General features: G+C 46.2%; 1 protein-coding gene and 1 long non-coding RNA gene across 3 annotated transcripts; one reads left to right on the forward strand and one right to left on the reverse strand.

Moving 5' to 3' along the window:
- Positions 1–13,524: 13,524 nt before the first annotated feature.
- On the forward strand, positions 13,525–65,449 carry crip2 (cysteine-rich protein 2). Its single transcript, XM_072264287.1, has 8 exons — positions 13,525–13,633; positions 41,141–41,235; positions 42,762–42,819; positions 43,339–43,482; positions 46,364–46,432; positions 46,685–46,779; positions 63,377–63,434; positions 64,780–65,449. The coding sequence occupies exons 1-8, from the start codon at positions 13,591–13,593 to the stop codon at positions 64,842–64,844; spliced, it is 627 nt and encodes a 208-aa protein (XP_072120388.1). The 5' UTR covers positions 13,525–13,590; the 3' UTR covers positions 64,845–65,449.
- A 2,005-nt stretch (positions 65,450–67,454) lies between these two features.
- On the reverse strand, positions 67,455–95,665 carry LOC140200713 (uncharacterized). 2 transcript variants are annotated; one of them, XR_011886704.1, is made up of 4 exons: positions 95,596–95,665; positions 88,319–88,416; positions 82,817–83,007; positions 67,455–68,385 (listed from the first exon to the last, which is right to left on the reverse strand). It is a non-coding gene; the product is annotated as an uncharacterized lncRNA (long non-coding RNA). The 2 variants fall into 2 exon arrangements; XR_011886703.1 differs by lacking the exon at positions 67,455–68,385 and having other exon boundaries at positions 82,222–83,007.
- Positions 95,666–105,319: the final 9,654 nt, after the last annotated feature.

The raw sequence follows: 105,319 nt of genomic DNA on the forward strand, positions 1-105,319 counted from the left end.
CTGTTGTGAACTAGTGCCCAGAGATTTTGTTTCACTGTGACCATACCCAAAAGCAGTGCTTGTGATGGTGCAGCCCTTCGTCAAGATCATTGAAGTGTCAGTGTGCTTAAAGATGTGCCAGGACACAGCCAGGTCCTCCTCCAGCCACAACAGTGGTTAGGGCAATGCAGGAGGAGGGGAGGAGGGAGGAGGGTTGGAGGAAGGAGGGGAGGAGGGGGAAGTGATAATCCATGCATTTGATTGTAGTCCAGTCCCTTTCAAAATAATAGTTATATCATCAGAATGAAATCTCAAATGTTCAACAGGATTTTTTTGTTGTTTATTTTAGTCTCAAGCTTCATTTACACTGTCTGGAGATAATGGTCAGTTTTACCAGTGGCTTTCATCTGGGTCTGGTTGCTTTATTAATTCACGTGCTATCATGAATTAGTAAATCTAATTCAGAACCTACCACAAGTGATTTATTAATCGCAACCCCTGGAGTATTTTTAAAACAAAACAGCTTCGAGCAATGATTGATATCGGGCAGAGTCTCAGAGCATTGGCACAGCAGAGATAATGGTGATGGATGGTTAGAGACTGCCAGTGGTTGGAATGAAGACAGGAGTGAGGAGTGGGGCTACGTTTGGCTGCAGAGGTCTGGAAGATGAGCAGATTTTGGGGGAGTTTGGGGTTGTGACACTGAGAAAACACCCAATCCCCTGCCTCCCCATTCTGGTTAAGGAGTGTGCAGACCTGGGTCTGGCTGTGGGGGTGGACCTCAGCTTTCACAACTTCATACAAGCCCTCATCAGCCTTCAGGTTGCCTAGAGGAACCTCAGGCAACTGATTTTTTTAACTGGAATTGTGCAAATGGATACTGTGAGGAGGGGTGGGGTGCAATAGTTCCTGGAGTTGTGGCTTGCACCATGGTCTCACTGGACAACATTAGCAATTAGAGTCAAGCTAAGTTCAAGTCCAAGTTCAAGGTAAGTTTAATTATCATTCAACCATACATGAATGCATGCTCCCCTGGGGCCAAGATGCAAAATATACACAGCGCAAGACACACACAACCTAACACAACACAAGACAAGACACACACAGCACAAGACACACACAACACAAGGCACACACAGCACAAGACACACAGAGTACAACACAGCACAAGACACACACAGAACAAATACAAGCTGGGAAGCAGACATACAGTCACACAAAAAAAAACGCACAGTGTGAGGCCTGGACCTCGCTACAACTGATGACACTGTTGCATTGGGTGTATTTAAGGTGGAGGCTGATAGAATCTTGGTAAGTCTTGATCAACCATAATCAAATGGTGGAGCAGATTCAATGGGCTGAATGGCCTAATTTTGCTCCCATATCTTATGGCCTTCTGGGCACTCAGCTCTCTGCGTCTGATGCACCAGCAAACAAGGGAAGTGGGTCTGAGACATTTTACATTATCAATGTCCAACAGGGTCTCGCAAGAGAGACGTACAAGACAATCACGCACCATTTCTCTGCACACTGCCTTTGCGCACCAACTCCAATGCCTTCAATGCCTTCCTGAAGCAGGCAGCAGCATGCTCTGCCCCAAGTCCAGCTCCTCCGCCAGCGAGCAGCCTGGCTGCTGGGGTAGACTCACAGTACTGAAAGTTTCCAAAGTCCAGAGCAACACACACAAAATGTTGGAGGAACTCAGTATTTTCTCGTGTTCATAAAAGGGACATTTAAAGAGACACAAATGCCTGTGATTGGTCCTCGAGAGGCCGCTGCATCTGAATGCAAACCAGCTTACTGGTCATTTCCAGCAGCAGGGGAACAGGTCAGGGAAGTTATTTCACACAAACATGATCATTTGCATGGTGCTCACTGTAAATAATTCATAAAACTGCAGCAGCGGGGCTTCCTTACTAACAAAAAACAGAATGCTGGAAGAACTCAGTAGGCCAGGCAGCACTGTGGAGGCAAAAGATGTTGGTCAGCTTTCCGGAATGAGTGGAAAGGAGTAAGATTGCCACTAGAAGTGCAGGGTCTTGGCTTGAAACATCAGTGGTGCTGCCTAACCTGCTAGGTCCTTCCAGCATTCTGATTCTCATTCCAGATTCCAGCATCCACAGTCTCTTTTGTCTTCAAGGATCTCTCGCAAACTGGAGATCATTGCAAGCTGCTGCTGAGCACAATGTGCAGTGCTGGGAGATTCCGGTGACACTGACAGAGCTGAAATTGCCCACAGATACCAATCAGCTCACCTACAACTTTTCCGTATGGATCTCACCGAGTTACCACCTCTGGGACATAGTTACAATGCACAGGAACAGGCCCTTCAGCCCTCCAAGTCTCTGCTACCCACCCAGCTATTTATACAGCCCATTTTATTCTTCCCACAGTAGAATCAGCTCCTTTAGATCCCACCATTCACCCACACACTAGGGGCAATTCTCAGTGGCTAATTAACCTGCCGACCTCCCAATCCACCCCTTTGTGACGTGGGAGGAATCTGGAGCATCCGGGGTATTCCCAGAACATACTTCATCCTTGTGCCACAAGCTCTGCCCCCCCCCAGGTTGTTCTTCAAGTGTTCCTGCAGAGACATGGGGAGCAGCTCCTCCAGTGGGAAATCTCCACCTCTTGTCATTGCCATCGTCTCAGACAACGCTACTCACGACAGGCAGAGCACAGGGTCTTCCACATCTCTCCCTCCACAGCACCGAGAGACATCTCCATGCAAATCCTCATCTAGGGCCCAAGAACACCGACGCTGACAACAGGCGGAAGATTTCTTACAATCTGTGTATGTTCAGAAGCATCAGCTCTCACTCAGACTGCAGCCAGCTGCCTGGAGATCAGGTCAGCCATAGATCAGCAAACCAATATTCCTTGTTTTCCATTGGGATGTTGGTGCTGCTGACAACATCCAATGTCTGTCCCTCATGGAATCACAGAAAATCCACCACACAAGAGGCTATTTGGCCCATCATGGCAGTGTCAGCTGAGAAGGAGCCTGATCTGGCCCCCTTGGGCCCAGTGCTTCACACCCAAATCTTGTTTAAATATGTGGAGGGTCTCTGTCTGTAACAGTGAATTCCAGTCCTCCACTGTCCTCTTGGGGAAATATATTTCCACCTCCCCTCAAATTCCTCTATCTGTTACTTTTAATCTCTGCCCCTGTGTCTGGCCCTCTGCTGAAGGAAACAACCACTTTAAAAGCAAACATGTACGGAATATCTTAAACATAAAAGATCCTGCAAATGCTGGGGGTTCAGCACAACCAGCCCTGATGAAGAGTCTCACCTCAAAATTTCATCTGTCTCCTCACAATCACAGAAGCTACCTGATATGCAGAGTTCCTTCAGCATTTTGTGTGAATCATATATACCTGTCTCCAGCTCTTTCTCCTTTTCTATCTCTCCCTCTCCCTTCTTCTATCTCTCCATCTCCCTTTTTCTTTCTTTCCCTCTCTCTCCCTCTTTCTCTCTAGCTCTCTCTCTCTCTATAGCTACACAGATGTGTAGAAACATAGAAAACCTACAGCACAATACAGGCCCTTCGGCCCACAATGCTGTGCCAAACATATACTAACCTTTGAAATTACCTAGGGTTACCCATAGCCCTCTATTTTTCTAAGCTCCATGTACCTATCCAGGAGTCTCTTAAAAGACCCTATTGTATCCGCCTCCACCACCGTCTCCGGCAGCCCATTCCCCACACTCACCACTCTCCGTGTAAAAAATTTACCCCTGACATCTCCTCTGTACCTAGTTCCAAGCACCTTAAAACTGTGCCCTCTCATGCTAGGCACTTCACGAAGAAGCCTCTGACTATCCATACAATCAATGCCTCTCATCATCTTATCAGGTCACCTCTCATCCTCCGTCGCTCCAAGGAGAAAAGGCCGAGTTCACTCAACCTATTCTCATAAGGCATGCTTCCCAATCCAGGCAAAATCCTTGTAAATCTCCTGTGCACCCTTTCTATGGTTTCCACATCCTTCCTGTAGTGAGGCGACCAGAACTGAGCACAGGACCCCAAGTGGGGTCTGACCAGGGTCCTATATAGCTGCAACATTACCTCTCGGCTCCTAAACTCAGTCCCACAATTGATGAAGGCCAATACACCGTATGCCTTCTTAACCACAGAGTCAACCTGTACTTCTCTTTATTTTCTCTCTTTTCACTTTTCTGTCTCTATCTACCAGGTTTTAAACTAATTGTTACCTTGACAATCTTGGTTTGCATCCTGTCAAAGTCCTTCCCAGAGCTCTCTCCTCATTTCCCCCTCTCTGGAACATAGAACAGAAATGTCTCCTCAGTCTTCCAGTTCTGCTGCTGGATCCTCCACCCAAGTGATTGACTATTTCTTTCCCCATAGTCACCAGATTTTGTTATCTCTGCTCAATACTTATGATTGTATGGCTAAGCAGGCTCCAATGCCATATTTAAGTCTGCTGTTGTTGGCCAAATCAAACGTGGTAATGACTCAGCATTCAGGAGGGAGATTGAAAATCTGGTTGGGTCGCTGCCCCAGCAACCACCACTCACTCAACCTCAGCAAAACCAAAGAGCTGATTACTGACTACAGGAGGAGGTCCATGAGCCAGCCCTCATTACGGAATCAGAGGTGGAGAGAGTCAGCAACTTCAAATTTCTTGCCATTATGATTTATCCTGGGCCCAGCAAGCAAGTGCCGTCACAAAGAAGGCTCGGCAGCACTCTATTTTCTTATAAATTTGTGCAGATTTGGCATGTCATCCAGAACTGACAAACTTCTATAGATGCACAGCAGAGAGTGTCCTGGCTGGCTGCATCATGGCCTGGTATGGAAACAGCAATGCCCAAGAACGGGAAAGCCTACAAAAAGAGGTGGAGGCAGCCCAACCACAAGAAACTCTGCCAATGCTGGAAATCCTGAATCCTGCTGAAGGGTCTCAGCCCAAAACATCGACTGTTCACTCGTTCCCATAGATGCTGCCTGACCAGCTGAGTTCCTCCAGCAATTTGTGTGCGCTGCTTTGGAGACAGCCCAGTCCATCACAGGAAAATCCATCCCCACCATTCAGCACATCTAGAAGGAGTGCTGCCACAGGAAAGTAGCGTACATCAATAAGGGACCCCCACCACCCAGGTAATGCTCTCTTCTCACAGGAAGGGGATAAAGGAGCCTCAGGTCCCACACTACCAGGTTCAGAAACAGTTATTACTCTTCAACCATCAGTCTCCTGAATCAGCAAGGATAAATTCACTCATCTCAACACTGAACCTATAGACTCTACAACTCATGTTCTCAGTGTGTATTTGTTTGTTTTCTCTTCAAGATTGTCAAGATGGTTTAATGCCATTTCCAGTACACGAGTTAAAGGAGAACAAATTAATGTTACTCCGGATCAAATACAGAACAAAAAAAACACAATAAGATAAAGAACACAATAATAAAAACCACAATAAATAAAACACAATAATACATAGATTGATTGCATGTCTGTAAGGCGATGCCTGTCGCAGCCACAGGAGTGTCTGTACATAGGGTGGCAGACAGGAAATGCTAGAGCGGTGATGGGTGGAAGTGTTGATCATCCTTAGTGCTTGAGGGAGTAACTGTTTTTGGGTCTGGTGCTCCTGGTGTGGATGCTACATAGGCTCCTCCCTGATGGAAGTGGGACAAACAGTCTATGAGCAGGGGGGTGCTGTCCTTCATGATGTTCCTGGCTCTTTCCTAGCACCTTCCTGTATCTACGTCCGAGCTGGTGGGTAGGCTGGTGCCAGTGATGCACTGGGCAGTTTTGACTACCCGGTGTAGAGTTTTCCTGTCTGCCGTGGTGCAGTTTCTGTACCATTCAGTGATACCGCATGTTAGAATGCTCTCTACTGTTCATTTGTAGAAGGATGTGAGTATAAAGGTGTGCATAGTCCAGCTCTCTTCAGCCTCCTCAGAAGGTAGAGATGTTGGTGAATTTTCCTGATTGTGTAGAATATGTTCTGGAACCATGAGAGATTGTGTAAGATGTGCACTCCCAAGAGTCTGACACTGGGACATGAGAGGTTGTGTGTGATGTACACTCCCGGGAGTTTGACACTGAGACATGAGAGGTTGTGTGTGATGTACACTCCCGGGAGTCTGACACTGGGACATGAGAGGTTGTGTGTGATGTACACTCCCGGGAGTCTGACACTGGGACATGAGAGGTTGTGTGTGATGTACACTCCCGGGAGTCTCACACTGGGACATGAGGGGTTGTGTGTGATGTACACTCCCGGGAGTTTGACACTGGGACATGAGGGGTTGTGTGTGATGTACACTCCCGGGAGTTTGACACTGGGACATGAGAGGTTGTGTGTGATGTACACTCCCGGGAGTCTGACACTGGGACATGAGAGGTTGTGTGTGATGTACACTCCCGGGAGTCTCACACTGGGACATGAGGGGTTGTGTGTGATGTACACTCCCAGGAGTCTCACACTGGGACATGAGAGGTTGTCTGTGAGATGTACACTCCCAGGAGTTTGAAACTGCTCAATCTCCACTGCTGTGCCAGCGATGTAAGGAAGGGTGTGAGTTGTTTCAGTTTGCCGGAAGTCAATAAACATCTCTTTTGTCCTGTTGACATTGAGGAAGAGATTGTTTTCCTGGCACCAGGCCTTAAACTCTTCCCCCTCCTCTTTGTAGGCTGTCTCATCGTCACTGGTGATGAGCTCTACCACTGTTGTGTCATCCGTGAACCTGACAATGTGATTACTCGGGTGTTTGGCTGTGCAGACACGTGTGAGCAGAGTGTCCAGCAATGAGCTCAGCACACAGCCCGGGGGGGGGCTGCACCCGTGTTAATGATGATGGGGAGGGAGAGAGGTCATTCATCCTGACTATCTGAGGTCTGTTGGTTTGGAAGGCCAACACCCAGTTGCTCAGAGTTACATTTAGATAAGGAGTGGGAGTTAGTTCAATAGTATTGAATGCTGAGCTGAAATCCAGAAACAACATGTGGACTACTGTAAGTGTCCTTGCTTTCTCGGTTTGTCAGGGCTAGCTGTATGACAGATACTAACTGCAGTTGTGTACAGTTTTTCATTAATTCCACTTTATTCTACTGCAAATGCCTGCAAGAAAATTAATCTTGGGGTAGTATATGGAGACATACATACACTTTGAATATAAATTTACATTGAACTTTGAATTGAGTTTCTGGTCAATGGTGACCCTCAGATTATTGATGGTAGGGAATTGTTAATAATGATGCTACTGGATGTAAAGGGCAGGTGGTTGGACCCTCTCTTGTTGGAGGTGGTCACTACCCGCTACTTAAGTGGCATGGATGTTATTTGCTGCTTGTTAGTCTGCACCTGAGTCTGACTATTGGTGGCCTGATTTGCTGAATGAAGTGAACGTCGTGCACGTCCCCACTTCTGACCGTACAATGGAAGGAAGGTCAATGGTGAAGCACCTGTGGGTGGTTGGGGCTGTGACACTGTCCTGTGGAACTCCTGTAATGATGCAACGCACAGAAAATGCTGGAGGAATTCAGCAGGTCAGACAGTATCTGTGGAAATGAACAGACAAAGGTTCAGACCCTTCATCAGGACTGGAAAGGAAGGGAGAAGAAGCCAGAGTAAGGAGAGGAAGAGGGGCACTGGGGGAAATAATAGGCAGAGGAGGAGAAAAGAAGAGGTAAGGGTAGGGTGCAGAATGAAGAACTGAAGAAGAAGGAAGGGGGAGAGGGAAGAAGTGAAAGGATGAAGGAGAAATCATTGTTCATGCCATCAGGTTGGAGGTTATCCAGATGGAACACGAGGTGTTGCTCCTCTAACCTGAGAATGGCCTCATCATGGCAGTAGAGGAGACAATGGACTGATGTGTTTGAATGGGAATGGAGGTTTGAATTAAAATGGTTGGCCATCGGAAATCCTGCTTTTTGTATATGGAGTGGAGGAGCAATCCCCTTAGTGTCCCTCCTCCTTCCCTTTGACCCCCCAGTCCATTCTCCCCTCCTATCAGATTCTTTCTTCTCTAGTCCATTACTTTTTCCACCTATCACTTCCCAGCTTCCTATTTCATCCCCCCACCCCCACTTGGCTTCACCTATCATCTTCTAGCATGTTCCCCTTCCCATCCACCCCACCTTCTTATTCTGGCTTCTTTCTTTCCATTCATAATGAAGGGTCTTGGCCCAAAACGTTGACTGTTCATTCATTTCCATAAATACTGTCTGACCTGCTGAGTTCTTCCAGCATTTTGTGTGTGTTGCTCTGAATTTCCAGCATCTGCAAAATATCTTGTGTTTATCCTATAGTGATGCATTGGGATAGCTACTTCCCTTCTTGAACCAACCTATGTAACTCTACTTAATATAGCAACACTAAGACAACTTTGAGCACTTTGCACTAAAGTGCACTTGGTTGCTTTTGTCCTAATTGTATTCTTTATTCCAAAAAATGTATATAAAATGCCCTCTTCTCATTGCTACCATCAGCAAGGAGGTATGGGAGCCTGAAGGCACGCACTCAATGATAACAGCTTCTTCCCCTCAGCCATCAGATTTCTGAATGGACATTGAACCCTTGTACACTACGTCACTAATTTTCTCCTCGTTTTGCACTACTTATTTATCTATACACACACACACAACACACACACACACACACACACACACACACACACATTTTATTATAATTTCAGTTTTTATTGTTATGGATTGCAATGTACCATTGCTATTGCATAACAATAAATATCATAACAGAACTGACACCAGCCACTGGAGAGTTTTCCACTACGACGCCCACTGACATCAGATTTACCAGGGCTCCTTGATGCTATACCTGCTCAACTGCTGCACTGATGTTAAGAGAAGTCCTGATCTGTGTCCTTTTCAATTCTCTGCCCTCCATCCCTCCATTCATCTCTCCCTTCTGTAAGTCAGCTGCCTACACTATAGTTACAGTCACTGTCTTCACCTTGCTGTCTTGTCTGAGCTCACTGGCCCACCCTCTGACCACTCCTTACTTTGGCACCATCCACATCGCCACTTCTCTCCACCCTCATCTCAACATGCTGCCTTTGTAAAACAGAAATGAGCCAATTAGTTCAGAGTCAGAATCAGGTTTAACATCACTGGAATGTGTTGTTATGCGGCTGCAGTATATTGCAATACATGATAACAAAAACTGGATTACAGTAAGTAATATATATATTTAAAAAGTTAAATTGAATAAATAGTGCAAAGCCAGAAAAAAATAGTGAGGTAGTTGCAAATATATGCTTTCAGAATATAGACATCATGATACCCCAATAAATTATAATATCCTTGCATTAGCCACCTTTGATGTCTTGGTCTCCATTAATACCATTACCTGTCACGGTCCGGTCCGTATAGTCCATATTCCGGTTCACAGTCCGGTCCATCGACCCTTGCTCCGGATTTTCCTGTCTACCCTGTTTCTGTTCGTGTTGAGCTCTAATTGAGGCAGCTGATGCTCGTTGGGGCTGGCTGCATAAATACCTTCAGAGACCAGGACATGACTGCTGGATTGTTCTTGTCCTTACTCCTTGTATCCCTTCCTCTGCCTTCTGTTTCCTTGCCTGAAACCTTGCCTGGTCTTGCTGGTAACTCTCACCTCGTCTTGCCTTCAGTCTTGTCCTGGAGCCACCCCGCACCTAGCTCCATTCCTGTCCCTTGCCTCCACCGGGTAAGACAGGCTGTCTTGCTGTTACCTGCGGTTGGTTCTGTCCCTTCCTGTCCCTTACCTCCGTCGGGTAAGCCAGGCCGTCTTGCCGTTACCTGCGGTTGGTTCTATCCCTTCCTGTCCCATGCGTCCATCGGGTGGTGATCCGCGCCCTGCCCAGGAAGAGCCTGCCTAGCCTCAAGCCTGAAGACTCCAGCCTCGTCTTGCCTGCCTGCCAAGTTTCATCCTTGCCTAGTTCTGGGGTCCGAGCCAGAGGCAAGACCCAGGTACTGGGTCCTTGTCCAGTCTCTGGTTCAGAGTCTAAGCCCAGGCTCCTAGCTCTCTTGTCCAGTCCTGTTTCGGGTTCCCAGTTTTCGTGTCCATGTCCTTGCCCTCACCCTGTATCCTAGTCCTGTCCCTAGTACTTCAGTGTCTGTGTCTTGCACTTGGGTCCGTTCCCAGCCACCTCCTCTGTATGACATTATCATCTCTCAGCTTGGCCACATGCACTGCCTACAAGAACTTGTGTTCACATGGCTGGTGTGACATGGTGACAGGAAGCAAGGTTCCTCTAACATTTTAACCAGATTTAAGGGCATGTTTAAGGAGCATCATAAATAATGAAGTGGTTGTGCAGAGCAGAGGGGTTTTGGAGGATTTGAGCTTTGGTCTGTGACATTGAAAGGCAAAGCAGCTAATGGTGGAACTAGGAACCCTATGCAAGTGCAAGAGGCTGGAATTGGGGAAATGTGACTATCTCGGAGCGGTTCGAATGGGGGAAGATTTCTGAGGGTGCTGAGGCCAAAGGAGAGTTGGAAACAAGGAGTGAAGGCATTTCCTAAGTAGGAACCAAAGTAAGGCAGCAACGTAGAGGGGAATGAACTTGGAAACTTGGGGAGCAGAGCCACTCTGGCTGAACAAGGAAACAGGCCTTTCAGCCCTTCATGTCTGCGCCAACAGTCAAGCACCCACTTACACCAATCCTACATTCATTCTGTTATATTTTGCCCATGTTCCCATCAACTTCCCCCGATTCCACTGCCCGTCTACACACTGGCACAAGTTACAGTGGCTGGTTATCTGCCAACCGCAGCCGAACTTTAGAGATGGCAGGAAACAGCCATGTCTCTAGGCAAGGGTGTCAGTGCGAGGAGGGCAGAGAGTCAGCGACCGTTCCCGCTATGCTGCATGGGTGCACGGCTGCGCAGTTACTGAAAGGCTCCCGTGCACATATCCTTTGTTGATGCCCTGCTGTAATTGTATTTTGTATAATGTTAATATAGTTTTGACATTATGGTGATATAATTTTGAAATGTTAATGTAATTGTGAAATACCCTGTGGGTTAATAAATATAATCCATAAATTTTCTAAGTAACAAACCTACCACAACCTTTACTTTGAAACATTTTAAAGCTTCAACATATTTACATTGTCCATGCTTCATGTTACAACACTGTTGCAAATTGTAACAATAAGCACAGAATGGAAGTTGGTTGCTTATTATTAATAAACTGCTGGCCTGCTGAACACTGACGCCAACTAGTCAAAACATTCTACTTTTTCTTTGACTGCCCAACATTTTTACTTGTGTTGTGAGTTGTGCCTTGTACTTGTTTGTGGTGATCATTTTTATATTCTGACTTTAAAGACAGAAGAGAAAAAGTTTGCAACATGTGGAAGATTTTCTTTGTTGTACTGTATTTCATTATACCCTTTAATTAACAAATAAATCAAAAGTATGAGATTTTTCAGTTTCATTGTAAATATTCATAGTGTGCATATTACAAAAAAAACATTTAAAGTGCCGCATAGTTTTCAAGCTGTCTAAAAATTTCTGCTCAGAGCAATGGTTGGTCCATGCAACTGTAAAACAAAATTGGAGGGAATTTTGGAGGAGAGAGTAAATAACCTCATGGATGCTGGGATTAGATCTGGTTCAATATGCAGGGTCCCACGGTGGCAACTACTGGCCCATTGCACCAGTACTGTGGAAACCACAGGAATATAGGAGGTGAATTATTCACCACAGGATCACAGGTGTTTGAAGGCTTCAGGGAGTCACCATTGCACGTATAGTATTTGAGTCATCTTCTGATAATAATGCCCAGAAACTACACACACATAGGGAATGGGGAAGAAATCGATGTCCAGCGTGACGCCAGAGAGGGGCAAGAGATGATTCCTCACTATTCATCGCCAGACCCGGCTGGCCAACCACACGTCGAACTCTGCCCTCTGTCCAGGCTGTCTTTGTCTTTGTCTTTCTCTTTCTTTCTTTCTCTCTCTCTCTCTCTTCCCCCCCCCTCCCTCCCTCCCTCCCTCCCTCCCTCCCTACGTCGTTGGGATGGCCTCTAACTCCTTTTCGCTGTTGCAATAGTCACTGCCTCTATTGGGGGCGGTGGGTATATAGAATGAGCTGCCAGAGAAAGTGGTAGAGGCAATACAGTTACCAGTTACAACGTTTAAATGTTTGCGTAGATACAGGGTGACGACTTCCACCACGGAGATTGAGACCTTCTGGTCTACTGCCCTACCATTTCCTTCCCTCCCCTTGAGCAGACTCCCTTTTCCTCCGGCCCATATGTCAAACCCGTGTTGAATGCAATGCCTTGGGTTCTACTTCCATCCTTATTATTCTGTTCTCCCTCAACTAGCTCTCCCTTTTCCCGAGCACGCTCACAATTGCACCATACACAGTAACCGGCAATCTTTCATTGAAATTCCCACCCGGATCAATCAACACCCTACCCTGATGCATCACGGCTTGGTCTAGCAGGCGCTCTATTCAAGCCTGCACAGAACTACAGAAAGCTGTGAATCTGCCTCCCGCCCCCAAACTCTGTCCACAGTCCCGCTGCCTCGGTAAAGTGGCCAGATCTCACCCACGCACCGCGAACATTCTCTCTTCTCTCCCCCCGGTCTACCAGAATACACAAAAGCCTAGGAATTGTACCACCAGAATCAAGGACAGCTTATCTCCCACTCTTAAAGGACCCTTGAACGAATCTCTCGTGCCGTAAAGAAGTCCTGATCTCTCAGTCTATTTCGAGACCCTTGCGGCTTAATTGATAACTAGCACTGCACTTTCTCTGCAACTGTAAAACTATACTCTGCATTCTTTTCTTTTGTTCTACCTCGATGTAATTATGATCTGTCTGTATGGCACGCAAACAAAAGCTGCATCCCAGTGCATGTGACAATAATGAACCAATTACCAGTTTTCAGCTTCCACTTTCTCCACTGCTTTCGGCTTGCAAAGCGTCTGCCGCCTCGGCAGGATCAGTAAATCCACTTTCTATCCCTACTACTGATTTTTACTAAGGCTCCTACACCCCATTCCAAATCAGTAACGCATTATAATGTAGCAACAATGCTGCGCATTCCCACTGCGCTCCAAACCCGCAACCAGCCATTCTCGGCTTTCTTCTTATTGCACATTTTTCTCGATGTTGCAAGTAAGCCTGCAATGCGTGAATGCATTAAAAATATGACAGTCCTAGTAATACCAGCCCTGTTCTGGGACCAATCTGCTTGCTCCATCCTTTAGCGGTGCATTCTCGGTGGAAACATGATTAAAACGCGCACTGTCCCATGTGTCGGATGCACTGGCTGATAAATGTGTTTAAATGCTGCAGGGAGTATTCTGTGGGCGGCTGCTGGTGTCGGTATGGGGAGTCAGTCGGGGAACAGGTGGAACTAGGGACAGTTACTGCTCCCCAGAAGGACCAGATCTGGGAGAGGGAGGGCGGGAGAAGGAGGGGGCGGCTCCGCGATCGACAGACGGTGGTGGTGGCCAATAGGCGACGAACAGGAGAAGGGAGCCGGGGCCTCTGACCAATGAGCGGTGGCTATGGGGGCGGGGGCGGGAGCGGGAGCAGGCGGGTGGTGCCCGGAGCGCCGAGAGTGGGTGTCAGTACGGCGGGCTAGCGGGACGAGTGAGGCTGGACAGCGGCCGTGATGGCGTCTAAATGTCCCAAGTGCGACAAGAACGTCTACTTTGGTGAGAGAGCCGCGCGTGTTCCCTTGTCCGGCACACCAACCGGGAGGTGGCAGATTCCTCATCCCTCTCTGGGGCGCTCCTTTCATATCCCTCTGCACAAAGATGGTAGTGGTGGAAAAATTGGAATAGGGCTGGGCATTGGACGAGGTTGCACAGGGCAAGGAATGGGATCTATTGCGCAGTTGAGGTTAGGGAACCAGCATGCTAACGAGGGGCCGAGTGGCCCTCCCTCCCAGCAGAGTTAGCTGGTGTGCAGGCGGCACCGCTGCTGCTCCTTCCCGGGGCTGGGTCGTGTTCGCAGCCCGTTATTGAACGCCGGAGGGGGTGGGGGCAGGTGGCCATTCACCTTGTGGGTGTGGGTCGGTATTGCTCCTGGATATTAATTAACTTGTCAACATTTCGGTTCGCAGTCCACAGCAGCCCGTCCTTCTTAGTTGTTGCTTCCAGTGGGAAGAACAGCAATGATAATTCCTTTCAATACACAACTGGAGATTACCCAGACATTTTTTTTACTGGATTTGCCGACGCGCTGATGAAATTTGGGTGCTCAAGTAGGCGGTTTATCAAGCAAGAATTATTTGGAATCATTCAGTGTAGACCCGGGTCACAGCCCCTCGTTAAGATCCATCGTCCTCTGCCCTTTGCTCATAGCCGGTGCATTGTTCCCCTTACAATAAGACCAGGCTACAACCTGGAACTACGGTATTTATCTGATTCTCTGACTGGCCGTGTATTTTTTAAATAATGAATTTAATTTCCCTTGGTGAAGAAGGAATTTCTGATCTTCTTTGAGATGGCAGGTCACACCCTGACTGTTTTCCTCTCCACCCACAGGGAATCAGTGGGTTTAATCTATTGAAATATTATTTAACATAGTGAATTAAGTGCTGCACCCTCCCTTGCTGCTTAGTCCTAAAAAGCCTGGGTGATGGCTGTGCACCAGGGATTTTTTAAAAATCCATTTTCCGTATTTGGGAAAGGGTTTTGGGCAAAAATCTAGAATGTTATAGGCAAAGGAATGCAATAGAAGGCTGTAGTCAGCAAGTTTTGATCTGGGAGGTACTGCCTGGAGGGGTGATGGAAATGTTCCACATTAACTTCTTAATAAGCAATGAAAAGATTCATGTTGGGGAAATTAAATCAAAAGTGACACACTCAAGTTAACCATCTGACACCTGGTATCATAAAGCTGTGTTGGGAATGAAGGAATGCCAGTCTTTTGATCAGGGAAAGATATAAAATTATGAGGCATAGAAAGGGTAGATGGTTGGAGTCTTGTTGCCAGGGTGGAAATACCAAATACTGAAGGCATGGGTTTAAAGTAAGAGGAGGAGGAGAGATTTGAGGCATTTGTTTTTTTACGGAGAGTGGTTTGTGTTGGGAAGTGCTGCCGGAGTGGTACAAAGTGGTGCTCGAGACATTTGGACAGAGAGAAACAAACAGGGAATGGAGGGGTATGGACCACCTGCATTGACATCATGTCTGTCACAGATGTGCTGGGGTGAAGGGTCTGTTTCTTTAGCCTGGTCTCTGCTCGTTTCTCTGCAGGGTGGTGCAAGATGAAATTTTGCACACTTGTTGTCATTTTTACCTGCTCCATCTGCAGTGATGGGTTGGTGCTCAGGAAATGTCTTCAGGAGTAGTCTTGTTTCATCTCTGCATTGGTATTGTTGCCTAAGGGCACTTCTTGCTGTGATTGTTTATATATTTCCCCTGCACTGCACTCGTATGTGAGTGTGGATGTGTTAGCTAGGCGTTGAAAATGCACTTTCTGTAACTCAACCCTTTCTGCATTGTACTGTAGAGCTTATTGTTCCTACGTGCCCAGGTACTAACTTCCCTGCTAGTTTATTTAAAAACTATTCCTGCATCTGTTCCAGGATGGGTCCAATTTGGCTGCTTGTTTTTTTTCATACCCTGCAAACCCAGCAGAGGCAGGGGAGTGAGCATCAGCAAGTTTGTAGTTCTTGCTAGCTTGGCAAGTGGGCAAATTTTGGAGAGTAGAAGTGCCAACTTGGCACTTTTATTTTAATGAGAAATGAGTTGGTTCTCAGTAATGGTGCTCTTTTGAGTAAGTGTGGTCGAGCCACTGTTGAAGGACGGCAGCAAGCTGTTAGAGAGAAGCTGGAGGTTGGAGTGCCTGCAGGAAGGAATGAGTTAACTGGGATCTGTAAGTGCTTTCAGAGGGAGCAGTGTGTCAACTTGCATGTGCAGATGTTTTGTCAGTGGAACCCATTGTTTTAATGCTGAATGCTGTTGTGATGGAGCAGTTTGGGATGTGACCTATGGGGAGTATTGGGTGGAACAGCTGTCTCTCGGTCTCAGTTCTTGGTGTTCCCCACCCCTGGGTCTTTACACCCTCCTTCAAGCCTGAATCTACTGTAGGCTGATTAACTGGGACTCATTGATATTGGGCAGCAATTCTGCTATTCTTGCATCGTGGAGTTCAGTATTGATCACCTTACAACAGGAAGGATTAGTAAATTGAAAAGCAGTCAGAAAAGACTGACAAGAATATTGCTAGGACTCTGAGTTATAGAGTGAAGATGGGCAGGCTAGGGCTGGTTTTGGAGTGTAGGAGAATGAAGGGTGATCTTGTAGAGCAGCAGCTCCCAACCTTTCTTATGCCATAAGCAAGGGGTTGTTGGGAGCCCCTGTTACAGAGGTCTATAAAAATCATCAGAGGCATCAATATGGTAAATGCACTGTCTTTTTCCCGGGGACATGGGTTGAAAGTGAGAGGGGAAGATATAATGGGAAATTCAGGGTTTTTTGTTATTTCATAGAGGGTTGTACTTGCATGGATTAAGCTGCTAGAGGAAGTGGTTGAGGCAGGCACAGTACATTTAAAGCACACTTGGACTGGTCATGAGTAGGAAATGTTTAGAATGATATCGACCAAACACAATCAAATGAGACTAGATTGGATGAGAATCTTGGGCCGAAGGGCCTGTTTCTGTGCCCTCTGACTCTGTGTGACCAAAATGGTGGCAGCTGGGCAAAATGGAGCTGAACTTTGGACAGTTCCTGTGGTGCTGGGAGACTGGGCCACAGCTGCTGTTTGCAATGTTGCCCATGTACGATGGTTTTCAAGAGTGGATCTCCGCTGCCTTGGAAGGTTTCAAATTCACTGATCACACTTTATCAGGGTAGCTGATAGTGAGCTGTGGAGTTCTCAGACCTCAATTTCAGCACCCCTGTGTTTTTTTTTATCATGGTGGGGCTGTGGGTTGCTTGTTCATGTTGTTGGCTTCATGAGAGTAACCAATTTTACAGTGCCGTTTACTTGTGGTGTGAAAGGCTTCGATAATTTGTGAAGGAGAGGGAGGTGTCAGTTTGCAGGTGGATCCCAGAAAAGTATTATTACTTTCAAATGTGAGAATGGGGAACCTTATGGATGGAGTGGGCAGTGAGAAGGGGAGGTAACTAATACTCAGGGATAGAGTGGGAAGGGGAGGTAACTACTACTCAGAGTGGGAAGGGGAGGTAACTGTAATGCTCGGGTGGAGTGGGCAGGGGAGGTAACTAATACTCAGATAGAGTGGGAAGGGGAGGTAACTAATACTCAGATAGAGTGGGAAGGGGAGGGGAGGTAACTAATACTCAGTGGGAAGGGGAGGTAACTAATACTCAGGGATAGAATGGGCAGTGGGAAGGGGAGGTAATTGTAATACTCAGGGATGGAGTGGGCAGTGGGAAGGGGAGGTAACTAATACTCAGGGATAGAGTGGGCAGTGGAAGGGGAGGTAATTGTAATACTCGGGTGGAGTGGACAGTGGGAAGGGGAAGTAACTAATACTCAGGGATAGAATGGGCAGTGGGAAGGGGAGGTAATTGTAATACTCGGATGGAGTGGACAGTGGGAAGGGGAAGTAACTAATAGAGTGGGAAGGGGAGGTAACCGTAATACTCGGGTGGAGTGGGCAGTGGGAAGGGAAAGTAACTAATACTCGAGGATAGAGTGGGCAGTGGGAAGGGGAAGTAACTGTAATACTCAGGGATAGAGTGGGCAGTGGAACTGGAGAACTATTACTCAAGTGTTGCTTGCACTTGTCAGTCAGCTGGAACTGTGGCCACTGTCGAAGCACGGCTGCAGGTATTTTCACCAGAGCAGTGGAATTCTACAATCGTTAACATGCAACTGGCAAAGAAAAACAGCTTCTTTCTTTAAAATGAACATCTCTGTTGTAGAACTCAAGGAGTTAACCCAGTGCCTCAGCTTAGGTGTGGCGCAGTTTTAAGATGAAGTTGGCTTGCTGGTTATTGGCAGCTTTGTTTCAGCAATAAATCTCCCACAGCATCTGTGAGGCTGCGTCTGAATGTTGGACACATCACTGATGGAGGTCTGGAATCCCATGCACCCTGAAGCATGTCATTGTTAGTGAACACTCACATAGGGGAAGTTTTTAAATATTTTGTCCTGTTTTCTAGTGGCAAGGGAAGAAGGCTGTTTGGCCTCGTGAGTCTCAGAGTAATCCTGTCCCCTCCGCAGTTCATTTCCCTGTAATATTTATTTATTTAGCAGTACAGCGCAAATGGGCCCTTTGAGCCACACTACCCCAGCAACCCGGATTAACCCTAACCTAATCACAGGACAGTTTACAACCCCGATTAACCCTAACCTAATCACCGGACAATCTACAATGACCAGTTAAGCTACCCAGTTCATCTTTGGACTGTGGGAGGAAATGGGAAGACCTGGAGAGAACCCTCGCATCCACGGGGAGGATGTGCAGATTCCCATTTGCAGTTCTCCTGCTGCAGTTTTAACCTTGCAGCCAGCATGACTGTGTTGTAGCAGTTCCCCCTACAGGAGAACAGGAAGATTCAAATTCTTCTCTCTGCATTTGAGCCCAAGGCTCCTGTACATGACCACTAGGGTACTGCACGGCCTTTTGAGCCCTCAAACTACGACCCTGCTGGCTGGGTAGTGAACTATTGTAGGAAGTAAGCAGCTCTCCCCAGTGTGTCAGTATTAATTTATCCCCGACCAGTACAACTTACTCACTCGTCTACCTCGCTGCTGCCTGTGGGAGTTGGTTTGTTTGTTTATTGAGATACACCTCGGAATAGGCCCTTCCACCACGCCACCCAGCAGCTCCCCATTTGATCCTAGCATAATTACAGGACAATTTACAATGACCAATTAACCTCCTAACTGTACGTCTTTGGACCGTGGGATGAAACTGAAACTCACACAGTCATGGGGACAACATACAAACTCCTTTCAGGCAGCAGTGGGAATAGAACCTGGGTCTCTGGTACTGTAAAGCATTGTGCTAACCACTACACTACCATGGTGCCCACACTTGCGCTGAATGAGTTGCCCTTTCCTACATTAAAGCAAGGGTTGTACTTTAACGTAAAGTACAGTGAGATACATTGTAAAAGCAAGCCTTTCTTTCTCATTAGATATGTAGAAAGTTTGAGATGTTGAAGGTGAGTTGAATGTGGATTTTATTGAAGTATTTATGGGAATACCAGGTTATAGTGCACAATAAAAATCTGTACTTAAATTAAAATGGAAAATATTCAGCAGGTCAGGCAGCATCTGTGGATGGAGGGTTAGAGGAGCAGTTAGCTTCAGGTGTAGGTACTGGGATTAGGGTTAAATTCCTCTTCAGAATGCCCATGTTAAGCAGGCACTTGAGGTACTGAATGCCACTGTCAGCAAACAAGAAACAACCTACCCCAACACCTTTCAAATCATTGTTGGGGACTTTAATCAGACTCATTTGAAGAAATTTCTGCCCAATTATCATCAGCTTATTACCTGCAGTACCGGGGTCCAACACATTGGACCACTGCTATACTATGATTAAGAGCGCCTACAGTCCCATGCCTAGGCTGCAATTCGGGAAATCTGATCACCCGATTGTCTTTCTCTGACCTGAATGCAGACAGAGGGTAAAAGGCAGGGCTCCAGAGGTGAGGACAACAAAGAGGTGGTTGCAGGAGGCAGAGGAGCGGTTACGAGATTGCTTCGAGTCGGTGGCCTGGGCTGTGTTCAAAGACTCATCAGAGGATATGAATGACTACACCATGGTTGTCACGGACTTTATAAAAACAGTCGTGGACGAGTGTGTCCCCACAAAATCATTCGTAATCTTCTCTAACCAGAACCATGAGATCCACAGTCTGCTGAGGGTCAGATCAGTGGTAATCAGGTCTGGCAACCAAATTAAAAATGAGAGGTCCAGGTACGATCTCCAGTAAGCCATTTCATGTGTGAAGTGACAATTCCGAATCAAACTTGAATCACTGAAGAATGCTGGACAGCTGTGGCAGGGCTTCAATGCTATTAACTCTTACAAAGGGAAACCCAGCAACATAGGTGACAGTAAGGCTTTGCTCCCAGACAAGTTCAATACCTTTGTTCAATGAACCTACAGAAAGCATCCAACCCGGATGAGGTACCTGGTCAAGTCTAAAGACCTGTGTTGATCAACTGGCTGGAGTTCTCACTGACAACTTTAACATCTAGCTTTGACGGTCTAATGTACCCACCTGTTGTAAGCAGGTTTCAGTTATATGGGTACCTAAGACGAATGTGGTGACTTACCTCAATGACTATTATCCTGCAGCACTTGCATCCACAGTGATGAAGTGTTTTGAGAGGTTGGTGATGAACCCTATCAACTCCTGCCTGAGAAGCGTTGTGCCATTTTATTGGCTCTTCAGGAAGCTCTTTATCAACTACAGCTTGGCATTCAATTCTATAATCCCCTCAAAACTAGTCTCCTCACTTTCAGACCCCAGTCAGTTCAGATTGACAACACAATCTCCATCCGCACAGGTGCACCACAAGGCTGTGTGGTTAGCCCCCTGCTCTATTCATGTTACACTTATGACAGTGGCTAAGCACAGCTTCAGTGCCATATGTAAGTTTTCTGACAACAGCACTGTCATTGGCCAAAGGTGGTGATGAATCAGCATATAAGAGGAAGATTGAAAATCTGGCTGAGCAGTGCCACACAACTACAAAGTCAGCAAGACCAAAGAGCTGATTATTGACTACAGGAGGAGGAAACCAGAGGTCTATGAGCCAGTACTCACTGGGGGCTTAGAGGTGGAGAGAGTCAGCAACTTTAAGTTCCTTGGTGTTATTATTTCAGAGCATCTGCCCTGGGTCCAGCACACAGAAAACACGGCAGTGCCTCTACTTTCTTCAAAGTTTGTGACGTTTGGTTATGTCATCTAAAACTGTGGCAAACTTCTATAGACGTGTAGTGGAGAGTATATTGACTGGCTGCATCATGACCTGGTATGCAAACACCAATGCCCCTGAATGGAAAACCCACAAAAAGAAGTGGACATAGCCCAGTCCATCACTACCATTGTGCACATCTACACAGAGTACTGTCACAGGAAATCATCAAGGACCCTCACCACCCAGGCCATGTTCTCTTCTCCCTGCTGTCATCAGGAAGCCTCAGGACTCACGCCACCAGTTACTACCCCTCAACCATAAGACTCTTGAACCAGAGAGGATAACTTCAGTCATCTACACTTGCTCCATCACTGAAATGTTCCCACATCCTATGAATCACTTCCAAGGACTCTTCATCCCGTGTTCTTGATATTTATTGCTTATTAATTTTTCTCTATTTTTGTATTGGCACACTTTATTGACTTTGCACATTGGTTGTCAGTGGTGTTGTTTAGGGTCTTTCATTGATTCTATGATGCTTCTTGTATTTACCGTGATTCCCCACATGAAAATGAATCTCAGGTTTGTAAATGGTGACATGTATTTGTTTTGATGTACTCGGAACTGGTGAACTGAGAAAGTAAACATGTTTTGAGGTGTAGGAAAAGTGAAGGGTAGCAGGAAGGTCTGTGTCTAGGACAGAGGTAAATAATGTCACGGTTGGAGGTGCTGTGAAGTTGTTGATAATTGACCTGTCCTGAGGAGGGTAAGAAGAGGAGAAGAATGAGAGGGACATACAGCCAATGGCAACATTGTAATGGGACTGTGACGCAGACAGAAGTTGCTGAAAATCTACATCAATAGAATGCTGGAGAGGAAAACCAGGATAATGTTACTGGTGTCTTAACCAATAGATCCAAGCCTGGCACATTTTCAAGCTTCTTTATTTCAGCTGGGGAGTGTTAAAATTGAATTATGCCAAGAAACAGTAGTGTTGTTTGAAGTTGTGAAACACAAGCTGGTTTCGGAAACATTTCTGTACATCGAAACCCCGAGACACTTCTCCCCTTACACCACAGTGCAATTCGAGACCAATGGCTCCTGCTGTAGCACACCAGAGGAAGAGAGAATTTGTAACTTTACTGGGTCCTTTGGCCCAGAAGGTCCCGGAGGCTTTACAGACAATGATGTATTTCTGATACAGACTGTTGTAATGTCGGAAACACATTATGCCAGGTCAAGTGGATTATAAATACCATTGGAAACTCTGAATTTTTGGTTAATCGTGTCATCGCTATTTTTATAATATCTAGATAAAGTAGGAAAACTAAATGGAATGCCATTAACAACTGAGTGAGACTGATGGGCTGTGCTGGGTTGTCTTGTTGACAGAATATCAAATTCATAACCTGGCAAGTTAAGTGCGAGGGCCAGGATGTTTACAGCATTGTGGGACTGATGTTGGTATTTGTCTTGTTGACAGGGTTGACATACTACACTGAGCTATAAGTAAACTCTGTTTTCCAAGTGTTTTGCAACAAGCACCCTATTTTAAACAGGTCCTCTGGTTCAGAGAAAAGTTACAAAACAATGGAAGGTGCAAAGTGTTAGGATTCATCTGTTTAATTCACTGTGACAATCAGTTTATTTTATGAATTAAGTTGCCAGAATTTCCCCCACAAGCATCAGGATTGTGGTTAAGCCAATCACGGAATGGTTGCTGGGGTGCAGAGGGTGGGGAATATCTGTGGGTGGGCTGTTGGATTGGCAGAGAAGAGTACTTGCATGACTCACCTGTCATATGATCTGCTCTTGACTGGAGCTGGTGTGATTTTCATTCTTCCTCTGGGAATTTTGGCTTCCATCTCAACTTCCAACAGGAAGGAGTTCACAAGACAGTGTTGTGCAGGAAGAGGGATGACCTCTCTTGTATCTCATTACTGGAGTGTTGGGCACTGTAAATACTGCCGAAGCAGCTCACGCTGCCATGGCTCCTCCCTGTGACAGGCAGCTGCTGCACATGATCGTTCCCCCTTTGGTCAGTTACGCTTCGTTCCCTGAATATGCCCTTTCAGTGTAGCTGAAGGCTCCTACATGTCCACCCACACCGAAATGTAAAGGTTAAGCTAATGTCAGAATCTGATTTGTTCTTACCAACGTGATGTGAAGTTTTATTTTGCAGCAGCAATAGAGTGCACGACAGAAAACTCTAGAAATTACAAAGATAATGGTGTTGAAGGAAAGGAAATATGAGGCAGTGTTCATGACTGTTCAGAAATCAGATAGCAGAGCAGAAGAAACTGTTTGTAAAATATTGAAAGTGGGTCTTGAGGCTCCTGTACCACGTCGCTGATGGTAGTAACTAGAAAGGGGCATGACTGGATTGTGAAGGTCCTTAATAATGGATGCTGCCTTCTTGAGGCATCACATCTTGAAGATATCCTCATGCCTGTGAAGGGGCTAGCTGAGTCTGCAAACCTTGGCCGCCTCTTGTGATCCTGTGCTTTGGAGGCTTCATACCAGACTCTGATGCAGTGCTCTCTATATCGTAATTCTTTAGAAATCTGTAAGAGTCTTTGGTGACATGCCAAATCTCAAACTGCTAATGTAGTAGAACCGGTGGCATGCTGCCTTCAGAGTGCATCAATGCACTGGCTTCTGAAATATTGACAGCCAGGAACTTAAAGCTGCTCACCCTTTCCACTGCTGACCCCTCGATGAGGGATGGTGTGTTGTTCTCACCCTCCCCTGCATTCAGACCCTTGGTCTTGCTGACACCTCAAGCAATTGATCTGTCTCATTACCAAAAGCCTCCTGATTGCCATCTGAGATTCTTCCAACAACAGTGGTGCCTTGCATATGGGACTGTATGGAATTGGGGTCAGGAATAGGCCATTAAGGCCCTTGAGCCTCCCCTGCTGTTCAGTGGGAATGCCACTGGACTGTGGTGGGCAAGAACAAGGCTGATGGAACATTATGGAAGAGTGTGAAGTGTTCCATTTTAGTTTCATATACCGTACAGTGGATTCTAGTTAATTGAGACACATTAGGAGCTGTATATTTTGTCCCAATAAACGGGCTCCCCAGTTAGCTAAAGTTTCATGGAAATAGTTTTTAAAGAGTATTAAAAATACAAACCGTTTGTCCAACAAACGATATATTTAAATTAAATACAGAACCAATTAGAACACCACCAATATTATTACTACTGGTGGTTGTCCTTCATATCAGAGAATGACAGGAGACCTGTGCTGGAGAGTTTTTAAAGTGAGAAAAGCTGTTGAATCAGGGCAGTTCCATTCTCTCGACCTCGGAGATCTGGGTCCAGTGGAACCAGTAGACGGGGTCTTCCCTGGTTGCACTGGATAACCGTGACTTCTTCTGTGCCCTGTCATGCCCTTCGATCTCCACATAGTGTCCTGGCCTTTGGATCTCACTGTAGATCATATCCACCCAGACTGCTGGAGCTGCCTTTGAACGCCAGGGCAGTCATATCCCGATCTCACAGGAGTATGAGACCCGTGGCTACCCTCACCTGGTTTAACTCGCCTGTCAAAGTGGTGTACTGGGGTGTGGTCATGGTACATGCAAACAGCTATTTGGAGCCACAGGTGAGAGCTGTGTGTCCGGTGAGGATCAAAGGTAACATTGAAGACGATTGTTGTCATACCTTCAAATTGTTCATAGTTCCTAACATGTTGAAGTAGTGAAATCGTTTTATTTTCACTCCGGCCTTTGCTGGCATTTCCAAGTCTGAATGCTTGAAACCACAGTGAGCAAAACAGTTCTGAATTGTCTTACTGCTTTTTTCTCACTGCTTAAGTCCCCTGTCCCAATTAACCAGCCTAGTGTCCCAAATAAATGAAGGAATCCCAGCTATTTTCTCAATTACTTTTTGTTCTTTAAGAGTTGTTCCAAGTAGGTGGCTGCTCTGATTAACTGATGTCCGAGCTAACTGGAATCCACTGTACTTTCAAGCCATGTGAAGTTGAGTAATATGCTAAAATGTCTTGATTTTCTTTGAACACAAGTCACTAAAGCTAATGTGCAGATGCAACGTGCAATTACTGTAGGAAGAAATTGGTATCACAAGAGACAACAGTGCAGATACAGTCTTCCTCGGGCAAATAAAACACCTTTACTCTTGCTTTGGTGTTCGTTCCAATAAAGGTGAATATATTTTTGCTTTCTCTACCTGCTTCTTAACTGAGAGTGATTTGAGTGCACTTAGGACCCTTCAATATCAACACTCACTGTTTTAGAAGAGAAACCTCTTCTATTTCTTTCAGAAAAGTGGATGGTGTGACATTTTTCCATATCAAATTCCATCTGTCATGTCCTTACCCATTCACTGGGCCTGTCCATGTTGACCACTGTGTATCTTCCCACAGCCTGCACTGGTTTTGAAGATGTACATTTATAAAGAACCAGATGTGTGACTGGAAGCTTGGCTTGAGTTGGGAAGGACTTTGTTGTCAAAGAGCATCAAAGTGTCTTGGCAGTGTGTTTGGAGTGAGCAGGCTGGCTTAGGTGGATTACCTTCTACATTGGGGAGTGTAACATCACACACAGACGATGGAGTTGATGGAATGAAATCTCTGCATTCACTGTCAGTGTACACGCTGTTCCTTAAAGATTCCCTGTCTTATCCCAAAACATGGAATGATGCTATGTTTCAATAGACAAACTTCGGTCCCGATCAGATGATTTCCCGGTTATTTTTCTGTGTTAATGCTTGGCACCCGGGGGGGAAGTTCTTACTTGGAGGAAAGGTCTCGCTCTAAGTAAGAACTGGAATTCGATTGTAAACAAGGTGGTTCAGTGGAAGCCTGATTGGGTGACTACTAACCAGTCCGGAGGGATGGACGACGGGTATAAATGCCACCAGACTAGACTTGCCTAGGCTTCATCTCTGATGATGATGGCAGCATTTGTCAGCAAAACGTCGATTAAAATCAATACCTGTACCCAGCCGGAAGCTCGAGGAGAGATTATTTGTCAAATACACCGGGAAAGCACTAGATCCTTTTTCAAGCTGTAGGTAGATTTTTCTTTCAGTTTATTCATTGTTTGCTTCTTTATGTTTGGACAGTTAGAACAGTAGGGATGCCAGGCAGGATAGTTGAATGCTGCTCTTGCAGGATGTGGGAAGGCAAGGAGACCGCTAGTGTTTCTGACAGCTATACCTGTGAGAAGTGCATCCAGCTGCAGCTTCTAACACTCTGCATTAAGGAGTTGGAACTGGATGAACTACAGATCATTTGAGAGGCTGAGGGGGTGATAGATAGGACATATAGAGAGGTAGTTACACCCAAGGTGCAGGACACAGGACATGGGAGACTGGATGACAATCAGGAAGGGAATGGGGTTAAACAACCAGTGCAGAGTGCCCCAGTGGCCATCCCCCTCAACAACAATTTGGATACTGTTAGGGGTGGGGGATGACCTATCAGAGGAAAGTTACAGCTGTCAGGTCTCTGGCACTGAGTCTGTCTCTGTGACTCAGAAGGGAAAGGGGGAGAAGAGGCAAGCTGCACTGATAGGGGATTTGTTGGTTACGGGAACAGAAGGGAGATTCTGTGGACAAGAACGGGATTCCCAGATGGTATGTTGCCTCCTGGGTGCCAAGGTCCAGGACATCTCGGATCAAGTCCTCAGTATTCTTAAGTGGGAGAGTGAGCATCCAGACATCATGGTCTATGTAGGTAGGAAGAGTGGCGTAGTTCTGCAAAGTGAGTTCAGAGAGTTAGGTGTAGGACGGAGAGTGTCATATTTCTGAATGATTGGGCACTCTTTCAGGGAAGGTGCGACCTGTACAGAAGAGGCAGCTTGCACCCAAACTGGATGGAGAAAAATGCCCTAGCAGGAATGTTCGCTAGTGCTGGACGGGGTGGGGGGGGGGGGGGGGAATGCGGGTTAAACTAGAGTTTCCGGGGGATGGGAACCAGAGTGCCAGAACAAATAGTGAAGAGGTTGTGGAGACAAATGTTGCTCGACCTTGGACAAAACCAGGAATCAAAAGGTCGAGCATGGTGCAACTAATCTCCTGAGCTGCGTTAATTTCAATGCAAGAGGTATCATGGGAGAGGCAGAGGAGCTCAGGGCTTAGACCAACACCTGGAATTATGATATTGTAGCCATTAGTGAGACGGTTGCAGGAGGGGCAGGACTAGCAGCTCAATATTCCCGGGTTCTGTTTTAGACATGACGGAGCAGGAAGGATTAAAGAGGGAGGGCTGGTGTTACTAGTCAGAAAATGTCATGGCAGTGCTCAGTCAGGACAGACTGGAGAACTCGTCTAGTCAGGATTTATGGGTGGAACTGAGGAATAAGAAAGGTATGAACATTAGTGGGGCAAGATTATAGACCACACGACAGTCCATGGGATTTGGAGGAACGAATCTATAGAGAGATCGCAGACTATTGCAAGAAAAAAATGTTGATTTTTAACTTTCTGCATAGTCACTGAGACTCCTTGTAAAAGGATAAGGTGGGATAAAGTTTATCAAATGTATTCAGAAAAGCTTCCTCAATTAGTACATAGAAGTTTCAACAAGAGAGTGTGCGATAATTGATCTCCTCTTAGGGAATGTGACAGATTTGTGTAGGGAAACATTTTGTATCCAGTGACCATAATGCCATCAGTTTCAAAGACAAATATGGAAAAAGATTGGTCTGATCCATGAGTTGAGATTTTAAGTTGAAGAAAGACCAATTTTGATGGTATCAGAAAGGATCTGGCAAGTGTGGATTGGGACAGGCTGTTTTCTGGCAAAGGTGTACTTGGTAAGTGAGAGGCCTTCAAAAGTGAAATATTTAGAGTATGAAGCTTGTATGTACCTGTGGATTAAAAGATCATGATACAGGTATAGGGAGCCTTGATTTCCAAGACATATTGAGGCCCTTGGTAAGAAAAAAAGGAGGTGCATAGAGGGAAGTAAGAACATGTGAGGTACTTGTGGAGTATTAGAAATGCAAGACAACACTTAAGAAAGTGTCCTGATGAAGGGTCTCGGCCCAAATTGTCGACTGTTTTCTCTTTTCCATAGATGCTGCATGGCCTGCTGATTTCCTCTAGTATTTTATGTGTGTTACTTAAGAAGCAAATCAGGATGGCTAAAAGAAGGCATGAGGTTGCTTAGCGGACAAGGTGAAGGAGAATCTGAAAGGTTTCTACAGATATGTTAATGACAAAAGGATTGCAAGGGACAAAATTAGTCCTCTGGAAAATCAGAATGGTAATCCATGTGTGGAGCCAAAAGAGATGGGGAGATCTTAAATGGATTTTTTGCATCTGTATCCACTTGGGAGATGGACACAGAGTCTATAGAAGTGAGGCAAAGCAAATTATAGAGGAGATCATTGCTGTCTTGAGGCAAATTAGGGTGAATAAATTCCCAGGGCCTGACAAGGTGCTTCCTCAGACCCTGTGGGAAGCAAGTGTGGAGAATGCAGGGGCCCTAGCAAAAATATTTAAATCATCTTTAGCGACAGTTGAGGAAATGGAGGACTGGAGGATAGCCAATGCTGTTCCACTGTATAAGAAAGGCTCTAAAAATAAACCAGGAAGTAGTAAGCTGGTGAGCCTGACTTTAGTAGTGGGAAAGTTAATTGGAAGGTACTCTAAGGGACTGGATATATGAGTATTTGGATAGACATGGACTGATTAGGGATAGTCAGCATGGCTTTGTGTGTTGTAGGTCATGTCTAGCTTATCTCATTGAAATAAGCTTTTTGAGGAAGTTACTTGGATAGTTGATGAAGGAAAGGCAGTAGATGTTGTCTACATGGATTTCAGCAAAGCATTTGACAAGGTCCCACTCGGGAGGGTGGTCAAGAAGATTCAGTACTTTTTCATTTAAGATGACATAGTAAATTGGATTAGACATTGACTTTTTGGGAGAAGCCAGAAGATGGTAGTCGATGGTTGCCTCTCTGACTGGAGGTTTGTGACTAGTGGGGTGCTGCAGGGATGAGTGCTGGTTCAGTTGTTGTTTGTCATCTATATCAGTGATCTGGATAGTAATGTTGTTAACTGGATCAGCAAATTTGTGAATGACATCAATACTGGGGATGTAGCGGACAACAAGGATAACTATCAGAGCTTGAGTGGGATCTAGACCGGCTGAAAAATGGCAAATGGAATTTAATGCAGACAAGTGCAAGGCATTGCACTTCGGTGAGACCAACCAGGGTAGGTCTTATACAATGAGCAGTAGGGCACTGAGGAGTGTGTTAGGACAAAGGGATCTGGGAATACAGGTCCATAATTCATTGAAAGTGGTGTTACAGGAAGATAGGGTGGTAAAGAAAGCTTTTGGGATATTGGCCTTCATAAATCAAAGTATTGATTACAGGAGATTGGATGTTGTATTGAAGTTGTATAAGACTGGTGAGGCCTAATTTGGAGTATTGGATACAGTTTTGGTCACTATCTACAGGAAAGATGTAAATAAGGTTGAAAGAGTACAGAGAAAATTTACAAGGATGTTGCCAGGACTGGAGGACTTGAGTTATAAGGAAAGATTGAATAGGTTAGGTCTTTATTCCTTGGAACACAGAAGATTAAGAGGTGATTTGATATAGATGAGATATAGATGGGTAAAGGCAAGCAGGCTTTTTCCACTAATTTTTGGTGGGACTACAACTAGAGGTTAAGGGTGAAAGTTGTAAAGTTTAAGGGAAACATGAGTGGAAACTCCTTCACTCAGAGAGTCATGAGAGCATTTCTTAGCATGAATGTTATCCTGTCACTTGTCACCTGCAGAACTCAGGAAGGCTGTGATGAGATTTGGACCCTTGTGGCCCAAGTGAAGCCCAAACTCTGCGGTGGTGAGCAGCTTACTGGTTGAGAGCATTATTGACAGTAGTCTTCATCACTTTGATACTTGATAGAGTCACAGAAAACTACAGCACAGAAACAGGCCCTTTGGCTCATCTAGTCCATGCCTTGTCCCATTGACCTGAAGCTAGACCATAACCCACCCCATACCCTCCCCATCCATGTACCTATCCAAATGTCTCTTAAACATTGAAATCAAAATTGCATGCACCACTTGTGCTGGCAGCTCATTCCACACTCTCACCACCTTCTGAGTGAAGAATTCCCCTTTCCCAGATTGGACTTGTTATGAACAACTTTCCATGTTAAATGCCAGTGTTATTGTACGAGAACTTCATGGCTAGTAGAGCAGCTAGTTGTGAACTACTGATCCAGCTGGGATGTTGTCTGGATATTTGCTGAATCCAGTGCTCACAGCAATTTCCTGATAATTAGACTGGCTGCTGTCATAGTGGGGATTTCAAAATGGATTTACTACTCTGCCTCAGTGTAGTTGTGAAGGTTTTTCTCTGGCACTCATGTTCTGGGCCCTGCCATTGAGGATGAGGATATTCTGGGTACCCTCCACCTCTCGTTAGCTGTTCCGTTGTCTGGTGTGGTGAGACTGCAGGATTTTGTAGTCTGGAGTCACTTGGCCCACTGTTGTTGCTGTTTAACTTGCATGTAGTCCTCGACTGCAGCCTCTCTGCTACTGGTGTGAGTGCTGCTCCCGGCATTGCCCCACTGCCCCCCTGAGTGAACCAGGGTTGTGGCCAGGGATGGCTGGGCCGTGGAGTTAGGGACAGTACTGCCAATGCTCCCTACCCCTCACTGACGGTGGTTCTGAGCTGTCGGATCTGTCCTGAAGAGGATTATAGCACCACACAACGTGTCATTGGTGTAGGGCGGGTGTGAGGACTTGATGTACACAAGGGTGGTGGGTGGAGTCGAGGGAGAGCTGGCAGCTTCTTTAATGTAGATTGTGAAGTCTAACTCTGTATAAACTAATGGGGGGAGTGAGGCGTGGAGCTCCTGAAGCCTAATGTAGATTGTGAAGTCTAACTCTGTATAAACTAATGGGGGGAGTGAGGCGTGGAGCTCTGCCGTGTAACAAGATCACAGCTGATCTACGGCAGGATGAGTTCCTTGAAGGGCTGCGCTTTGGGCTCTGCCTCCTCAGTGAAATTCCTAGACCTTCATTTGACTCCCGCACTTGGGATTAGGGAGTGAGAAAAAACACTGGAGCCTGGCTCCTAACTGTGTCAAGACAGATTGTTGATTAAAGAATACTTTGTATGAAAGAGGAGATGGGATTACAAGATTGAAACAATATGCTGCTGGGAGCCTGCTCCACCCTGGCACTGAGGAAAAGCAGACTAATAATAAAATGAGGGATATCGGGCGCCAGGGGAAGATTCCCGCCCCCAATCTCTGTCAAAGTGACATTGTTCTGGTGCTCAGTTCTGTGGGTGGGTGCCGTTGACAGCTGGCACAGACGAGGAATGTGCCTGATAATGTGAGAGTGCTGTGCTTGTGAGAAAATTTCATACCTTGTTGCCCCCTCAGTAAATTTCAGAAGCAGGTTACCGTGTCCAGTTTCCCAGAACTAACCCGATTAGACTTGGCTAATAAAATCGATTTATGCTTGCCTTTCCCTGTGCCAGAGAGAGATAGCTGGGAGCTTGGGGGAGCTGAGGGTAAATCGTTGATCTGGGTAGGGCAAGGGTCTGCTGGGAAGGGAGGCAGAGACTGAGGTTGAGGCATGCGTATGTCTGTGTGTGTGAGAGAGAGAGAGTGAGGGGGTAGACTTGGGTTAGTGGAAAGGAAGGGTTTATAGGTTAGGATATGTGTGTTTGTCCATCATCGTCGATGAGGACCTCGACACCATTATGATGTGTCGAGACTAGCGTGTGATTTGGATTTAAGTGAGGGAGAGTTGTGCAGCATCAGCCTCACTCTCTCTTCCCAATTCCCATCTGGATCCAGTGGCAAAACAAGATTCGAGGCGTCTGGAGATGGGACTAGGCACAGTGGATGACCAGGACGTCTTCTGTGTCTTGTCCAGCTCTACGCGTTCCACGACGCTTGCAGAGACCGCCTTCTTGACCATTGGACCTTCCATTGGTCTCGTCCGCTCAATCCGCTGGAGTCTGTCTTCACGTGCAGGGATAGACAACTCCTTATCTCACCGAGGGTTTGAGACCCGTCAGCTACCCTCACCTGGTTTAGCCGGCTTGTCGAAGCCGTTGCCTGGGGTGTGGCCGCTGTCGCATGCAAACAGCTACAGGGAGCCACAGGTGAGAGCTGAGTTCCAGGTGGAGACCAAAGGTGGACAAACCGCCTTGAAAAGGACACAACATGTTCCCCCACCAGAGGTGCTACCCCTCCCTGACGCCCCACACACCCTGGGTAGGATAAAAGAGGGGATGGAAAGAAATGGGGGCTATGAGCTAAGTGTTTGCAGTTGAGCAGCCAGTAAAATGGGGGTCATCCAGTGGTTGAGTCAGAATAAGGGTTCCCAACCTTTTTATGCCATTGACCCCACCACTAACGGAGGGGTCCGTGGAGCCCTGCGTTAGGAGATGGTTGATGGACGAGCAGAAGCAGTGGATGGGTGGGTGAGGGAGGGCTGTATGGTGGAGGGTGCTGGAGATATTATCGTTGAGCGAGATATGTTGGGAAAACTGGCTCGTTGAAATGTCCCTTAGTCTCACTGTTAGCAACACAACACAAAGGAGAATCTGACCATCGCCGCCACCCTGCAACCTCGATAACCCATCTGATCTTGTCCTATTGCAAACCTTTCCCTTGTTTCTCCCACCTTCCCTCCAACTCAAAACTAACTTGTTCATGCTCTTTCTCATCCAAGTACATCTTAAATGTTGTGAGCATGTCTGTCACTTGGGCAGTTTATTCTAGATTTCAACCTCCCTCTGGGTGGGGGAAAAAAAATTTCCTCAAATTCCATCCAAGACAAAATCTATGTCCCTCATAATTTTGTACACTTGTCAGGTCCCCCTTGACTCCCTCTACCCCAGGGAAAACAAACCCAACCTCTCCTGACTCTTTTAACAACTGAAATGCTCCAGCCCATGCGGCATTGTGGTAAGGCTCCACTGCAGTCACATCCTTGCCCTGTTGAGCGAGCTGTGAACGCGTTGAGGAAAGTGGTGGGGTAATCCTGTGCGGCTGTAACAGTCTTTGAGATTGCTCTTGCCCTGTGAGCGGCTGTAATGGTCTGAGGTTACGATAGCTGACCGTTCCAATGATCATCTTTGTCAGTGTTGTCACGCCCCGGTTGTCTGCTGCGAAGAGTCGAGTTACTTTTGTGTCGGAGGGCGGTGAGTCTGGCTCTGAACTGGCCTGATTGACAAAGCCCAGGAATTCTGCAGCTCCTCTGTATGTGGGCTCAGGATGACCGGCTCCAGGGGATTGGGTTTCCACCAGGTGTGCCCGTGGGTGGTGAGCTGTGGTGGTCTGAGAATGCAGGGCATCTGCTGCTCCGGGTAGGCTGTGTGTGATCACAGGTGGGGGTGGGTGGGATGGGGGGGCAACGTACTTGCACTTGGAGCCACTTCCCACTGTGTCACAACCAGCAGCTGGCTGAAGAGATGCACAGTGCAGGAACGGCCCTCTCTGCCCCCGACTGACCCTTCACACCTACACACTGCCTTGTGTTGCCCTTCCCTCCTTCCCTGCTCAGCGGCTTGGAGGGCAGTGGAATTGGGGTGTGGGGTGAGGCCATGCTCGTGATCTCAGTACTGTATGGCAGCTGCCACGGCCAGCTGCTGTGTGCACCTGGACAAAAGCAGTTGAAAGGGCTGGCTGAGCCTTACATTTCATTACTTCAGCACTGCCAGATTCTTCAACGATGCACAGTATGTTCAGAAATTACTGGCAAGTACACTCAAAGGAAATCCAAATGTGTTTTATAAGCATATCAAAAGCAAGAGGAATAATTGGGAAATGTTAGGGCCCATTGGGATCAGGAAAAGTTATCCTGTATGTAAGAGTTGGGATTTTTAATGCAGACTTTGTGGCTGTCTTTACTAGAGATTGGGACCACACTGGTGTTGCAGTTCAGAAGGAAGTGTTGGATGGACTCAGTGTGGTAAAGTGGATGCATTAAAAGGGGCTTCATGTGTTTCAGAGTAGATAAAAGGCCAGGCCAAGTGAAATGTATCCTAGGGTGTGAAACAAAGCACAGTGGGAACTTTGCTTTGCACTGACTACAGTTTCAGTCCTCTCTGGCTGCAGGAGTGGAGCCAGAGGACAGGAGCAGGGCTGGTGTTGTGGGAGGAGGGGATATCAATGCAAGTACACTCCTGTGTTGGGTCAGTTCTTGGTCTCTGCTCAGAGGGACAGTGTGAACCTTCACTGTACAGGTTACAGGTTAACCTGAGAGGTACAGGTTACTCAACAACAACAGATTTGTTTATCAGACCGATGGGATGACCTTGTTACCGCCTCAGGGAGTTTAGTGAGGCAGTGTTTGCTGCAGTCTGTGGGTTTTCCCAAAGCCCTGCACGTCAGATCAAAAAAGTAAACTGGTAGGGGATCCTGGGGGTGGGAGATGGGGTGACACGTTGGACCCAAAGCTGTTTTGGTGGCAGGAGTAGAGTGATGGGTGCTGGGTGTTTTTATGACCGGTGAGGTCTCACAGGGTTCAGTATCCGGTCTGTTGGGTTGATGGTGAATGTTAATGATTTAGACCAAATGCAGGGGAAATGATTGCAGTGTTCATAGAATTGATGGAAGATCTGGTGTAGCTGACAGTGGGGAGGAAGCTTTTAAAGGCTGCAGGCAGGCTGAAAATGGAAAGTGGAATTTAACAAGAGAAGCAATGCAGAATAGAGTGGTCGAGTTAGTGAGAGTGCAGTACTGAAGGGTAAGGACTGTGACAAGGCAGACTGGGAGATCAGGGGTCCATCTTTATATCAGAGGTATGGTATGGTGTACTTTCCGGATTAGTCAAGGCATACAGTAGGGGGACAGTGAGATTATACCAGTCACAGCTGGACCCCTGTTGTGTGGATTTCTGCTCAAACTTCATAAAAAATGTGTGATTGTACTAGAGAGGGTGCAGGGAGGACTTGGTGTTGGCGGAAATGGAAAATAGTAGCAGAGAGGAGAGATTGACTAGTCTGGAGGAGAAGGGTTGTATTTTCACACGGGGAAGATCTAATTGACGCAGAGATAGTGAACAGCAGGGGCTGAAGATTTGTAGTAACAGAAAGAAGAATCAGAGTGGACCCGAGGAGAACCACTGTGTCTCTCCTCCTCTCTGCACCTCGGCAGCAGGACGTCATTCCTCCAGAGGGTTCGTCCTTGGAACATTGGAGTTGGGGCAGTAAGCTCCGGATTTCCTCAGCAATTTCCTTCCATTATTCCCTCTGTTTGTCTACTACTATTGTAGATGATGAATGACTACATCCTGTTGTGAGGTTTAGTTTCTAAATAAAAGTTGGTGTGAAGGCCAGGATACCTGACAGACCCCTGTATCTGAGCTTCCCCACACTGTACACCTCTGTATCGGAAAGAAATTTGGGAGAGTGAGGCACATTATTTTGTTACTGAGTTGTGGATCCAGACCTGGGTACACGTCTCTGAGCTCTATCCCTTCCCCTGGCACTCTACTGAGTAAACCTCTGGGCTCTGGGCTTTGGAAAGTGTTGGCGATGATCTAGGTGTGGGAGGCCCACACTCCCAATGCACTGACTGCACCCTTCTCCCTCCTGGCAACACCAGGGCAAGAATTTCAGGATGGATCATAGTCCTCTCCTTCACGTCATGAGAAACCTCCCTGCCTGTCTACATAGGACTCTTTGGTCTTCTCCAGCACTTTTACTGTGAAATGTTTAACAGCGGGGTCAGGGCTGGGGCCTCCAGACGTTGTCACATGTGCTTACTCTGCGGACTGGCCTCTCCAGTCTGTCTTTTGCCCACATTCCTGCACACATCTAGAGGTGAGACTGTTACTGTGTCACACGAGGTGTGACTCCCACAGACATTACTGTTGCAGGAGAGGCGCAGTCATCGTGAGCACAGTAAGATCCCACCTTGCCAACACCCTTGGTGTAGCAGCCCTGGGGCGGTGGGGGGGTGGTTGATCAGCCCCTCAAACTCCATTGTTGCTCACTGATCCACCTCGTCTCCAAAGCCATTCTGCAGCTGCCTTGGGTTTGAATAGTTTGTTGCCATTTTCAGGGAAGGACAAGGGTTTGGGTTTGGGGAACCTTTGTAAATCCAGCTGGTGCGTGGATTTGAGTTGGCAGTGGTGGGCATTTCCTCGCACAGACTGTATTCTAGTTGTCTCTGCTGTCTCTGGCCTTGTTTACACACACGACCACCTACACCCTCTCCCACCCAAATGAGCATTAATGAGGAAAGTTTGCTACTAGTTTCAGAGTTTAGTTACTAGTTACCAAGTGTATTATAAGTACAGTACTACAGCAATAACTAACAGCTGCCTGTCCCTGTGACCCATGGATAGCTAACTTGGCTAACCCCAGAAGCACGTTGACCAGCAATCCCCCTCCCACTCTGCCCCATCAAGTATGAAGAGGGTGGGGCTGAAGTGCAGCCAGAAGGTGAGGAAGCAGTCCCCAAGTAGAGCAGCAGCCTCACACACTCCTTCCAGCCCACAGAAACGGCAAGCTGTTGGCAGATCCATTGACAGATTTATTGCAGGGCCCCAGTCTGTGCAGTGCCCTCCTCAGTGTGTGAAGAGCACACACATAATGGGGCCTCCCGGTTTCTCACCTTTCTATTTACTCAGCTTGGGTCCTTCACCATCTCGATCAGGCCTCCCTCAGCCCCTTGGATTCTAAAGAGAAGACTGCTGACCACCCCTACCCAATCTCTCCTTGTAGGTACCAGCCGGCACCCTGGCAGACCACAGTACGTGTGCTTGCAACACTGTGTGTCCGACAGAGTGATCAGCAGTGCTGGAGCTCCACAGGAGACTGTCTTGTCTCCCTTTCTCTTCACCATTTACACCTCGGACTTCAACTACTGCACAGAGTCTTGTCATCTTCAGAGGTTTTCTGATGACTCTGCCATAGTTGGATGCATCAGCAAGGGAGATGAGGCTGAGTACAGGGCTACAGTAGGAAACTTTGTCACTTGGTGTGAGCAGAATTATCTGCAGCTTAATACTTAATGTGAAAAAGACTAAGGAGCTGGTGGTAGACCTGAGGAGAGCTAAGATACCGGTGACCCCTGTTTCCATCCAGGGGGTCAGTGTGGACATGGTGGAGGATTACAAATACCTGGGAATACGAATTGACAATAAACTGGACTGGTCTAAGAACACTGAGGCTGTCTACAAGAAGGGTCAGAGCCGTCTCTATTTCCTGAGGAGACTGAGGTCCTTTAACATCTGCCAGACGATGCTGAGGATGTTCTACGAGTCTGTGGTGGCCGGTGCTATCATGTTTGCTGTTGTGTGCTGGGGCAGCAGGCTGAGGGTAGCAGACACCAACAGAATCAACAAACTCATTCGTAAGGCCAGTGATGTTGTGGGGATGGAACTGGACTCTCTGGTGGTGTCTGAAAAGAGGATGCTGTCCAAGTTGCATGCCATCTTGGACAATGTCTCCCATCCACTACATAATGTACTGGTTGGGTACAGGAGTACATTCAACCAGAGACTCATTCCACCCAGGTGCAACACAGAGCGTCATAGGAAGTCATTCCTGCCTGTGGCCATCAAACTTTACAACTCCTCCCTTGGAGAGTCAGACACCCTGAGCCAATAGGCTGGTCCTGGACTTATTTCCTGGCATAATTTACATATTACTATTTAACTATTTATGGTTTTATTACTATTTATTATTTATGGTGCAACTGTAACGAAAACCAATTTCCTCCGGGATTAATAAAGTATGACTGTGACTACTACTACTATGTCTATTCTCATGCTGTACATCTCCTTTGCACCTTCTCTGTCGCAATCACAGTTTCCTGTGCTGAGGTGGCAGGTGACCTAATGCAGGTGAGCAGGGTCAGTGGGACCTTCGCCTTGCAGATATGTTAAGGTCGGTCGGAGACTGTTTCAGTGAAGGAGTCAGTACTGTCAGAGTTTGGCATTGAGTGTGAGTGTACGTTAGCATTGGTGACTGAGGCTGGCTGTGCAGTAGAGGATGAAGAAAAGCACCAACTGTTCAGGAATGTTGTGGCACGAAAGACATGGTGGGGGCACTGGGTTGCGAGGAGATGCTGTCCCCACCAGAGGCATCTTGTCTGGTGTGAGAGAGACAGAGGAGAGCTGGAATTCAGGTGGTGAAAATGTTAAAAAAGCACACATGGGATAAATGGGAAGAATGATTACCCTTGTTTGTTAACTGGGGCAGTTTTAAATTAAGTGGTGAAAGGTCAGAGAGAAATTGAATTATAGTTTGGGGGAGTGGGCGGTTTGGGAGATGGTGAGAAGTGGTCTGGAATCTACTGTCTGAAAGGCAGTGGCCCTCTCAACTTTCAAGAAGAATGTTACTGAGTCCTTGAGCCTTAAATTGTAGGGCTAGGAACTGAAAACTGGTAAATGGGAGTGACAGAAATGTTCTTTGGCTACCAAAAGGCTGCCTCCTGCACCGTAAACGTCTCTGATCTGATGTGTAATTGGGATCTTTCTGTGCCCTCTGGCAGCCATGTGGCCTGTGCTGATATGGTGACCACATCTGAAATGCATGGCTTTTAAAACAAAATCTTCTGTGAAGTAATTTCTGAGCTCTCAAAATGCTCTGTTTAAAAGTACAAGTGATTTTTGGACACACAGGTGTTAGAAATTGTAAACAAAAACAGGCAGAGCTAGATATGAATTAGTAGCAGTGGGTCTAAGACTACCAGACCGGTGCCAAACCCTTCTGGCTTACTACCATCATTCAGGGTGGGATATCTACCGTACTTTGCTGGCCTGTATGTGACTCCAAATCCCTCGCACCTAGCGGACCCTGGATTGGTAGGGCAGTTTGGGATGGTTGTGAACAGTGTCAGAAACACCCACCTCCCAGAAAATGAATAAAAAGAAACAAGTCCTGCCCTCTCAGAGACATTCAGAGAGTGACGACCTTCTTCTCGGGCAGTCTCTCCATCGTCGACTGGTCAGAGCAGGGGTGTATGCCCCAAACTAAAAAGGCATCAATCATTTATCAAAGACAGAAATGTTTCAAACCAACTAAATAAGCAAGCTTCAAGAACTCTGAAAGCACAAACTCCCTGTCGTTCATGTGGATCATTTGGGCTGTGGTTCTTCATTAGTAGGTGGTGGAGAAAGAGCTCCCTTTATCCCAATGGGATGGAAGGGAAGTTCACTCAATGGACATACACTTGGTGACATCACAGTTGTTGCTATGACCCACAGATAACTAACTTGGGGGTGTTTGTGCATGAATTCAGAACATTGGTTTACAGGTGTAACAGGTTATCAAGGAGGCAGATGAAATGTTGTCCTTCATTGCTAGAGTCATTGAATTTAAGAGCAGGGAGGTTATGCTGCAACTGTACAGGGTACTGGTGAGGCCACACCTGCGGTTTTGTGCTCAGCTCTGATCTCCTCACCTGAGGAAAGATGTACTCTGAGGAAAGATGAGGGGGTTAAACTAAGGAGAGATTGAATTGCCTGAGATCGTACTTCTGGAATTCAGAAGAATGAGAGGGGATCTTACAGAAACACATAAAATCATGAAACTGATAGATCCCATAGTGGCAGGAAAGTTGTTTCCACTGGTAAGGGAGACTAAAACTAGGGGACCTAGCTTCAAGATTGGAGGGAGTAGGTTTAGGATGAAGATGAGATGCTTTTCCCAGAGAGTCATTTATCCAAGGGATTCTCTGCCTAAGGAAGCAATAGAGGCTACCTCATTAAGTATATTTAAGATAGTTAGAGAGATTTTTGCATGGGGGGGAATTGAGGGTTATGGGGAAAAGGCAGGCAGATGGAGCTGAGTCCACGGCCAAATCAGATTGAATGGTGGAGCAGGTTCGATGGGCCAAATCGCTGACTCCTGCTCCTATTTCGTATGTTCTGATGTAAATGGTGCAGAGACTGGAGGATTTGATAAGAAACAGGAACAGAATAAATGGGAAGTGTCTTGAAAGGGTTTAGAATGCAGGACTAGAGATTGAGGTCTGGGAAGTAAGATGAGCAGAAATGGTTTCATGCTGGCACAGACAGAATGGGCTGAAAGGCCTGTACTATAAATACCTCTGATCATGTGCGGTGGTGAGATCTTGCTGTGCCTGAGCCAGAGTACACAGTACATTGTCAAGCACCAAGTCAGGGTGTCAGCAGTAAGCCCAGACCTTTCATGCAGTTTTGCGGGCAACATCTTGGCCAGCCTGTTGGGTCAAGGTACCAGGGAGAGGGGTTCTTCCTTCGCCACTCCTGTTGGAGGCAGTAGTGTGCTTAAAGGCAGGGGGTGTTTTAAAAGGAGAAAACATGGATGTTTTAAAATGGGAATAGTTGGCTTTGATGTACATTGAGAGGAGGAGTAGACTGAGGTAGTTATAAAATATCTTTCGACGTGCAGGGTAGCCTCTAACTCACGTGCACAGGTAGGCCCTAGATCAGGCTCACCCTGAGCAGCTGACAAATTCTCTGTGGACTCTTCCCAGGTAATGCATGCTGAGATAAGCATCAACTGCTGCCGGCAGGTCTTCGAGGTATTGTGGCGTATCTGAGAGCTGCCGACCTAAGGGAATGTTGTCTGACAGGCACATCCCTCAGGGTACAGGACTGTACAGAGGCTCTGCAGGGAAGGAGCACACTGGGCACTGAGGGGCTGGATCCTGAGTAAAAGCCTCTCAAAGACCTGATGAGTATGTTGTTTAGAGAGGGGACACAGGTGGCATTGATGCGTTGTCAGGGTACGTGTTGTGTTGATGATGCAATGAGTATAGAGTCATGCAGTGCAGGAACAGGCCCTTCAGCCCATCTCACTCATGCTGACCAGGCTGTCTGATCTAGCCTCATTTGCCTGAGTTTAGCCCATTTCCTATCCACAGTACATTTCAGCCTGTTAAAATGGCTTTTAAACATTGTAACGTACCTATCTCTACACACCCCACTGGAAAAATGACCCTCAGCTCACTTGTAAAATTTTCCCCTCTTGTCTTGATCTACATCCTCTAGTTTTAGATGACTTTACCCATGGAAAAGATTGTGTCCATATGGACCCCCCCCCCAACCCCCTCTGATTTTATAAATCTCTCTAAGGTCACGCCTCAGCCACCTTTGCTCCAGGGAAAACGATCATAATCTTTACAGCTTCACTTCAGAACTCTGGCCCTCCAGTGCCAGTGATATCCTCCGCAGCACCCTTTCCAGCTTAATGACATCCTTCCTATAGCTGGGTGACCGGAACAGGACACGATACTCCTAGTGTGGTCTCATCACCAACTTGCCCAGGTATAATACGACATCCCAATTCTTGTACTCCATGACCTTGCCTGGAGAGGTGCTGAGTTGTACAGTACTTTCAGTTTGTTTAATTTTGAGGTAAGAGAGGCCCCTAACTGACTGGCATTCCTCTTGCAGCTGAGAAGGTGACCTCGCTGGGCAGGGACTGGCACAAGTTCTGCCTGAAGTGTGAGCGCTGCAACAAGATCCTGTCACCGGGCAGTCACGCTTCGGTGAGTATCCTTCTACAGGAAGCCTGGAGGAAGGAGTGCCTCCCCTCACTGCACGTGGAGGACCTCCAGTGCTGCCCTAAACACCAGCGACATAACAGGCAAAAACATGTCGCCCTCACTGCACCCCCAGGCACATGTCACACACATTTGTGTTCTCCCAGCACCTGGGGCCATTCAGCCCATCAAAAATACTGGCTCTCAATGCACCCCCATAGACCTCATTTTCCCACTTACTCTTCTGTCACCTGTTCTCTCTCACGATTCATCAATTCCTGTCTAACATCCCCGGCCAGATTTTGCCATCTACTTGCACGTTAGAGGCAATTTCAGCAGTTGGTTAACCTACTGAACTGCGTATTGTTGTACTGTTGGGCTGTGTGCGGGGGGCGGGGTGCGAGGGGAGACTGTGTGGCCACAGGAGAACGTACAATCTGCACAAAGTCAGCACCAGAGGTCAGGATTGAACTCGTGTCTCTGGTGGTGTGAGGCAGCAGCTGGTCCTATGCACTGCTTCTCTCTAACACGTGGGTTGTGGACACCTGCATGGGGTAAATACTCCTGTCAGGCCCAGCCGGCTGTGGATTCAGGGTGGGCAGCAGCTGCTTCCCAAGCCTAGCATCACCCACCTCTCTGAAAGAAAGGCAAGGTTGGTGTTTGTGTGGAGACTTCCATACACCCAAAGAGACATTCCATTTTGTTCAAACAGTCTATCATTAACAGAGACACAGCCTGACCCCATTGACACATAACCTGCACTGATCCCGTCTACATTCCCCTCATTTCTACCATTCACCCAGCCACAGCCAATTAACCCACCTATGCTGACTTCTTTGGGATGTGGTGGTGGTGGCGGGGGGGCGGCGGGTACTGGAGCACCTGGAGAATACCCCAGTAGTCACTGAGTAGGTACAGACTCAACAAAAATAGTAACAGAGACCATTATCAAACTGAGGGTCACGGCCTGTAAGGCAATGGCTCTACCTGCTACAGTGCTGTCCTATGCTCTGCATCCCTTTCTTTAGGAAACTCGATGTCAGATGATGTGTGGGCTCTGGCACTGGGCAGTATGTTCACGTTACGCACTTTTTGCAAAAGGTCACCTCCCCCTTGCTCTCTGGCTGCTGACCCCCTTAGCAGGTCTTCACAGGGAAGCTTTGTACGACGGTGCTCAGCATCTTTTCTTGGTTTTGGCTGCTGTGCAGCACTCTGTCACTCTGATGCACACACAAATACTGGAGCAACTCAGCAGGTCAGGCAACATCTATGGAGATGAGTAAACAGTCTTAACTACAGCCGAGACCCTCCTTCAGGACCGGAAAGGAAGTGGGAAGGTGCCAGAGTAAAAAGCTGGGAGGAGGGGAAGAAGGACAATCTAGAAGGTTCTGGGTGAAACCAACAGCTGTCAGAACCGAGTGGCCGGAGAGGTGTTGGGGTGAGCAGAGGGAGAGGACTGGTGATGGGAAGGGAGGGCGTGCTCTGGGTGGGGTTACGAGCTACTCACACTGCCTGTGTCCTTACCCTCACAGCATGATGACAAGCCTTACTGCCACAAGCCGTGCTACGCCACCTTGTTTGGACCAAAGGGTGAGTGTGGACAGCCCGTCTCCGGGTGCGGTGAGCTTCCTGGGGATCCCCAGTACCGGAGAGTGAGGATCAGAGACGTGAAGAAAACTATTCCAGTGACACCTCGGGTCTGCCTCGCCCTTCTCCCCCGTCCCATGTCCGGCTGTCTCCCAGATCCTAATTCATTGGATGTATGTGGATGGGGATGTGCATAATGCACCCCAACATACCGAGCTAGTGAAAGTGGAATGCCCTCCTGCCCTGGTGGAGGGGTGCTACCAGACCTCATTCCTTAGTATTCCCTGCGTGTAGAGCTGCTTCCAGTTGTTTGTAGCTCTCCCGCTCCTGCAGATCAGGTCCCCAGTCAGGACACTCCCGATCTGTGGGGATCACAGAGCTGTTCCTTACCTTCCCTGGTAATGCGACCCATCTCGCTCCCCTGCTCGCCCCATCGGCACTCCCTGGGTTCAGGAACAGAGTGCCAGTCAGACTGCTGTAACCCCATTAGTTGTACCTGCATTTGCTCTTTCCTGTTCACAGGTGTCAACATTGGCGGTTTTGGTTCCTACATCTATGACCAGCCCCCTCCGTCATCGGGCACGCAGCCAGCCCCGGCCCCCGAGGGTTCAGCACCCACAGCAGCCGTGAAGAAGACTGCAGCTCCCGTCCGGGGCCCCAGCAAAGGTAGAGTGGTCCAGCTCCATGCTGCTCATCGCCAGTAATGTGGTGGAGCCTGTTCACGTTTTCATTCCGCTGGGGGGGTGGGGTCTAATTTCAGATGGAGATTTAGATTTATTTATCATATGTACATCGCTTTTCACTTGAGCCCCCCCAGTCCCAGCAACGTTCTTGTCAATCTTTTCTGCACTCTCTGCAGCTTAATCACAACCTTCCTATGGTGTCTTTCTATCTGTATTACAATATGACTATGTTGGCATTCATTTCAAGAGGAATAGTGTATCAGAGTAAAGAGGTGTTGATGAGGCTCTATGGGGCATTAGTGAGACCTCATTTGGAATACTGTGTGCGGTTTTGGGCCCCCTATCTTAGAAGGAATGTACTGATGTTGGAGAGAGTTCAGAGAAGATTTACGAGGATGATTCCTGGAATGCAGGGCTAACATTTGAGGAGCGTTTGTCAACTCTTGGACTGTATTCATTAGAGTATAGAAGAATGAGAGGGGATCTCATAGGAACATTTCGAAAGTTGAAAGGGTTGGACAGAGTAGATGTGGAAAGGCTGTTTCCCTTGGTGGGTGAGTCCAGGACAAGAGGCCACAGTCTTAGAATTAGAGGGTACCCATTTAAAACAGAGATGAGGAGAAATTTTTTTAGCCAGAGGGTCGTGGATTTGTGGAATTCGTTGCCACATACAGCTGTGGAGGCCCGATCATTGAGGGTGTTTAAGGAGGAGATTGATAAGTATCTAATTAGTCAGAGTATCAAGGGATATGGGGAAAAAGCCGGAAATTGGAACTAGTTGGGAGAATAGTTTAGCTCATGGTGGAATGGCAAAGCAGACTCGATGGGCCGAATGGCCTGCTTCTGCTCCTTTGTCTTGTGATCTTGTGATGACAGTGGGAACTGTACACTGTATTCCAAGTGCAGTCTCAACAATATTTTGTGCAGCCCTGTCATCTCTTGTACTCAGTGCCATGACCAATGAAGACAAGTGGTCTCCACCACACCATCTTGTCTGCCTATGTACTTGTAGCCCTGGGTCTCTGTGTAACCACACCACAGGTGGACACTCCAAGCAGTGCCCTGTTTTAAATTCCTAAGTACACCAGTTCACACGTGCCTGTTAAATTAGTAATTGGTTTGTTATTGTCCGTGTACTGAGATACCTCTGCCTTGCCAGCCATCCATACAGATCATTTACAAACATTAGTACATCAGGGTAACACAAAGGGAAAAGCAATAACAGATTACAGAATATAGCAGTACCTTTACAGGGGACGTGCACTGCAGATAGACAATAAGGTACCAGGGGCCGTGACGATGTAGGTTGTGAGGTCATTTATTGTGCAAGGACGCTGTTCAACAGCAGGATAGAAGCCGTCCTTGAATCTGATGGTGCATGTTTTCAAGCTTCAGCTCAATGGGCTGGTAGAGAAGAGAGAAGGACTGGGGTGGGAGGGTTTTTGCTGGCTGCTTTCCTGAGGCAGCGGGAAGTATAGACAAGAGTCCATGGAGGGGAGATGTGCTGAGCTGTGTCCACAATTCTCTGCAGTTTCCTGCAGTCTCAGGTAGAATAGTTGCCATACCAAGCCATGATGTATCCAGGTAGGTTGCGTTCTATTGTGTAGCTGTAAAAATTGGTAAGGGTCAGTGCAGTCACAGTTAATTTCCTTAGCCTTGGCCCACGTTCCTATGGTGTTGCAAGGAAATACAACAGGGCTGGAATGCTCTGGAGAGGCTCAGCAATTTTAAGTTCCTCAGTGTTATCATTTCAGAACAGCTGACCTGGACTCAGCACTTAAGTGTAATTATGACGAAAACATGACAGTGCCTCTACTTCCTTCGATGTTTGCAAAGATTGGGCACGTCATCTGAAATTTCAAGAAAATTATATAGATGTGTGGTGAAAAATATATTGACTGGTTACATCGTGGCCTGGTATGGAAACACCAATGCCCTTGAATAGAAAATGCTACCGAAAGTAGTTGACACGGCCCAGTCCATCATGGGAAAGCACTCCCCGCCATTGAGCACACCTACACGGAGAGCTGTTGCAAGAAAACAGCATCCATCATCAGGGACTTCCAGAACCCAGGTCATGCTCTCCTGTTGCTGATACCATCAGGAAGAAGGTACAGGAGCCTCAGGACTCACACCACCAGGTTCAGGAACAGTTATGATGCCTCAACCATCAGGCTCCTGAAACGGAGGGGATAACTTCACTCAACTCTGTTTACCCCATCACTGAACTGTTCCCACAACCCATGGACTCTCTGTCAAGAACTCTTCAAAGTTCAAATTTTAAAATTCACGTATGTCACAGTGTACGACCCTGAGATTTTTTTGCGGGCATACTCAATAACTCCAATGAAAGACCACACCAACAAGGCACCAAAACAATAATAATAATATAAATAAATAAGCAATACATATTGAGAACATGAGATGAAGAGTCTTGAATGTGAGTATATCCTTGATATTTATTGCTTCTTTATTTATTATTTTTCTTTTGTTGTCTTTTGCACACTAGTCCTCTCTATTGTATGTGGTCTTTCATTGATTCTATTATGGTTATTGGATTTACTGAGTTTGCCCATGAGGAAACGAATCTCTGGGTTATATATGGTGGCATATGTAGTTTGATAATAAATTTACTTTGAGCACATTCTTCACTCTTCTTTCCATTTCCCCTTTCATAGTTGCCAGAAGCCCTTCCTCTCTGATGGCATTTGCCTGCCTTGTCCTCAGTGCCAACCATCCTTTGGCAGTGCAGAGATCAGGGACCTTTTCCTACTTCAAGGGTACAAAGCCTGTGCAGCATTGAAATTGCAGGTAGTGAGTTCAGCTGATGGTGAGACTGACTAGCCTTCTCCTACAATCCTCAGCCTCGAGCATGACCACGTTTGCCGGGGAGCCCAACATCTGTCCGAGGTGTGAGAAGAAGGTCTACTTTGGTGAGTCCATTGTACCGTTTGAGCATCTGTTCAACTTCAAGGTTGTCCAGCTGAGGGCAGGACTTGGCAGGAGTGTGGAGAACCCAGCTCGGGGATGCAGTCCGCTCTCCCCAGAGCCTGTGCTACTAAGGGCACGCTCACAACTTTGGCCCTTCAACTGGCAGATTCACCTGCCTGCCTCGGCGTGGGGATGTGGTTGTAGGTGGAAGGGATTGGTTGTGTAAAACTGCTGCTTTTTGTTGCTGTCCACAGCCGAGAAGGTGACATCGCTTGGAAAGGACTGGCACCGCCCCTGTCTGCGGTGTGAGCGCTGCAACAAGACTCTGAACCCAGGCGGCCACGCAGAGGTGAGTGGATGGCCGGGCCGAGCCAAGCCGAGCCGAACATGCAGTGTGAGATTCAGCACGAGTAGCAGCAAAGGCAAGGGCCGCGTCTCCACAGTGGGGCAGGACACAGAAGTGGGCACGGGACTTGTGCCAGACACAGAAGTGGGCACGGGACTTGTGAGCGTGTCAGGCTCATTGCAACTGCCTGTAAGTGGACAGAGAGAGAGCAAGTCAATGTGGAGCCGATAGAGACAGAGCTGGCTGGTTCTGAGGTTTAGTATGTTGCTGTTGTTTCATTATTGTCACACGTACCAAGATGCATTGTGGAGCTTGATTTGCACACTGTTCGTACAGATCAAATTATCACGCAATGCTTTGAGCTGGTAAAACAATAGCAATGCAGATAAAGAGAAAGGCTACCAAAAGAATAGAGTTGAGGTAAATGATAAAGTTCAGAATCATAATTTAGCTTGTGAGGTCGAGAGCTCATCTCGTCCATTCAGAAGTCTGGTGACAGCAGGACTTGTGTCTGACGGTTGTATGGAGCGTTGGCTCGGTGGCATTGCTGTGTTCCATTGATTCAGGGTAAAGCAGCGGCAACAGACCACAATATTTCAGCCTGCGAACTAGTGGTGATGCAGTGTTGGTGATGGGGAAGCCCCGTGTGTCTCTGAGTTCCCCAGGATCCAGCCTCCTGGTCCAGTTGTCCTTGTGGTTGGCAGGCATGGACATTTCCCACTTAGCTGTTCTGCAAATGCATCATTCCTAATAACGCTAAAGATAAAGGAATCCTTAGGAGGCAGTGAGCGTAATATGACAGAATTCACCCTGCAGTCAGTTATATTGGTATTGCATTGAGTAAAAGGAAATACAAAGGCATAAGAGAGGATCTGGCCAAAGTTGATGGGAAGAGGACACCATCTGGGATGATGACAGAGCAGCAATGACTGGAGTTTCTGGGAACATTGGAGGGACAGATGTTGCACTTGTTCTGCTTGCAAGGATAAGTGCCACGAGGAAGATCAGCGGGGAGGGACGAATGGACAAGGGAGTTTAGTAAGGAGCAATCCCTGTGGGTGGGGAGGGAAAGATGTCCTTGGCGGTGGGGTTCCTTTGGAGGTGGTGGAAGTTAGGGAGAATTATGTGCTGGACACGCTGAGGCTGGTAGGCTGGAAAGTGAGGATGAGAGGAACCCTATCCCTGGTAGGGTGGTAAGAGGATGGGGTGAGAGCAGACATGTGTGAAATGGAAGAGATGTGGTTGAGGGCAGCGTTGATGGTGGATAAAGGGAAGCCCCTTTCTTTGAAAAAGGAGGACATCTCCTTCATTCTAGAATGAAAAGTCTCATCCTGAGAGTGGGTGCGGCGGAGATGGAGGAAATGAGTGAAGGGGATGGTAACAGGGTGGGAAGGGGTATGGTCCAGGTAGCTGTGAGAGTCCGTGGGTTTATAATAGACATCAGTGGATAAGCTGTCTCTAGAGATAAAGGGGAGGGAGGTGTCAGAAATGGACCAGGTAGTTGGAGGTGAAGTTGATGAAGTTGACGAGCTCTGCATGGATGCAGGAATCAGCACCAATGCACTTGCCGATGTAGCATAGGAAAAGTGGGGGATGGGCACCAGTGTAGGCTGGGAACATAGACTGTTCCATGTAGCCAACAAAAAGCTGGGACCCATACAAGTGCCCATGGCTACTCCTTTTGTTTGAAGAAAGTGGGAGAAGTAAAGGAAAAATTATTTAGAGTGAGGACAAGTTCCACTAGACAGAGGAGAGAGTTAGTGGAGGGGAACTGGTTAGGTCTGGTGTTCGGAAAGAAACAGAGAGCTTTGAGGCCTTCCTAGCGGGGGATGGAGGTGTTTAGGGACTGGGCATCCATAGTGAAAATAAGATGATGGAGGCCAGGGAACTTGAAATCATTGAAAAGATCCAGAGCATGTGAAGTGTCACGGATGTAGGTGGGAAGGGACTGAACCAGGGGGATAAAACAGAGTTGAAGTATGCAGATATGTGTTCATTGGGGCAGGAACAAGCTGAAACAATAGGTCTATCTGGACAAGTGGGTTTGTGGATCTTGGGCAGGAGGTAGAAACGGGAGGCGCAGGGTGCGGGAACCATGAGGTTGGTGGCAGTGGATGCGAGATCCCTAGAGTCAATAACGTTGGTGATGGTGCGGGAGACGTTGGCCTGGTGTTCTTTAGTGGGGTCCTGTACCAGGAGTAGGTAAGAGGAGGTGTCTGAGAGTCGGCGTTGGGCCTCAGCAGGGGAGAGGTCAGTATGCCTGACTACTACAGCACCTCCCTTATCTGCGGGTTTGGTGAATTTAAGATTGGTGCAGAGGGATTGGAGAGTCGAGCGTGCACAAGGAGTGGTTGGAATTGGAGAGAGAGAGGACTGTTGAAATTGAGACAGTTGATGTCCCGTCGGCAGTTGGCAATGAAAAGGTCCAGAGCAGGCAGAAGACCAGGGCGGGGTGTCCTGGAAGAGGAGGAGAGTTGAAGATGGGAGAAGGGATTATTGGTGCGGGGTGGCAAATCCTGGCCAAAGAAGTAGGCTTGGAGACGGAGGCGGTGGAAGAAGAGTTCAGCGTCATGACAGGCGTGGATCTCAAGTGTGGGCATGGAAACAGAAATGAGACCCTTACTGAGGACAGAACGTTCCTCAGTAAGAGGGTTGGTAGTATCTGAGGAGAAGGGAGGTTTGGGATGGTGGGGTGAGATGGAGTCTCCGAGGACCCAAGAGCTGGTGGTGGGACCTGAGAGAGACGGATCGTGCAGTGGTGGTGAGGGAAGGGGAGATGGGGGTCCCAGCGGCAGAGCATGAACACCCGACCTGGAGTCAGAGTCGGAGGTTGTGCAATCAGCACTTTGAAGGACAGATATATCCCAAAGATGAAGCATTCTAAAGAGAGGATGAGGCAACCGTGGCTGACAAGGGAAGACAGCGATAGCATAAAAGCAAAACTGAGGGCAAAAAATATATTAGTGGGAAGTTCAAGGATTGGGGAGCTTTTAAACTCCAACAGAAAGCAAGGGAAAAAGCAATAAGGAGAGAATAGATAAAATACGAAGATATGCTGACCAATAATATAGGAGGATACCAAAAGGTTTTTCAGATTTATAAAGAGTAAAAGAGAGTCAAGAGCGGATATCAGACTACTGGGAAATGGTGCTAGAAAGGTAATAATAGGCTGCAAAGGAATGGAGGACAATTTGTACCACTCTTACGATGGAAGACAACAGCATTATGACAGCAGTTTTGAGTGTGTCGGGGTCGGGGCAAATGTGAGTATATTTGAAAGCATTATGTCAGTAGTTGGTGTGTGTCACGGTGGGGGCAGATGTGAGTATATTTGACAGCATTATGTCAGCAGTTTGTGTCAGGGGCAGATGTGAACATATTTGACAGCATTATGTCAGCAGTTTTTGTCGGGGGGGCAAATGTGAATATATTTGACAGCACTATGTCAGCAGTTTGTGTCAGGGTTGGGGCAGCTGTGAGTATATTTGACAGCATTATGTCAGCAGTTTGTGTCAGGGGGGCAGATGTGAGTATATTTGACAGCATTATGTCAGCAGTTTCTGTCAGGGGGCAGGTGTGAGTATATTTGACAGCATTATGTCAGCAGTTTGTGTGTGTCAGGGTCGGGGCAAGTGAGTATATTTGACAGCATTATGTCAGCAGTTTGTGTGTGTCAGGGTCGGGGCAGATGTGAGTATATTTGACAGCATTATGTCAGCAGTTTGTGTCGGGGGCAGATGTGAGTATATTTGACAGCATTATGTCAGCAGTTTGTGTTGAGGGGGCAGATGTGAGTATATTTGACAGCATTATGTCAGCAGTTTCTGTCGGGGGGGCAGGTGTGAGTATATTTGACAGCAGTTTGTATCAGGGTCGGGGCAGATGTGAATATATTTGACAGCATTATGTCAGCAGTTTGTGTGTCAGGGTCGGGGCAGATGTGAGTATATTTGACAGCATTATGTCAGCAGCTTCTGTCGGGGGGGGCAGATGTGAGTATATTTGACAGCATTATGTCCGCAGTTTCTGTCGGGGGGCAGATGTGAGTATATTTGACAGCATTATGTCAGCAGTTTGTGTCGGGGGGGCAGATGTGAGTATATTTCACAGCATTATGTCCGCGGTTTCTGTTGGGGGGGCAGATGTGAGTATATTTGACAGCATTATGTCAGAAGTTTCTGTCGGGGGGGGGCAGATGTGAGTATATTTGACAGCATTATGTCAGCAGTTTGTGTCAGGGTCAGGGCAGATGTGAGTATATTTGACAGCATTATGTCAGCAGTTTGTGTGTGTCAGGGTCAGGGCAGATGTGAGTATATTTGACAGCATTATGTCAGCAGTTTGTGTGTCAGGGTCAGGGCAGATGTGAGTATACTTGACAGCATTATGTCAGCAGTTTGTGTGTGTCAGGGTCAGGGCAGATGTGAGTATATTTGACAGCATTGTTAGTGCTGAGAAAGTCGAAAGAACTGGAAGTAAATAGGTCATCTGGACCCAATGGACTACACCCCGGTGTTCTGAAAAAGGATAGCTGAAGAGATTGTGGACGTATTACTAGTGATCTTTCAAGAAACTCTAGATTCTGGAATGGTTGCAGAGGACTGTAAAATTGCAAATGTCACTCCAGTTTTTAAGAGGGAGGTTGGCAAAAGACCAGTTCGCTCAACTTCTGTGGCTGGGAAGATGTTTGAGTCCATTATTTATGATGAGGTTCTGGGATACTTGGAGGCACATGATAATATAGGTTGTCCTCTAGGAAGAATCCTGCTGCCTGACAGATCTGTTGGAATTATTTGAGGAAATAACAGGTGGGATAGACAAAGCAAAGTTAGTGGATGTTGTTTACTTGAATTTTCAGAGGGTCTGTGATGAGGTGTCACACATGAGGCTGCTGAACAAGATTAGAGCCCATGGGATTACTGGAAAGGTATTAGCATGCATAGAAGGTTGGTTAACTGGCAAGAGGCAAAGAGTGGAAATAAAGGGGCCCTTTTCTGGTTGGCTGGTGGTGACTGGTGGTGTTCCCACAAGTGTCGATATTGGGATACGTTCTTTCCACGTTGTATGGCAATGATCTGGATGACAGAATTGATTACTTTGTGGCCAAGGTTGTGGATGATACAAAGATAGGTGAGGAGGAGGTAGTGTTGAGGAAGCATGGAGTCTTCAGAAGGGCTTGGACATTAGAGAATGGGCAAAGAAGTTGCAGACTGAATGGAATGTAGGGAACTGAATGGTCATGAACTTTGGTAAAAGAAATAAAGGCATAAACTATTTTGTAAATGGGGAGCAAATTCAGAAATCAGGTGGAAAGGGGCTTGAGAGTTCTGGGGCAGAATTACGTAAAGGTTAACTTGGAGGTTGAGTCGGTGATAAGGAAGGCTAATGTAATTTTAACATCCATTTCAAGAGGACCAGAATATAAAGGCGATGATGTAATGCTGAGGCTTTATGGAGTATTGGTCAGACTGCAGTTGGAATATGGTGAGCAATTTTGGGCCTAGTATCTAAGAAAGGATGAGATGGAATTGGAAAGTTTGCAGATAAGCTTAATGAGATTAATCTCTGGAATGCAACGGTTACATATGAGGAACGTTTGATGACTCTTACCTGTACTCACTGGAGTATAGTAGAATGAGGGGGAATCTCGTTCAAACCTATTGAACGTTGAAAAGCTTAATTAGAGTGGACATGGAGAGGATGTGTCCAGTAGTGGGGCAGTCTAAGACCAGTGGATTCAATCTCAGAATGGAAGGATGTCCCTTTAGAACAGAGATGAGGAGGGGTTCCTTTAGCCAGAGGGAGGTGAATTCAACGCCACAGACAGCTGTGGAGGCCAAGTCATTGAGTATATTTAAAGCAGAATTTGATAGGTTCCTGATCAGAATCAGATTTAATATCACCTGCATATATCATGAAATTTGTTAACTTTACAACAGCAGTACAGTGCAATACATGATAGATAAATAAATATAGAGAAAGAAAAACTGAGTTACATAAAGTGTATGTGTGTGTCTCTCTCTCTCTATCTATATACAGTGGCATACAAAAATTTGGGCACCACTGGTCAAAATTTCTGTTACCCTGAATAGCTAAGCAAGTAAAAGATGAACTGATTTCCAAAAGGCATAAAGTTAAAAATGACACATTTCTTTAATATTTTAAGCAAGAAAACTTTATTTCCATCTTTTACAGTTTCAGAATAACAAAGAAGGAAAAAGGCCCGAAGCAAAAGTTTGGGCACCCTGCATGGCAGTACTTAGTAACAACCCCTTTGGCAAATATCACAGCTTGTAAACACTTTTTGTAGCCAGCTAAGAGTCTTTCAATTCTTGTTTGGGGGATTTTTGCCCATTCTTCCTTGCAAAAGGCTTCTAGTTCTGTGAGATTCTTGGGCTGTCTTGCATGCACTGCTCTTTTGAGGTCTATCCACAGATTCTCAATGATGTTTAGGTCAGGGGACTGTGAGGGCCATGGCAAAACCTTCAGCTTGCGCCTCTTGGGGTAGTTCATTGTGGATTTTGAGGTGTGTTCAGGTTCATTATCCTGTTGTAGAAGCCATGCTCTTTTCATCTTCGGCTTTTTTACAGACAGTGTGATGTTTGATTCCAGAATTTGCTGGTATTTAATTGAATTCATTCTTCCCTCTACCAGTAAATATTCCCCGTGCCACTGGCTGCAACACAAGCCCAAAGCATGATCGATCCACCCCGGTGCTTAACAGTTGGGGAGGGGTTCTTTTCATGAAATTCTGCACCCTTTTTTCTCCAAACATACCTTTGCACATTGTGGCCATAAAAGTACTATTCAAAAGGTTCAAAGGAACATCTAAACAAGCCTGATGCATTTTGGAAACAAGACCTGTGGACTGATGAAGTTAAAATAGAACTTTTTGGCCGCAATAAGCAAAGGCATGTTTGGAGAAAAACAGGGTGCAGAATTTCATGGAATTTCTGGAAGCAAACATCACACCGTCTGTAAAAAAGCCGAAGATGAAAAGAGGACAGCTTCTACAACAGAATAATGAACCTAAACACACCTCAAAATCCACAATGGACTACCTCAAGAGGTGCAGGCTGAAGGTTTTGCCATGGCCCTCACAGACCCCTGACCTAAACATCTTCGGGAATTTGTGGATAGACCTCAAGAGAGCAGTGCATGCAAGGTGGCCCAAGGATCTCACAGAACTAGAAGCCTTTTGCAAGGAAGAATGGGCGAAGATCCCCCAAACAAGAATTGAAAGACTCTTAGCTGGCTACAAAAAATGTTTACAAGCTGTGATACTTGCCAAAGGGGGTGTTACTAAGTACTGACCATGCAGGGTACCCAAACTTTTGCTTCGGGCCCTTTTCCTTTTTTTGTTATTTTGAAACTGTAGAAGATGGAAATAAAAAAGTTTTCTTGCTTAAAATATTAAAGAAATGTGTCATCTTTAACTTTATGCCTTCTGGAAATCAGTTCATCTTTCACTCACTTAGCTATTCAGAGTAATAGAAATTTTGACCAGAGGTGCCCAAACTTTTGCATGCCACTGTATCTATATACACCACATACACACACGTATCATATATATTACAATATTTATATGTTTGGTAAGGGTGTCCAAGGCAGGATAATGAGGTTGATATGAATTAAACCAGCCATGATGGAATGGCAGATCAGACTAGAAGGACCAAATGGCCTAATTTGCTCCTGTGACAGATGTGGTTAGAACAAACAGGCTCTGATGATTGCGGAAGTGCAGTGAGGGCTGCATGGGTTAACTGAGCTGAGCTGAGCTTCCCTCCCTAGAGCAGATTGTTTGTGAAACTACATTAAGCACCATAGGGACTTCCAGACTGATAATCACAAAGTGGGGGTACTGCAGTAATGCTGGAGATGTTCCACAAATCCCCCTGTGACAACTGGGTAGGGCCACTTGCTACTGCATCCTGGGTTCAGTTCTGAACTCGGGTGCTTTTCATGTGGAGTTTGCATGTTCTGCTGTATAGTATTGTCACATGTACTGAGATACAGTCAAACCCTTTGTTTTGCATGCTACCCAGATGGGCCATTCTACATATAGGTTTATTATAGGGTCATGGAGAAATGCAGTATGGATACAGGCCTTTCAGCCCAACCAGTCAATGCTGATCACCCATATAGTCTCTGATTTCATCAAGGTATTTCAAAAGGAAAAGCAATAACAACGTTCTGTCTGTGACTGTGGGTTTCCCCTGGGTGTAAACTCTAGTTTTCCTCCACATCCCAAGTTAGGTTAATTAGTTGCTGCAGATTCCCCCCAGTTTGTAAATGCAGAGTAGAATCTGGGAGAAGTTGATGGGGATGTGGGGAGAATAAAGAATGGGAGTAGTGTAGAATCAGTGTAAATGTATGGTTGGTGGTTAACACAGACTCAGTGAGGTAAAGGGTTTGCTTCCTTGTTCTGTGACTCCGTGACTAAGCGGTGGCCAGAGTTTCGTTTAGTGCAAAGCCTTTTCCAGGTAAGGCAACGTTCACCTGCATGTCTGTTGGAGTCATCTACTGTATCTGGCACTCGCGGTGCAGCCTGCTCTACATCGGCGAAACCTGGCGTGGGCTGGGGAACCACCTTGTCACGCACCTTCGCTCCATCCGCCACAACAGGCAGGATTTCCTGGTGGCCATCCATTTTAGTTTACTTCCCGTTCCTATTCCGGCATGTCATTTCATGCCTTCTGCCATGATGAGGCCACTCTCAGACTGGAGGAGCAACACCTCATATTCCACCTGGGTAACCTTATCTGGATGGCATGAACATTGAATTCTTCAGCTTCCAGTAATTTCCCCCCCCCCCCTTTTCTTTTTCTATTCTCATTTTGGTTCCCCTCTTTACCCCTTCTCTTCTCACCTGTCTATCATCTCTGGTGCCCCTCCTTCCTTTTCTGCCATGGTCCACTCGCCTCTCCTGTCAGATTCTTTCTTCTTCAGCCCTTTACCTTTCCTACCTATCACCTTCCAGCTTCTCATTCCTCCACACACCCCCTTCCCCCTCGTCTCGTTTCACCTATCACCTGCCGGCTTGTACTCCTTCCCCTCCCCCTACTTTATTCTGACTTCATCCCCCTCATTTCTAGTCTTGATAAAGGGTCTCGGCCCAAACTGTCGACTTTTTATTCTTCTCCATAGATGCTGCCTGACCTGCTGAGCTCCTTCAGCACTTTGTATGCTTTACTCCGGATTTCCGTCATCTCTTGTGTTCGTGTAGATAGGGATGTTACTATGGGCCGAAGGGTCTGTTTCTCTCCTGTACAATTCTTTGGCTGTCTCTAAAAGAACAAGCAAGATGTTGGAGCTGTGACATCTGACCTCTAACACAGTGTAACCTCCTGGGCCTGGTGTTCTAAAAATCCCCTGTCCCAGCCCTGACTCTGCTGACTGGGGAAGTGGTGAAGGAAATTAAGCTTCCTGCTCCGCACAACGACGTGCGTTGTTCTCCAGGGCCGACCCAGCTTACAGAAAGCTCAGCTGTAAAAAAGTGTTGAGCTTCAGTGAGTGAGAGAACTCGGTCGATCTGACAGCCTCAAATATAATTCCTAGAACACCATTAATGTGTATTCAGATGGTAAAATAAATATCACCTGGCATCTTGATGTCAGCTTACATCTAGAGATGATCCTGCATCACTCCAATCCATTGACCCTTTGTGTACCAGGCTCTGTGACATTGCTCATGTTCAGTAAACATAGAAAACCTACAGCACAATACAGGCCCTCCGGCCCACAAATCTGTGCTGAACATGTCCCTACCTTAGAACTACCTAGGCTTTACCCATAGCCCTTTATTTTTCTAAGCTCCATGTATCTATCCAGGAGTCTCTTAAAAGACCCTATCGTTTCCGCCTCCACCACCGCTGGCAGCCCGTTCCATACACTCACCACTTTCTGCGTAAAAATCTTAACCCTAACATCTCCTCCATACCTATTTCCAAGCACCTTAAAGCTATGCCCTCTCGTACTAGCCACTTCAGCCCAGGGAAAAAGCCTCTGACTATCCACACAACCAAAGCCTCTCATTATCTTGTACACCTCTATCAGGTCACCTCTCATCCTCCGTCGCTCCAAGGAGAAAAGTCCGAGTTCACTCAACCTATTCTCATAAGGCATGCTCCCCAATCCAGGCAGCATCCTTGTAAATCTCCTCTCTCTTTCTATGGTTTCCATATCCTTCCTGTGGTGAGGCGACCAGAACTGAGCACAGTATTCCAAGTGGGATCTGACCAGGGTTCTATATAGCTGTAACATTACTTCTCGGCTCCTAAACTCAATCCCACAATTGATGAAGGCCAATGCACTGTATGCCTTCTCAACCACAGAGTCAACCTGCGCAGCATCTTTGAGTGTCCTATGGACTCGAACCCCAAGATCCCTCTGATCCTCCACACTTCCAAGAGTCTTACCATTAATACTATATTCTACCATCATATTTGACCTACCAAAATGAACCACCTCACACTTATCTGGGTTGAACTCCACCTGCCACTTCTCAGCCCAGTTTTGCATCCTATCAATGTCCCACTGTAACCTCTGACAGCCCTCCACACTATCCACAACTCCCCTAACCTTTGTGTCATCAGCAAATTTACTAACCCATCCCTCCACTTCCTCATCCAGGTCATTTATAAAAATCACGAAGAGTAAGGGTCCCAGAACAGATCCCTGAGGCACACTACTGGTCACCAACCTCCATGCAGAATATGACCCGTCTACAACCACTCTTTGGAACAGTCCAGCCAACCCTGTTTAAACCAACCACACTTGCTTGCCAGAATGTTCCAAGGATCGGTGGTTCATGCTTTAAAACTTGGATGGAATTTAAGAACTAATTGAAAATAGTGAAGCCAGAGGCTGTGGGCAGCCTGCAATTCGCTGTCCAGCTCTGCAAGTGCTTTCCTTGTAGACGGCATGACTGAATCCTCACCCCATCCAGCAGTGCTTTCTAATCCCAACCACCTGATGTATGAGCAAAACACAAACTAGCAGAGGAACTTGGCGGTCAGGCAGCATCTGTGGAAGATAACTGGACAGTGGACCCTTTGGGTCGAGACGCAGCTGAAAACGCCATCTGTCCAGCTGAAGGGTCAACTCTCCATTCCCCTCCAGAGAAGCTGCTCCAACGCACTGAGCTGCTCCAGGTCCCAGCGTCTCTTGTCACCACTCGATACGTTGCCCTCTGGCCCCCTCTAGGGCTTTCACACGGTTCCCATCTCCAGTGGGACAGTTCCTCGCTCCAGGCTTGCTATACTCTTCCTGATTTTTAAATGCTTCCATCAGATCCCCTCAGCCTCCTGCTCTTTAGTAAATTTCTTCCCATGCTGTCTAAAGTCTTGGTCTTCCTGAAGGAGCCTTCTCCCAGTCACACCCTTGTGGCATCTGAGTTACCATAAAGAATATCTATCCCTTTTGAAAAGCTACAATGTCAGACAAAGGAGCCAGCCATCGGATAGCACCACATAAAGATGAATATAATGTTTCCCCTGTGTCAGTAGCCAGCTTTTGGCGGTTACCCTCCTGCTAACTGTAGGATAGTGCCATACTCTCCCCCTCAGCCATTACTGTAACAGGAAGCAGAGTCTCCCCCCCTTCCCATCTCCTCCAACAAAGCAAGTTTGAAGTGCAGCTGTTTGTAATTGTGGGATCTCAAGCCCCTGAACTGCTCTTGTAGCCATGGTGTTTGTGCAGCCGACCCGCTGTGCTTCTGGTCACGGGCAGTGGTAATGTCACTAAGTATCGGGGATGGGGGGGTAGATCAGTCCTTGCAGAAGCCTAGCATCCCACACAGGCAATCCACAAGCCAGGTCACCTACTCCAGAGGCAATGAAGAGGCAACTGCCTCTCACCACAAGGCCAGCCAGTTGAACAAGACAGATTTATTGACCTGTGTCATAAGGGAATATGAGCTCCACCCCCACCGGGTGGGTTGAACGGTCAGTGGTAACTGTAATCCCAGTCCACCTCTTCCCGTATTGTGTGAACGGCCTCCAGTACCTGTAAATCCCAGCCACCTCTTCCCGTACTGGGTGGATGGTCAGTGGTACCTGTAAACTCCAACCACTTCTTCCTGTACTGTGTGAATGGTCAGTGGTAACTGTAAACCCCAGCCACCTCTTCCTGTACTGGGACTAGGTGAGCTGGGAGCTGTGGGGGATGGACCCCTGGGACTGGGAGCTGTGAGAATGGACCCCTGGGACTGGGTGAGCTGGGAGCTGTGGGGAATGGATCCCTGGGACTGGGGGAGGTGCAATTTACTTGGTTCATTGCCCCCAGTCTGCACTAAATGATAGAGTGTTTCTAAGAACCCATGAGCACTGGTCGTGGGCACGCAGTTAGGGCGGAAGCTGGGAATATATAGTGATGAGAACACTGGGACATATCAGCAGTCCCCAGGTTATGGCAGGGTTCTGCACCTGGGAACTGTTAGTAACTCAGAAATAATCAAACTGTGGGTGGACGAGGATCACAGAAGTAGCTGACGGGACACTGAACAGGTACGGGAAGAGAATTGGGAAGCCAGCCTTGGTGAGTCTGCTCAGCTCTGCTTGTGGCAGCTCGGCAGGGAGCGGTGGTGGTGATGGATGAAGATAGAGGGAATGTGGTAGTAGCCCGTTCCCACCCAGCAGAAGATGCCTGAAGCCCTGCAGTGGCTGTCAGATCCATCCCACCGGTCTCCCAACACTCATTCGTGTGTGTGGGGTGTCATTAAGTTGGATGTAGTGAGACTGAGTGATGTGGGAAGTGTGAGGTCATACCATTGGGTATTCGGGATCAAATAGTGGATTATTATGTACATGGGGAGACTGCAGGGTGTAAGTGTTGTAGACTGCAGGTTGTACAGGGTGTTGGTGAGGCCACACCGTGAATGCTTTGGCACACAGTATCTTCAGAGACAGTATAAAGGAGGGTTGGCCTGTCAAGAGAAGCTACATAGTTTGGGTCTATATTCCTCATTTGAAGAAGGATGAGAAGTAACCTTATTCAAGTGTATCAGGTGGTAAGGTGACAGAGGAGTGTGGTTCAGGGAAGAGTACGCACAGGAACAGGCCCTGCAACCCACAGTGTTCTGCCAAACCAAGTAATCAAGTGGCCATCTAAACTATCTGTTCTGCCTACACAATGTCTATATCCTTCCATTACCCTCACATTCATGTGTCTGTCTAAATGTCTCTTTAATGGCCCTAATGTACCTGCCTCTGCCACCACCCAGGCAGTGCATTCCAGGCACCATCATTCTGTGTGTTTTTTAAAAAAAAACTTAATCCCCCACATCATCTTTTGACCTACCCCCTTCACCTTCAGTGCAGGTCCTGTGGTATTAGACGTTTTGAACCCTCTGTCTACTTTTTCTGTGTCTCTCATAATCTGATGAAGTCTCAGATCTTCCTCCGGCCTTCGCCGCTCCAGAGAAAACAACCCAGTTTGTCCAACCTCAACATGCCCCCTCTAATCCTGGCAGCATGCGGGTAAACTACTTCACCCTCACCAAAACCTCGACGTCTTTCTTATAATCAGGCAGCCGCAAATGTATGCAATACTTCATAGGGAGCCTAAATAGAGTTTTATAAAGTTGTAACATAACTTCCTGACTTTTGAACTCAGTGTCTCAATTAATAAAAGCAAGTATTCTATAAGCCTTCTTAACCACCTTATCGACCTGTGTAGCCAATTTGAAGGAGCTATGAACTTGGATCCCATGATCTGTTTGCTCAGCAACACTATTAAGGATCTTCCCCTTAATAGTTAACTGTTTCCTTGCATTTGCCTTACAAACTTCATCTGTCATTTCTCAGCCCCTATCTGCAACTGATCTATATCATGCTGTATTCTTTGCCAGTCTTCTACACTATCCACAACTCCACCAATCTGCAAACTTAGTAATGCACCTATCTACATTTTCATCCAGTTTTATTTATATACATCACAGACAGCAGAGGGCCTAGTACAGATCTCTGCAGAACACCACTAATCACTGACCTCCAGTTAGAATAAGTCCCTTCAACCACTACCCTCTGCCTTCTGTGTGCAAGCAGTTCTGAATCCAAACAGCTAATTCACCATGGATCCCATGCTTCTTAATCTTCTGGATGAGCCTCTCACGAAAGTCCTTGACAAATGCCTTACTAAATTCCACATGGACAACATCCACAGCTCCACCTTCATCAATCACCCTTGTCATAATGTCAAAGAGGTCCAATCAAGTTAGTAAGATATGGCTTGCCCCACACAAAACCATGTTGGCTCTTTTTAATTAGACCATGGTTTTCCAAATGTTCATAAATCCTATCCCTAAGAATTTTCTCCAGTAATTTCCCTACTACTGATGTGAGCCTCACCGGTCTATAGTTTCCAGATTATCCCTTGATTTCTTGAATAATGGTAGCTACTCACCAGTCCTCTGCAACCTTGCCTCTGGCTAGAGAGGACACAAAGATATTGGCCAAGGCCCCAGCAATCTCATCTCTTGCCTCTGTCTCAATAACCCTGGGGTATAGGTCCTTGGAGATTTATCTACCCAGTGGGCAGGACAGCTCTACCCATGATGGACTAGGCTGTATCTACTACCGTTTATGGGATTTTTTGTGCAAGGGCAGTGGTGTTTCCATTGCAGGTCATGATGCAACCCATCAATATACTCTCTACCAAACATCTATACAAGTTTGTGGAAAGTACAGATGTCATACAAAATATTTGTAAACCCCCAAGGAAGTTGAGGCACTGTTGTACTTTCTTCATAATTTTTCTTAAGTTCTGGGCCCAGGACAGGTTCTGTGAAAAGTTAACACTGAGGAATTTAAAGTTGCTGACCCCTCTCCATGTCTGATCCTCCCATGAGGACTGGCTCATTTGACCTCTGGTTTCCTCCTGTCGTCAATAACCAGCTCCTTGGTCTTGCTGACATTGAGTAAGAGGTGATTGTTGTGACACCACTCAACCAGATTTTTGATCTCCCTCCTATATGCTGATTTGTCACCACCTTTAATTCAGCCGACGACAGTGGTGTTGTCAGCAAATTTCAATATGGTGTTGAAGCTAAAAAGGAGGTAGATGAATTTCTGAAAGATGGAGGAATTGAGAACCACCTGGAACAGGCACAAAAGAGGAGTTGATGACTGGGCTAGATCCACCATTGAAGAGCAGGCAGGATTGAAGACCCCAGTTCTGTTTCTGTTCCTGTTTCCTTTTGAGTGAGAGGGCAGATTAGGGCCGTATCACTCACACACACACACAATGGCTGCCCGCTGCTCCCAGTCAGTGCTGCTGAGACAGAGCTGCTATACTCTTCGCAAGCTACTGGCCCTCCTTGATCATGGAACTGCCTGGCTCCACAAAGAGTATGTCTGCAAACCTTCCAAGGGGCAGGAATGTTGTTGTCAGCCCCGTCAGCCTCTGCTGGGCCTTGCCTGTGTTATACATGTTGCCACTGGGAGGAGCTCTCTGCCTTGCTGTGTGTGTAAAACAGCAGTGTGTTACTGAGTATGCACCTCACCGTGCACCCATCTAACCAGCACAGCTTCAGAAGGCAATCTTCACCCTCGTGTAGTGTGCTTAGACCTCCTCAGGACTCCGGCACATACCAACAGAGAAGCACTTCCAAAGTGTTGTAAGTGGCAACAGATCAGAACACAACGAACTCCCACAAACAGGAGAGTGAAGATGAGGTTTAGCTCCCTGTGAACCTATCAGCTCCACCCAGGTTAACCACTCAGGCTGTCCCTGCCTAACGAACCAACACGGCACAGGAACAGGCCCTCAGCCTACCACGTCTGTGCTGAGCACAATGTCAAATTAAACTAATCCCTTCTGCCTGCACGTGATCTATACCCTGCCATTCAGTGCATATTCATGTGCCGATCTGAAAGCCTCTATCATATCAGGTTAACCTTTTACAAAAGCTCCATAGGTTGATGTTGTCCATAAGTCAGAAGATGCACAAAAATCACTTCATGTGGCAACTTTGCATCCAGTATTGTAATGAATGACATCAAGAGCACAGAAGAATGAACAACTAATATGTGTGGAGTGAGAGGAAGCTGATTCTGATGTGTGCAGACTGTGTGTATGTATAGATGTCAAATTTCTGAATTTCCTAATAGAAACGTAGAAAACCTACAGCACAATACAGGCCCTTCGGCCCATAAAGCTGTGCCAAACATGTCCTTACCTTAGAAATTATCTAGGGTTACTCATAGCCCTCTATTTTTCTAAGCTCCATGTACCTATCCAGGAGTCTCTTTAAAAAAAAAGGACTCTGCAAATCGTATCTGCAAGTATTCTGGGAGCTCATTGGTTTGTAGGGTATCTGTGAGTTGGGTATTTGTAACCTGGACGCAGACTGCAGGAGTTTTTTTTACGACAGCCAGTTAGCTCAGCAAGCCTGCGTATCTTTGGGATATGGACGGAGACCAGAACACCCAGAGAACATTGAAACTCTGCATAGCAGAGAGGTCTGGATTGAGCCCCTGTGCCTGGGGCTGTGGGACGTTTCTACCTGTTGCACCACTGTGCTGATGCTGGGTGAACGTAACGGAGCTGTCTGCTGAGGGTTGCAATGCATTAAAGCCGGTTTTCTCTCTCTCCCCATTCAGCATGATGGACAGCCCTACTGCCACAAGCCCTGCTACGGAATCCTGTTTGGACCAAAAGGTAAGCAGAATCACCTTGAAGGTATCGGGCAGGATTTAACACATGTTCTTTTCCATTCATTGCAGCATTTGCCCCATTGATCCCTCACATTTCAGTTAGTCTCATTGCTCTTTCCCCATCGCTCAAATGCTGCTTCTCCCTTTCCATTTGCTTATGCCTCTGCTTCAGGCAGGCAGCTCAAGTACACATCTGTTCACTGCACGCGGAGGCTTTACTTCAAGCCACCCGGCTCCTTGTTGAATCCCGTACCTTGTGATTCTCCCCCTTCGCCAGTGGGAACTGTTTCTCCTTGTTCATTTTGTGACTTGGAAAATTCAGATCAAATTCCCCCTCACCCTCTTGGTCAGAGTTACACAGCATGGCAACAGGCCCTGTGAACTCAGCTTGTCCATACTGACCATTTACCCAGGTTTGGCCCATTCTCTTTGAACCCTTCCTATCCATGAATTTGCCACGCACCTACGCTCTGTCTGCCAGAAAAAGTGGGATCTCCCAGGGGCCACCCATTTTAGTTCCACTTCCCATTCCCATTCCAACATGCCAGTCCATGGTCTCCTCTACTGTCGCGATGAGGCCACACTCAGGTTGGAGAAGCAACACCTTGTATTCCATCTGGATAGCCTCCAACCCGATGGCATGAACTTCGATTTCTGGAACTTCCTGTAATACACCCCCCCCCCCCCATCTTTCAGCATACCCCAGTCCCATTTCCCTCTCTCACCTTATCTCCTTACCTGCCCATCGTCTCCCTCTGGTGCTCCTCCCCCTTTTCTCTCTTCCATGGCCTTCTGTCCTCCCCCAACCCTTCTCCAGCCCTGTATCTGCTTCACCAATCAACTTCCCAGCTCTTTACTTCACCCCTCTCCCTCCTTCCTGGTTGCACCTATCACCTCCTGTTTCTTCCTCCTCTCCTCCCACCTTCTTACCCTGAGTCCTCATCTTTTTCGCTCCAGTCGTGATGAAGGGTCTTGGCCCGAAACATTGACTGAGCTCTTTTCTGAAGATTCTAACTATCCTAGCTTTGCCTGTCATAATTTTTTAAACTTCTATTGGATCTACCCCTAGCCTCTAATGCTCCCGAGAAAACGATCTAAGTTTGTCCAACTTCTCCTTGTACTTCATGTCCTCTGATCCAGGTAGCATCTTGGTGTGTGTCTGCTGAACCCTCTCCAGAACCTCTTCGTCCTTCTGGTAATCTGATGACTAGAACTGCACACGATATTCCATGAGGAGGAGGAGAACCTGGGAGGGTTGGAGGAGGGTCAGTACCTGCATTGGAGAGGTGTGATTTTGGCAACCCAGTGTGATATCTCTTCCCAACTTCACCCCTTTGCTGTTGTTACAGGGGTTAACACTGGAGGTGTTGGCAGCTACATCTATGAGAAGATGGACACCCCCGGGGAGCAGTGACAGGCGTTTCCAAACCCAGCTGAATCCATTGGATACCGCCGACTTCCCAATTCTAACGCAAGCTACACAGACACTCTACTCACAACACACCGCCACAGTAGCTTAGAAACCCTGAACTAGTACCCCAGGTATTAACTGTAGTATGCTGTTGACCGAACTAGTATTTAATTTATGTGGGCTGTAGCATGGTATGGTCGTGGCCTTGTGTCACTGACCCTCAATCTTTCACGATGTCGGAGCAGGTGAAGTGAAAGCTGTCAAAGGGCCTTCCCAAAGTTCTCGAGGCCAAGATTGAACAGTTGGCCTGAGGCAGCAGCTTGTGAAAACCATGGATTTGCGGGAAGGACCACTAGCACCGCAGTAGCCTTTATTGATCTGTGTGTACTGCCCCTCCCAGGCTCTGAAACTCTCCTCTGCTCCTCATGAGGAGTAGTGTAAACTGACACACCACTTTCCCTCCTGAAACTTCAGGCCTCTACTTACAGTATTATATTCAGCTTAAAGAATGCATTTTTTAATGTACCAGCAATGAGAAGCATCCTGTTCTTGAGCGTTAGAGTTAATTGAAGTTATCTTTTACTGAGAATAAACAATGCCAAATTTTTCTGGAGATGTCTTTGTTGCATTCATTTCCTTTCCTCCAGCAGCTAACTGTGTACTTTCCTCTCGTGCCTCCTGAGGGTGCTATTGCGATCTGCATGGGTGCTGCAGTTCGCCCGACCTGGGTGACAGCAGAAGGTGTGTTGGACTGGCCCAGATCACATCCTGATCTGGGTCACTGCACTGAGGAGAGAGTGGAGTTCAGAGTGGTATTCGCAGGAGCAGGCCCTTCAGCCCATCATCTCTGTGCTGACCATGATGTCACTTTAAACTGTGCGTCTGCCTGCACGTGATGCATATCTGCCCATTCCCTGCCTGTCCAGGTGCCTCCTGGGCACTATCATGCCTGCTCCCACACCTCCACTGGCAGTACATTACGGGCACCTACCACTCTGCAAACAAGCATTGCACCATACATCTCTTTCAAGCATTCTACCCCTTGTCCCATCACTGCTGCCTTGTGGATGGTGGGACGGCGCTGGGATGTTAGGAGGTGAGTCACTTGTCACAGGACACAATCTCTGGCCTGGTCTTGTCACAGTATTTATGTGGCTGATCCACTCATGTTTCTGGTTAACAGTAATCCCCCCCCCCCCCCAGATGTTGACTGTGGAGTGGTGTTGGGGGAGGGGTGAGATTCTCAGTGATGAGATGGGTAGGTGGTCAGCCCCAGTGGTCATTGCTACTTCTGTGGCATGTGTTACTGGCCATCTATTAACCCGTGTCTGGACATTGTCTCAACCTTACAGTATGCAGGCATGGGCCACTGCATCTGCTGAGGAGGTGTGAACTGGGCTCCATGTCAGTAAAGGACCCCACTTCTCACCTTGCCATGGAATGGAAAGATGAGGCAGGTGTACAGGTTGGGACTGAGACGCTGCCCTGAGCAACTCCTACACTGGGATGGTGATTGACCTCCAACCACCACAAACATCTTCCATTGAGAGATGTCTGACTCCACCAATGGAGTTCATTCCATTTTGATGCCCACTGACTTACGGTTTACTACAGCTCTTTGGCACAATACTCAACATTGAGGGCATTTGCCCTCACCTTGCCTCTGGAATTCAGCTCTGCTCTGTGTTGAACCAGGGCTGTGATGAGGACCAGAGCAAAGTATCTATGGAGAAAGACATGCTGGGCATCCATGTGGAGTATGTGTCATGGATAATGCTGTTATTTCAGCTTCCATTACTTTGCTCCATGGAATGATGAGCTGGTAATAAGCTGGGGTGGTATTGTCTGTGTCTGATGCTGATACCATGAAATAGCATGGCGTCTGGAAATGATCCTATGGACTGCTCCCTCCCACTTGCTAACCACGTGCCTTCCCCTGTCCCTATAGGGACAGTGATTGTGCTAGAGGAGTCCAGCACATTGTGAAGCTGCGATTATCACTGTCGCTTATTGCTTCAGAGCCCTGTGGTACAACTGCCCCAGTTTAGATGCCAGTACTCGGGTGTTTGTCAGTTGGCTGGCATTGAATTGAAATTACCCTGGCTGAATTCAGTGCCAGTATCAATACCAGGGTCAGATGTTCATTCAACACAAAAACAGATCCTTTGACCATCGAGTCTGTGCTAACCATCAGCCAAGCACTTAGACTAATGCTGCACTAATCTCATATTATTCTCCTGATGTTCCCATCATACACACACCCGTTCCAGATTCTCCCACCCACTTTACAGCATACAGTTAACCTCTGGACCCACACGTCTTTGGGCTGTGTTTGGAAACCGGAGCACCCAGAGGAAACCCATGTGGTCATGGGAGAACATAGAAACTCTACATCAGAACAGCACTGGAGGTCGGGATTGAATGCGGATTCTCTGGAACTGTGACACCAGGTGCGCCACTTTGCCACCCTCTGTCTCCGAGGATCTAGAGTCTCATAAATGCCAAGCAGGAATCGCGCAGAATGTCTCCAGAAGGACATGTGAACTGAACTGAATTGACTTTATTTCTTACATCCTTCACATACATGAGTAAAAATCTTTATGTTATGTCTCCATCTCAATGTGCCATGTGCAATCATAGTAATTTATAATAAATAGAACAGTCAGTGTAATATAGAGTTCACTCAAATCAGTGTGAGTTCATCAGTTTGATGGCCTGGTGGAAGAAGATGTCCCGGTGCCTGTTGGTCCTGCCTTTTATGCTGCGGTACCACTTCCCAGATGGTAGCAGCTGGAGTAGATTGTGGTTGGGATAGCTTGGGTCCCCAATAATCCTGTCCTTGTAAATGTCCTGAATCCTGGGAAGGTGTGCTGGGCTGTCCACACCACTCTCTGCAGAGCCCTGCGGTTGAGGGAGGTACAGTTCCCATATCAGGCAGTGATGCAGCCAGTCAGGATGCTCTCAATTGTGCCCCTGTAGAAAGTTCTTAGGATTTGGGGGCCCATACCAAACTTCCTCAACTGTCTGAGGTGAAAGAGGTGCTGTTGTGTACAGCCCATGTGAGGTCCTCAGTGATGTGGATGCCGAGGAACTTGAAGCTGTTCACCCTCTCAACCCCAGATCCATTGATGTCAGTAGGGATTAGCCCGTCTCCATTCCTCTTGTAATCCACAACGAGCTCCTTTGCTTTTGCGACATTGAGGGAGAGGTTGTTTTCTTGACACCACTGTGTCAGAGAGATGACTTCTTCCCTGTAGGCCACGTCATTATTGTTTGAGATTAGGCCAATCAATGTAGTGTCATCAACAAATTTAATTAGCAAATTGGAGCTGTGGGTGGTGATACAGTCATGGGTATACAGGGAGTAAAGGAGGGGACTCAGTACACGGCCCTGAGGGGCTCCTGTATTGAGAGTCAGTGGGTTGGAGGTGAGGGAATTCACTCTTACAACCTGCTGGCGAACTGACAGGAAGTCCAGGATCCAACTGCGCAAGGCAGGGTCAAGGCTGAGGTCTCCCAGCTTCTTGTCGAGCCTGGATCACTTCTGCAACAGAACAGTTGTTTCCAGTTTATTCTATTGCAATATCAGGTTGTTTTTAAAGAAAACACTTTATTTAAATTTGACTCTTGCTGCAATTATTTTCAGCAGAGCCTGGGAATCAAACCTCTGACTGCCCCGCTGTGTGGTGACATTAATCTTGGTGAAGCAATTATAAACAGTGGCAATCTTCATTTCCTAATGTGACCATCCAAGAATAAATTAAACTAAAGTGGAGGAGGAGCCTGATTTCCCCAGCAGGCCTTCAGCCCACCCTGGTGACCTGGCCCCACATCAGCTGGATTCCCCCCGACACTATACTCATTTGCATGCACATCTGGCTGTGGGTCAAGGTTGTGTGGAATTTGATTGTATCTTGATTGATATCTACAGGGATGGGTTTCCTGCCTTTCCCTCCGGCACCTTGTTCATTAATTAAACTGCAAGGGTTTGTATTTCTTCCAGGAACTCAGCAGGTCAGGCAGCATCAGTGGAAAAGATCGATCGACGTTTCGGGCTGGAACCCTTCGTCAGGATTGTAGGGGGAAGGGGCAGAGGCCCTACAAAGAAGGAGGGGGGAGGGTGGGAAGGAGAAGGCTGGTAGGTTCCCTGACCTGCTGAGTTCCTCCAGCGTGTTGTGAGTGTTGCTTTGACCCCAGCATCTGCAGATTATTTTGTGTTTGCATTTCTTCTGCTTGTTATTAGGTGAAATCTCCCAGACAGTACAAAATTGGAATTGGTTTGTTATCGTCATAAGTACAGAGACGGTGAGAAGTTTTTGTTTGCATGCCAACCAGACAAATCATTCCATACACAATTATAGTATAAAATGAAAAACCAGTGCTGAATACTGTATAGTGATACAGAGAAAAGGTAGTCAAATATAGTTCATGGGGTAGACTGAAATATCAAGGGTTCATTTTTAATTCTTCAAGACTCTTAGAACAGTGAGATAGAAGATGTGCCTGAGCCAGTGGTATGTGTCGTCAGGCTTTTGTATCTTCTGCGTGATGGGTGAGAAGAGGAGAGAATTGCCGGCTTGGGTAGGAGCTTTGATCACACTGGCTGCTTTACAATAGCAGACAGAGTCCATGGAGGGGAGGCTGGTTTCTGGTGAAGTGCTGAGCTGTCCCCCCAAGTCTCTGCAGTTTATTGCAGCCATGGGCAAAGCAGTTGTCTCATGAAGCTATGATACATCCCAGTGGCATGCTCTGTATGATAAGTGAGTATAGAAGGGAGTGTGCCAAATTTCTGTAGCCTTCTGAGGAAATAGAGGCACTGAGCCATAGCTTTCGCATAGCCAGGCTGGGTCAAATTGTTGGTAATATTTACACCTAAGCATTTGATAAACCGTATCCACTTCAGTTCCATTGGGTCTGTGCTCCTTCCCGATGAAGTCAATGACCAGCTCGTTTGCTTTGTTTCAGACTTTCGATACAACACTGAGACATATTGTCTGCAAGAATTCTCTGATGACTCAGCAATTGTTCGGTGTATAATGGGAGGATGAATACAGGTCTCTGGTGGAGGACTTTGTCAAGTGGTGCAAGCTGAATGATCTGCAGCTCAACATCAGTAAGACAAAGGAGATGGTGATGGACTTTAGGAAGACAAAGCCTGCACTGCTCCCTGTAACAATTGATGGTGAGGACGTGGGTGTGGTGAGGACCTACAAGTACCTGGGGGTGCACCTGGACAACAGACTTGAGTGGAGGACCAACACAGAGGTTGTGTACAAGAAGGGCCAGAGTCATCTCCACTTCCTGAGGAGACTGAGGTTCTTTGGAGTATGCAGGCATCTCCTTCTCATGTTCTACCAGTCTGTTGTCACCAGTATAATCTTCTATGCGGTGGTGTGCTGGGGCAATGGCATCAACACGGGTGATGCCATCAGGCTCAATAAACTGATTAGAAAGGCTGGCTCTGTTATAGGAGTCAAACTGCATACACTGGAGGCTGTGGCAGAACAAAGGACCCTACAGAAAATGTTTCTCACCTTGGCTGAACAGAGGAGCACTTTTAGTAATAGACTAAGACAACTGTGCTTCTTCGAAGAGTCCTATATGAGGTCATTCTTACCCTTGGCCATTAGGCTCCTTAACGAGTCACCCTATAGCCGGGGAAGTGATGACCCCTCCTGTTAGACTGTTTGAGGTAACTTATTCTTTATTATTCTAACTCGTTTTTATTCTTTCTTGCTTCTAATTGGAAGAACAGGAGAGACTGTAGAGGAGATTTGTCATAAAGTTGCTTGAAGTTGTGGGAGTTTAGTCAGGTGAGAAATTGGAGAGGCTGGGCTTGTTTTCCCTGGTGCTAAGGGAGGGTGACCTGGTAAATGTATGTAGCATCAGGAGAGGTGTAGATTGTGTAGATGGTCAAAATCATCTTCTGAACAGAAGCAAGAGGTGGAAAATGAGAGGAAAGAGTTTCAAACCGGATGAGGGGAATGTTTCTTTCACACAGAGAGTGTTTGATAACTGGAACTGAGGAGATGGTGGAATCAGATACAATTCCTTGTTTAAGGGGCATTCAGACCAACACTTATATAGATAGGCATGGCAGGGTATCCTAATGCAGCAAATGATAAATGGGCTGAAGGGCCAGTATGGACTGGCTGGGCTGACGGGCCCCTTTCTGTGCTTCCAACTTGATGATTCTATGACACCGGCTGTTGAGAGGGGCTGGGGGGTGGGAGGGGAGATGACTCCTGGAGCAAAGGGCTGTAAAGGAGCTGGGGTTTAAGCTTGAAGGAAGCTGGTAGCTGTGAGGAGAGGCGGGTCGGATTAGAGCACTGAGTTTTTGGTGCCTTTTGTGATGACAGAAGCTGGTCTGGGAACTTCGAGTGGTGTGGGGGCAGGGGCAACTGGAGGATGATACGGGCAACCGGGAGGTGACAGAGATGCTCTAGAATGGCAGGGATGTGATGCTCCGCTGGGACGCTTGCCCGTTGCTTAGAAAAATCTTTGTCCCGGGGAAGATGACCCCCAACTCCTCTGATCTCTTAGTGGAATTAGGGGAGGGGTGGGGCAGGTTGCTGATGGTGAGTCCAGAATCCGAATCATTGGCATACGTTGTGAAATTTGTTGTTATGCAGCAGCAGTACCGTACATTGCAATACATACTAACTAAAAACTAAATTACAGTGTGTATGTATAAATAGAAATAGAAATAAATAGTGCAAAAAGAGGAAAAAGGTAGAGGTAGTGTTCATGGATTTAATGTCTATTCAGAAACCCGATGGCAGAGGGGACCCTGCTGTTGTAGATGTTTTGCCTCTTGCTCCAGATTCCAGCATACTGCCAGGTCAGCAGCTCATTCCACGGACCTCAACGGATAGGGGTTCGGAGGCAGGGTGGGGTGAGGGGCAATTAAAAGAGAGTTTTCGGGAGGCTCTGTTGAGAGTGGGGTGGGAGGAGTCGTGTGGATTGGTGTGCACCATGGTTTCATGTTGTTCATCTCTGTTGCCGGTAATGCTGTTTCCTGATTCATTGCACTTCGGCCCCACTTCACCTGCTGTGGGACAATGCTGGCTTCCTGGGTCAGCAACTGGCCAGTTTGTGAGTGAGTGGCAGGACACTCCCAATCAGCTCCAAGGGTGAGGCCCTCAGAATAAGCAATGAAGTAATAATCTGACACAGGAATCTGCGGCCAAAAGAATTTGTGTTTGGAACAGATGTGCTGAAAGAGGAATGTGAGCCACTGTTATGTTGCTCATGGAAACCGTCAAAATAGTTCTCAAAATAGACATATGGGAAGGTTTCTAGGAAGTGGAGATTTTCTGTGAGTGGTATCAAGGCATGAGGATCTTTTGTAATCTTTCTTGTCACTGAGAGTTTGTTCTGCAATGGGAGGAATGACGTCCCAATCCTCTCCCTCCCTTCTCTTTGGTGTGCATGGATTCCTTGACATACATCAGTGGTGGTTGTGCCCCAGGGATCCTCATTTTTCCAGCTGCCAAAGGCAGATGTGTTGCTCAGTGCCTACTTGGTAAATTGGTTTATTATTGTCACAAGTATCCAGGTACAGTGAAAAGCTTTGTTCTGTACGCTGTCCATACAGATCATTTCATCACATCAGAGAATCTGGCAGTTTCGGCAGTTGGACTGTGCAATCAAGTCAATCAAGATCTGAACAGCTCAGACTCGGCAGAAAGCAGCTGATTGGGCAATCGAGGTAGGTGACCAAGCAGATTGAAAAGCTCAAGCAAATAAATAGAGGAGTAGCTCAAGCGGAGCGGCCAGTGAGTGAGTGGGCCAGTGAAGGAGTGGAGCTTTGAGGCTTTGACTCGAGAGGCTTCGATGAGAAGAGGTGAAGGACGAGCTTGTTCCCAGTTAGTCTTTACAATGCCTCCTGAGACGGTGATGTGCCTCTCATGTGAGATGTGGCAGTCTTGGGGGAACTCCCCTCTCCTGCAGAGTCACATCTGCCAGAAGTGCATGCAGCTGGGCGATCTGGAAGACTGTGTGAGGAATCTGGAGCAACAGCTGGATGACCTTCGACTCATAAGGGAGAATGAGGCAGTCATAGATGAGAGCTACAGGGAGGTAGTCACAGCTAGGCTGCCGGAAGTAGGTCGTTTGGTGACAGTCAGAGGGGGGAAAGCGAAGGTGAGCAGACAGGTAGTGCAGAGCACCCCTGTAGACACTCCCCTGAATAATAAGTTTACTGTCCTGGATACTGTTGGCGGGGACGACTGACCAGGTGTGAGCCACGGTGGCAGGGCCTCCGGCACTGAGTCTGACCCTATGGTGCAGAAGGGTGGGACGGAGAAGAGGAGAGCTGTCGTCATTGGAGACTCTATAGTCAGGGGAGCAGACAGGAGATTTTGTGGACGTGAGAAGGACACCCGCATGGTTTGTTCCCTCCCGGGTGCCGGGGTCTGGGATGTCTCTGACCGGGTGCACGACATCCTGGTATGAGAGGAAAAGCAGCCAGAAGTCGTGATACATGTTGGTACCAACAACATAGGCAGGAAGAGGGATGAGGTCCTGAAGTGTGAGTTTCGGGAACTAGGCAGAAGGCTGAAGAAAAGGACCTCAAGGGTGGCGTTCTCAGGATTGCTGCCAGTGCTACGTGACAGTGATGGTAAGAATTGGAGGAGATGGCAGTTGAATGCGTGGCTGAGGAGTTGGTGCAGGGGGCAGGGTTTTAGATTTTTGGATCATTGGGATCTCTTCTGGGGAAGGTGGGACCTGTACAAATTGGATGGGTTTCACCTGAACTCGAGGGGGAGCAATATCCTTGCAGGTGGGTTTGCTAGCATGGTTCAGGAAGGTTTAAACTAATTTGCAAGGGGGATGGGACCCAGAGCGATAGAGCAGTGAAAGAAGTGCATGGAGAAAAGCCAGATCTAACAGATGGAGAGGCTTTGAGGAAAGAGAATCAGAATAAAGGGTGTAAAGGTAGTAAGATAGAAGGGCTAAAGTGTGTGTACTTCAATGCAAGAAGCATCAGGAACAAAGGTGATGAACTGAGAGCTTGGATACATACATGGAATTATGATGTAGTGGCTATTACAGAGACTTGGCTGGCACCAGGGCAGGAATGGATTCTCATTCCTGGATTCCTGGATTTCAGTGCTGTAAAAGGGATGGGGGGGGGGAAAGGGGAAGAGGGGTAGCATTACTAGTCAGGGATACTATTACAGCTACAGAAAGGGTGGGTAATGTAGCAGGATCCTCTTTTGAGTCAGTATGGGTGGAAGTCAGGAACAGGAAGGGAGCAGTTACTCTATTGGGAGTATTCTATAGGCCCCCTGGTAGCAGCAGAGATACCGAGGAGCAGATTGGGAGGCAGATTTTGGAAAGGTGCAAAAATAGCAGGGTTGTTATCATGGGTGACTTTAACTTCCCTAATATTGATTGGCATCTGATTAGTTTCAAGGGTTTAGATGGGGCAGAGTTTGTTAAGTGTGTCTAGGACGGATTCCTGTCATAGTATGTTGACAGGCCGACTAGGGGGAATGCCATACTAGATCTAGTACTAGGTAATGAACCAGGTCAGGTCACAGATCTCTCAGTGGGTGAGCATCTGGCGAACAGTGACCACCGCTCCCTGGCCTTTAGCATTATCATGGAAAAGGATATAATCAGGGAGGACAGGAAAATTTTTAATTGGGGAAGGGCAAATTATGAGGCTATAAGGCTAGAACTTGCAGGTGTGAATTGGGATGATGTTTTTGCAGGGAAATGTACTATGGACATGTGGTCGATGTTTAGAGATCTCTTGCAGGATGTTAAGGATAAATTTGTCTGGGTGAGGAAGATAAAGAATGGTAGAGTGAAGGAACCATGGGTTACAAGTGAGGTGGAAAATCTAGTCAGGTGGAAGAAGGCAGCAGACATGAGGTTTAGGAAGCAAGGATCAGATGGATCAATTGAGGAATATCGGGTAGCAAGAAAGGAGCTTAAGAAGGGGCTGAGAAGAGCAAGAAGGGGGCATGAGAAGGCCCTGGCGAGTAAGGTAAAGGAAAACCCCAAGGCATTCTTCAATTATGTGAAGAAAAAAAGGATGACAGGAGTGAAGGTAGGACTGCTTAGAGATAAAGGTGGGAAGATGTGCCTGGAGGCTGTGGAAGTGAGCGAGGTCCTCAATGAATACTTTTCTTTGGTATTCACCAATGAGAGGGAACTTGATGATGGTGAGGACAATATGAGGGAGGTTGATGTTCTGGAGCATGTTGATATTAAGGGAGAGGAGGTATTGGAATTGTTAAAATACATTAGGACAGATAAGTCCCTGGGACCTGACAGAATATTCCCCAGGCTGCTCCAGAGGCGAGGGAAGAGATTGCCGAGCCTCTGGCTGGGATCTTTATGTCCTCGTTGTCCATGGGAATGGTACTGGAGGATTGGAGGGAGGTGAATGTTGTCCCCTTGTTCAAAAAAGGTAGTAGGGATAGTCCCAGTAATTATAGACCAGTGAGCCTTACGTCTGTGGTGGGAAAGCTGTTGGAAAAGATTCTTAGAGATAGGATCTATGGGCATTTAGAAAATCATGGTCTGATCAGGGACAGTCAGCATGGCTTTGTGAAGGGCAGATCGTGTCTAACAAGCCTGATAAAGTTCTTTAAGGAGGTGACCAGGCATATAGTTGAGGGTAGTGCAGTGGATGTGATCTACATGGATTTTAGTAAGGCATTTGACAAGGTTCCACATGGTAGGCTTATTCAGAAAGTCAGAAGGCATGGGATCCAGGGAAGTTTGGCCAGGTGGATTCAGAATTGGCTTGCCTGCAGAAGGCAGAGGGTCGTGGTGGAGGGAGTACATTCAGATTGGAGGGTTGTGACTAGTGGTGTCTCACAAGGATCTGTTCTGGGACCTCTACTCTTCGTGATTTTTATTAATGACCTGGATGCGGGGGTAGAAGGGTGGGTTGCAAGTTTGCAGACGACACAAAGGTTGGTGGTGTTGTAGATAGTGTAGAAGATTGTCAAAGATTGCAGAGAGACATTGATAGGATGCAGAAGTGGGCTGAGAAGTGGCAGATGGAGTTCAACCCGGAGAAGTGTGAGGTGGTACACTTTAGAAGGACAAAATCCAAGGCAGAGTACAAAATAAATGGCAGGTTACTTGGTAGTGTGGAGGAGCAGAGGGATCTGGGGGTACATGCCCACAGATCACTGAAAGTTGCCTCACAGGTAGATAAGGTAGTTAAGAAAGTTTATGGGGTGTTAGCTTTCATAAATCGAGGGACAGAGTTTAAGAGTCATGATGTAATGATGTAACTCTATAAAACTCTGGTTAGGCCACACTTGGAGTACTGTGTCCAGTTCTGGTCACCTCACTATAGGAAGGATGTGGAAGCATTGGAAAGGGTACAGAGGAGATTTACCAGGATGCTGCCTGGTTTAGAGAGTATGGATTATGATCAGAGATTAAGGGAGCTAGGGCTTTACTCTTTGGAGAGAAGGAGGATGAGAGGAGACATGATAGAGGTGTAGAAGATATTAAGAGGAATAGATAGAGTGGATAGCCAGTGCCTCTTCCCCAGGGCACCACTGCTCAATACAAGATGACATGGCTTTAAGGTAAGCGGTGGGAAGTTCAAGGGGGATATTAGAGGAAGGTTTTTTACTCAGAGAGTGGTTGGTGTGTGGAATACACTGCCTGAGTCAGTGGTGGAGGCAGATACACTAGTGAAGTTTAAGGGACTACTAGACAGGTATATGGAGGAATTTAAGGTGGGAGGTTATATGGGAGGCAGGGTTTGAGGGTCAGCACAACATTTTGGGCCAATGGGCCTGTAATGTGCTGTACTATTCTATGTTCTGTCAGTACATTGAGTCAGCATGAAGTCAGCATAACCTCAGAATGCAGAATAAAGTGTTACAGTTAGAGAAAATGCAGTGCGGGTAGACAAAGTGCAAGGCCATTACGAGGTAGTTTGTGAGGTCAAGAGTCCATCTCCTTGTACTAGGGAATCATTCTGTAGTTTTATAACTGCAGGGAAGAGGCTTTCCTTGACCCTAGTGATATGTGCTTACAGGCTTTTGTAACTTCAACCTGACAGGAGGGGGAGTGGCTGGGTTGGTTGATATCTTTGATATTGTTGGCTGCTTTATGAGACACTGAGAAGTGTGGACAGAAGCCGTGGAGGGCAGGCTAGTTTCCACAATGTGCTGAGCTGTGTCCACAACTCTTTGCAGTTCTTTGCAATCTCAAGCAGAGCAGTTGCCGTACCAAGCCGTGATGTAGGATGCATTGTACGGTGCTTCAATAAAAAGTGGCGAAGGTCAAGAGGGTCATGCTGATATGAGGAAATCTGCAGATGCTGGAATTTCAAGCAACACACATAAAAGTTGCTGGTGAACGCAGCAGGCCCGGCAGCATCTCTAGGAAGAGGTACAGTCAACGTTTCGGGCCGAGACCCTTCGTCAGGACTAACTGAACGAACAGCTAGTAAGAGATTTAAAAGTGGGAGGGGAGGGGGAGATCTGAAATGATAGGAGAAGACAGGAGGGGGAGGGATGGAGCCAAGAGCTGGACAGGTGATTGGCAAAAGGGATATGAGAGGACCATGGGACAGGAGGCCCAGGGAGAAAGACAAAGGGGAGGGGGGAAAAACCCAGAGGATGGGCAAGGGGTATAGTGAGAGAGACAGAGGGAGAAAAAGGAGAGAGAGAGAAAGAGAATGTGTGTGTATATAAATAAATAACGGATGGGGTACAAGGGGGAGGTGGGGCATTAGCAGAAGTTAGAGAAGTCAATGTTCATACCATCAGGTTGGAGGCTACCCAGATGGAATATAAGGTGTTATTCCTCCAACCTCAGTGTGGCTTCATCTTTACAGTAGAGGAGGCCGTGGATAGACATATCAGAATGGGAATGGGATGTGGAATTAAAATGTGTGGCCACTGGGAAATCCTGCTTTCTCTGGCGGACAGAGCGTAGGTGTTCAGCGAAACAATCTCCCAGTCTGCGTCGGGTCTCGTCAATGTATAGGAGGCCGCATCGGGAGCACCAGACGCAGTATATCACCCCAGCTGACTCACAGGTGAAGTGTCGCCTCACCTGGAAGGACTGTCTGGGGCCCTGAATGGTAGTGAGGGAGGAAGTGTAGGGGAATGTGTAGCACTTGTTCCACTTACAAGGGTCATGCTGAATTACTTAAGCCTCCTGAGAAAGTAGAGCTACTCATGAGTTTTCTTGGCCATGGCATCTACAGAGTTGGAGCTAGACAGGCTGCTGGTGAAGTTCACTCCTAGGAAATTGAAGTTCTCATCACCACTGATGTAAACAGGAGAATGTGCACCAATCTCCTTCCTGAAGTTAATGACCAGCTCTTTTATTTTACTGACACTGAGAAGGAAGGTTGTTGTCATGACATCATGTCACTGGGCTCTCCATCTCCTTCCTGTATTCAGACTGATAACTTGAGGTGCAGCTGCCGACAGTGGTGTCATCTGCAAACTTGTAGATAGAGATGGAGCAGAGTCTGTCCATGTGTACACGGAGTAGAGTAGGAGACTGAGGATGCAGGTTTGTGGAACACCAGTGTTAAGGGTAATCATCGTGGAGGTGTGGCTGCCTATCCTTACTGATTGTGGTTGTCTCGACAGCACCTCTCGTCACAGAGTTAGTCTGCGGCAAACAGGCCTTCCTGCCCCCTGTGCTGCATCAAACAAACCCTGCTACAGCTTCTCAAATCTCAAAAGAAGTTGGGTTTCTTCTTTAAAAGTGTTCTTAATATCATTTACTGGCCTGACCATTGTTATACAGTAAGGATTCTGATCCTTCGTTACTACCTCTGTAACCTGATACAGCATTACAGACTTTGTAAACGGACTCCCGTCGATCTACCAATCTCGGAAATTCCTATTGCTCTCCACCTGTCCCTCTTAAAACCTACCACTTTGGACAAGCTTTTGGTCACTTGTATATGTGTGGATTATTGAATAGGAGCCAAAAGCAGAGTAAACCATTGGGGCTCCCCCATTCAATATGATTGTGGCTGATCTTTCCCCACAGTGATTTTTCATGTACTTCTTACCACTTGTCCATGCCATGCAAGGTAACTATCCGAGTGACATTTCCCTACATTTGGCCCATATCCCTCTGAACCTTTCATATCCGTGTTACTTTCCAAATGTCTTTTAAACATAGTAATATCTCTCTGGTGTGAAGGTACTGTCAGCAGTGTTGGTGTGGACATGGAGGGCCAAAACTCCTTGTCTCTGTTGTATGACCTTATGACTGTAACGGAACAATTGACCTTTCACAGTCCTCTAAAGTCGAAAAATTCAAACATCCAAAACGCCTCTGGAAGAAGAAATTTCTCCTACTCTCACTCCTCATCCTGAGACTGTGACCTACACCCATCCCCCCCATGCATAATCTGTCTGGAACTTTGGATCTTCCGATGAGATAGCCCTCTGTTCTTTGAAAGTACCACTGCTCAATACAAGGGGACATGGCTTTAAGGTAAGGGGTGGGATGTTCAAGGGGTATATTAGAGGAAGGTTTTTTACTCAGAGAGTGGTTGGTGTGTGGAATGCACTGCCTGAGTCAGTGGTGGAGGCAGATACACTAGTGAAGTTTAAGAGACTACCAGACAGGTATATGGAGGAATTTAAGGTGGGGGCTTATATGGCAGGCAGGGTTTGATAGTCGGCACAACATTGTGGGCCGAAGGGCCTGTACTGTGCTGTACTTTTCTATGTTCTATTGTTACCGAGCTCTGACTCCTGGAGAGGCCACAGTTAACCACATTATTTGCATTTGGCCTTGTATGGGAAAAGTTTGGAGACTGTGCTGCATTCTCAGGGAGTTGTTAGTAAAACATTGTATTTATAAGTCATCTATTACCACCACTGCCTAGAAACACAATGTATAAATAAGACAGATAATTAGACTCTGGGGAGAACTTGCACCAGGAATAGAACAAGGTTCTCCCTGCTTCAGGGAATGTCAACCTCCTGAGGATAGGGATCTGTACTCACCCCATCTTCCTGCCTGAACCTTAATAGGGATAGAGTTCCTCTTGTCCTCAACTACCACCCCATCGCCCTCCACATCCAGCACATCTTTCTCAGCAACCTCCGCCATCTTCAACAGGATCCTACCACCAAACACACCTTTACCTCATACTCCCCTCCCCCCCCCCCCAGCTTTCCACAGGGATTGCTCCCTCCATGATTCCCTTGTCCATTCGTCCCTCCCCACTAATCTCCCTCCAGGCACATAACCCACAAGCAATAGAAATTCTACCCCTGCCCATTCACCTCCTCCCTTACCTCCATTTAGGGCCCCAAGCAGTCCTTCCAGGTGAGCTAACACTTCGCCTGCAAATCTGTTGGGGTCTCTATTGTATCTGGTGCTTCCAATGCAGCCTCCCCTACAGTGGTGAAACCCGATATAGATGGGGGGATGGCTTTGTTGAACACCTGCACTCCATCCCCCAAAAGCAGAATATCCCCAAGGCCAACTACTTTAATTCCTATCCCCATTCCTGTTCTGACATGCCAGTCCATTGCCTTATCTTTTGCCACAATAAAGCCATTCTCAGGGTGGAGGAGCAACACCTCATATTCCATCATTTTCCAGATGGCATGAACATAGATTTCTCCTAACCAGTATTTTTTTCCTTTCCCTTTCCTTTGTCTATTTCCTCCTCTGGCCTCTTACCTCTTATTCTGGGCCCATCACCTCCCCCCGCTGTCACTCTTCCTTTCCGTTCTCCTATGGTCCGCTCTCCTCTCCTATTAGCTTCCATTCTCTACGTCCCTTTATCTTTCCCACCCACCTGGTTTCATCTGTCACCTTCTAGCTAATCGTCTTCCTTTCCCTCCCCCCGGGTTTTATTCTGGCATCTTCCCCCTTTCTTTCCAGTCCTGCTGAAGGGTCTCAGCCTGAAATGTTAACCATTTATTCATTTCCATGAGCTCAGTTCCTTCAGCATTTTGTGTGTGTTGCCCATGGGGGTTGCCTGGCAACTGGGATCCCAGGCACCAGGACGGACAAGCAGGGTTCATGGATGGAGGCGGGCTGTGGAAATCTGCTGCTGGTTCATGGAGAGGTTCAGCACATAAATAGGCCCTTTGGCCCACCAAGCAAATGATGGCCATCAACCAATATATGCACTCATCTCTCACATTCCCATCAGCTTCTTTTCTTTTTCAATATTTTTATTAATTACTTGCATAGACGAATACAAAATACATTATGATATTATGGAAACAGAAACAAGGTTGAAATGCCCTATAACTATGTATAGTAAATTAACCATAATATTGAAAAGGTATATTTTATTCTAATCTAAAGCAAAATCAAAACCCCATAACAAAACAGAAAAAAAGGGAAAAAAGGCTGTTTAGTTAAAAGAAAAGAAAAAAATCTCTGACATATAGTTGTAAATTCAAACATATAATAGCCGTCATCATTGCTGAACAAATCGAAGATTGTGAAAGTAGTTCCAAAAAGGTCCCCATAATGTGAAAAGACCTTGTCTAGGTATAGAAATAGAACACCTAATCTTCTCCAGATTTAAGCATGACATAACATCAATCAACCAATGGGCAAGAGTAGGCGGAGTGGCATTTTTCCATTTAAGCAACAAAAAACTCTTCTGGCTAAAAGAGAAATAAAAGCCAAAATATGCAAATCATTCGGCTTAAGAATAAAATTATTTTGTCCAACAATGCCAAACAAGGCGGTCAGAGGGTTGGGTTTAAAGTTTAACTTAAAAAGCTCCGAGGAAGTTTGAAATACTTCTTTCCAAAATTTATCCAAGCCGCGGGCAGGACTAAAACATATGAATTAGAAAGGCCTCTTCGACATTACACCTATTACAGTATGGAGAAAAATCTGGGTAAAAACGCGAGAGCTTATCTTTAGTCATGTAGGCTCTATGAATCACTTTAATTTGTAAAAGAGAGTGAGCTCACATGACGAAGAGGTGCGAACAAGTTTAAAAATTCCATTCCAAGTATCCTCATCAATTGAAATCTGTAAGTCTTGTTCCCAGAGGTTTTTAATTTTGTCTAACTGAATATTTCTCATTGCCAACAGCATACCATAAATATTAGAAATAGATCCTTCATGAAAAGGTTTCAAAGTAAAAATTGTATCAATTAAATTCTTATCTGGACATTTAGGAAATGTATGAAGTTGAGAATGCAAGAAGTCTCTAATTTGTAAATATCTAAAAAAGTGACCTTTACAAAGATTGTATTTAATAGATAGTTGATCAAATAAGGAAAGATCATCTCCAACAAACAGATCCTGAAAACATTTAATTACCTAGTCTATTCCACTCTTGAAAACTAGTTCAGTCAAAGAAGGTTTAAAAAAAATAATTAGAAAAAAATAGGACCAGAGAGTGAAAAACCAAATAACCCAAAGAATTTTCTAAATTGTAACCAAATCCTCAAAGAATGTTTAACTACATAATTATTAGTTAAATTACTTAAAGATAGAGGAATTGAAGAACCAAGGAGAGAAATAATAGAAAATTTATTAACAGAATTAACTTCTGAAGAAACCCAAAACGGACAGTCCATCAGCTTCTAACAAACTGTATCATTCAGCAGTGTCCTGGGGGCAATTTACAATGGCCAGTTAACTATTTATATGATTAAATCATGAGGGGCAGAGATAGGGCGAATATGTCTTGTTTTTGGGGTTGTGGATTCAACAACTAGAGAGCAAAGGTTTAAGGTGAAGGGGGAGAGACTTAATAGGAACTTGAAGGATAGATCTTTCACACAGAGTGCCCATTCTATGGAATAAGCTGCCAGAGGAAGTGGATGAGTCAGGTACAATATTTAAAGCATTGTTGGACAGGTACATGGATAGGAAAAGTTTGCAGGGATTCCTAACCTTTTCCATGCCATGGACCAATACATTATGCAAAGGGTCTGTGGACCAGGTTGGGAATCACTGGTGTAGAGGGATATGAGCCAAATGGGAGCAGTTTAGATGGGAACGTTGGTACAAACCTTTTAGGTCAAAGGGCCTATATGATTCGGTGCCTCTATGACCCAGTGCGCATCATTGGGATGTGGGAGTGAACTGGAGCACCATGGGGAAGCCTAGCGGTCACAGGGAGAATGCGCAATGGATGCGGGCCTTTGGAACTGCACCACGGTGACACCCTCATCTTTGTTTAATCTTCAGAAGAAGGTCGAGCCTGTGCAGAAAGAGAACTGGTTATGTTTACCGGGCTTGAGCATCTCGTTTGATTAAACACAACTACCCATGCATAGTATTGGCACATTTCAGAGTGTCTGCACAATCGGTGCTTGGTTTTTCTTGTAAAGTTTTGACATTTCTGTTCCTGCCTTCAAACATTTCCAGGCCTTCTGGCAACTTCAGAATTCTTTTTATTTTGTGAGAGTATCTCTAATCTATTGGAACTCAAGTCAGAGCTCAGAGGAGACCTGAGCCTTGTATATGAACCAAACCCTTTGACTGAATCTGAATGTTAGTACACATTGCAATCCTCTGACCTCAGCGTGTTTCGTCAAGTTTGGGAGCAGATATGGTGCACAAGGACCTATGTTTAAACCTTTGTGCAAGTTGACACTAACTGTAGATATTTCCCTTCTAGCTAGCCTGTTAGTGTCAATAAGTTATACAGCATGGAAACAGATCCTTTGATCCAACTCATCCATGCCAGCTGTGTTGCCCAGCGAGCTTATCCCTTCTGCCCACAGCCCTTGATATCTCTACTGTCTGTGTATTTATCTAGATGTCTTTTAAATGTTACTGATCTGCCTGCCTCAGCTGCTATTGTTGGCAGCACGTTCCATAGTCTCACCACTCTACATGAAGAAGCTGCCCCTGATGTCCCTTTTAAATGTCTCATCTCTGTCTTAAACCTATGCCCTCTTATTTTTAGCGGCCTCTACCTGTGAAAAAGACAATGTGCTTTCACCCTGTCTATACCCCTCACGATGTCATATGCTTTTATCAGGTTACCTCTCAGTCTGTACGTTCCAGGGAATAAAGTCCTAGTTGACACAACCTCTCCTTGTAACTCAGACCCCCACGCCTCGGCAACATCCTGGTGAACCTTTTCTGCACTCTTTCTAGTTTAACAACATCTTTCCTATAATCTGATGCCCTAAACTGTACACAATACTTGGTGTGTCCTCACCAATGTCTTACAGAACTGCAACATAACCTCCCATACTTGATTCCCTGACTGATGAAGGCCAGCATGCCAAGCGCCTTCTACCTGTAATGCTGCTTTCGAGATTCAAGGTTGTTTATTGTCATTTGTCAGTAAACCAATGTAAAGGAGAATGAAATGATTGTTACTCAGGATCTGATGAAGCATGAAAAAACACAATAAGCATGAAGAACGCAATAAAAAAACACAAATATAAATATAAAAGCAATCCTATAAAACATGATGTACAAGTAATTGTTTGACTGAGGACATAAGATTAGCTTATATGCATAGATTGATTGTATATATGTAAAGCGATGTTAGGTGCAGAAGTATTTATAGAAAATGTCAGAGTCACCTTATGAAATTTCAGCAAACTATGCACTTGCAGTTTAAGGTAAATAACACATTCTGGGGCCTACCATTCACTGTACAAACCCTACCCTAGTTTGATCTCCTAAAATGCAAATCTCACATTTATCTGCATTGAAAGTCACTTGCCAATCCTCAGGCCACGTAGCTAGCTGATCAAGATCCATGTGTAATTTAACAAAACCTTCCATGCTGTCTACAATTTTAGTATATATCTCTCAACCTCCCCACCCAGTTTTGTGCAAACAGCACAACGTCCAGGAGTGTTTGAATGCCGTCTGGAAACTCCAAAATTTATCATCCATAAGATCATAAGACAGGAACAGAATTGGGCCATTTGGCTCATCAAGTCTGATGGCTGATCCATTCCTTCTCGACCCCCATTCTCTTGCCTTCTCTCTGCAACTTTTAACATTCTGGCTAATCAAAAACCTGTCAACCTCCACCTTAAATGCACCCAGTGACCTGGCCTCCACAGTGGCCTGTGGCAATGAATTCCACAGATTCACAACCCTCTGGTTAGAGAAATTCCTCCTCATCTCTGTTCTAAAAAGATGTCCCTCTATTCTGAGGTTATGCCCTGTGGTACTTGACACCCCCACTATCCTCTCAAAAGCCACTCTACCTAGGCCTTTCAACATTTTATAACCTTCAATGAGATCCCCCCCCACCAACATTCTTCTAAATTCCAGCGAGTACAGACCCAGAGCCATCAATTTCTCCTCATACGATAAGCCTTTCCTTCCCAGAATCATTCTTGTGAACCTCCTCTAAATCCTCTTGAATTTCAATACATCATTTCTTAAATAAGAGGCCCAAAACTGCTCACAGTACTCCAAGTGAGGCCTCACCAGTGACTTATAAAGCCTCAAACATTACATCCTTGCTTTGATATTCTACTCTTCTCAAAATGAATCTTAACATTGCATTTGCCGTCCTCACCACTAACTCAGCTTGCAAATTGCACGAGGACTCCTAAGACCCTTTGCACCTCAGGATTTTTGAGTTTTTTCCCTGTTTAGAAAAGAGTCTATGCTTTTATTCCTTCTGCCGAAGTGCATGGCCATACACTTCCGAACAGTGTATTCCATCTACCACTTCTTTGCTCATTCTCCTAATCTATTCTAGTCCTTCTGCAGCCTCTCTGCTTCCTCAACATCTCCTGCCCCTCCACCTAACGTTGTATCATCTGCAAACTTGGCCAAAAAGCCATCAATTGTGTCATCCTAATCATTGACGTACAATGGAAAAATAAGCGGTTCCACATGGACCCCTATGGAACACCACTAGTCACTGGCAGTCAATCAGAAAGGGCTCCGTTTATTTCTGCTCTTTGCCTTCTACCAATCAGCTAATGATCTATCCATGTTAGCATCCCTCCTGTAATACCATGGGTTCTTGTTAAGTAGCCTCATGTGCAGCAACTTGACAAAGGTCTTCTGAAAATCCAAGTACACAGCATCTACCAATTCTCCTTGGTCTATCCTGCTTGTTATCTCCTCAAAGAATTTGAACTGATTTGTCAGACAAGATTTTCCCTTAAGGAAACCATACACAGTTTATCATGTGCCTCCAAGTACCTTGAACCCACTTCTTTAAAAATCAACTCCAACATCTTCCCAGCCACTAAAATCAGGCTTACTGGCCTATAATCTCCTTTCTTTTGCCTCCCTTTTTCAAGAGTGGAGTGACATTTGCCATTTGTCAGTCCTCTAGAACCATTCCAGGACCTAGTGATTCTTGAACGATCATTACTAATACCTTCATTTTTACACTTCAGTTACCTTTTCAGAAACCTGTAGTCCATCTGGTCCAAGTGACCTATCTACCTTCAGACCTTTCAGCTTCCCAAGCACCTTCTCCCTAGTCAAAGCAACTGCGCTCACTTGTGCCCCCAGCACTCTTGAGCTTCTGGCATTCTGCTAGCGTCTTCCATAGTGAAGACTGATGCAGAATACTTACTCAGTTTGTCCGCTATTTCCTTGACCCCATTACTAACTCTCCAGCATCATTTTGTAGTGGCCTGATATCTACTGTTGCCTCTTTATACACCACCTTTATATACCTGAAGAAACTTTTGGAATCCTCTTTAATATTATTGGCTAACTTACCTTTGTATTCCATATTTTCCCTTCTAATGCCTTTTTTAGTTGCTTTCTGTTGCTTTTTAAAAGCTTCCCAATCCTCTAAGTTCCCACTGATTTTTGCTCTATAATATGCCCTCTCTTTGACTTATATATTGGCTTTGACTTCCCTTGTTAGCCGTGGTTGCATCATCCTGCCTTCACAATACTGCTTGTTTGGGAGGTAGATATCCGACGCCTCCCGAATTGCTCCCAGAAATTTCAGCCATTGCTGCTCTGCCATCATTCATGCTAGTGTCCCCTTCCAATCAATTTTAGCCAACTCCTCTCTCATGCTTCTGTAATCCCTTTTACTCCACTGTAATACTGATACCTCTGACTTCAGCTTCTCCTTCTCAAACTGCAGGGTGAATTCTATCATTTCACTTTCCCCTAAGGGTTCCTTAGCCTTAAGTTCTCTAATCAATTCCAGTACATAATGTACAACACCTAATCCAGAGTAGCTGATCCCCTAGTTGGCTCAACCACGAGCTGCTCTAGAAAGCCATCTTGTAGGCACTCTAGAAATTCACTCTCTGAAGATCCAGCGCCAAGCTGATTTTTGCAATTTACTTGCATGTTGAAATCCTCATGACTATCATAACATTGCCCTTTTGACATGCATTTTTCTACAAACAGAGCCCTCTGCCTACCTGCCTATTTTTTTGATACAATGTATTTCCTTGGATGTTAAGCTCCCAACTATAATTTTCTTTCAGCCATGGCTCAGTGATGCCAATACCATCATACATGCCAATGTCTAACTGTGCGACAAGTTCATCCACCTTATTCGGTATACTACATGCATTCAAATATAACACCTTCAGTCCTGTATCCATCACCCTTTTTGATTTTGTCCCATTTTTACACTGCAACTCATTCCACTGACTGTATTTTTTCCCTGTCATCTGCCTGCCCTTCCTGATAGTCTCACTACACACTACCTCTGCCTGTAAACCAGCAGCCCTATCCTCGCCCATAGCATTCTGGTTCACATCCCCCTGTGAAATTAGTTTTAACCTTCCCCAACAGCTCTAGCAAACCTGCCTGCAGGGATATTGATCCCCCTTGGGGACAGGTGCAACCCATGCCTTTTCTACAGGTTGTACTTTCCCCAGAAGAGATCGCAGTAACCTGCAAACCTGCCCCCCGCACCAGTTTCTCGGCCACGTATTCATCTGCCAAATCATCCTATTCTTATCCTCACTGGCACAGCCAGTAATCAAGAGGTTACTACCCTGGAGGTCCTACTTTTCAGCTTTCTACCTAACTCCGTAAATTCTCTCTTCAGGACCCATATCATCGGCGCCAATATGTACCAAGACTTCCAGCTGTTTAGCTTCCTCCTTTTAAATATCGTGGCCCTGATCCGAGACATCCTTGACCCTGGCACTTGGGAGACAACATACCATCCGGGTGTCTCTATCCATACACAGAACTCGTGTCTGTTCCTCTATCCCCTATCCCTATCACTATAGGAATCCCCTATCAATACCGCAGTCCTCTTCTCCCCCTTCCCTTCTGAGCCACAGCATCAGACTCAGTGCCAGAGACCTGGTCACTGCAGATCTTCACCCCCCCCCCCCCCAGTAGGTCATCTCCCTCAACAGTATTTAAATGGTATACTTATTACAGGGATTATCTGTACTGACTGCCCATTTCCCTTGCCCCTCCTGATAGTCACCTATTTTCCTGCCTCCTGCAACTTAGGGGTGACTACCTCCCTGTAGGTCTTATCTATCCCTTCTTCAGTCTCCCATATAAGCCAAAGGTCATTGAGATGCAACTCCAGTTCCTTGACACGTTCTCTGAGGAGCTGCAGTTCGGTGTACCTGGTGCAGATGTTGTTATCCGGGAGGCTGGATTCACACATCTCTCAAAAGGTTCACAACACAGAACCTGGAGCCATTCTTGCTGCACTAACTGTGGCCTAACAGACAAAGAATGAAGAATGAAGAAGAAGAAACTTTCCAGATACATATCTCACCCAAGCCTGATGAACCAAAGTCTCCCCGCTCTAACACCGGCCCACTCACACAATGGCCGCTCTGCTTGTTCCTTCCTTATTTTTATTTCCTTTTGCTAATTAATGCGTGAGGCCTCCCGCGCCAATTTGGCTACAACTGCACCACCAAGAGAAAAGACAGATCCCAGAGGATGTGATCCCTGTCTCTTCAACCAGGAGGCTAGGAAGAGGAAACTCAGCCCAGCTGAGACTCAAGGGGTGGACTTCTATTTATGCAGTGCCTTTCCCATTCCCAAGGTCTCAAATTTTTGATTTCTTCCAGACTGTTCAGACAAGAGGCCATTGTTTTTCTGTGATGAACATTACCACTGCCTTGTTCTCCACAGAAAGTATCCTACCCACTGGGTCATCAGATTGTATGATACAGAAACAGGCCTTTCAGTCTGACTCATTCATGCCAATCTACTCTAATCTCGTTTGCCTGCATCCCGACCACATCCTTCTAAGCTTCTGTGTCTGTCTAAATACATTACCTCATACTTGTGGTGATTATATCTAATTCCACCACCTCCTCTCCCTTAATCAACCACTCTGTGTGTAACAAAAAACTACCTTTCTTATCTGCTTTATAACTGCTTCCTCTTTTCATCAACCTAGGCCCTCTTTTTGATGCCCTGGCAAAGGTGGCTAAAATAGGAAGTTGAAGACAGCATAAAAGAACATAAGGGCGCTTAATATAGCAAAAATTAGTAGGAAGCTACCAGTGCCAAGTGCAGGCGGGTTTAGAAATAGTAAGATAGCTCAGATCAACACGTGGCTGAAGACATGCTGCAGGAGGGAGGACTTCAGATTTATAGATAATTGGGAAGGTGGGACCCGTTCCAATGGGACGGTCTACATCTAAACTGGAGGGGGACAAATATTCTTGCAGGTAGATTTGCTAGAGAGCCTCCGGTGGATTTAAACTAGATATGAGGGAGGAGGGGAACCCGAGTGTAGGAACAGATGTAGGGAAGAAGGAAGAAAAAGAAAATAGTAAAGTTGTTTGCAACGTTAGTGATAGACAGAGAGTAAAAGGTGGAAAATTTCTTAAATGCATTTATTTTAATGCTAGGAGCATTATAAGAAAGGTGGAGGAGCTTAAAGCATGGATTGATACCTGGAAGTATGATGAGGTAGCTATTAGTGAAACATGGTTACAGAAAGGGTGTCATGGTCCAGATCGGGGTCCCTTTAAATTTACCTTGTTTATGTTACGATACGGACCGTTGATTCCCCATTTTCCCATGTCCCTTGACTTTGGTGATTAGAGGCAATTAACACTTGGCTGAACCGGTAGTTTATAGTCTCCGGCTTTCAGCCGTTCGGCGCGGGAGCGTCTGCAAAGTCATTTAAGGTACGGTGTGTCGATGTCATTTGGCCGGAGCAAGCCTAGTCTCTGCCGAAGCGAGTGCCGGTAATTTGCCTCTCCTCACTGGAGCACCCCTGTCCAGTTACCTCGCCAAAGCGAGCCTGCAAATTTTCCTCACCGAGGTGGGTCAGTCAGTTAACCCGCCGGAGGGAATCAAGAACCGCTGTCTACTGTTCCCAGGCCGAGTCGAGAGCTCGCCACTACCCGAAGGCTGCAAGTCAAGACCTGGCTCCGGCGGCATTCAGGTACCAAGTCAAGTCCTGGCTCCGGCGGCATTCAGGTGCCAAGTCAAGTCCTGGCTCCGGCGGCATTCAAGCACCAAGTCAAGTCCTGTCTCCGGCGGCATTCAAGCACCGAGTCGAGTCCTGTCCCTGGCGGCATTCAAGCACCAGGTCAAGTCCTGACCCTGGCGGCTTCCCAGTTCTGAGTCAAGTCCTGGCCCTGGTGTCTGTGATTCCTGTCCTACCCCCTTGTCTGAATCCCTTCTCTGCCCCTCTCGCCTCTAGCCCTTGTCTGCAGCCCCCTCCTGCACTTCGGTCTAGTTCCATCACCGGAGCTAGATAAGTACTGTCTGGTGTTCATTCGTGTTGGTCTTGTCTTGTCTTGACCTCGCCTCTGTGGGGTAAGTCAGGCCGTCTTGCCGTTGCCCTGCGGAGAGTCATGTCTTGTCTCGTCTTGTCCTCGCCTCTGTGGGGTAAGTCAGGCCATCTTGCCATTGCCCCGCGGAGGGTCACGAGTCCCGGCCCTATGTCCTGTACCCAAGGAGGGGTCCCGGCTCTCTGTTCTGTGTATGTGTCCATTGTTCCATGTACCTGATCCCCGAGACCGAGACTCTGTTTTCATTGTTCCTCCTCTCCCTAGCCCATGTCATGTCCATGCCTGGTTCTGGGGTCCGAGCCCGAGGCAAGACCCAGGTACTGGGTCCTTGCCCAGTCTCGGGCTCGGAGTCCATACCCTAGCCTCTTCATGTCTCCTCTAGTTCTGGGAGCCGATTCCGAGTCCAAGCCCAGACCCTTGGTCCCAGCCTAGTCGTAGTCCTGAGCCCTTGTCCAGTTCGCTACCCCTGCTCCTGCCTGGTATTGAACAATAAACTAAATCTAAGTAACCTCACAAGATGTGTCTTGCATTTGGGTCCACCCTTGCTCCCAATGCCCCCACCATTGTGACAAAGGGTGTGATTGGCAACTAAATATTCCTGAATTTAATTGCTTCAGGTGTGATAGAATCAGAGGGACAAGAGGGGGAGGTGTTGCATTGCTTGTCTGAGAAAGTATTACAGCGGTGCTCTGGCAGGATAGATTAGAGGGCTCATCTAGTGAAGCTATTTGGGTGGAATTGAGGAATGGGAAAGGTGTAGTAACTCTTATGAGGGTGTATTATAGACCACCAAATGGGGAGCGAGAATTGGAGGAGCAAATTTGTAAGGAGATAGCAGATATTTGTAGTAAGCACAAGGTTGCAATTTTGGGAGATTTTAATTTTCCACACATAGACTGGGAAACCCATACTGTAAAAGGGCTGGATGGTTTGGAGTTTGTAAAATGTGTGCAGGATAGTTTTTTGCAGCAATACATAGAGGTACCACCAAGAGAAGGATCTCCTATTAGGGAATGAGATAGGTCAGATGACGGAGGTTTGTGTTGGGGAGTACCTCATGTCCAGTGATCACAATGCTATTAGTTTCAATATAATTATGGAGAAGGATAGGTCTGGACCCAGGGTTGAGATTTTTGATTGGAGAAAGGCTAACTTTGAGGAGATGCGAAAGGATTTAGAAGGAGTGGATTGGGACAATTTGTTTTATGGGAAGAATGTAATAGAGAAATGGAGGTCATTTAAAGGTGAAATTTTCAGAGTACAGAATCTTTATTTTCCTGTTAGGATAAAAGGAAAGGTTAAAAGTTTGAGAAAGCCATGGTTTTCAAGGGATATTGGAAACTTGGTTCAGAAAAAGAGAGATATCTGCAATAAATATAGGCAGCATGGAGAATATGAGGTGCTCGAGGAATATAAAGAATGTAAAAAGAATTTTAAGAAAGAAATTAGAAAAGCTAAAAGCTATGAGTTTGCTTTGGCAAGTAAGGTGAAAATAAATCCCAAGGGTTTCTACCATTATATTAATAGCAAAAGGATAGTGAGGGATAAAATTGGTCCCTTAGACAATCAGAGTGGACAGCTATGTGTGGAGCCAAAAGAGATGGGGGAGATTCTGAACAATTTCTTTTCTTCAGTATTCACTAAGGAGAAGAATATTGAATTGGGTAAGATAAGAGAAACAGGTAGGGAAGTTATGGAAACTGTGATGACTAAAGAAGAGGAAGTACTGGAGCTTTTAAGGAATATAAAAGTGGATAAGTCTCCGGGTCCTGACAGGATATTCCCTAGGACCTTGAGGGAAGTTAGTGTGGACATAGCAGGGGCTCTGACAGAAATATTTCAAATGTCATTAGAGACGGCCATGGTGCCAGAGGATTGGCGTATTGCTCATGTTGTTCCATTGTTTTAAAAGGGTCCTAAGACTAAACCTAGCAATTATCGGCCTGTGAGTTTGATGTTAGTGGTGAGTAAATTGATGGAAAGTATTCTTAGGGATGGTATATATAATTATCTGGATAGACAGGGTCTGATTAGGAACAGTCAACATGGATTTGTGCATGGAAGGTCATGTTTGACAAATCTTATTGAATTTTTTGAAGAGGTTACTAGGAAAGTTGATGAGGGTAAAGCGGTGGATGTTGTCTATATGGACTTCAGTAAGGCCTTTGACAAGGTCCCACATGGAAGGTTGGTTAGGAAGGTTCAATCATTAGGTATTAATATTGAAGTAGTAAAATGGATTCAGGTCGGTGACTAGTGGTGTGCCTCAAGGATCTGTACTGGGTCCAATGTTATTTGTCATATACATTAATGATCTGGATGATGGGGTGGTAAATTGGATGAGTAAGTATGCAGATGATACTAAGCTAGGTGGAGTTGTGGATAATGAAGTAGGTTATCAAAGCTTGCAGAGAGATTTAGGCCAGTTAGAAGAGTGGGCTGAAAGATGGCAGATGGAGTTTAATGCTAATAAATGTGAGGTGCTACATTTTGGTAGGACTAATCAAAATAGGGCATATATGGTAAATGGTAGGGTATTGAAGAATGCAGTAGAGCAGAGGGATCCAGGAATAATGGTGCATAGTTCCCTGAAGGTGGAATCTCATGTGGATAGGGTGGTGAAGAAAACTTTTGGTATGCTGCCCATTATAAATCAGAGCATTGAGTATAGGAGTTGGGATGTAATGTTGAAATTGTACAAGGCATTGGTGAGGCCAAATTTGGAGTATTGTGAACAGTTTTGGTCACCGAATTATAGGAAAGATGTCAACAAAATTGAGAGAGTACAGAGGAGATTTACTAGAATGCTACCTGGGTTTCAACACCCAAGTTATAAAAAAAGGTTGAACAAGTTGGGTCTTTATTCTTTGGAGCGTAGAAGGTTGAGGGGGGTCTTGATAGAGGTATTTAAAATTATGAGGGGGATAGATAGAGTTGACGTGGATAGGCTTTTTTCATTGAAAGTGGGGGAGATTCAAACAAGAGGACATGAGTTGAGAGTTAAAGAGCAAAAGTTTAGGGGTAAACTTGGGAACTTCTTTACTCAGAGAGTTGTGTGGAACGAGCTTCCAGCAGAAGTGGTTGAGGCAGGTTCGATGTTTTGTTTAAAGTTAAACTGGACAATTTGGGTTGGAGGGTTATGGGCTGATTGCAAGTCGGTGGGACTAGGTGAGAGTAAGAGTTCAGCACGGACTAGAAGGGCCAAGATGGCCTGTTTCCGTGCTGTAATTGTTATATGGTTATATAGTTAAGTTAGAGGATTGGGGATTTAAAAACCAACAGAAGGCAACTAAAAAAAAACATAAAGAAAGAAAAGATGAAGATAAGCTAGCCAATAATAAGAGAATACCTAAAGATTTTTCAGATGTACAGTAAAAGAGAGGCGAGAATAGATGTTGGACTACTGGAAAATAATGCTGGAAAGGTAGGAATGGGGACAAAGAAATGACGAACAAACTTAATAACTATTTTGTTCAGCCTTGTCTGAGGAAGATGGTAGTAGTATGCCAAAAATTCAAGAATGTCAAGGGGTGAAATATGTTTACTCAGGAGAAGGTGCTTGAGAAGCTGAAAGGTCTGAAGGTAGATAGGTCACTTGGACCAGATAGACTACACCCTGGGTTTTGAAAAGGTAACTGAAGAGATTGTGAAGGCATTAGTAATGATCTTTCAAGAATCACTGGATTCTGAAGTGGTTCCAGAGGACTAGAAAATTGCAAATGTCACTCCACTCTTTAAGAAGGGAGGTAGGCAGAAGAATGGAAGTTATAGACCAGTTAGCCTGACCTCAGTGGTTGGGAAGATGTTGGATTCCTTCATTCAGGGTGATGTTTCGGGGTACTTGGAGGCACATGACAAAGTAGGCCAAAGTCAGCATGGTTTCCTTAAAGGGAAATCTTGCCTGACAAATCAAAATACAAGAGAAAGGATGTGATGCTTAGGCTTTGTAAAGCACTGATCAAACTATACATGGAGTATTGTGAGCAATTTGGACCCCTTATCTAGAGGAGGTTTACAAGAATTATTCCAGGAATGAAAGGGTTAACACACGAGGAGTGTTTGACGCCTCTGCGCCTGTCCTCCCTGGAGTCTAGAAGAATGGGGGGTGATCTCATTGAAACTTATCAAATATTGAAATGCCAGATAGAGTGGATGTGGAGAGGATGTTTCCTATATCTGAGAGTCTAAGACCAGGGGGCCCAGCCTCAGACTAATGGGATGACAATTTGGAATGGAGATGAAAAAGGATTTCTTTCTTAAGGTGGTGAATCTGTGGAATTCATTGCCACAGATGGCTATGGAGGCCAAGTCATTGAGTATATTTAAAGCAGATGTTGATAGGTTTCAGATTGGTCAAGATGTCAAAGACATGAGAATGGATTTTAGAGGGTAGTAAATCAACATGATGGAATGGTGGAGCAGACTCAATGGGCTGAGTGGCCTAATTCTACTTTTATGTGTTATGGTCTCATGGTCAGCGAGCATAAAGGTTGAAGCTCCCAGGTCAGTGAGTGCAGAGGTCAGAGGTCCAAGTCTGGGATCGGAGGTCTGGGGTTGGAGCCCCGTCTCTGCCTGTGGGTGGGAAAGGGGTTTGCTTTGTTGTTGTTGCTTGTTGCATGATGGCTGCATGTTGTTCTGAACTTTATGGGCATGCTATGGTGACACTGGAATACATGGTGACCTTTGCAGGCTGACTCCAGCACTTCCTCAGGTTCTGTTGATTGTTAACACAAATGTTGCATTTCACTGTATGTTTTGATGTATAATTAACAAGTAAATCTAAAAAGCTACCACTAAGTACACCAGTTTAACACTGAGTGCAGGGAGCAGGCAGACAGGATAGGGAGTAAGGAACGAGAAGGTCAAGCAGTGCTAGTGCAGGGCTCTGCTAGAGGGACAGGGATACTGAAGTCACTGTACACTGCTGACTTACCAACCTCGAGGCTCCCAGTGTACGGGATAAACAGAGGGCAGGCACCCAGTGTAGGCAGGGAAACAGAGGGGAGACTCCAAACCCTTCTGCACCCCTCCTCCTTCTCTCCTTCCCCATCCACCCCACCAATCTCCAGTGAAGCCTCTGGTGACCCCACCCTGATCCCTGCTCTCTCTATCAACAGGAACCTGCTTTACTGTACCTTCCTGAATGTCCTTTTCTCGTATCTTGGGGTTTGTTTTCTCTCTGTCACCATGTTGCTCAGTTGGTTGCTAGGAAGGGCCTGTTGGTCCCATACCAAATGAGATCATAATTCTGTTATCACTGACGTACACGCACACTCACACACTGATAAACATACACATACACTCACAGAAATGCAAATGCAGAGGGATAAAGAAATGCACACACACACACACACACACACACACACACATATATATACACTCTGTCTCTCACACACACTCTCAGATGCACACATACACTCTCTCACACACACAGACGCACGCATACACTCTTTTTCTCTCTCTCTCTCACACCCACACACATGCATACATATACGCTCTCTCTCACATACTCTCAGATGCACACATACATTCTCTCTCACACACACACATACACACACACAGATGCACGCATACACTCTCTCTCTCACACACACACACACACACACACACACACACAGACACACATATGCATACATATACACTCTCAGATGCACATGTACATTCTCTCTCTCTCTCTCTCTCTCTCTCACACACACACACACTCTATCTCTCTCACACACACTCACTCACAGATCCATACACACTCTCTCACACACACACACACACACACTCTCTCTCTCTCTCTCTCTCTCTCTCACTCTCTCTCTCTCTCTCTCACACACACACTCACTCACAGATCCATACACACTCTCTCACACACACACAAACTCCCACACAGAAGCTTATGTACATACACAGTAATCTCTGTCTGCTTTCACTGGGGAGAGTGTGTTCAGTCACTTGATTCCATTGAGCTGCTGCTGGGGAAGTTCAAAGGTTTGTGTTACTTGTTTTCATTTTATCTGGATCAGATTCAGTTTCCTAACAGTATCACCCAAGAACTGAAAACTGTTTAACAGATTCGTATTCCCAGACTGACTGATATGGAACTGAAAGGCTTCGTAATGTTTTACAAGATTATCTTGCTCTTCTTCGGTCAGTGTTCTGGGAACTGCTTCCAGTAGCTGTCAGGAAGTTGTTGGTACCCAGTGAACATTTGGCAGAGTGTTTGGGAGCTTGATGTAGTTACAATTACTGCAGCAAGTGCTGTTCCTCAGATGTCTCCATCTTGCTGCCAATACCCAGATGCCAACAGATCTCTATCCACAGACAAGAAGAATGTCTGGCCCTGGTTCACCTGTGAAGATGCCATCCCAGGAGTGCAGAGTCCAATAACTAATCCATCACATATACTTACATTGATATTCCTTCCTTGCTTCCTAAACAACGGTACAGTGCCAGCAGAGATCCAGTCTTCTGCCACCACTCCTGCAGCCAAAGCAGACTGATGCAGAGATGGACGAACTTGAGGCTGCTCACCATTTCCATTGCTGCCCCCTCAGTGACTTCCCCTTCCTCAACTCCACAATCAATTGCTTGGTCTTGAATTAATCCCTACGCTGTATGGAATCTCTTTGATTTTCTGTTCTAATTAATCCATTTTCAACGATGTTCCCCTGACTTTGAACACCTAACATTCCAATGCCATTCGTTCTCCTTTCTTAGAGAGTTCTCCATAATCCTGACCACAGTTTACATATCACCTGTGGCCGAGAAGGCATAGGTTTAAGGCGAGAATAATCAGAATCAGGTTTATTATCACCGGTATGTGACGTGAAATTTGCTAACTTAGCAGCAGCAGTTCAATGCAATACAAAATCTAGCAGAGAGAGAGAAAAAAAATAATAATAAATAAAATAAAACATAATAATAAACAAACAAGTAAATCAATTGCGTATATTGGAAAGATTTTTTAAAATGTGCAAAAACAGAAATACTGTATATATTTAAAAAGTGAGGTAGTGTTCAAGGGTTCAATGTCCATTCAGGAATCGGATGGCAGAGAGGAAGAAGCTGTTCCTGAATCGCTGAGTGTGTGCCTTCAGGCTTCTGTACCTCCTACCTGATGGTAACAGTGAGAAAAGGGCACGCCCTGGGTGCTGGACGTCCTTAATAATGGATGCTGCCTTTCTGAGACACCGCTCCCTGAAGGTGTCCTGGGTACCTTGTAGGCTAGTGCCCAAGATGGAGCTGACTAGATTTACAACCTTCTGCAGCTTCTTTCGGTCCTGTGCAGTAGCCCCTCCATACCAGACAGTGATGCAGCCTGTCAGAATGCTCAACACAGTACTGGACAGTAAGAGATTTAAAGGGGACTTGAGAGGCATCTTTTTCTCACAGAGTGTGCTGAGTATGTGGAATGAGCTGTCAGAAGTAAACATAGAACATAGAAACATAGAAAACCTACAGCACAATACAGGCCCTACGGCCTACAAAGTTGTGCCGAACATGTCCTTACCTTAGAAATTACCTAGGATTACCCATAGTCCTCTATTTTTCTAAGCTCCATGTCTGTTAAAACACCCTATCATATCCGCCTCCACCACCATCGCCGGCAGCCCATTTCACGCTCTCACCACTCTCTTACCCCTGACATCTCCTCTGTACCTACCTAAGTAGTGGTATAGGTGGGTGCAATTACAACATGTAAATGCCATTTGCCCAGGTACATGGATAGGAAAGGAATATGGGCCAATCGCAAGCAAATGAGAGGTGTATAATATCATGAGGGGTGTAGATGAGGTGAGTGGTGACAGTCTTTTCCCCTGGGCAGGGGAGCCGAAAACTAAAGGGTGTAGGTTTAAGGTGAGGGGGAAAGGTTTAAAGGGGACCCAGGGGGCAACGTTTAATATCGAGGTGAAAGAGGCCGTACAATACAACATGTAAAAGTAATTTGGGCAGGTACATGGGTAGAAAAGGTTTAGAGGGATATGGGTCAAGCAGATGGGAACTAGCTCAGGTAGGCATCTTGGCCAGCATGGAGGGGTTCGGCCGAATGTCCCATCTTCTTGCTGTGTAACTCTGTGACCTTGTAACATAGAATAACTGGTGAAGCAATGTCTGATCTCTGACCTTGACAGTTACACTGCCCTGTGGTATTAACACAGGAAGCTCTGTCTTCACAAGGCCTGTGTTTGGAATTCCCTCCTCTCATCACCAGGCCAGAATGTTTTCCTTCATTCCAGGTAGTTTTTCCAGTACGTTGTGGTGGAGTCACACACACTGTCTGCTCCGACTTGCTTCAATGTTCTGTAGTAAACAGCCACTCAGGGCAATAAAAGTCAACAACATTTCTGGAGATCTCACCTTGTACAGTTTGCTTTGTCAATCATTTTCTTTTCTGCGGAAGAAAAATGTTCTTCAGACCTCAGAATAAGAAGTTTTTACTTACATGATGTCTTTCTTACCTTCAGGCCAGGAAAAGGAGGAAGAAGGTTGCCTTTTTTTTTCAAACTACATGGTGCTCTAGATATCATGGGACCTAGGACAGAATATAGATTTATCTTCTTTTCTCTTTCAGAAGGCTGCCTGCAGGCAGCAGCAAAGAATAACATTTGCAGCCACAGCCCTCGGTCACTGAGCACCGCAGAGAAACAGACGGGGGTGCACATGCCTTCTGTGAGCACTATGCTTTCACGGAGTCTTAGCTGAGCCACCAGCTGACTCCGAGTCACACATGACCACGCACAGCCACACCTGCACCCCGTTTAGACCAGACAGCCACAACAGTCACCTCAATTGACTCCACCTACACCTCCTACTACTTCAGTCAAGGACCCATCATTATCGAGACCACTGCCACTCCGCTCATTCTACTTCCCCCTCACTGCAACATCGATCATCAGGGGCCCCCACCTTCAGACAATGTCCCCTTCTCAGTTCTGCCATCTAGGCAATGCCCCTTCTCAGTTCCGCCATCAGGCAATGCCCCTTCTCAGTTCTGCCATCAGGCAATGCCCTTCTCAGTTCCGCCATCAGGCAATGCCCCTTCTCAGTTCCGCCATCAGGCAATGCCCCTTCTCAGTTCTGCCATCAGGCAATGCCCCTTCTCAGTTCTGCCATCAAGCAATGACCTTCTCAGTTCCGCCATCAGGCAATGCCCTTCTCAGTTCCGCCATCAGGCAATGCCCTTCTCAGTTCCGCCATCAGGCAATGCCCCTTCTCAGTTCTGCCATCAGGCTCCAGGTAAAAGGCTGTGAACACAAGCCATCAGGCAGCTTCTATTCCAATGACGAAAGACTCTTGAACAGACCTCTCACAGGTGAAGTCTTTTTATTTATTATTTATTATTTTATTTATTTGACATACAGTGCATAATAGGCCCTTCCGACCCTTCAAGCCATGCCACCCAGCAACTGCGCCCCCCCAGTTTAACGCTAGGCTAATCACAATGACCAGTTATCCGACCAGTAGGTCTTTGGACTGTGGGAGGAAACTGGAGACCCGGAGGAAACTGTACATGCAGCGGCGAGAATTGAACCTGGGTCGCCTGCACTGTAAAGCATTGTGCTAACCACTACACCACCGTTCTGTTGGCAGCAATACACATTTATGTTTGTATTGTACTGTGCTACTGCTGCAAAAACCTAATGTCTGTGGCATGTGTACCTACAACAATGAATCTGAACTTCTACAATGACCGATAGCTGATACATTTCCACACCAGGACGGTGTGTGACTTTGAGGGGAAGCTGCAGGAGGTGGAGACCTCGCTTCCGTGGGTTTACGGAGATGCCATTCGGGTAGTTTGGGTAGGGAAATGCAGTCAGCCGGGTGGGTTCTGCAGAATCACAGTTGTTTCCTAACACAGGTGAGTGAATTACGTCGAGTGCACGAGGACAGTGAAAAGCTTGCAGTAACATCACAGACATATTGGTACGGAACAGAAGTTATACGTGAATGATATATGATTATGAAGAAAAAACAACTGTGCAAAGCAAAAGCATATCCCTGGCAGTAGAAGAGGTAATCCACAATGTTCAATGGCTGGGGTAGGGATAGGGTTAGGGTTCTGCATCTCAGTCTGCAGTGTTCCATTGCTGGGGTACGGATAGGGTTAGGGTTCTGCAGCTCGGTTCAAGAATCTGATGGTTATAGGATTGTGATTGTTCATGAACTTGGTATCAACACAAGGATGGCATGACTTTTATGGTCCTGGAGGTCATTCCACATGTTAAACTCTTTCTGGCTCATGGAAAACTTCCCAATACTTTTTTTTATTTCGCATTCCAACATTTACTTGCCCAATTTCTTTGCTAGAGATTCCAGACTATGGGTCTAAACCAACCTGGGGTCCACAGACCGCTTGGGCAATGGTAGGGGTCCATGGCAGCACAAAACATTGGGAACCCCTGGTCTAACCATTTTCCCTCCTCCCACTCTCTGGGTTAAGCTTCCCCTGAGTACCCTACTGCTTTTATCGGTGACTGGCCTGTGTGAAAGGCATTAGTTTCTCAGGAGCACTGTATCATATCACTGTAGAGGGGTGACTGCACCTGGATCATGCCCTGAGCCCACAGGCTTCTACTGAGTCAGCAGTCATGTTGTTCGATCTGAGTGGGACACAAGGAGCTCAGCAGAGGAGTGACCACAGTGACCATCACAGTTGGGGAGTCATCAAAAGATATGGCATGGTCACCAAGCTGGGTCCATCAAACACCCACTGACATCGATCCCTCACCAATTACATTGTATTCTCCCCTCAACTCAACACCCCCTCCAAAAATTCTACCTCCCACCTATACACTGGGGGTATTTACACTGACCAGTTAACCCAGCAGCCCACACTTTTTTTTATGTGGGAGGAATTGGGAGCACCTGGGGGAAACCTAGCAGTGACAGACAGAACGTGCAAACCCCACACAGACAGCACAGGGGTCAGGATTGACCCCTGTCTCTGGCTCTGCAAGGCAGCAGCTGTACCCTCTACCTCTACTGCCTATGGTCAGACATGATCTCAAATTGCCAAAGAATAAAAACTGGCATGAGCGAATGTCTGAATGGCGGTAGAGTATGTTGGGTCTGAGCCAAGGTGACTTGCCATCATTAGAAAGTTAACTAAACTTATCAGTGCAGTGGCCCGGCCAATAGCTCCATGCAAAACAGTTAGCAATGGCCAGTAAATGCAGCTCACCTCATCCCGTAACAATGAGCAGAACGCTCCCGCTTCAGTGAGGAAAGGGGAGGGTGCAGGTCAGACTGCAGCAGCCAGGCATCTGTCCTCAATTAGGGTGAGTCAAAACTCATGCTCTTTACATCTCAGAGCTGACCCATCTCAAACTGTTTGAAGTTCAGCACGTTTCTCTGCAGACACCCAGTGTTTTGTTTTGTTATTGTGGTAACCAAGCAACGCACAAACAAGTTTCTTTAGATATTTACTTTGGGTGGCAGCCATGAGGCACAAAGTCTTTAATGAACTAATCTTTTAACCCCGAAAGGAATTTTTAAACAACAGAAGACCTCAGAGGATATTGGAATAGCTGAGATACTATCTTTCTCTCCCCAAGAGAGGGCAGGAATTTAAATTCTGCAAGTGGCTTCGTGGGATTTGAGCTCCCAGCTCAGGTGGGTGGTGTTCCCGGCCCAGCACTGAACCAGAATTTGAGTTTGAGACCGGATGACGAGACCCCTCGGGAGGACAGCCATGTGACATGGCCAGCCTAGTGTGTGGATCGGAGCCCAGAAGGCCAGGAGCTCATCCTACAGAAGGAGACTCTCTCACCCTCAAGATCTCCCAACCCTGTTCATTATGCTCTTTGCAATGCCGTATTTATCCGGCTGCCACCACAAAGTATTTCTGACCTTCATGGACTCGGCCCTCCCAGGTACCATAGTGTTGAGTTGTTGCCTGCAACAGATCTTCTTCGATCTATGGTCGGATGTCCCAAGGATTGGAATTGGGAGAGATTGAAAAAGCAGGGTCTGGAGCAGAGGAAGTGAAGACAGGAGAACAGTGAGGTATATAAAACTATGAGGGGTAAAGGACAAGAGACAGAAGGATGTAAGTGGACCTTTTTCAACCACGGTGTAGTACCTAGACTGCTGGAGAGAGTGGTTGAGACAAAGTCACTGATGGTGTTTATGCAGTGTCTAGACAAGCTCTTGAATCATCCTAGCATAGAGGACTATAGGCTAAGTGCTGGAAGATGGGATTAATTCAGGTGGATGCCCACTGGTCTGCATGTAGGAGATGGGCCGAAGAGCCTGTTTCCCTAACTCTATGGCACAATGACTCAGAATCCTAGGAGGAGAGAAACAGTTGTCATCTCAGTTGCCAATCCCATATTCTGACCCAGTCCAGAAGCCATAAAGAGCTCCATAAGGCCACCCACGCAGCCATACGGTAATGGGCAGTAAGGGCTGGCTTGTTGACTTGCATTTCTCAGAAGGCCCTGAAGTGCATCTCTACTAAAGCAGAAAGCAGGGTGTCAGTAAGATGTTGTCTTTCTGAGTGTTATGTCATTATTTAAAATAACAGTTGATTCCTCTTTGTAATAAATCTCAGTACAATGAAAGAGGAACTCGAACAGAAACCACTGCTCAACATCTGCCCTGCCTTTTCCTCTCTGAAACTTATCCTTCAATGAGATCACCTTTAACACTTCTCAATCCCACCCATCCTAATCACTGTCTTGTCAATAGGCAACACCTCCAACATCAGTTGAGCAAATCTATCTAATGACGTAAATGTCTGATTCTGCACCATTTCTCTGGGGACCAGCCACAGTCTTAGGTACAGGGTGTAAGCTTATCCATATAGGTATTTTTCATTTTTTCATTTTGAAACTGTAATAATCAATTTATCATGTTTTTGTTCTGAGGGTTAATTATTTTTTCTCTTTCTGTCTGCTGTTTTGTCCAGGTTGGAATGCAGCTAAACTTGAAATTAATTTGGAGCCAAACCAGTAGGTTTTTGGGGGTATGGTAGTTGTAGCTGCCGACTGTCTATTGGCTGGCCTTCTGACTTTGGGAGGAGGGAATGGGGGGATGGATTTTTTTTCTGGAAGCTGTTTTGGACTTTTAGCCGAACCTGTTCCTTGGTTACCCTATCTCAAGGTTCATCGTTTGGTTTTAATATACATTCCAGTGGTCATTACTTTAACCTTTCTTTTAAATAGTATTAAAAATGGATCAAACTATTAACTTACTTAGTCTTAACGTGAAAGGATTAAATCACCCTGTGAAACGGAATAAGATTTTTGCCTATATTAAAAAAAACTTTAGGTCCCAATTATTTTTTTAACAAGAAACTCACATATGTAAATGTGACAATTTACACCTTTTTTGCCGATGGAGAGGGCTACATTTTCTTTCCTCTTTTCAGGCTAAGTCTAGGGGAGTGTTGATTTTTATGGATAACACAGTTCCCTTCATCCAACATAAAGTAATATCTGATACTAATGGCCATTTTGTTAGAGAGTCAGGAAAATTAGGTAATAAATCAATGGTATTTGTTAATCTGTACGCCTGGAATATAGCTGACCCAGGATTCTTTGAGCGTTTTTTTCCATTTTTGGCAGATTTGAGTCTTTAATCATTGGTGATGGGAGGAGACTTTAATTGCTGATTAGATCCAGTTTTAGACCAGTCATCTAAACCAGCAACACTTAATAAATCAGCTTTGTTTATTTATTCTTTGCTAATGAAATGTGGTATTGTTGATGCTTGGCGTCTTTTACATCCAGTAGACAGGGAGCATTCATTTTTTTTTCTCATGTCCATCACACGTATTGCAGGATGGATAATTTTTTTATTGATAGCCAAATGATTCCATTAGTTCAATCCTGTGAATATAAAGAGATTGCTGTCTCAGATCATGCTCCTGTGCTTTTATCTTTAAGTCTCCCTAGTCTCCTCAAATAAATAGGTTTTGGCATTTTAATCTAACTTTGCTATCTGATGAGGATTTTTTAAAGTTTCTGGAGAGACAAATTATTCTTTTTTTTGAAGAGAATACGCAGGAAGAGACTTCTAGTCTTATTATATGGGATGCCTTCAAGGCTTATATTAGAGGACAAATTATTTCTTATACTGCAAGTGTTAAGAAAAAAGCTAATAAAGAGAGAATTGAATTAGCTAATCAGTTGAAACAATTAGACCAAAAATATGCCTTGGCTCCAGATCCTGCTTTATATAAAAGGTGTGTTGGAATTAAAACTAAATATGATCTTTTATCTTATCCAATTGAAACTCAACTCTTAAAAGATAAAAGTCGGTTTTAAATTCATGGAGATAAAACAGGTAAATTGTTGGCTAATCAACTAAAAACCTTTATAGCTAAACGGCAAATTAAAGAAATTTGCAGAGCTAGTGATGATAGGACAACTGACCATTTAGAAATTAATGATACCTTCACAGAATTTTATTCTAAACTTTATAGTTCTGACCCTTATAAAGATATTACTACAATGAATAATTTTAGACCAATTAAACATTCCTACACTTTCTGTTGATAACTGAATACAGTTGTATCAACCTATTTCTTATGAGGAAGTTGCTGAGGCTGTACATTCATTGCACTCGGGGAGGGCTCCTGGTCCAGATGGATTTTCTGGAGAATTCTATAAGGCTTTTTCCTCACTGCCTATACCTCATTTATGTTCAGTCTTTTTGGATTCCTTTAAGTTGGATAGGTTGCCACAATCTTTTTATGAAGCTTCTATTTCACTTATTAAGAAGAATAAGAACCCAATTGAATGTTCATCATATAGTCCAATCTCCTTACTTAATGTTGATACTAAAATCCTATCCAAAGTTCTGGCTCGCAGGATTGAAAATACTTTACCATCTATCATTTCTGATGATCAGACTGGGTTTATT

The sequence above is a fragment of the Mobula birostris genome, chromosome 1 (genome assembly GCF_030028105.1).
Source record: "Mobula birostris isolate sMobBir1 chromosome 1, sMobBir1.hap1, whole genome shotgun sequence".
Taxonomy (NCBI): domain Eukaryota; kingdom Metazoa; phylum Chordata; class Chondrichthyes; order Myliobatiformes; family Myliobatidae; genus Mobula; species Mobula birostris.

Excerpts from the sequence above, each read along its gene's own strand:
- crip2 (XM_072264287.1), top strand. The coding sequence starts at position 13,591 with ATGGCGTCTAAATGTCCCAAGTGCGACAAGAACGTCTACTTTG. Across the intron at positions 13,634-41,140 it reads CGACAAGAACGTCTACTTTG|CTGAGAAGGTGACCTCGCTG; the intron begins GTGAGAGAGCCG and ends TTCCTCTTGCAG. Across the intron at positions 46,433-46,684 it reads TGAGAAGAAGGTCTACTTTG|CCGAGAAGGTGACATCGCTT; the intron begins GTGAGTCCATTG and ends TGCTGTCCACAG.